The sequence below is a fragment of the Larus michahellis genome, chromosome 3 (genome assembly GCF_964199755.1).
Source record: "Larus michahellis chromosome 3, bLarMic1.1, whole genome shotgun sequence".
Lineage (NCBI taxonomy): Eukaryota > Metazoa > Chordata > Aves > Charadriiformes > Laridae > Larus > Larus michahellis.
Window position 1 is genome coordinate 10792850 of NC_133898.1, and position 144179 is coordinate 10937028.

At 38.7% G+C, this 144179-nt stretch overlaps 2 protein-coding genes across 5 annotated transcripts; one reads left to right on the forward strand and one right to left on the reverse strand.

Moving 5' to 3' along the window:
• The first annotated feature begins 33412 nt into the window (after positions 1-33412).
• Positions 33413-63754, forward strand: FANCL (FA complementation group L). 4 transcript variants are annotated; one of them, XM_074578547.1, is made up of 14 exons: positions 33413-33574; positions 36508-36566; positions 37540-37600; positions 39105-39161; positions 40695-40792; positions 47407-47503; positions 52330-52398; positions 58680-58830; positions 60406-60489; positions 61104-61149; positions 61239-61320; positions 62125-62241; positions 62527-62598; positions 63080-63754. In XM_074578547.1, the coding sequence occupies exons 1-14, from the start codon at positions 33482-33484 to the stop codon at positions 63113-63115; spliced, it is 1122 nt and encodes a 373-aa protein (XP_074434648.1). In that variant the 5' UTR covers positions 33413-33481; the 3' UTR covers positions 63116-63754. The 4 variants fall into 4 exon arrangements, with proteins under 4 accessions (XP_074434648.1, XP_074434650.1, XP_074434651.1 ...); XM_074578549.1 differs by lacking the exon at positions 33413-33574 and adding an exon at positions 33678-33810; XM_074578550.1 differs by lacking the exon at positions 33413-33574 and adding an exon at positions 35499-35811 and having other exon boundaries at positions 36513-36566.
• Positions 62837-108387, reverse strand: VRK2 (VRK serine/threonine kinase 2). The gene is made up of 14 exons (XM_074578546.1): positions 108202-108387; positions 107798-107938; positions 96909-96964; positions 96326-96395; positions 95416-95503; positions 95194-95302; positions 93676-93768; positions 84910-85042; positions 74805-74925; positions 72174-72232; positions 70187-70368; positions 66053-66226; positions 65521-65703; positions 62837-63418 (listed from the first exon to the last, which is right to left on the reverse strand). The coding sequence occupies exons 2-14, from the start codon at positions 107931-107933 to the stop codon at positions 63176-63178; spliced, it is 1647 nt and encodes a 548-aa protein (XP_074434647.1). The 5' UTR covers positions 107934-107938; positions 108202-108387; the 3' UTR covers positions 62837-63175.
• Positions 108388-144179: the final 35792 nt, after the last annotated feature.

Below are 144179 nucleotides of genomic sequence, written 5' to 3' on the forward strand. Positions count from 1 at the left end.
TTTTGCTACAAACACACATACAAAAAACCCCCCACGAAAACAAACAGAGGAGGTACTGAGTATTGTCACAGTACTGTGACCCCCAATAGCTGGCATTGCTCAGACAGTAGAGGGCTAGATACTGTAATTCAGTGTTGCTCTGAACTAACAGAGCCCCTCTGCTCCACCATTCCTAGCAGCCTCACTTTCCCCAAGTGGAAGGGAATAGAAAATGCTTGCAACTTAGCTTCATTCTTTTTTTTGTCCCTGGACCATGATGTCTGCCCAAGCTGCTTTGTGAACCTGGACTCCTTCGACATTGCCTACTGAACTCTGGAAGTTCCTCCTTCTTTCCTAGCCCTCTCTGCCCTTTGAAAAGGGAGATCCAACGGTTGCTGAAACTGGATCTCCTCTACTTCGCTTTCCTAATGCCAGATACTTGCCCCCTTGTTCCAATGCAGACTGCTACAGTAAGACCGGAGGGCTGACGAGAGCTCTCATTGCATGTAATTGAGAACTGCAATCACTGGCATAACTTGGGGCAACTTAAGACCAAAAAGGGGCTGTCCTTGCAGCTGGAAGCTACAAAGAATTAGGAGCGCTTCTGTAATGTTGCTTTTCCCCTGCCATTTCTCCTACTGAAGTAATACCAGGATACCCTCATCCAAAGACCCACTTACTGTTGCTTGAGGACATGTTTGTGCTATTAGAGAAAAGGAAAATTACCTTAATGAAGGCCAGGTTCCAGCCCTGCATGTCTAACTTCTTTTATTCACATTAGAACAATTGCCTATCTTTCCTACCAACTACCTTTTGTTTTCATTTCACCCTGTTACAGTTTCCCCTGTATTACAGGAGAGCTAGTAGTTACTTCAGTGTTTGGATCCGTTACTTGCAGTTCCTTGGTGAATTTACAGCATACTTGTACCAAAATCACTTTGTTTTACCATATAGCCCAAACTAAATCACTTTCAGTGAAATTTCCCAGTACAGACACCAGTCTACTCTACTTTTTAACTCTGTCCAAAGGAGGATACTACTTCACCAGTTGCCACCAAACAGAATGCTTTGCATATATCTCAGAAAACAAACTTATCCTAGGGGTCAGGTGATCAGTTTTGCTGGAAAAAGCAATTTAGCCTTCAACTAAGGCTTTCTTTTCTAAGAAGAGCTCTACTGTGAACTGTGTTTTCTTTCTGTTAACTTTTCAAACTGTTTTATATGACATTTCTATGTTTTCTTCCTAACATAATAATTCTGTCTTTGTTGCAGGGAAAAAGGCTGTAATATATTCTCATGTTTGTCACAGAGCAAGCACAGATTCATCTAAGATATGACAACCAGCATGCTTTCTTATCTACAAAGAGGGTCATCTGTTGTGCTTAAGAATATGGTGCAAATGATTGTACCAGTATATTGCTAATGCTTAAATCTACATTTCTATGTAAAATTAATTTTCTCTTTTGTCTGTAGTTGCAACTTGGAACGCTTTCCTTATATGCACTATAAAATGTTAATAGCAAAATTTAGTGTGACTTTATGGCTGTGGTGTCATTTTTCTCAGCTTGATCAGCTCTTTCAAATGGCATCATTATGATCAAAGTTGTTTACAGTAATAAAGCAAGAATAGTTCCAATAAAATAGTAGGTGCCTTTACAGTTAAAGAGTAGCTGGCATTTAAGAACGCAGCAGCTACTCATTCTGTGGGTGCAGAATCATAGAAGTCCACAATATAATAGAGTTAATGCATGTAATTACAAGATTGCCCCCCTCAGGATTTGAGGGCATTGAAAGAGACAACAGGAAATACATTATGAATCTGAAAGGGGGAAACGTAGCAAAATTGCATATATTGATGATATAAGGAGAAACAACTATGCATTGAAGCTTTGAAGTCTCCAGAATTGTGGATTATTCTAACGCAACATCATTCTTCACCAGTAATTTGTCACCGGTTATTGACTTAGGAGAATCAAATGGTGACATTTTAAATTTAGGTACATTTATAAATATTTCACTAATGTTACAAGATTAATAGGAATTACCTTAAATTATTGTAGGTATGCCTTAACATGTGGAAACACATATGGATGATGTTTCAAAAGATGTTTAATAAATGATGCTTTAACTACCAGTTATAAACATTAGTACTCTGGGACATATGAAATCATTTATAAACCATGGGTATCTGTAAAATCTTTAAAGAAACTTTGTAGCAATAAGAAAATAATCAGTGACGGTGATTTACACCTACTTTACTCCACATAAAGCACAAAGCTGAAGCCTGGGAAAGCAGGACTCAAGGAATGTAACGTGAATGAGATCTCTTAGATCAGCCACTAACCAGGAATATCATGGTTACGGTAATAAATTAGGTGAAATTCCAGGTCAGTAGTTGCAGGGAATAAGATAATAAAGAAAATAACAAAAATGAGTTCAGTGGAGGGAAGAAAAAAGATCGATGATTCTTTAGTGAAGCGCTGCCTGGTACTTCAGAAGACATGGGATTAGCGCTCACCTCTGCTACATATGAATTCCATGACCTCAGGTGAATTACCTATACCATGATTGCAGAAAACATGTGATACCATCCCTATTCACAGCCGTTTTAAGCACTGACTTCAAACAGATTTAAGCATGGGCTTACAAGATGAGCCAGAGCGACTTCTCTAAATCAAGACATTCGATTTGAGGATTCAGTGTCCAGTCTGTAAAATGAGATTAATACTACTTTCTCTTCTGCCTCTTTTGTTTACCTGTACAGTATGCCAAGGCCCTGCACGTACCAACAGACTCTACAGCTTCTTTCACCCATGTCCAGAGTCAGCTCTGACATGGTGCAGCTGTGTAACCTTGCATCTGGCTGCCCGGAAAACAGCTAAATTGTGAGAAAAAGCTGCAAGAAACCTCACAGGGGCCTCTGCCCCTTGGCTTGTAAGCTGCATTTAAGCTTTGACCATCTCACTTGGCCCTCCTCCAATTTGCGAGCTGCATGAGGACAATAATAATATGTGGTATTTGCCTGGTTAACAGCGATAACTGGCAAAGTTTGGATCAAGGTTAAACAAGTGAAAACTGACTCCGAATGTTCATACCCTTGGTAATAATTTATTAGCAAAGGTTTTACCTGGGACAGTAACAAGTAAATCCCAGACTGATCATTGCTGTCTTACAATGAAACCTAGTAACAGTACTGATTCCATTTGAAAGCTGTACTCTAAGATTGCAGGTCCCTGACAGAGAACTGAGGATGTGATTGATTTACATGACAGTGTTTTAACTGAGAACACCGTAAAATAATTCAAAACCAGTTTGACATCTTGGAAGACAACCTTATATTAAGAAACGTCAAGATTGTAGAGCACAGAAAGAGAAGCCCATGATATATTTTTTCAATGAATACCAGAACTGGTAGGGATGCATACCTATAAAACTCCCGAACAATGTGTTGCAGCACTTTGTATCCTTGGAAAGGCCAATCAAGTAGCACATTATATGGTACTTGTGAAATGTTGCAAGTCTTGGAACGAGGAACAGAAATTTGAAACAGGCATATAAATCTGAGTCACGCTGTTAGGGTTGAAGAATTTTCTTTTATCTGGATTACCCTGCTGCTCTTATTTGATGTTGAAAGGTGTTTATAACTGTTAAACTGGGAATGAAAAATATAAGCCAAGATAGTGTGGTGCCACATTCACCCAGAAAGACAGCTCACTGAGGAAATCAAAGTTATCTTTGACTCATGGGAAAAGAGGAGACCTGTGCCTGGATAGGGGCAGGTTCTTGTGTTTTCACGGGAAGAACGGCCTTTCAAAGCTGATTGCCTCGTGTTTTCTGTTGGTAAACTATATCCTTATTGCATAATTGTTTTTTAAAAATGTACAGGGCCACATTCTCCTCTTTTAATCTTAGAGAAGTTTAATGACTTTCCCTGCCTTTTAAAGACATTTTAATCACTAAAGACTCATGTCTACAGTGTACATAACACTGCCGTTACAGAACATAATGCCTAGACAAACAGCATTATTTCTGCTTCATCCTTCCTATGCAAAGAGAGAATGAATTCGGTTCTGATCCTTTAGATGCTCGTTATCAGACAGATTTATACAAATGACACATGTACACATGGTTGCAGCCCCACTCAAATCAAGAGAGTTGCAATGCAGGAAGTTAAATTTATGCATAAAGGTTTGCAAGATCCAGCTCATAATAACAAACGGGCTCAGTCTCTATGCATATGCAGTGTTTTCTCATTTGCCCTCATCTCAAAGTGACAGTGCATTTATATAAAGAGCTGCTTTTTAGAAACTCCTGTATCATTTATTATACTTTAAATTGTAAAGACTACAAATTATTTTAATTAGTATTATTTCTTGTCTCTCCTGCATTATTTTTTCCAGTTCGACCTGTCCAAAGCACGAACATTGGATAACATCCACTTTACAATCCAGGTAGTAAGAGAAATTTTTTTGGCCCTAGGATACCCCAGGGTCTCTGAAATGGCAGTAGGTGAGTATATTTAGATACCTAGTCCCAAGGTTGCGGGCAGTTAAGGTCCCAACTATGCATCTTCTGATGGAGGAGATGTCTTATTCCTATCCAAAGCCTTACTGAAGTCAGGGAAACTCACATTTGACTATTTACTTTTTTAAAAATGAGAAGAATTTTCTCCCACAGAAGAAAACATCCATTTCATCCAGTCTTTGCCTGAGAACATGTTTACATCTCTCTCCTCTCATTCAACATTATTTGGAATTGTATTAGGGCTACAGTAGAGCTGCAGATGCATTAAATCCCTTTGCCTTTCCCCCTAAAAAATAGCAGGTCAATGTTCTCCTTCTACACATCGTCCTGATGCCCTTCTGCAGCAGTCTGAAATGTCAGCTCTCTGTCTCATTGCTAGCATCTGGCAGCCAAACACTTTCTCCCTTGTCACAGAACATGCAGGGTGAGTTGAAACATTATCCACCAACACACACAGTAAGTGCACAGAAGAGAACGTGTTGCTTAGAGCGACTCTTTGCCTATTGTTGTCATGCTCCATGGCTATATTCTTTTTACCTTTGGCCTGGTGGAATTCCCAGTTGGGACCTGATGTAGTTACACAAAGCAGTGAGAAAGGTACAGACCCAAGTTTTCCGTTCTCTCTGCCCTGCTGTGTTCTCTTTCCTTTTTTTTTCTCTTCTGGCTTGCACAAGGGTGGAGCAAAGGGGCATATCTGATTAATCCTTTTCAGACTGGAAGGCTTTGCAATTTTATTACAGGACAAAATTATTATGAACAGCTCAAGCTAGAAATACTCTTTGATACAGAGAAACGTATTTAAAAGTTTGCCTGCAATGCCTGGTAAGACCAGAGCTAGAATATTTGAATAAGCCCTTTGAAGCTTGCAGTTGCCTGAGTTCATTGTCGTCCAAAGCTATCGTCCAAGATGACTGGAGCTGCTCCAGGCTTTGCGAACTTATTACAAGCATAGGTGAGTTGCTGTCATCAAATTGGAGTGTCCATTAAAACTTCAAAGGATAAGCTTGATCTAAATTTTCCTTGTCATAATGTGTAATACTTATTACAGAGAGATTTATTAAGCTTCTCTCATTTTATAGGTAGAATCTAGTGTAGGGTCATGGAACATATTAAGGTTTTGACCAACAGTAAAGAGCTGAAATTTTCATATTTTGCTATTCATGACCTTGGGACTACCTGAAATGGCAGCCACCTTTAATTCAATGCAATTGTGCCTAAGCATATCTGTACTTTCACTCTATTGATGTTTCAAGAGACAAAAAAAACATGAGAAGATGAATGTTGAGTGGGTTTAGGAGGCATTTTAAAAGCCAGGCACTATGCTAAGCCATAAATGAGGGACCCTGCCATGTAAAATAGTCTTACACTCAGGTGGTAATGCTATAAATTGAGAAAAAAAGATATATAATTTAGTAAATTAAGTTTGAGTGCTCTGTCCTATCCTGAACTAAGTCTGTGTCACTGCCACACATTAAAGACCCATACTGTGTGCCTGAAAAATCACTTTTAAAACAGTGAGGTTTCACACATACTTTAATATTGCATTCCTATCTACTGTGAATGTAATTACCAACTGGCACTGCACAGCTAATAATCTTATTTTTTCCGGACGGCTCTAAGCAGAGCCACAATGCCTATGAGAGAAGTGTTTACATTGCTTATGCTGGTGTACATCTATACTAGCTTCTGGAGATTGAGAAAGTTTGAAAGAGCTGCATTTTCCAGCTGTTTGTTTATTTCTTTGGACACCGGTTTTGCAGACTTGAGGATGGGCTTCATCTGGCTAAGAACACCCTGACATCACCTGGACTCTCTTGGTATAGTTAGTCCAGATTTAGTCAAAGGAGCCAAGGGCTCAGGTTGTTTCACCTTGAAGCAGACTCTAAACCAGTTCAGTGACTACTTTTCTCTGTTGAAGTAAAAGGGAGCTTTGTGTACAGTGGGTACCTCATTGTACATGTCTAATGCTTGCGAGACAAATAACTTCACTGTGTTTAGTTTTCAGAATTTCCAGTCACTTGCATCATTGTTGCTCAGGCATCTCAGACAAATGTGAAGATTTAACAAAATCTTACATTTCTGGAAGCCCTGTAATACTGGATCCCCAGTATATCTCTTACTGGATGGTGTTGTTTTCCATGTATTGTATTAACACAACTAAAAGCAACATTTATCTATCTTTCAAAGTTAACTGGAAAAAAACGCAAAAAACAACTGGATTTCTCTCCTTCTCAGGAAGGAAATCCAATAGCAAAGTTGTTTCTGCTTAAAAAAACCCAAAACATTTGCAAGGGTTGCAAACCCCGCCAGGTTTATGGGACAACCACTTTATTTGTCTTGAGTCACTACACTCAGGTTCTTAATTATGATAATACAAGTTCCTACTTTCACTTCACACAAAGTAGGATAATTCTTTCATAAACTAAGCTAAATTATCTGTAAGGGTATCACTGGAGTTATTATGGATTTACAATAATGTAACGATGAGCAGAGTGTGTGCATTAATTAGTGTCTTATTCCATTTTTATAGGCAGTTTTCACAATTTTGGGGTTTTTTTGTCATTTGACACACTGGGAGGGGGCCAATGGTATGAATGTGACAGGCAACAGGGAAGTATTCATTCCTCCTGATATTTGACAGTAAACTGAGACCATTGTTCTAGTGAGGACGTTAGTCTCCAAAAGCTTCCTGTATAATCCATGCAGAAAGAAAGGCTCCTACAGAGAGTGCCTGCGAACACCTGAATTAGGCTTCTGCTCCGAACTGCTCTGTGGAGGATCCTTCACTCTCTTCATATATAGGGAGATTGCCTTCCCCCCAGTATAAATTGGGTGCCTAAAAGCGAAGACCTTCCCTGAACAATCTATGTTCTGCATGGATTTTTGTGCATAGACTACATGACTAGCGGGAGAATGCTTTTTATTTTGGAGGGGTTAATTTGGACTGCTGGACATCTCTATTTAAATCTTTTTGCAAAGAACAACCTTTTGCCTACTGTCCTAAAGAATTTATTTGTTTTCATGAGTTTGTCTCAACCTTCAAGTTATTGTAACAGTTTTGTGTATTTAATATACAGCGTGTGTTAATATCACAGACAGTTTTATAACAGCATTATAACATACACCATTTCCTACAGCTTTTTATGGACATCTACGCTTCTGCATTAAACTACTGTAGCTTCTGGAATTTACAGTAGAAATCAAGAAAGAAGCCTGATGAAAAGCCTTTTAAATTGTGTTGTGTACATCCACTGCATCCATCTTGCAAAAGGACTAAAATGAAGAGAACCCTTATGGGATAATTTCTAGCATCGTATCTTAGCAAGAGTACAGGATTACCATTCTGCTAGACAAACCATAAAGGAAAAAAGATTGTAGTACAGTAGGAAGGCTAACTTAATCTTTTTATTTGCAGTCAAGTTTAATTATTTATGTTTTCTGAGGAAAATAAAAACAAAGTGGTAACTATGCATTCGTAGTTTAATAGAGGTCTCGTTTTAGATTCTGCAGCATTAAAATACAACTAATATATCCTATCTAGAAAAATAAAAGCAGAAGAGACCTGGGGGGGAGAGACAGAGAGAGAGGGAAACAGACAGAAAGATACGTCTCTGCCTACCTCTGCAAAAATTGGAGTTAAATAATGAGGAATTTTGTAATTACAAAGCAGTCTAATTATTTATTGTACTTTGAAGATATATTAATTCTTAATTTGAGAATTTCTATGTAATTTTTAATGTAAGCTTTACGGAAGTGAAGGAAGTTCTTATTATATTACCAACCAAAAAGAAAAGACACAAAAAAGCTAGACTGTTCTTTTTACCTTAGAAATGCTCTGAATTTCTACTGAAAAATAAAATAGATGACACAAGTTATACTTCACATTATCAGTAAATACTACCATAACCTCACCATGAGGCAACACAGGTTGTCATATCTAGTTACTATTTTCTTAGGAAATAAATGACTTCTGGTTATCGTGGGCCGATGTGACATGACAGTGTAAAATCATATTCCAGTCTGTGGTGAGCAAGATGATAACATATGTCACCACTCTACTAAACCTGTGAAAATCCCTTGGAATTTCTATTTATTAAACCTCACGTTCACCACACTGTACAGTATACGGCTTCTTCACTGGTTACAGTAAAGCACTGCTTACTGTTAATTGCTTCTGTGGATGCCATTTCAATAGCAATCAACCTTAAACAAACTAGTGAAAACTCTCCTTAAACAAAAACTATGAGCATTTTTCAAAAGTACTAGTATGCCACCAAATTAACTCAAGGACAGCTCTTTAGCAATCTGCGTCGCCTGTTTGTAGTCTACTAATTCAACTAAATTTAGCTCCCAATTAAAGCACAGCTGACCCATACTAAAAGTACATTACCTGCATTTAGGTTCTATTTTCACAGCAGTTCTTATCCCCTTTATCACTCTATCTCTCAGTTCTCCTCGTTTATCTTACTACAGATGTTCTTAATGGGGAATTATCATCCTGAATAAATACTCTGAGGAAAATTATGATTGAGCAGTCTATATATAACAGATAGAAGCAATTCCTGCAGAACCATCTTTGCAAAGCAAAGAAAAAAGTAACCTGAAAAATTTAACTCCAGAGTTTAAGACCTCTATGTTCATATAAATGTCCAATCCCCACTTTGATTTTTGCCAAACTAACATCCCATAGCAACAAGCTCCACATTGTGTGAGAAGTATGTCTTCTGCTTTAAATTTCACTGAATGTTCTTAGCATACATGACAAGATCCTAACCATCCTTATCAAGACATTATTTCGTAGCTTTTTATCATATCTATCATGTAGCCCTTCTGTGAAGCTGCTGATGCCAATTGTTTCAGTCTTTTCTCCTTATCCTCTGTCATTCTTGCCAGAGAGAACTGAGCTGCTTCTAATTTTGCAAAACTTCTGTTTGCAGTTGGTGACCAGGATTGTACATGGTGTTTGAAATGTGGAGGACAACTGATTTAATGACATTAAAGAGTTTTTCATATTATTCTTCCTTCCTGTACCAAAAGTTTCTACTATAGCTGCATGCCAAGTGGAGAACTCTATTGCACTCTTGACAATGCTATCAAGGTCCTTTTCCTTTGATACAATTAATGTAGAACTCACTAAAGTGTAAAAATAGATTAAAAAAAAATCTGTGTAAATACGTTAATTTGCATACATCAACACTGAATTTAATCTGCCATCAGGTTGATCGTTTACCTAACTTGTTTATTTTCTTCTGAAGTTTCTTATTACCCTCTCTGGACTTGATTAACCTGAGTAATTTTGTGTCACCTGCAAATTTTATCACCTCAATGCTCATCACTTTTTCCAGTTCATTAAAAAATATATTAAACTATGCCACTCCTGCTTCAGAGTAGCACGCACTTGGATGTCAGATTCTACTATGGTGAAAACTGAGAATTCATGTATTCCTCCTTTTGGATCTCCTAGTTGGATTGATCCATGGCAAAAACTAAGTGAAATCTTTTTTGACTGAAAGCTACGGGAACTTTGTTGGGCATGGAATTTCTGTTTTTGTCTCCAGTTTTGTGACTACTTGATTTCTTTAAATTTTGTGAGGATTTGAAAGGCTAGACTTAAATGATTAAGCAGTTTACCTTTATCCACATTTTTATGACACATTCAATGATTTCTAATAGATAAATTGGTATGTGAATGTCCTGTTGTATACAGAGAACCAGAAAAGCAATTTTTGTTTACCAGATCAGGTTCATTTAAAAGTAGTACTTATATTATACTAATTTTAGGGAGTATTATTCTGAGAACTTTGGCCATTTCATTATTTAGAATATTTGTCTGAAGGGGTTAATTGAATTCCTTCAGAATGTGTGGCTCCCCGTATTTGTCATTTATGTTTGAGAGGACACTCAGCACACTTGGAACCTCTTTTAGCCCTGCAAGGTTTCATTTTCAGAAGCAAACAAGCAACCTGTTTCCCCACCTGACATGTAATTGCTCCCTAGGATAGTCTAGCAAGCAAAATCATTACCAGTAGTGAGAGGCTAAGTTTCTTGTTCCTGCAAAGAAGGATTTGCAGTTGTTAGTTCAAACATAAAAATTCTCTGTATTTCTAACTAGCAGATTTTCTTGGTTCTCTGTCCCTTGAGAGCAAGTTATCAGTTTAATGAAGGCCAAAGAATGGGCTATGCTACTACTATGAAAGTAACCAGACTGTAGGCAGGTACGTCAGGGTTACCTGTCTTCCCCCTGAAAGATGAGACCCTGCTCTGCTGGTGTCCTCTGCCTGATGATGAAAGTGAAATTAATAGCAACATTGGAGCGTTCCAGTGTCTGAAACAAGGACTTTTCTGAAGCGCAATGATATTTTGGAAGATGGAAAAGGGAATGAGTAACAGAGTATAGAGGGAATTATTTAATCCACTTGCTGACCTCCCTAAGATATCCTGGGAAAGTTCATTGAGTTTACAAAGAATTTAGTAGAGGGAGGCGACTGGAAGCTATAGAAGTTTCACTAATGCTTCCCTAAAATTGGGAAGTAATCCTCTAAGTTATATTAATATTTAACTCCACATCTTGATGCTCTGTAACTCCTTTAAAAGGAATCTATACTATTATTTTCCCAGGAACATGGGTTGCAATATATTATACACAGGATTAACACGGGCCTGGTAATTATGTAATCTGCATGTAACTCATGTTACAGAGGTTTTTTTCCCATGCCTTAGTGATTTTCAGAGCTCTCTGAACACCTGAGAGCTCAATATGCAGAATAGAAATATCTTTACACAAAGGAGTCCTTTTACAAGAAGGAGTCCCTACCTCTCTACTGGATTGTCTATTGTATACAAGATCACTGTTAGAAAAATTCTAGTGAAAGGGTGGCACGCGTCAATTTTTTTTAGTTCTAAATTACTTGGAAATTTATATTGCATTGTGGAAACAGTTTCAAGATAGGTAAACTCAATTATTTTGGTGATGTAATGACTTAAGACCCTCTCTTCATGTGAGGAGAGGCTGAGAGAACTGGGACTGCAGCCTGGAGAAGGTTGATGGGGGATCTTGTCAACATGCATAAAAACCTGAGGGGAGGGAATGAAGAATAGTCAGACAGACTCTTCTCTTCTAGTGCCCACCGGCAGGACAAAAGATGATGGATACAAATTAAAAAGCGTAAAATTCAGTCTGAACACAGAAAACTTTTTTACTGTGAGGATGGTCAAACACTGGAACAGGCTGCCTAGACAGGCTGTGGAGTCGATCTGTGGAGATACGCAAAACTTGACTGGACACAGTCCTGGGCAACCAGCTCCAGCCGACTCTGCTTGAGCCAGGGGGTTGGACTAGATGATCCAAGAGGTCCCTTCCAACCTAAACAATTTTGTGTAAATGTATACAGAATATTTAATGATTATTATTTAAAATGATTTAATGTTATCTATAACTACTAATAGTCTAAACACTGGAACTAGTTAACAAGTCAAACAGAATCCCAAACCAGTCAAACCAAACAACAGATGAGAGAATAGTTCAGTCTTTGGTGAAGCTTGGAATTTCCTAACTGCTTAACTAACTCTTTATGAAGTCAGTCCTTCAAAACTCCTGAGATGCTTCGATACATTTACATAATTTATACTTAGTGCCTCTTCTTTTTGCATAAATTTAATCCAATTATACAGGTCCAGTAATGAATATAAACTGACAGAATTTCAAAACATCATCAAATCTATGCACCTCTCATGAAGAAGTGAGAGAAGTGAAAAATCCACTCTTTCCTGATTCAGCCTGTAACAATTCCATTGCTTGTCTCAGTGTAATTAAATTCCCAAGACATGATTTTATGGGTGAGAATGTGAGACACGCTTTTATAAAAACTAATGCCTCATTATTTTTTTCCAGTAGATTCATAGAATAGCCTACTAATTAAATTATTAAACTCTTATGCTCTTTTGTAAAGACTACCTTTTTTCATAATGCAAATGACGAAAATGTTTCAACAATATTTTTGAAGGAATCTTTATCCCATTATTGCACATTAGACATGTTTTATGATATATTAGTGTTTAGAGCATGAAGAAGAGACTTCTCACTTCTTCCAAAGCAACATACGGGACATCTTGAAAACAGAACACAACAGAGATAGGAAATGTTTATGAGTTAGAGGAGCATGTACTACCAGAGCCAACTTAAATGAGGTATCAGATGTTTCTGATGATGAAAATCTTTGTGTAAGGTGAAATGGGCTACGTTCTCTTTCTTTTATTCCAAAGATGAGATGGATTTGAAAAACCTACATGGCTCCTTGATGCAAGGACTCGCCACATGAGATAATCTCCAGCACATTACTATTGGCAAGCAGATCTTTCACCCTTTTTTCTCCATGCATTACAGAAAATATTAAATCAGTTTTGTGTCCATAAAAACTTTTGATCCTAGGAATAGCCTAGGGTACTATCATTATCTTCAGGAGAACCATTTGTAGATCTTCAGTAGGTAGCACTAATTTAATTTCTTTGCTAGAGAAAAAGTGGCTGATTTTCTAGATCAATATTTGATTGAATATGTTTGAAATGTCAGCAGATAAAGGCCCCTTTTTCTGGCCCAAAGAGTTTTTGAACCACAGAGGTATACTGTTCTAGCTCCCCCGGGATCTGACTGCAAGGAGGTCTCAAAGATCTGTTAGAAACCTTCCTGCTGTTCCTTGTGTTCTTCCAGCAAGACTTTCTAAAGGTTGAGATGAGAAGAAAGAAGATCAAGAACCAAAATGTCTTTATATCCATTTTTTAATCTTTCCTGGTGCCTCTCTTAACTAAAAATAATCGTTTATAACACAAGTTTACAAAAAAACTCCTCTAATAGGATCATGTGAAAGGAAGAAAAAAAATAGTGAGGGCCAGTCCTTCAGATTTGCTTTAAGAAGATGCTCCAACAACTTTTGCAAGTCATTGACATTTGAAGGGCTTTTTCTCTTTCATGACACTAATTAAAGCAGAATATCAATGTATCATCTTCTTGAAAGTGATCTATTAAAGAGATATGCTCAAGGCTGAAAAACCAGGGCAATGGACATATGTTTTAGAACTTCAGAAGAAAAGTTGCCCAGTTATGTTAGATAACTACAGAAAAGCATAAAAGTGAAAAGATTCTTAAACAATGATAAGAGATGCTGTTGAAAAAATGGCATGATGTGAGACCCTGCATCAATATATTCCATATAAATTCATGCCAAATACATGCACACACAGACAACCCCCTCCCTCAGCCCCATAGAGAACAGCGCTCGTGTTCGTGCTGTTCAAATGGAGAGGTTTCTTTAAATCTTCAGGACCTAGACCTACATTTCTCAGAATGAGACAATGAAATATTGTGGATGGAAACTTCTTGTAAAATTGAGATAAGAAATGCATCTAAAGAGCAAACCATATTGTCTATCTTGACTACATGTACAGCTTGATGTTACATGATTAACCGTACATACACTTCTACATAATAAGGTCCATTCATCTTAACATAAAAACTAATTTAAATAAGAGAAAATTGATGGTGATTTGCTTCATAATAGTTTACTTAGAGCTTTGATTTTATTTTTAAAAGTCTGTTTAACTTGCTAATAATGTATGTGCAAGCTTTTTCAATATAAAAATTAGAAAGAAAACTGTATTCAAGATAGCGAAACCATGTGGTACCATATCAGTTCTGATGATAACAGTTCTTACTCATCTGCTGCGGTTTCTAATATCAGTTTTTCTGCCATCTTTATAAATACTATGTTGTTTGCAGAGATCCAAAGTCCCCTGCTTTAAAAATGCCTTGTCAATTAACCAGTATTTGAGCAGCGTAATATCTTAGTTTAATTTATTTCACTGTGAAGTAAAACATATGCTTATAAGCCAAAAATGTGTAAGGTAGACCAGTAGTTGTTTTGTGTGTCATTTCAGCCATCCTGGGAAAGGCTTTCAGTCTTTTCATTTCTTTTAGAGGCAGCAAAAATGCACTAACATTCCTGTTAATCTCTTGGGAAATACAGAAAAAAAATCACTACCACTCTTGTATCTATCACATAATTTAGAAAGACGCTCTAGTAACTCCAATGCCTTGTATCTAAATAGAACATTGGTTGCTCGTTACTTCATTGAAAAAAAATTAGCAGCTTTGCCACCCGCTATTTCTGCATCATACCTAAATGACTAGATTATATCAAAAACACCTCATCCAGTTGCTGTACCAGGTTTTGCTAACCGAAAGCATAAGCCTCCAGTAGTGAAGTCAGATACCGGATAGTCTCTGCATGGATCAAAGTAAGCCAAACAAAATCTATGTTTTGTACCTGCTTCCAATACGTTTGGGAAGCACTGTTAATGAAAAATGAGGTTGATGTACCTATTGCACACTTTTGGATTATTGTTCACTACCATCAATCTGAAACCTAATGAAACAGAGACCACCTACAGTGGAGGGATATTGTGTCCATCTGACAAACCGCATCCAATTTACTAACTGATGGGGTGGCATAAGCTGCCACTGGTCGTATGATTTTCAGCTTCTGATTGGTCATACATTAAGCATTAGTAATGGGGCAATGCCATTTCCACTATCCTTCTCTGGCAAGAGTAAAAGTATTACATAGTACACTATAATTCTGTGATAATGATAGCACACAATGTGGTGTTTTCTCCCCACTGTGGACATGAAAATTGTAGCAGACTTGGCTTCTCCAGACTGTCTTTATGGAATTAACAAAGAAATATGCTTGCCGTGACACATATTGAACCTTTTCAGTGCATTTCTGGGTAACTTTATGGGTACGTGTGTTATGTATGTCACAACCAAACTCTGCAGGAAGAGATAAAATACTGCACACATCACACAATGGGTATAAACAATGGGCAACCTGGGCTCCAACCTGCATAGTACAAAGACTTTTTTTCAAAGAAAAATGCTGACTCTCTAAATGGAAGATGCTTTTGTTTCTGCACCTGTTTTGCTCGGTATCTTGTTACGCAGCTTCTACTACTAAATGTCATACTAATAGGGAGAAGCAAAACAGGGAGAAATTATGATGGATATTAGTTGATCCTCTTGTTACTGCTAGATGTGATTATTGCTTTTTCCTGCTTGGGCTCCCTCAGTGTACTCCTAACAGAGTGCAGCTTATTAAAAAGCTCCGCTGTTTAAGTTTTACTAGCATAATAACCAGTTCTGTCTTTATGGTTGTTCTGAAGTCAATTCACTGGCCACCTGTCAGTTTGTGAAATAAATGTTTGCTTCTCCTAATGACTATTAAGGTTTTTCATGGATTTTCTCCCATTGTATCTCTCTGAACTTGTCCAGTGCTGTGTTTATGCTTGTGATTTATGCTTAGCAGGTGTTTGTTTGCTATGGGTTTCTAAATGTTGGCTTCCTACTGTAAGAAAGGCATGGGAAGGTGGGAATGGGTTTATTGTATTCTGTATATCGTTCCGCAACTACAAAATGGATTTCCAGCTGACACTCTATGTGCTGCTACACATTAAGCCACAAAACCCTATCTATATCGGCAATATACCAACTAATGCAAGGGAATTCACAGTTAAGACTGAAGCTCCATTATTAACTCACTAGGTTGTGCCTAGGTATTGCTGTACGTATTGTTTTGAAATGTACCAAGAACACTGCCGTAGGTAAACAAAAGCAGGTGAGCTCACAATACAACTTCAGTCTTCACTATGAGATTCTGTGCCCTGACTGTTTTAACTAGACCTTTTATATTCCCTGAATTTTATCTTTTGCTAAAGTTTTTCAACTTTAAAATGTTTGTTGAGGCTATGTGATCCAGTAAAATATATCCTTAGAGATCTCTTGTGTAAATGCGTTAAATGTTTAGCTAACTTCTTTTAAAAGACATTATTCACATAATAGTTAAGATCTACAATACTAAAAAACACTGCAATTAGCTAGATTAGAGCAACCTAATTTTAAAATGCATATTACTTCCCTCATGAACTGTAAACTCAAGAGTCTTTACAGTGTTCGTTATAAATACTTTTTGTCCGTAGTTCTCAGAGACATTACTCACTTTAGAGAGGATAACTACTGCTGTGAAGTTGTGGATTGTTAAGTGTTGCTAACAGCATTGAGATTGTTTTCAATACTGTACCTATACAAATGGTGGAATACGGTAGACATCATACCTTTCCTTAGTCTGCAAAAGCTTCTGAGGTTGCTTCTGTCACCTGCAGGATCATTATCCAAAGCCTCCCGAGTTGGCAGAAAAAAAAATCGATTGCCTTCAGTGGGCTTTGGATTAGTCTACATTTTAATATACCTTTCAAAGATGGGGTTTATACATGCACGGCTCCTCTTTTTCCCCATAGACAGATCCTACTTAGCCTATGAGTCATAATTTACTCATGTCCTCAAGGGGCTCCATTGCATTTTGATAACCTTTTTTCCCCAAATTAGGTCTTCTTTTTTCAAGTGTTGCTGACTGAGCATGATTTGGGGCTTCCTTTTATTATTACATTCTCCTCTTGTCACTCATGTTACCCAAGTAGTCACTGGCATGATCTGTAGTTGACTCTTACAGTTTTATACAGTTCTGACTTTTTTCCTGGTGATACATAATAGCACTGGTATTCCATAATGGGGAAAGAAGATACAGCTCAGCTTTCTGGAAAAAATATGAACCAACCCAATACAAGATACTGCAAAAACCTGCAACTGGTTATCATGCTTAGTACTGCGGGCTGGCTTTAATTCACCTTAATATGATTATAGAGGTTTAAATCAGCATTTCACTTGAAATTAGAGCATACTGTAAAGAATGAAATCTCAACAACAAATTATGGTGTTTGTAGGACTCTACCTCAAATTTGCATCTAAACTAAAATAACCTTGTATATACCCTTTGCAGGAATTTAGTTACTGGTCTTTATTCTTCAGCCATTCAGTGTGTTTGGGAAGTTGCAATGCATAGAATTTTATTTATCGTATAACTTTCCTTCATATCATTGAGATATACACTAGAGCTAAGATTGGCTGTCATTTGCCAACAAAAGGTTGTTATTTTTGTTGTTAAGTATCTGCGTGCTGTTTTGACAATAACTCTTCTGTTTCCGTGCCTCCTCTGCTTAAACTTCATAGCACATGCTAGATAATTTAGAAGATCTTCAGAAGACTGCTACTTATCAATATCTGTTAGCTCCATTTTGTAACTCTCATTTGAGGAAGGTGTCATTTGATTTATTTCTTTATTTGGATTTTTACTACTCTATAATAAGAGTATCCAGTCAATGCTCTGGGCTCTACTGACAACCTTTTAAAAATATGCACATAAATAAATAGAATTTCCAATTGTCACAAGATCCATCAGAGAGTCCAGGAACAAAATAGATATAACAAAAATAATTTGCCCTACAAAGTGACTGATAGTTCCAATGACCTCACTGGAACAGAAGCTGTATATCATTACCATAGTACCATAATGATATCACCAATCCTTTCCACTCGTATTCTTACAGCATAGGGAGAAAGAATGGGCTGAAGATGAGAAAACATATGATTTTATAAACTGAGGGAGAGCACCTTGTAACAGTTCTAAGAGGGATGCTTCTAATATCTGTAAGACAACTTAAGAGAAAGGAATCTGGATGTAAGAGATCCTGATTATATCACTGTAATTATTAGTCTTAATCTGGCCCATCAATTTCTGTGGATTTTTCCGTAATTTTATCGGTTTAAAAAGAACACAGCCAACCTTATAATAGGCCTAGTTAGCATTATAAGAATATTAACATAAACTACCTGCCAAACAGAATCATATATACATGTATGTTTTTGTAAAATCTGAATTCTGGTATTGTAGCACAGTGGAATGCTATTTTTCTCATAAAGTCTGCAACAATGCAGTATAGCTCTTGAGAGAGGAACTTTTTTCTATAGTGTTTGAATCACCTTCCTTTTAAAATGCTGCTAAGTGTGAAATTACTGTTGTCCCTCAAAGTGCATGAGAATAATTGTCAGTAATTGAACACAGTTTGGGAGCTAATTATATAAAAATTGATATTAAAAGAATACTACAGGATTGATTGAGTTTTGCAGTTCATATTTAGTTTTCAAATTACTAGAGTTGAAAGGCTGTGGTAAGAAACAATAAAAATCTATTCAAAGCTGCTAAAGCAAATTAAGGTTTACTAGTCCTTTGAAAGACAAATGATCCAAGTGAGGTAATGTAGGGAGGACAGTGAAAACGTTCTTGACATTTACCATAGATTTAAATTATCAGGTGTTTTAGGATGCCGTATGTTGAACATGTTTGATTTTTCCACTGAATTTCTCTTAAAATGGTTGGGATATCTGTTTTTGTTTGTCTTTAAAAAGGGAAAAACTCATAATGTCATGGAAGAAATGCCTTTTTAGGTGTATCAACCCCAGAATTTTTAGAGGCAGTATATGCTGGGATGTGGAAGGAGCATAGCCTGTCATGACCTTCATCTATGCTTTTGAATGGGAGCAGGAAATTAGTTGTGGCGAGAATTTTTTAACCACCACTTGTTCTAATTATATACTGTCAGAAATTAATGGGATCTTGACAAAAGTAGAGCAAATGAACTTACAACTGTTCCTCATGCTGGAAGGAATTTTGCAACCCCAGAAGCAGTTGAAGCACTCCTGAATTTTCCTGGAAGAATTGTTCAAAAAATATGACAGAAAAGAGACAAACCATGTGCACTGTTGCATGTCATAGGCGCAGAGGGTTTCAAGACCTATTGTATATTTCTTTGCAATCAGAAATAGCTGGAAATTGCTGAACAGTTACAACAAACAAAAAAAAGTCACATAAATATTGATCTACCCCAAAAAGTTATTGGTACATAAGCATTTCCTTTTTCAACTAGTAGCATGGAAGGACCACTAAGCAGTATTTTGAACATGCACATGACAATGAAGAATGTTTTAGTTGTGAATAGCCTACTCATGGAATATTCAAAAGACTGGACCAAAATGATGTAGTTCGGGGTTTATTTTAATTGAAGCTTATAAGTATTGTAAGGAAGATTATATCCTTTTCAGATTTGCTTATTTCCCTATAAAAACATCATTCCCTCTTCATCAAAAAGTCTAGAGAAGGTTTGTAAGAATGATCACTTATATTTTTCTCTTAATGAAAAATGTTAACTCTAGAAAAAAAGTATTACAATAACATTTTAAATAAATACAGGCTAGCTAAGTATAAAATAAATATTCTTGTAAAATATTTTTAAGAATCTGATAAATTTCAGTTTCCGTGTAATTGTTTGGAGGCTGAATATTTTGCTATAAATAGTTATAGTTTTACAGTATTATTGTATCAAGTAATTTGGATGTTACAAAACCAGTGAATATTTACATTGATAACAAAAATATTTCTAAATGAAATAGCACGTTTTTGAAAAATAACTGAAATGTATCTGAGAAAAAAATACATTTCTCTCAATAAAGACAAAGTTCAAGGCTAAACAATTAAAAAAACCAAAAACAACAACAAGAAAAGTAATAACACCAGGATGAACAGATATGAGGAAAGACTGCATAATACTTGCAACCTCTAAATGATCATAAATAAGGAATCAGCCTCCGATGAATCGTAAGATTATCATTAAAGTCATTGCTTTAAGGAAAAAACTTTTTCCTCTATTTTACTGTTAGTACAGAGAACACAGAATTTGTGCTTCTAAGGCTCTGCTGACAGCCACAATGTTATCAACTTAAGCTGCTCTCAGCAGCTAGGCTTTTTAAAAAATAGCCATGGTATCTAGAGTCACATCTCTAAAATTCACAACTTTGGCTGGATACCATGACAGCATCCATTCAGCAAAATCGTTTTATGTCCAGCAAAAATTTAATATTCGCAAACCAAATTGCATGCCTGAGCATGTACTCCGAAAGCAAAGTTTAGATGGTAACAAAGAAACTGAGTTAATTATTCTCTTCCTATACAAACATTCAAACCCAGACCCTTTCGATGATAGTTTGGGATGCTAGAAATAAAGGCAACATGTGGTAGTTTTGCAAGTAATGTGAAATGTAATAGTGGTAAACATGTGCCAAAAAACTAACAGACATCCATGCTCAAATACTAAAATACTAAATATGATTCATTACTGAGAAATTAAAATGTTCAGGAGATGAGGCCAAACTGTTCTTTCTACAGAGGATGCCACTGGCTAAAGTTATAAGCAGTGGAAGAGCAAACATGCTTAGATATAACGGCCAACTGCAAATGCATGTGATCAAACATGTTTGTCTACTCAAATGGATGTACAAACTACAGTTAATGAATCTGACGAAGTTTTTAATGGATTGGGATGCATTAAATCTATAATATATCACACTGCTATAGGCCCCAATGTGCTCTCTGAAGTAGATGTGCCACATAAAACCCAATTAACTCTGAGACAGAATACAAACTGAACTTCACCAGACAGCTCAATCATTTGGAGTTAATTCAGACACTACTGACTGGGTTAATAGTATGGTCACTGTACTAAAACAACAAAAAAAGTTATGAGAACTTTAGAGATAAGAAAGACATGAATAAAGCAATCAACCTAAAGCAGTTCCCCAGAAGTGGAGGTGAAGAGGTCATATCTAGACTAGATGTGACTAGACATCAAAAATGCAAGAGAGCTTTTAGTTTGGGATGTCAGCCAAGGAGCCTGGCAAGTCTAACTCTATAAAGAATTTGTTCCTTCAACTCTTTTCAGAAGAGGTCTGCAAGAATTAGTATGTTTCACAATACCATCAGCACCTGATTTTTAGGTGTATCTTGTCTCAGATTTTGAAGGGTATGGACAGCATGGAATCAAGTAATTACTACTGACCTGCTGGGAAGTGAAGAAGATCAGCTCCCACATCAGAATGTTTAATTTCCATAAAGGAGAAAAAACATTAGACTGAACAGAAAGACGCTTCCTGGTTGGCCGGGAAGAACGTGGTTATGTAGAAGAAAATAGCGACACAGAGCAAGGCTTGACCCTGTAAAAATGGATTTAAGTGTATGAATGGAATATCCCAGAGCAAGGGGGTCTGGCATACATTCATGGACTTAATTCTCATACTTGAACATATTAATCCATAACTTCTTATGGTTAAGTGCTTCCTTCAAACAATGCATAACGACAGTAGGTTGAACGGCAGAAGAAAAGCCTCTGGAATGCAGAAGACATTATTCTACAAGCACTGGAATATTTTGAGATTAAGCAAGGTCCACAATCTCAACTGTGTTGCGGATTATTTTAATATTTATTGACATGCACTTCTAACCCAATAAAACGTAATAGAATGTTAACACTTCATTTAGTTCAGAAATAGTCTCTCGTTTAATGACTAAGAAATCAGGATTATTTAAAAGTAAAAAAAATCCCATATACAAATGATTGTTTTCATAAATCCTGCTGTCCTTGCTGAAGCTTTGTTTTATACTAACACCTCTGTTTTGAAAGACAGGTGAATTATTTTACTTTTTCTATCCATCACTATCACTGCCATTTTAAGATATGCCTAACTGAGATTTGAATGTTACATAGCTGTCAGGAATCTTCACTGCTGTGAGTGTTGCCTCCTGTTTAGCTGCCTTAGAAAAATGAGCCCAAGGTGAATCTAAAAATGGATTTCCTTAAACACTATCCTTCCTTACAAGCAGCTCACCCGTATTACCAAGCAGTACAACATAACCATAACAGTTTCACCAGAAAAACCTTTCAAGCTTTCAGTGGCTTCAAGGCCATGTAGTCTGAAGAGGGAAAATTCAGAGATCAGCCTCAAATCCTGCTACTTCTATATGACTGCACTCTTAGCAAAGCCCCTCCCTATTTTCTTTGTGATCTTTCATGATTTAATTAGAAACATCTTTAAAAGGCACTTTTTTCTTTTTTACTATAGTAGTATAACATCTGCATTTTCAGCAGTATGCTATTTAATCGCATTGGGTTATAAAGTGAAATTCTTAGTGTAATATCTTGTAGAACCCATGCATTTGGTCTTTTAGTATTCCTGACTCATCATCTTATATTCTTTCATCAACATTTTAATAGCCACTCTTAAAAATGTAATTTGATGGATAATTCTCTAAACCTGTTTCAGTTCTGTTATTTCTTTAAAAAGTTGTGTCTCTGCACATGATTTCTTTCTGTGATCACTGCACCTGAAACTAATTCCGAGCATGCAAACATACTTAAACTGAAGTTGACAGAGCTGTGCTAGATTGTGTTATGCAAGAGTCTGACTCTCAGGTCAGTGTCAAGAATTTCACTTCTAGCTTTAATTGAAATGTATTTATTTATTATATATTTAATGCATGGTATGCAGCACAGTTTGAGTTTAGATGCCTGAATTCTGTTTTAACCCTGTGTTTGTTCCCCACGTGCTTTATTGGATCTAGTACTCACTGCCTACAGTTAGTCCTCTGTTCCAATGTAATTGATAGTGACTCTGAAAATCAACTATCTGTGGGTATTTTGCAGCAAACTAACTAGGCAGAGCATTATTCACTTAACTTCTTTCTAGTTAATTTGACAAAAATAAAATTCTATACAGTAAAGTGAGATATCTATGAATTTCAGGGAATTTTGGATCAAAGCTTCCCTGAAGGTAGCACCTACTTAAAATGATACCTGATCTGGACAGCTCTGAAAGAGACATTTATGTTAAATGTTTACTTAAATATTTTTCTGAATAACTCTTTTTCCTTGAATATCAGGGGTGAATAGTCATATTTAGTTCAACTGGACTATCTAACATAAGCAAGTTACTTATGAGAGGGTATGTTCCTTTCCTCTCTAGCAATTCACAAACAGTTATCGCAGAAACCAGGGGACTAGGCTGACTGTGAAAGCCCAAAAGAGAGTTCCACTGCCATGTATTTCCTTTGATAGATTTCTGATAGTCTTTAAAGTACTGGGAAACAAGGAAATGCAAACTACTCCCTGGACTCTCTGAAACACGCCAATAAGGAGAGGAAAAAAAGAGGACAGACAAAATAGAACTGGCATTGAATTATTGCAATCATCTAATGTAACTGAACTGCATAAAGTCAAAAAAAACCCAACCAAACAAAAAGCTTTAAGGTGTCTGCTGTTGTTAAGGAAATCCCAGAAAGATAAAGAACTTGAAAAAACAGAGGAAAGAAGGTGTAAATGCTAAATATCTGATGGGGAGTCTTCACCTAAAACTTGAAAACATACTTTAAGTTCTGGTTTGAAAAGTGACTATGCAGTGCTGGTGCTCGCTTATTCAATACCTGTGTCCACTACGGCAGTCATGTGTGCCTACCTGGGTTTTTAAACCACATTGTGCATAAATGAGACAGTATTTTCTTTCTATGTGTTTAAAAAAAACCCAACAACCTGTATACAAATTTCTACTACATATTTAATGACACACACAGAAAACTACTATGTTTCTATATACTGAAAAAAAAAAAAATCTGAATTTTGTCTACAAAGATTTGCCTCACTAAACTGCATCAGTTGTTGTAGATAGACAAGCTCCTCTGGGGAGTGATACAGAGCAAAAGCCTAGTTTTAAGTGCTTTTAATTGTTTTTGGAAGGGTTGGGCTACACAGAAATTGCTTGACAGAGCTAAAGTCAGCATATGTGCATACCCCCTAAAGAATAGGATGGAAGCACTGAAACTCTAGGCCAATATCTCCATTCTCAATCTGGATATTGAAAATAACCAGTCTGCAGAAATGTAGCCTTTGCAGATTCTGCATAGTGTACCTCCCATTTAGAGAATTCCACCAAACCTTGCAAGCTGAAACCCATAAAAATTCCTAATACTTCTACAGCACTTGCACAGAAAGGAAGTTAACTTTATCGGTTACTTTGGATAAACAAACTCTTTTTTGTATTTATGTATATTATACCAGGTGACCAGTCCTTATTTCCAGGCAGTGTTGTTAAGTCTTCATGCCTCAATATACACATCTTTTGCTTTCTTAAGCAAAATCCTTAAAGTACTTCAGTCCTTGAAGCACCATTGGACTGAATATATGGTTTTGACCCACAAGTGATAATTATGAAGCCCTGTTTCAAAGGTGGAAGGACTCTGTATTGCAACTTACGTTACTAGTTAATTTTTTAAAAAGTAATAATCGGAGCCATGGTCTGAACTAGATTTCATTACACATGAGCAAATCTGGAATAAAGCTACTGCAGTCAGGTTAAAGTCAATGAACTATATCAGATTTATATTGGCTCAACTGAGATCATAAGTTGGTCCTGTAATTGGACTTTTAGTTTTAAATATAACATTTGCAATTGGCTGTTCTGCCCAGGGAACAGACAACTGTATCTTGACAGAGTTCTGATTGTATTAGAATTAGTTGGGAGAGGGTGACTACATGACGAATATCTAATTCTATAAAAGAGAAAGTAAAACTAGAAATAGGGAGGTGCTGAATTTGAAGTAGATTATCCTTAAACTTGCATCTGCAGTGTTTATAGACCAGGAGAAGTGTTAACTTAAAGCAAAATAGGTGGTGATGAGGATGTGATGTCCCTGTCACACTTTTTTTTTTTTAAACTTAAAAAAAGCTGTAGTAGGGCCCAATTGACTGAGTGTCTATTTGCAGCTGGAGTGCATTAGATGCATTACAGCACTTTCCACTTGAGTTTAATCCAAAAGAAATTCAGTTCATGTGCTTCAATACCACATGATGATGTGAATCAAAGCATGGAACATCGGGACAATCAGACATTCACTTCAAAAGCGCAATGCTGATCTGAACTAAAATGACACTGAGAACTCCTAGGTACAGAAAAGTATTTGTAGACTTTGCTGAAGATTGTTTATACGCTCAGTGCAAACTGTCTTATAAAAAGGCCCTGAGTCAATCCTATCTGCATTCTTTTCTGAAGTGGGAAGACAAGGCAAGAAGGCCTGTGAGTGAATTGCTTCTTAAACAATGCAATCAAATGATCTTGTCAAGATCAAACTACGCTTGCTGTTTTTTAGCCAGCAAAAACTAATCATGTAATATAAGAATGGTATACAACACATCTCTTAGGGCTGAAGTGTTCATAAAGAAACTATTTGGAGAGGAACAAGGACTTACTGAGATAACATTAACTCCTCTGCTGACCTTTAAGAGAAAACATCAATTGCAGTGTAGCTACTTTTAGCCCAAACCAGCTAACCTGGCTAGGTTAAGGGCTGAAATACAGGCTTGCTCCCTTTAATATAACATATTCCATTTTCAGTGCAGATAAAAGCCCTAATGTGTTGATAGTTCCTTTATGCCCTTTCCACAGCTCACCCTCATGGGCCAACAAGGTGTCTAACAAGCCAACTTGCAGAAGAATCCCATGTTACTTGACAACAGGTCATGTTAAGGGGAAGGCAGAAACTGTGAGCAATCCTTCATACAGATCAGGCTTGATAGTGAGGATGCTCACACAGTGACTAGACTGTCTTGCTTATGTACCTGCAGCAGCAATCTCAGCTCTGGATTTCTGCTTCTAGAGCTTTTCTGGAAAAGGCAACAAAATCCGCTTCAATGGCCTTCCTCAAATTTTTAAATCAAAATGGATGGCTTTGCTAGGAGCAGGAGGATCTACTGCGTTCCCTCACTCAGACTGATCAGCTGAAGAAACACTTTTTGGCACAGAAGGGACAGTCAGGTCAACAGTGTGTTCAGCATCTTCAACCAGTACAGCTATTCATGAAAGGAGTATCTATCCATGGCCTGACACTGGGGTACAAACCAGCAAGTTAACCGTATGCTGCCGATGCAGCCTAAATGTAATTAGTTCTTTTGTTTAAGAATAAACTGACTCTAACCACTTCTTGGGCATGTGGTTCTTTCAAGACAAAAAGGCAAATAACTCAGTTACATTTAGAAAAATGGCTTTAATGAACAGGAAAATGGCATTTAATCTTTTGGTGCATCCTGCATTTTATGAGTAAATTCCGTGGGAAACTGTGTAAATGGAACGTAATTATTTTTAAAATAGAATCCTTTGTTATTAGCTACATAACTGTCATGTGTACATAAAGCACCCTGCTGTACAGACAAAAGACTGGAAAAGTTTCCTGGAGAGTTTCTGCTATTGAAAGAATAAAAATTGAAGCAGTGGGGTGAACTTTTGGTTCACAGACTCAAATACTGAATGTTAAACCTGGCTGAGAGAAAATCACTTTATTCTGATAACCGGATTACTTAGAACAAAAATAGAGGAAAATTAAGAACTGAAGAGCAGAAAATTAAGGTGGAATGCAATTTAAAGAGTAAGTAGATGATGTAGGCTTTCATTTTCATCCCCCCCAGTGTCCAGCTAATTAAAATTACAATCAAAATGAAAGTCTAAACTTGTAAATATCTTTAGCTAATGATTTTGTCTTTTTAATCATCTTCACATTCAAAGACTTTATTTTATTCATTTAGAGCTTTACAATAAAATGAAATTGTTTTTCTCTAGTAAAATCCTTTTAATTTTTGTTATCTGTTTCTTTTTACATCATACATTATGTATTTTTCTTTTTTCTTTCTAATTTCTACACAGTATTCTCTACTTTTATAGTCTGTGCTCCTCTTGCACATTTACTTCAAACTATTATAAAGTTAAATGTAATAAAGTGCTATAATGTAAACTTTTTGCTTAGCATAAAATCACTAGAGTTGCATCAACTGGCTTGAAAACTAATCTAGACCAACACTAGCTTTCTTCATAAGGTGCATATGCAGATACTATGAATTTTTAAGCCACTGATCACATACAACTTTAAATTTAGACATAACAGTATGTATTCATCTTCTTTGTTTCTAAGACGAAGAATGGATTTGCCCCAATTTATCGACTGTTATCCATGAATAATGGCTGTTTTTTTTCTGTGAGTTTTGAGGCAACTCTTAAATGGCTCAAGAGTTAAAAGAAGTTAAAAACATTCTTAACATACTGGGCAGCAATGACTCACCTTTCTGACCTCGGTGTTCTAAAAATTAGCGTTTGCTACTATTATATTAGTCAGTATACTTTGCACTTCCCAACAATCTGGGAATATGGAGTAATGTCAAAATTTAAAAATGCATACAAACTTAGATCCTTTTTGTTTTACATGCTTATGTCACCACAAAATTTATAAAAGTACATATTAATTTTTGCTTCAAAATTTGTTTTTATTATGTAATTTTTCTAAACTGAGGGTGAGCAAAACCTTGAAAATATAGGAAAAATTATGTTCGGTGATATGACTCTGTCATAGTGACTTCCCCCATTTTGGATAATACAGGAATTTTATTTTATTTTGCTAGACAATACTGATTTGCAATGCACACTAACGCTGGAACTTGGCCAGTCATAGCAATATACTTTAACACCATACAAATACAACATTTATTTAGTAACCTGGTTCATTTCGACCTTGCTGTTACTTGCATGATCCAGCTACACTGTGAAAACTGAGGCTTCTGAACTGGATCCTGGGAGTCAGACTGTGGATTCTGAGCTATGCTTGAGAGATGGTTTTGTATTTGTATTTGGAAAATCCCACAAAAATGCAGTGCTAACACCCAAGTGAAACACCATAGGTTTAAAATATTCCGATTCAATGTCTGGCGGATTCAATGTGAACACATCTGAAGGAGCTAAGCCTTTAACTTTACAGAAAGACAATTCTCAAGTTTCACATTTGTAACAGCTGTCATGGATGCTACAAGTCATGTGTGTACAGGCGATCCCATTCTCATGCAAACACAGAACATGGGTGCATTTGCAACTTTTAACATTTTTCAACCTACCTGGGAAGATTTACGCTGTCAATCATTACTCTAGTTATCTGAATTATTTCCAGCTAAAACCTATTAGCAACACAAAAGATCCATCATGAAGCGTCTGACAAATGTTTTGGGGCTTATAAGACTTCTAGCTGGAACATGACAATATTTTTCTTTGTTTGTTATCTTCAGTTTGGTTTTTTTAGGAATTATCAGGAAAGAGGATGTTCACGTTATACTCTACCTTGCAAGATAATGATCAGTTTTATATTTATATTGGCATACATATACACATCTCCACTGAAATATTCTCATTTTACACTGGTAAAAGCAAGGACAGATTTTGGCCCAGCATCTTTTGGAATCTCTAACAACATACATTCCCTGGTTCTAAAAGGCAACTTTCATCTGGCTCCTTGGAAGATCTCCAAGAGTTTGTGCTCTGCAAGGTTTGAAAGGGATTAGCTGCATACTCTTGTGCCTTTAGAATCAATACAACATATGGATTGGCCTCGTCTTCTTGAGTTGCCACTGACTGCAACGGGAGTATTTGTACAATTCAGGAAGGCTTAAAGCCTCCATGATTTTCATGTGCAGAAGTTAATTTATCTGAATGCGTTAATGTTCATCCATCAGTCATTTCACCAGGTCATCTGCCAGAAAGAGTGCCAAAATTTTGCATATATGTACAAAGATGAACATGAGGTTTGAGAGCCCTCTGGACCTAAGACATTTTAAAACATCCAATGCTTACTTCATCATTTTATACTGTTAATAGATCAATCAGTATTCTTGCGTTTGGTACTGGCATGTTTTCTAATATTAAAGTTCTTAAATACAGAAGAACAATTGCATTCAAAATCATCAGAACAGACACATTTGCTGCTTCAGACACTTTTGTTAACAGCTGCAATGCTTTGTACTGAGGTATCATAATAGAGATGTCCAGAGTCTCCATCTGAGTTTGTGAGCTGATAATGATCCAAAATGATTTTAAAATAGGCAGAAATAAAAATATAGTGCAAGACAACTCTATGCAAATCACTAGAAATATTTCGTAGCAAAAATTTCTTAGGTAAAGTAAAGGAAGGGGAATATATGAAAACTGTGCCAGTAACAGACTGCAGACTGGGAGGACTGTGGTAGAAGGGGAAACCTGGTGGTTCTCACCTGTGTGCTCTTCCAGCGTCACATCTAACATCTCACTTTTTTCAAAAGTGTGGCTTGGCTTGTGGATAAGCCCCCCAGATGCTTTCTTCATGTCAGCTCTAGTGCTTGTGTCACGGCTTCAGCAAACCAGGCCAGCCTAAAAGCAATTTATCAAAAAAGCAATTAGTGTTTGGTCAGTGAACAAACTGTCCCAGTGTACAAGGGGATCAATGGGGAGCCAGAGTTGGCATACGTGAGGAGAAGGGGCTGCAAGGCCAGGAACAGGGGGAAGGGAAGAGCAGACTGTCCTTCACAACAACAGTAAGCCAATCAGTGGGAGCAGCAGTACAATCAAACCTCTTTCAGACAACAACCATGGCCTGCTGGTTTAGTCACAGAAAATTCCGTCTAGTCCCAATGGCTGTTAGCATGCCTGAGCTGTGCTTTCTAGAAGTGGAAAACTGAAGCTCAAGAGATGGAAACTCCTTAATTAGCTGAGGGCAAGGTTTAAGTGTTATTTTTTGTCTAAGACCTCAGATAAGCTTCCCTGGTTTTCAGTGTGTATGCCTTTGGTGTAGCTTTTAGGCATAAGCAAGGTAATTTAACTTTAGTTTAAAAAAAAGTACAACTGCATACTACTCAAAGTATTATTTTGCTGTGTTTGAGTCCTTTCATATGCTTTTACCTTTAAGAATTTGTTAGGGCTGGAATTCTTAAACTGTGGTCTGTGGTACATTTTATAGAGGCCTGTGAAGTTGTGTGCCTTTAGGTCTGCTTAAAAGGCAGCTAAAATATACTAAATATTTTTCAAGTGTGGCTTTTCCTTACACACAACTACTGCTTTTAACACCACACCTTGTGATCACCAGATAGATGCGAAATCACCTCATCAGAGAGGTGCTCTCTGAAATAGAGATGTTCTGTATTAAAAAATAATCTAAACTATGAAAGTTTAAAAACACTTGGTCGATGGCTTTGCATTTAGTAACATTGACCTTCAGTGGCTTGAAATACTATTGTAATTTTTCAATTTGCTATTATAAAATCCAGATTTCATAAACATATTATTATCTTTCCATTATGATTACTTATTCCCTCTAAGGTCTACAATGCTTTTCTATAACATCTAAATGGAAATGGGATTAGGATGAGATTCTGTCACTCAGGGGATTTGTGCAAAAAGGTGGGGATATGCACAGAAAAGGTCATTTCTTAGGGGCGAGATGAATAAAATGACACTGAGTTATGATGAAGGACAGCAATAACAGTATTAGCAATTTTGCATGTTTTTAAATTGATTGTTTTATATTGGAGATACTAATGTTGGAGAACAATGCACTGTTATTTTCTTGCCTTTCATAATATCTTTAAATAAATAAAAAAATCAAGCTCCTAAGGAATCTACATTATTTCAATAAATTATTTTTTTAGGTTACTAAGTGGTTTCACGTGAATGCTGTATTCTGTGAATGTACTTGCTGTTTGACTGTTTGTGGGATAATTGTACTAACAAAATCTAGCCTATTAGATATTCAGAAATTGTCACTTTCACGTGTTTGGTCTGCATACTGTTTGTTTTGTCACTCAAGTCATGATTTTTTTGATTACTTAACTGGCTGAATGTGATATTTGAATGGACAAATAATTAATAACAAACTCCATTATGATTCTTACGGCAAACAATGATTGTAATTAAATTAGAAAAGGTGACCAGTGGCTGAAAGATCAGATCAGGACTCCTTTGCCTTAAGTAGTATACCTGTCAAATCTCTTTCTTGCTTTTATTCTGTTATTTTCCCATTTTGAAACTGCTGAATTCTGTGTGCCAGATCAAAGTAACATGATGTTTCAAGTAATTGCATCTTTATATGAAGTTTAAAAGCGTGCAATATATACAGTATAAGTAATGATTAATGTTCTCTGGGCCCCAGTACTAAAATATTTTATGGTTCTGATATTACAGTATTTTTACTTAGATACATTACTCCGTAAATGCACTTGGCTAAAGTGACTTGACATTTCCTTAATGTCAGAGACTAAGATAAACATGGCCAAAAGGAGAAGAAAACCTGTCTTCAGTTTTGCATTTGATGTAATTAAGAAGTAATCTCTGTACCTGGTAAAATACAGAGATAGTTCATAATTAAATAAGGTAATTTCTAGTGTAATGCATATTGAGAGAAAACAGCTCAAGAGAAGAAATGTTTTGATCAAAATGAAATTAATAGATAACACAAAGGATGGAATTTACTATGAAGCATTGGATTAACTGCTCAAGGTGAGCCACACTGGGTAACAAAATGCACATGAACAGCTTTAGGGGAGCAAACTATGGGCATACTGCTTGAACACAGTGGTATTTAAAACCTGTTTGTGCATATATTTGGAAAATGTTTCTTGGATCGGTAACTGAGTCTTGCATTGCCTGAAGTTCTCTAGAGTAAAAAAGGGTGACTAAAAGGGGTGATTAGGACAACATTCTTGCACAGAACTGAACTTCTAGGACATGTCTTTCTGAGGTACACTGATAATTTGCTGGAAGCCTGGAAATCATCAGTAACATTTGTAAAGTGTAAAAAAAAAAAATAAAAAAAATTAATCAACATTGAGTATATATTAGCACGTATTCTTGAAAATCTTACTATGATGAATTTTAATGGCAAATCTTGGGACTCTTTAATGTCTCTATTGACTCTTCTTAGTGCATTGTACGCCTGATAGTTGGGCAAAGAAAAAAGAGACTAACATCCAGCTCAAATGAGCAAACAAGCTTCACATTCATTCCCTCATGTAGTAGCTGTATTTTTAATAGCCACTACAACAACATAAAACTGCAAAGGGTTTGACTTCTTTTGATGCCTCTATTTCCATGCAATCCCCACATATAGGTATCCCAAGCTAGGGGAACAAGATCTAACTGCAGGTATAGACATTTTCATTGTTTTCTTTGCTTCTCTTTCTATTCTCCTCTTGTCCCACAGGTGCTGAGCTGCTGCCAGCTATCAGAGACAGTGGTTTTCTGACTGCCATAAAAACTTGCAGAGAATACTTGAAGCCATTTCCCAGTTCCCTGGCCTGGAACGACTGAGCTCCTGCTACCTAATATTGTCTTTTCTACATTTTTCTGAGCCGTCTGTACTCATTTCCACAGTGAGAAGCACTGGTTTAGAGACATAAGAGACTCAACATGTGCTGGGAGAAGTAACCTCCTCTATTACAAGACATAAGTAACTGGAAAAGTTGACAAGATTTATCCACTTTAGTCATTCATATCATATCCAACAGTGGAGGCCTTATTGGCTGGCCTACAAATATATGACCTACAAACTTCAGTAATATGTTGCATGCTAATCAAATTGCATTTGCATTTATTCTCAAGGGAAGCAGCCTCGGGGATTCTCAAGACTCAGTTGCTAGTTCTGCAACACACCTCTCAGGTGACTCTGGTAAGTCACCTATCCCTTTATAAAACTGTGTTTTCTTTCTCAAACATGTCTATTTAGGCAGAAACTGCCTCCTGCTGTGTTTTGCATGATGCCCAGCCTCAGTGATATACAAGGTCTTATGGCCTCCGAACCATACATAATAACGCCCACAGTTTTGTTTTAAGTCTCTTTCCTGAGGCGTTCCCAAACACAGTGACTGTCAGGCCCACCCAGAAAGGCGAGGAAGGTTTTTATCCCAACACCTGCGTGAGAGGGCAGAAGAGCTTTTATCACTCTAACTGTGTTGTGCCAGGAAACGCTGTATGATCCCTAGAAGAGAAACGCATTAATCGAGCCAGAAGTAACCCCTTGCCTTGCCTTGGACAACACTGCAATCTGCCTGGCACGGCTGGCCATGCGTTAAGGGCCTTGCTCGACGGTTCTCCACAGTCCAGGCCGCTTATCCCCTCAGGACACGCTAAAGCGCGAGCAAACCGCGGGGGACGCCCTGTTCCTCAGGCTTCTGGAAGCCGCCGGGGTCTGCACAAGATTTCCCGCCTCAGCTAACGGCCGGCTCACGCGCCTGAGGGGAAGGGTGGGGCGCGCGCTGGCGGGGGCGGGGCCTCCGCCGGCGGCGCGTCGGGTTCGAACGGCCGTGCGGGAAGGAGCGGCGCGGCATGGCGGCCCCGGCGGCTCTGCTCCGCCACTGCCCGCTGCTGCTGCCTCAGGACCGGGAGGGAACGGCCTACGAGGGCTTCGTCACCGCGCAGGTACCGGGAGCGGCGGGCGGTACTGGGCGTCAGCCTCTTCCCCTCATTCCCCACTCCACCCCGGCCGGGTTTGGCGGGCGGGGCCGGGAGGAGCGGAGCCGCCGGGTTTGTGAAGCAGAAAATGGCGGCGGGGGGGCCGTAGCGGGGCCTCTCCGCTTGCGGTGGCTGCCTGCACCCGGTCCCCTGCGGTGTCGGGGGGAAATAGGGGTTTTTTTTGCGGCGCCGCCTCGCTGAGGGTGAGTGGGCTGGATTTGCGCTGGGGAACGTTTTCATTCGGTGTGCCTGTGGCCTAGGGTTAAAGGTTGAAGCGAATGACCAAGGGTGGGTATTTTCCTGTCACTGTGTTTCCGAGGTTTCACCTCCATCCTCTCCCTGGGGATGTGGTAAACTGCAGCGCAGGGAGAAGAGCAGCACCCGCGGTGGCTTGGGAGCGAACGCCCTGAAGCCGCCTTTGCCCTCAGAGGTGCCATGCGCTGGTGCCACAGCTCGTGAAAACGTCACACACGTGCCTGCACGCAGACCATAGAGACAGCTCCTAACAGGTGTATTTTAATTTAGAAACGGCTTGCGATTGTCTTCCTATAAAAATAAGTAAAAGTCAAAAGACGCAGGCTGCGTCACACTTGCATTTTCAAAAATCGTAGTTTTGCAGTCAAAACTCAGGAAAGTTTTTGGTGACTCTGTTGTTCGACTTTCAGAAGACATTTGCAAGTGTGTGTTTATATTTGCATTCCTCTAACAGCTGCAGCTTTTGAAATGCTCTCTGTGTTAGAATGCATCCTGGAGTTAACGGGAAGGATAAGATGCGAGTATGGGTGTCTGGTCTCAGATGTGATTTTTGGGTTAGGGCTAAGGCCATAATGTAGTAAAGTCTGAGGTTATGTGCTTAATTTAAGCGTACAGTAGATGTCAGCTTTGGAGGAGTTTGGAAGCAACTGATGTGCTAATGGGCTATATCCAGCTCTGAAACGGGTATCTTGTTTTTGCTTGTGAACATCACAGAAACAGGGAGGTTGGAAGGGACCTCTGGAGGCCCTCTAGCAGGGTCAGCTGGAGCAGGCTGCTCAGGACCATGTCCAGTTTTGAATATCTCTGAGTACGAAGACTGTGCAACCTCTCAGGCAGCCTGTTGCAATGTTTGATTACCCTCGCTCTTTGAGATTTTTTTTTTTCATTGCATGTAGGTGAAACTTCCTGTATTTCAACTTGTACCAGATGCCTCTCATCCTGTCAGTGTGTGTCACTCAGAGCCTGACTAGACTTTCTTTAGTCCTCCTCCATCAGGTATTTGTACACGCTGGCAAGATCGCCCCTGAGCCTTCTTTTCTTTGGGCTAACCAGTCCCAGCTCCCTCAGTCTCTCGTGAGAGAGATTTCAAGCTCTTAATCACCTTCATAGCTCTTCACTGGACAAGCTCCAGTATGTCCATGCCTTTCTTGTACTGGTGACCCAGCACTCCAGGTGTGCATCACCAGTGCTGACCAGAGGGGAAGGATCACCCCCCTTGACCTGTTGGAAATGTTCTGCCTAATCCAGCACACAATGTGTTTAGCCACCTTTGCTGCAAGGGTGTGGTGCTGGCTCAGGGTCAACTTCATGTGCACGAGGACCACCTGGTCCTTTTCTGCAAAGTTGCTGTCTAGCTGGTCAGCCACCAGCATGTGCTGGTGCATGGGGTGAATCCTGTCCCGGTACAAGACTTTGCACTTTCCTTTCTTAAGTTCATGAGCTCCTTTCCTCAGCCCGTTGAGGTTCCCGTGAACAGTAGCACAATCACATGGTCTATCAACCACTCTTCCCGGATTTGTATCCTCTGCCAACTTGCTGAGCAAGGGCACATCCTGTCCCATCATCCAGGTCACTAATGAAGGTGAAATAGTGTTGGCCCCAGGACTGACCCCTGGTGTGCACCATTATTCAGGGGCTTCCTGCTGGACTGCTTCCTGCTGGACTTCGTCCTGCTGACCACAACCCCTTGAGCGCAGCAGTTCTGCAAATTTTCAGTCCACCTTGCTGTCATCTTGTCTAGTTCATCTTCTTCAGTTTGTCTATGAGGATCTTATGGGAAACATCAAAAGCCATTCTGAAACTGAGATAAAGCATCCACTGTATCGGTCATCTAATCAGAGGACGAAATCTGGTTTTGTTCTTAAATTCCTGATGAAGAACTCTCAGAATTTGCAGACAGAATTCAAGGTATGCCGAGCTGGAACAGCGTCTGGAATAAAAGTTTTGAGGTGAGTTAACTGCCCTCTTTGCTTCAGGGAGGAGTTAAACTTACTCGCAAACCTTCTTTATTTCAGTTTTATTTTGGTCATCCCATAAGACAGTATAAGGAGGATCACGAATAGGAACAATTACTGAAAATACAAGTAGGTGGCATTTAGGAACTGCCCCATATGCATTGCACTAACAGGTTTACATTCATGTACTTGGGACTGGTTTTGTTTACAGTTTCTAAAACCTTGCTGAAATGTGTTGTGGATCAGTGCCCAAGTTCCTTCTTAGTGTGGTACCTTTACGATAAGAGTCTTTTTTGACTTCTGCTTGACTTGGAGACAGGCTTTCATGTACTTCAGCATGGCTTGGATTAAATTATATTTCTTGGTTTTGTCCAGATTTGGATAATGTTTATTTTCTTCTAAAAGGTGTTATCTTTGCTTTGTGAAATATGATGCACTGACCAATTTTTACTGAATACTGTGAGTTAGAGGTCAAGAGTATTTCAACTTCAAAATTAAAATCAGCGTTATTTCTAGGTGTCGTTCATGCTGCTTTTTTTTCCTAAATAAAGAAAATCTGAATAATATTCCTGAAAGTCAGATAATACAAACTTTCTTTCTTAGTAGCTGATCTTATGGGCAATGCTTCCCAAAAGTGTCTGACTATTTTTCTTTGCTGACCTTCCTATTAACTAAATGTTTATTTTTAAGGGTAGAGACTTCCATATCAGGATACGGTTACCAATGGATTTTCAACTGAAAAATGCAAGGTAAGATAGCAAATGAAAGCAATTTACAAGTGTACATAACAGAAGCTTATTTTGATAAAAGCAATGATGGATATGCATATGAATTATTTTTTCCAATATCAGTGTTGGTAATTAATTCTTACTGGTTTCAACTTAACCTTGCAACAAAATTGTACGGCATCAGTGTTTTATAAACACTGGCAATAAACATTGCCTATATCAAAATATTTTGTTCTTAATTAACTTTGAAACTTGTTGTAATTAATAATTGGTTGTACTTATATATAAATCAATGTACTTGGAAAAAAATGTTCGTTTAATTCAGATTATTTATATGTCACCGTTTGGGAAAAAGAAAATTCAGTGCAAGTTTGTAATTTTTAAGTAATGATATACATGAAGTTAAAGTTATGCTAACCATGATTTTCTCTTTCCTGTTAATATGTATTAATTTGTGTTACCCAACTTTTCTTTAAAAGCTCTGTTCTTATTGCTGTGAGTATTTATACAAATTAGTCTTCAACATTGTGTTCCATACTTCTGCCTTGGCCAGCCTGCTCTGAACTGCGAACAGATGTGGTATTAGACAGCTTTATTACATTTTGGGTCAGAGACTTAAAACCACATTTTAGGTAACTTTGACATTTTCAAGATATCATTTTTAAATATTGGTGTATTTTATGAAGTCATATTAGCTTGCAAGAATTATGTTGTTGTTTACAGCGAAGAACAGAGGCTTTTGTAGGTAAATGCTTAATTTTTAATGGTCTTCGGGATAGTGACATTTGAAAGTTTTAAATAACTTTGAATATGAAAACGCAAAGAAATCTTGAAGTATTGTTTACTTCCTTTGTTTTTTTGAAGAAAAAACTTTTATGTTGTTGTGTAGCAGACTTTCTGATCTCTTCTAAAAACTGAATTTATAGTTTATACAAATTATTATTAAATTATAATACTGTGAATTTATAATTTGTACAAAATACTGTTTATCTAGGATAGAGTGTAGCTGGCACCTAAAGAAGATACTGCATGGATATCGGCATATTTTAAAGCAGGTATACAACTTTTAAAACCATTTCTGTTAAATGTATGCTTATAGCTCTGTGGCCCTCAGCACAGGAACGACATGGACCTGTTGGAGTGAGTCCAGAAGAGGCCATGAAGAGCCTCTCTGCTGTGAGGACAGGCTGAGAGAGTTGGGATTTTCGGCCTGGAGAAGGCTCCGGGGAGACCTTATAGCAGCTTTCCAGTACTTAAAGGGGAATTACAGGACTCTTTTACAGAGGAATTACATTACTCTTTATCAGGGAGCGTAGCGATAGGGCAAGGGGCAACTGTTTTAAACTAAAAGAGGGTAGAATTAGACTAGAGAAAAGGAAGAAGTTTTTTACGATGAGGGTGGTGAAAGAATCACTGGCCCAGGTTGCCCAGAGAGGTGGTAGATGCCCCATCCCCAGGCTGGATGGGGCTCTGAGCAACCTGATCTAGTTGAGGTGTCCCTGCTCATTGCAGGGAGGTTGGACTAGATGACCTTTAAGGGTCCCTTCCAACCCAAACTACTCTGTGATTCTGTGATGGTAATTCAGAAAGGCTTACACTCACACGCCTATTCTAAAAGTGTTAAAGAACACTCATTGTGTAGCCAAGATTTATTTTGAAATGCTTGAGGATTTGCGTGTCAACCTAAAGAGAAATAGACAGAATTTGGTAAATATTTATTTTTATTTAAGCTTGATATTGAACAATTTTAATAAATGTCTGCTGACATTTTACTGGAATTTTTCTTTAATGTCTCTTTAATCTCTCAGTTAAAAACAGATTTTGTTTTTCCCTTTTTATATATTTATTTTTTTACAAACTGTTCATAGTACAATGAAGAGAATTAATATTAACTATTGATAGATGTAGGTCATTCTGTATTGTAGACAGTCAAGGAATCTAAGTTAAACCTCCCTATCCAGAAGAAACTTTGGAGCAAGGATACAACAGCCCTGGAGTCATGAAGAATGTTTTGTTTCAAAGAACACATCTTTGCCACCTGTGCTTTTTGAGACACTGTATCTGGATGTGCAGGGCAAGGGTTGTGACTAGGGAGTGACCAAAGATACAGAGCCAAGGAAACTGAAGTGTAAACATGTACCACACCTGAAGATAGACAGGGATCCTTAATCATGGTCAGCATCTAAAAGCAGACAGGTCTGCAGAGTTCTTAAAATGTAACCAACTATAAAACATTTTTGAGTCATTCTAAAGCTTCTGTTCTCATCGTCGAAGATGAAAGTCTTCATCAATGTCTTCACAAATACATAAAGTGTAAAGTCTTCATAAACTATATAAACATGTAATGTGACATGATGTGACAAAGTTGGTGGTTAGTTTTCAGTAAAGTTCCCCTCGCTCTGTGAGGTTTGTTCTTGAATTGAAGTATTTAAACATGTGGTATACGGTTGTGGTTTTTATGTTAATTGCTTTGACAATACTAGAAAAAACTAGACTGAAATTGTTTACCACGGAAAGTTATGAGTTGAAGAAAACAAACTAATACTGTGTTCCCTCCAGAGGTTGCACAGCTGTCCAGATCTTGTCAGTTTTATGGTGGAGCTGAAAACTGTTTTGGTAAGTGACAACTTGTATGTGTGGTAGAGGGATGTACTTAGAGCTTTGGTTTTCACTTTCGATTTGTTACAGTTTACTGTTTGGTAGATGGATTTATTTGTTTGTTTTAAGAAGAGGTGACTTTGTATGTATGCTGTTCATGTAATATTTGTATAAATATCCTTTAGGGTTTTAAGTGACTGTACTCTTTGGAAATTGGAATGTTATCGAAAAATTAAAATCCCAGCAAGGGATTTCAGTATAGAGCCATCCTCTTTCCAATGATTTTCTTGGAATTCCTGGTATTATCCAGATGGTGAAGAAGGCCTATAATCATACAAAGGATTCTACAGTCAATGGATTGCTAAAGGTGCTTTTATCTGTGTGACAACTTGACCAGTAAATGCTTGCTTGTTTGTTTTAGTTCAGATACTGCTGTTTGTTTGGAGGTTTTTAAAGTGTTTTGTAATCTGGGATTGAAAAGTAGCAAAGTCTCCAGTTAACAACGCAAAACTGACAATTTCTTGTCTGTTGATAAAACATTATTCTATAAGCCTCCTTGGCAAAGAATACTTGTGTACAATTTATTTGACTTAGAAATAAACCAGAGTAAGTATTCTTCAAAACAACAGAAATACCCTCCTGGTATTACACAACTGCTCTGTGTTGGGAATGCCTTGCCTCAGTGTTGGTTCAGTCCCTGACAAACTAGATTACGCTAAACCAGGCAAAAGCGCTTGGAATGGGACTGAATAAGAATGTCTTCGCGTGGCTATTTTGGAATATTTCACAATAGTAATTCCAGTCTATTTGCCTGGATGCACAAGCACTCAGGACATGAGAATGCAATGAAAGTATAATTCATTCAAAATAGTAAAATAGTGATCCTCAGTGAAGACAGTAAAAACAACAGAAGACACTGTGGGACAACTGGGCAGAAATGATTGTTATACTGATTTAATTATTAAATCTATTTATTATTTATTTAATTTAATTTTAATTTTTAAAATTATTAATAATTTTATTATAAATTTAATTTTAATTTTTTTGTCAGTACTCTCTGGACTCCTATGATGTTAAAACTGAGAAATGGATTTTTTTTTTTTGATTGCCATATAAAGTTGTATATAGCTACTTAAAAATAATATGGGGGATTTTATAGATGTGTCTTCTTTAGTGGCTGTGGAGCCCAGGAGACAGCTGTGTGCTTAATAGAACCTTCTTTTGAAAGATGCTTTTAGTCAAGATGCTTGACTTCAAATTTATTAGCTGAAAAAGAGGCACTTTTGATATTTGCATCTGAAGACTATCTTGTCAACATCTGTGGGTTTTTTTTTTTTAAATTGCAGATGTTTTCATTACCAGTATCTGAAGTAATTTACCAAACAGCTTCTTTATCTGCTTTAGCTGGAGGCTATAACAAAACAAATGCAGTGTACAGTTAATTTTACATAAGCTTAATATTTTTGAATGAATTGCAAAAATCACATGACTAAATAGATGCAAAAATATTGAAATCTCTCTTAATGATGTTTCTAATGTTCTTTTAAATAGGAAATTGCTTTAAAAAATACACAAGACCTGCATGTACCACGGCCGCCAGAATACTACTCCTGTCTTGTCAGAGATCTAGAAATACTGGGATGGAATAAGTATGTTTATTTTATTTCTTAATAGACATTACTTTTAGAATATATGTTCTTTTGTATTTGTGAGTTGAACATATCAAATGTTCTGTTAATTTATCCTGTTCAGAAACTGGTTTTGCTTTAAAAACTCCGCTGCTTTGTTTTTAATTTAAAAAAAACCACACAAAAAACCCAACAAACCTATATCAGCTGAAGGTATATTTTCAGTCTCAAATAACTGAGCTGAAAGGTGACATGCTACTACTAAGAAATCAATTCTTCTTTGACCTATAAACTATTGGCACAGTAAACATATTAAATACAATTTTTATAGGTCTCTTTTTTTTCTTCCTTCTTTTCCCTACTTTGTACAGCTTTTTTTGACTATTCCCATATGCCATGGTTGATCATCTTGTACCTTTATGCTTTCATAAATACAGTTCATACATTTTTTAGAACTAGAATAATTATTTTTGAAGAACAGTTCTATCTTGTTCTCCAGAGCACAAAGATCTCCTTAGACAAAGGAATAACATAGCTAATCCACAGAAAGGTGAATCTACAAAAAAAGTCTGTGAGCGGAGGGGAGAATTTGCAAGGCTGTAAATCCAGAACTTCAAAACAGCCAGCTCTTTGTGACACCTGCAGAGAGAAACTTACATATATTTTTTGCTACCTAGATGGGCTCAAACAGAGATGAGGGCTATTGAAAAGCATTCCTTAGTCTCCAAAAACTCTGCATGTTTGGGGGAGCAAGGGGGCATTTCCAAGTGAGAGAAACGTTGGTTACTGCACAAGGAGAGTATAAACTGTGTTACCCGGATGGAGGCTCGGTGCACCCAAAAAACATGGTTTCATGTATATGCTGTACTATAAATTGAGTATCTGTGGAACAAGAAGCGACAGCTCAGGTCGTCTTCTGAGGGAAGAATACTAGAAGTCAATCTTTTCACCCCAACTTAAATGGCTGGTTGAATACCATGGGAAAGTGTGTCACACTATGAAAGGATATTTGATTTTGTTGAGGAACGAAATGTACACATAGCTGCCTCTGGATGCCTTCTCATTAGTGTCGTAAATGAGTGCAAACAGATTATATTATTCACAGTCCCATATACTCTCAGATGACCTCATGGAACAAATTTAATTTCATCATCCTACAGAGGAAGACAAGGTTATTCTCCTCATACCTCGTGTAGAAACCTGAAGGAAGACACAGTTGGGATCAAGTGCTTAAGGTCCATGTGGAAATTTTTCAGGAGTCTGCAAAGCTTCCTGTTTTGCGGACTGTTACTTGAAAGGCTTTAACTGCTATCAGCTGGCAGGTTCTCTGATACTGAGTCTTTTATTCCTCCAGCAGAGAGCCTGGAATGGACTAATTTCTGTCCTTTCCCCTGGAACCTCCAGGAGACCTCTATGGGGTTGAAGAAGGTAGTTCTAGGGAGGCATTAAGGAAATATATTTGAAAGTGTCTTTCACGATGTGCAATTAATCTCACAGTGCCTTCTTTAAGGTGTTAAAATGAATGATTGTGTAGGATGTTGAAGAGTTTTGAATGAGAATGTACTTTTAGTTTCAGTAAAATGAAAGCTAAAAAGTCTACACTTGTGGTTTTCAACAAGACCAATCTACTTTTACCTTAGTCTTGGATGGATTGTAAGTTAACTTTAACTAGTGTTTATTTCGCTAAATGAGATACAGAGGCCTTGGGTTTAAGAATAGCTTTGAGTTTTCTCACCTGATTTGTATATAAATAAATAACATGTGACTAACATTAAGTAGGAATCTGCTTTGAAGGCCCACTTTTATTTAAAGATTTAAAACATCCTTGTTAAATCAGCTGTAGTTTTTTCAGTGATTTCCATTACTAAGTATGTAGTTGTGCCAGCTGATGACATACTCTATTCAAATTTCTCGCTCAGGTCAGAGAATATTAGTTAAAATTTCCTAAACACATGCAAAATAAATTTGAATCATGCCTACTCTCCCAAAATGAAAAAAATCCACAACCCCAGACCCTTAAAAGCCCGCACCAGCAAAACGGACACTGTCATAAAATAAATATACTTTAAAGATATAAATTTGTAAAATATAATATATTTATAATTGGATATATAAATACAGTATATAGCTAAGTATACTAAAAATACACTTCAAAATACAATTCAGTAGCTTATCTCAAAAATGGTATTTCTTCTTACTTGCTGTACATAGGAAACATCCAGTGGTTTATTATTAAAAAGCACATCAGTGTTTTATCAGAGAGCATGCTTCTAGGGCAGAATTTGACCCGGTTTCTAGACAAAGGTGGTCTTCATGTAGACACACAACTTATGCTGTGCTTTTGTCCCGTGTAGCCGTGTAATTCAGTAAACATATGCTTCTTGACTTACGTTACGGATAAAGTCTCTGTGTGATTGGGTTTTTTTGGTTGGGGAAGTCAATCACTAATCAAAGGGCTAGGCTGTACATAGATGATCATGTCTGGTTTACTGTGAGTTGGGAGGAAGATAACCTAGAGAGGCGATTTGAAGTACATTAGTAAGTTGCACCACTAATTTTAGTGTGCTTTTAACAATACAATGAACTACAAGGCCTCTTAACCTAGACTGATTTAGAGTTGCAAGTGATTCGTATTCACATGTTAGTTAAAAACATCCTGCTGTGGTCTTTCAGCACAGAATTAAGTCTGCATATAGTACTGGCAGTAAGGATCAATCACTGCTTGCGCCTTGAGAAGCTTTCAGCTTTATTTATCAGGATTTCTCTTAGAAAAGAACTGGCTTGTTGTGGGCCCCAGATTTACTTTTTCCTAGTGAGTTTTGGGTCATGCTGGAAGCCGACTGCGTCCAAATCCAACGGACAAACTGAGGGATGTTTTGGTTGAAAGAGCATCAAAGCAATAGGCTGTGGTTCCTTTACCTCTGAAATGAGTTAAGAAGATCATGGGTATGGCATAAATTTAGTGTGTTCTAGTGGCTTTTATCTAAGGAATATGTGAAGTTTCTCAGAAACAAATTGAAGACATTTTCTGCAATGATCTTTCCTCCTAAACCACTGAAAGTACAAGCAATAATGAAGACTGCAAATGGGCAGGCTGCTGTGATTAGGTATAATCACTTTCTCTGTGAAACAGAAAACTTGATTCTCTGACCTAATTTAGGTGTGGGGGAGGGAGAATATGCTTTCATATTCAAATGCTTGTACACAAAAGTCACAGTTCAACAGGTTATAAAATTGTACCAAATTTCCAACACTTAAGTGCTGTCCTAACAGCTGAGGAGTTCAAAGGATACTGCCGTCATTCAAAAACACCAGCGCAAGCCTAATCAGCTGAGGTGGGAGAGAGTACGCATGTAGTAGTATTAAGCTACAGGAAAGGCTCTTCTAATACTGTTTTATAATCTCGCCAGTTGATTCAGTGACAGTGTCTTGGGAAGGTAAATTATCAACTATAAAACATTTGTAGGACTCATCACCCTCGCGTGCATTCATAAAGGTTGCCAGTATGTCTTAACTCTGTGGTGTGAGTTATGATTCCACTTGTCTCAAGTCTCAGTGCATTTCTGTTTGGTACTTGCCAAGTTTTTTCATAGAAAGTATCTTCTCCTCTTGCCTTCTCCATTTCCAAGGGAATCCTGCCGTGTCGTGTGCTCTCAATGAAATAGGATTTGCATGTTATGCTGGATTACAGTACTTCAGAGATTGAACTCAGGCTTTCCATCTTTATGGTCATTCCATTTTTTTCTATGTGGTAAAATGATGGAGCCTACAGACAAATAAAAGTTTATATAACTAAAATATCACCTATGTAAACAATTTCTTATTGTTTATTATTGTATATTGTACAATCACATGAGGAATTTCATACCACTTTTACAGCATTGAGCAACTTTTCCCAGTCTTACGGAACTGATCCTTTCATCTCTTCTTATCCAAAGATGTCACGAAGCTACTGGGTTCCTTTATTGTATCCTAAATGGAAAACTGAATCCTCCTTTGTTCCCTGGAGGCAGTTTATTGGTTTTGCATTCTGTTGAGAAGAAGGAAGGCTAGCTATGAATTTTCATTCTGGGCATTCTTCAACCCTGTATGCCCCTGTCTGAGGAGTTTTTTATTCCTTGGTGTTACCGTTTGTGAAAAAGTTTGAAAAGGAAGAGAATCCTTTACTAGAAAACCTCTTAAGTACGTGATTGGTGATGAATAATACTTAAAAGGCGTTGTGTTGCTTAGCCTGAATAGTCGTCTTCTACAAGGGACTAGTTGTTGAAGTCAAAATTGAATAAAAGTCATAAGAATTTCCAGATTGGTCTGTGTGTTGTAGTGGCGCTTCATACAGCGGTGACGATCTACATGTTTTTACAGTTTTTTTTTTTTTCCTGTTACCTCCAAGCTCAGTGAAAATCACATTTTTAACTGGTATCATATAAATTCTAAAACTAAAAATATATTAAAAATTGAATAATGGACAGAACTTGAAAGTCATTTTATGACATATTCCTCTGTGCATAACTAAACTGGTGGTGATTATTTGTGCTCTTAGCACTTTTTCTGAATGCTTACATATTTTTTCTGAAGTGTCTAATTTACACTGTCAATAAAACTGTAGTGAAGGTTCTTTACAAATATGATTGAGCATAATCATATAGTCACTATATTTTTAATATAATGGTGTGCATATATTTATTTTTAAATACATAAATAGACACACACATGTATATATGTTTATTTTAGAGGCCGTCAGGTTGTTAAACTAATTGTAAAAGTACTGAACCCCTAAGCATTTCAGAAATAAGATTTAAGATATGTATGTCCATTGCTATCTAAGAAATTAAAATAATTTTTAAATCTTTTCCCCTCCCGCCCAATATAGAGTGAGGAACTGCAAAAATGTTTGATTTTAAACTAAAATAATCCATACCTTTCTGGCATCTCAGGAGTGAAGTGGTCCAAACAAGATAACTGTCAGAACAGATAATTTTAAATCCTAAACGCTTTGGCAGCATACCTTTAATTTTTCCGTTCTTTTTTGCCATGTAACCTCACAGTGCATTGATGCAGGCAGCAGTTGGGCTTTGTTTTGGACACTGCTATATATTTTATTGCAGTAACCATTCTGGGCCTTAGCTGCTGGTTTAGGATTTCCCCACCCCAGGCAAGAGCAGCTGGCATATAGCCAGGTGGCATATAGGTGGTTTCTTATCTTTGTAAAACTCTGTGGTATATTTTTGAGGTAAATTTGGAACAAAGCGGGAGTAATGAAGTTTTTCCAGTTAGAGGAAGAATGCTCTAATTCTCTTTAAATAAATCAAGTTTTGTGGACTCCAGTTGAATTACACTTTTATCAAGACTTGTATTTCTTTCTACTGTTGTAGAGAAAAGGAGAGCCAAAATACGCGCAGGAATCTGTAGGGTTATTTAATTTTATTGCATTAAAGCTAGTCAGCTTTAAACATGACATGGTGTATCTCTCTCCCTACTTACTACCTCTACTGCTTTTTCCATCTGTATTTTTCAGTTCCCTCATGTTGAGGCTGTGTCATTTATGCAGATCGTTTTTTCTTCTTTTCACTTCCTTCCTAGGAAGGTGCACACCCTTTGGTGTATATCTACTTTTTCTTGTACAGGCTTCTACAACTCCGTGGCTCATTTTCCTTGGAAGAGAACCATTTTTGCCAGCATGCTGGCTCAAATGACTGGGCTACTTTGTAATGGTTTAAAAAAAAAAAGCGTTGCTTAAGTCAGCAAGTAGGTGCTTTCTTTGAACTCTGATAGGCCTTCCCATCAGTCTGGGTGGTAAGTTGTACGATGATCTTGGACTGCTTTTTATCTTTATGCAAGAATGACATAGTAAAAATGCCAAAATATTCACATTCCCAGTTCACTGGTAAATATCTGGAGAAGTTTGAACCTTTTTGGCAGTTGTTGAAGCTACTCAGCAGAATGCGTTTCTAGAGAGCTCTATATTTTACAATTGTATTCATCTTCGTTGTTGGGGGAAGCACGAATCTATGACATCTTAAGCAAAGAGTCAGTGATTATGTCAGAAGTTTTAAAACTTATTTACATTTAATATGTACTTGCTACTTGCTTGGGTGCATGCATACTGTGTAAAACTGTCAGGAAACGAAGGCAAATCATCATAAATAACTCATTTTGTACCTGTTTGGGTACTGTTTTCTGCAGAAAATCAATTTCAGAATAGGAACCAATATCCATTGAATTTTCCACAATAGCAGTATTGATAACAGAAGAGAACTTCATTGAAGAGAAAAGCAAATCAAGAGCATAAAAGTCTCATACAGTAAGAAACTGCAGAAATGGATCAAAGATTTGACAGGAAGTTTAATGTGTACATAAGTAGAGGCTGACAGGAACATGCTGTGTGTGTCAAAGGTTCCGGTGATGGAAAACTGAAACACAGTGCTCACTGACCACAGCGTGAGCCCTGACACACATTGTAAATAACCCAAAGATATATGACTGCATTAAGCAGTAGACCGGTGTATTAACAGCAGTACAATGGCTGACATGTAGAACTTCCTCTGATTAATATTTGTAACAGACTAATAAGAGTATTGCAGACACTTCAAACTGGACTTCTTACAATGCTGTTAGAGTTTTCTGTTCTCTTTCAGAGTCGCGTATGTGGATACTGGTCTTGCCACAATCAAGCTAAAAGCTGAAGACTCTTGCGGTCGACAGCATCTCATCACTCTGAAGTTAAATGCAAAGGTGAATTTATGTGGGAGAAGATGTTTTAAGGCTTCCGTGAAATACGTGGATTTTTGTTAGTTCGTGAGGATTTTAGAGAGTTGGTTTGTTTTTTAGTATGTCTGTTCTGCAAGATAATGGGTGGGGGTTTTTTTTAAGAAATTACTTTATATAAAGTAGAGTTTTCAGTCTTTAACTTAATTTGAAATTAGTAGTGCATTATGGTTATCAAAGAATCTTTCCATATGAAATTGTGTATCACATGACAAATGTTTTATGATATTGTAATAATTTTACTGGATTACAGACAAAGCCATTTGGGAGACTTTCTTTCATCATCACTCTATCCAGAGACTATGCATATAACAAGAAGTAGAGGATGTTGGGTTGCTTCTGTAGCAAGCCTTACTGTTAAAGCTATAGATACAAAGATTTATGAAAAACTGACTACAGAAGCACGTTCCTAATTTTTTTAAAAGTATTTCTTTTTATTTTAAATAATTGTCTGAGTTGGACAGTGCTTGCAATGCAAATCCATGGTATGTGCAGAAGCAGAAAAATTTTATTTTATTTTTTATTCTTCTTGGTACTTAGAACTGAATTCAGATTGCAGTGCTTCTTCACAGAATTTCTCATTTCAAGGCATAAATCTCTTATCAGAAACTGTGAATATCCAGGCTGTATGGTAACAGTTATATGGTAATAGCTGTTGTCTTCAGAAAATCAGTCTAGAGGAAAAAGTGGATCCAAAAGTGTCTAAATGTTGTTGTTTGGGACTATCCTTGGTCCATCATCTGGAGTAATAATCTTGGAGAGATGAGGAGTGAGCATGGTATTGTAAGATTAAATTTCACCTTCACAGGCATCCTATGTTCCTTTAAATACCAGCAGTTTTTGAGTTTTACATAAGACAAGCTAATTTTACCTTAGAGGGGAAAAAGGAGCCTGTGGAAAAAGTACCGTTTGGGAATTGAGATTGCTAAAGTGGATTTTGGAAAAAGACTAAAACTATCCTACACACACAGAGTAAAGAATGCATAATTAATTTGTTAGTCAGTCCATTACTAAATACATTGATGGGAAAATATATCAGGAAATACAATTATGGTCTATTTAACGCGTGAGGAGAATAACCAGACTGTGTTGTCCTTGTTCATAAGGGAGCTGCTATCCCGTGCTTAGGCTGCACTTAATTTCTAGTGTCATACTGTTGCCCTTGAGTTTGTTCTTGATTTTATGGTGACTGAAGTATTTTAACTATATGGAAGTATAGAAGTGCAGAAAAAAAATACAGTGCAATGCCCGTTTTTACCAAGCAGCTGCCACGGTCAAACATTATTAGACTTATGCATCGGCTGGTTCTGTTCAGCCTTAACTTACCACTGTACTGTAAGGGGAATCGAGATTACCGTTTTCTGTTCTTAGGAAAACTTGTGTGTTTTCTTTATAGTAATAAAAGATCTGAAGGTGAGGCTCCTAGTAGCAGAAGAAAGCACTGTCTAACAACTAATGATCTAGTGTAATGAAGAGACTAGATTATCCAACTTGTCTGTTGTAACAATTAATCATCAATTTTATTTATTTTTTTTTCCAAGTGATGGTTATGATGAAGGAGCGATTGCTTGTCCTTTTTAAACCATGTCTGGCATTTAAATTTGCCAGAAGAGAAAAACTATATGTGAAGTGTGGTTTGGTGACATGGGGATTTGATTTTACTTCATATGCATATCTAATACCTTTGGAAAGACTTTGATAAAGTATTTTTTGAAGGGATTTCTTTTGATAACCGGCTTTAATAAATGTATGCTGATTTTTTATTATGCTGTTTCTTTGATTAAAGTTAGTACGTGAGCTAAACCTCTCTTCCCCAGTATATATTGCTGGCTCTTGTCTGTGTTCTGGCAGATTGGTTTTTTCAGCCTTGTCCTCATGGATGCCATACAGTGAAATGAGTTTATGAGCCTGCCAACGATGTTTTCAGGAAGAAAGTCTTTGAAAAGTGATTTAGTAAATTCTTTTTCATGAAGTTATCATGTGTGTTCAGATAATCCCCTATATCTTCCTTTGCCATCACTCTTAATGGCTTGGATGTGTTTCGAGGACTTTTCCTTAAAGCGTTGTCAAATACTTCCACCAGTTACCCCTGTCTGAATGTGCTTTGCGGTAGGAACTGTCCTTTCAAAACGCTTGCTCTCCATGAACTGCATTTGTAAAGTGTCTAGGAAACTTGGGGTGATCAGTTTAAACCTGGAAGAATTGAGAATGGTCCTGTCGTAGTTAGGTTTCTTAGCCGATTTATGTCCTACGCAACTTTGACGTTTTATTAGACTTAAACCTCATAAAAGGATATACTGTTTAATGCTCTGATTGCATTTTGTGAAATAGTTTTCCGATGTATTTGGTTGACAATGCCTGGTCGAGAAATCTTCATCCATTCACAATTTAAATAAATGCGTAGAGAAGTTTTCTGAAAACAAAGCATGCATCTTTGCAAGTATGAAAACAAATACATTGGGCTTTATTTATCAGATTTCATTTTGTATTGCATGAGAAGCGGGTTGGGTGCTTGCCATTTCAGATCCCAAGAATTCAATTGGGCCACTGCAAGAATTTGCATGCCGTGTAGTAATCAAGATGCTTTGGTAATTATCTGAATGATTTGGCAAGGGTTATGAAAATATTTTTTCTAGATAAAGTTAGATGCATGCTCAAAAATGTAATATAAATATTTTCTTTAATCGTTGCTTAAATTTTTCTACAGAATAGGATGATTTCAGACATACAAATTCAAATGTAACTGTAATAACATATGATGTCATTGATATACTCTGGTATAGTATTTCAAAATACTATCTCCTGGGAAATCACTTGCTTTATTTTACATAGCATTTTACTCTGCAAGGGCTAAAAGCATTATGTACATATGTATGGAATTGTTGCATAATTCTTGGCAATTATCTGGTGCACAGTACAATATTGTGCTCTTACAGAAAATTTGACAAAAAATGCAGGGGGAAAGTGCTGTAGGTTTTTCGGTTTGTTTTTTTTTTTTCAAGTAATATAAAGTTAGTAGAATCTGTTTGCAAGCACTTTTTCAAAGGCAGCCTACAAAAGACTGTATAAAATGAATTTACTTACCAAGAAAGTAAACACGTAATTGTCTAATGCTGCTGGGATTTAAACGAGGTAGTCCTAAAACAAATCCTGCGGAAAAATTGTTATTGTTCTTAGTTTGTTCTAGGCATACTTTCATACATCGAAAACAGGTATATTTCTATGCAAGCATAGTATTTAATGAAAAATATACCTACAATACAAACCCACCAAGACTACAACGCCTCCAGTAACAGTACAGGCAAAGGAACTGCAACAGCTACTGTGGAGATACAGCTCCAGCTTGTAACCGCCTCCGCTCCAAATCAGCTGTTCCGCTTCTCGCTCCGTCACTGTTATTTAACTTGGCTGACTCCAACTTGGTAAAATGGTAAACCACAAGATACTCAAGTTGTAGGCGTTCTCTTCAGAATGTGGATACCTTAACAGAAACCACAAATTAAGGCAAATTAAAAAGCAGGTTTAAACAAATTTTTGTGAAATCCATAAATCCACTAGATTATTATTAAAATCAAAGCAATGAAGAATGGATGCTGTAGGGAAGCTATGTCTCTTTTTTGCTCTTTGCCATAGAGAACAATTTGAAAGTAACTACTGTAGCATTACATTTTACTTAAAATAAAAACACATTTAAAAAAATCTGATAAATTAATTGCCAGCTGTCTGGTAAATAAGGACAATATCTATGTCCAGAGGTTTACTTTGGATGGAAGGTGGTTACGGGAAGCAGCACAGCTAAACTTCACCTCTTTGTCTTAACTCTCTTTAATTCTGTGAAGAAGCTGGGACTTTTTTTCAGAAAATAAGATTCTCTCTAAGGTTTTCCTGTGTTGGCAGTTTATGCAATGCTAGTACAATTTCTATAAAACTGCTGCGTGCATCATTGGTAGAATTTGAAAGGTTGCATAGGACTAAAGGAGGCAACTTCTTAGGTGAATAAAATTTTGGATAGGTGCTCTGAGAAAGGACACCATTTATTTGTAATTAGATGTTTCTTTCCTTTGCTACATTTATTTTTCAGTAAAAACCATTTTTTTCCACAGAATTCATCTTGGATGCTGAACAGCAATAGGTTTACTAGGGTAATGGATAGTGGTTATTTCTGGGCTTATCAAACCTTTTATAGCTTCAGTTTTCATAATGCAGCATTTTTTTCTTTTCCTCACTGGTACCTGTTAATTTAGGGCAGGGAGTTGTTTTAATTCTGGGTGTGGTCATTTGGGTATTTTCATTCATCTCTTTCTAAATAGTTATATACATACTCTTGATTATTTCAGTTTCAAAACAAAAAATGTCGCCAATCGGAGCAAATATTCTAGTTTAAATGAAAATTAGTTCTTGACTCACGTGAGGGTTGGTTTTATTTGCTTGGTTTTTTACATTCTCCTATCCAGTAGAGGTAATCGAGATTATTTTTTTTTTTAAATATTTGATCTTTTTTGTCTTCAGTTCTTTTTTAATGTGTCTTTGTGAACACTGAACACATAAAACTGATTCTCTTGCCCTTACTAAAAGCTGATTTATAAAAACTGTTTACATGTAGATTTCTTCTTTAAATGATAATTAACATTCATAACTATTTCTGAAAATGATTTACATACTGTTTCCTCTAAGAGCCAAGTTCTCAAGATGCTTGAAGTGTTCATATTTTGCTATCAAATTTGGCAGCTGAGTATCAGTCTGATTTTTAAATCACTTTAAAAGAAAAACTGTGTTTTCTTTCCCTCCTTCAGTATCCAACAGAACCACCGGACTGCCTTGTGGATTTTCCTGTTCAGTTTGCTGTTTCTTGGATGCCACAGGTAAACTGCCGTACTCCACAGCTTTTTTTACGGACTGAGATACATATGCAATATGTAGGTAGCGATGAGGGGCTGGATTTCTTTAACTCCAGCTTTTTTCCCTGTGTGCATTTAACTTTTACACATGCTTATGTCAATGTAATAATGCTGAACTCCATATTCCTTATGGTAGTGTTTTAAGTATTTTCCTTGCCATATAAATATACCTTGCATGTTGCGTGCTTTGCACTCACGCTAGCTGGTTTTTTCTTAAGCTGTTCATACATCTGAAGTCTCTTTAGGGGAGACATTAGGAAAAAGCATGCATGAGAAACCGTGTCTTACAGAAAAGAAGCACCCTCTGAATTGACAGACATTGAAAAAATGCGGTCTCCCCGTTTGATATCCCATATAGTTTCCATAACATAACAAAACTTTCTCAGCTACGATCAAAAGAACAACAGGAAAATGCTTAAGAGAAATCTGATTTCATAATTTAACTGATACTGGTAACATAAAGAACCAAGAGCCGTTGTCTTTTTCTAGTCTCTCTTGCATTATGTCATGTATCTTTTTTCCTTAATAGAGCGTGTGTACTTGATTAAATGGATTTAAATGTGACCACTTAGATGTAAGTTAATTTGAGTTATCTCTAGAAAATAGTTGATGTTTAATTTCATTTAATTCAGGGAAAATAGATTCTACACAAATTATGGCATTTCATAATTTTAACTCTCGCGAGGATTTCTACCCATCAATAAAGCCTGTCTTATGGTACTAAATTTACATAGGGACCATGGCTGAAAGGTCGCCCCAGAATGATTTTGAGACGGGCATATAATTTTGCCTGCAAAGCTGTCGGTTTCGTGTGTCACCTCAGATCCTCCAATGTGAGTGCTTGAGGGAATACCTGCAAGAATGGGCCATTGCAAGTGAAAGAGACATTTAGTGTCGTCTGTATTTTTAGGTTTTGATTCACCGGTATGGTTTGGAACAATTTAAACAGATGATACTATTTTTCCATTAAATTATACTGGATTCCATATACTACAGGCAGGATTTCAAGTACTGTTTCTAACCTCGAACTTTATACAGACTTTTAATAGTATTTTATTAATTTTACAGCCTGGCAATGTACAGTGCCTCAAATTAACAACATTTCAAATATCCTTGGCAGTCATTGCTTCTCTGTGTTTACTGGTAGTCGTTTTAAAGCTACTAGCTGGACTTCTGTTTTAATAAAATGTTCTTGAAAAACATGATATGAAGTGGCCACCTTTGACGAGTTAAAGGTGGGAGTGAATGTATTAATGTTGACACCACAAGCAAGCAAAAATCTAATGTTAAAAATATGACATTCTAATGCTTGAGATCTTAAAATAATTGTCCAGTTCGAATGACCTATGGACTATTTGAAAACAAGAACAATAGGTGTTTGTACATAACTGAAGACTCTGTTTTGAAATCGTGAGCTACTGATTCCAGCTGCAGACGGCCTGCTGTAATACTGGACCAAGTACCAGCGACCCGGGCCTTGTGCTGCTGGAAATGCTTTATTGTACAGCCGGTTTTGAAAATTGACCTTATCTGCGCGGCTGGCATGAACCTAACGCTTCTGGAAAAAACTGCGTGTAGTAATTGTGTAAATGGTATTTATTTTCAAAATGCATGGAAATCGTTGCTGTGAGCAGTCTGCGCCGTGGTAAAATAAGGGTTAAGCTTAGCGGATGCTGAAACAGCATTGGTAGCAGAATTCGGCAGGTCCTCAAGCGGTTTAAAATTTTGGTTCCTAAAAGGGACAAAGAACACACTACGCCTATTTTCTAGCAAAATAACGTGAAGTTTTGATACTGATAGGTCTTAATTTTAATATTTGTTGGTCATCTTTAATGTAAAAACTGACAAAGCTTCACTAAAATTATGTAATTGCGCTATTAGAATATAAAATCCTAAGAAAGAAAATATAAATAGCTTTCAGGTAATTTATTTTTTTCCACCCCCGTGTGTGTGATGTTGCCTGTTTCAGGTTCTTTTCAGCGCTCGTGGACTTTAAACTTGAGGGGTTGTTGGGTGGCTGGGTTTTTTTCCTCTTTCTTTTTTTTCCTTTTTTTTTTTTTTTAATCTCCGTATAATAATAGACATGGCTTTATGGCATCCATATTAAAAATGGGTAATTTTCCTTATGGTCCCTGTCTTCCTGCTGGGTTGATAATGTTTTGATGTATTTTTCTTTTGCTCTGATGAGAGGTCTGCTGCTGCTGCTCTGACATATTCATTTGGATGAATAATTATAACTTGCACAATGTCAAGCTGAAGATGGTAGGGTTTTGTGCGTCATGACAAGCCTAGTAGCCAGTGCAGGTGTCTCACAGCATGAGCAGCAACAGCCAGTGTATTCTGGCGCAGAGGAGACATTTTAGAGTAGTAAGAAATCAGCACCAAGGGCAATGCTGCTGCTGCCACTGTTACAAGTGCCAAATAAATGCAGAGTGCTTCTCAATGACAAGTGCAAGAACATCGACTTACTCCCGTTATATTCTTTGTCTAAATAACCCGATAAACGCGCTGTCGCCACATCTCAGCAGACGCCGTAAGCAGGCTTCTGCGGTTTCGGTGCATCTATATTCTGCTGCCCTCACGTCAGGGTGTCGTTCCTAGACTGCCCACTGCCCACCTGGTTGGCGACATGAAGGTCGGGAGAGTGGAAATTAATGACTAATGAGGTCATGCAGCCAGCCAGCGATGAAACGGTAATACGAGATTCAGAAGGTACAGCTATGAATGAAATGATTCTTCAGTTATTTTGATGAAAACACAGTAAAAGGCATCATACTTGTGCTTTTTCGTAGCAAAGGAGCTTCACAGACACCAGCTTTATATGCGTCTATAAATACAAGCCCCAGAGATGGCTGACAAGACACTTCAGAAAGATTTCAGTGTTGGGTCTCAGTTTGCTTTCTGCCAAGGAGGGGGGAAATTGTTAAACTATCGTTTGTGAGAAATAAACTGTTTCCAAACAAATCTAAAGAATCAAAAATTATTTCGGTGATGGCAGCTGATCCCTTTTCCATCCAACAACTGTTGACTTTATTAAATTGTATCCTGTCTGTGAATTCCTACAGGGCCAGCGAGTAACAGCATCTATAGTTTAGGCTATTTACCTTTTCCATTAGGAGACTTCGCAGTTGTTTTAATTCTGGATAAGAAAATTCTGTGCTAGGAAGAATTTTAGCAAAAAAATCTCAGAAAAAAGATCATATTTTAATCTTTTTTAAAAAATAAATTTTAATAAAATGTGCTGTATTTACCTGAATTAGAACATTCTTACTATCATTTAATTAATGTTTAGTTTATCCAGGATTTGCAGTGGCTGTTTGAAATATATACCTATAGCATTTCTGGAAACTTGCTGAAAGGCTTCGTGGATTTTTCTGGTAGGCACAGACTCGAGACTTTCCGTGGCTCTAGAAATAAGACCCAAGAGCAGAGTGACTCTCTTTTCAGTCCTCCTCATTCCTTTGATTGAAGGAAACGGCGTATGGGCAATAGGGGTAAGCTGGGGAAAGTGTTTGAATTGGAGTAAAATAAAAAAAGAAGGAAGGAATTGGCAGGGGGAGCTACCGGTGATGAGATGGAGATGAGAGCGCAGAAATGGAAACAAAAGTGTTGCAAAACTCCAGGGACTTGTTCTTGGTAGAAGAGACGGTATGTTCCTCTCGGCAACGGGTGCGTCCAGATGTTGGATGGAGTAACCAGTTTGGCTTTGCGAGTGATGCTACCCTGAATTATGAGTGTCTTATTTTCCAAAGAATATTTGCCATAGTTCATGCAAATTGTAAAATTGTAATGCGTTTGTACAAAGGTTCCCAAGAAACAAAGAGTTTGCGCTGTTTGACGTTATTAACAACTATCTCGGTGTAGTGTAGACAAACAAGCGCACGATCGCACTCTAAAAGCGTATCGGGCAATGACCAAAAATTAGTTGGTTAATCAAATAAAAAGGAATACTATAGTTTTCACGGCTTGCGTGACAAGCGTGTGATGTAGTTAAACAGCTATAGATGCGTTTATGTATAGAGCAGGAGACAGCTGGCAACATCAATGAAGCATGCAAATAAGATCAAACGAACAGCGCGTTAAAAAAAAGATTTAACTACCTTTTTAAGGAACATCATTGAAAAATTACAATTAGTATTAAAATTAATTGGATTTTAAAACTTATCTGTGGGTTATAATCCCTTGATGTTTCTTTTTTCTAGTGAAACCCTTTGAATTCCCGGAAGATAAAGATAAAAATGATTATTAGAGGATTTATCTGTGTGTGATATAGAAAAATGTAAAAAATCAAAATGGAAAGCAACTGTTGCAAGTACCAGAAAATTATGCTATTAATTTAAGTGTCATCAGAGCACAAAAGATCACATTTCAGGACTGTGTGAAAATTATTAAAATACTGGAAATAATAGTACTTAAGATGAAGATATTATACTCTAAGATGTGGTTAAGTGACTGACACTATTATATCACTTCAGGTATTATAAAAGTAACAAAATGCTTTTAAAGATAATAAGCGTTACATTTGGAGATTGGCAGTATTCACACTTTTCTGCTTAAGTGCTTTCCTACTTTAATATAATTTAATAACAGCAGGAAAAAATGTAGCATTTTATTTCTAAGCGACGCTGTTTCTTTCTAAAATATGTGTGCGTAAAATAGATAAACTTGTTACATATAAATCTGAGAATGTTCATATAATTTGCTTCTTTTTGACCAGGTGAGCAAGGAAGAACATAATTACTAAAGATTAAAGGAAACCGTTCCATGTTTTATAGTTAAATTAAAAAAAAAAAAAAGAAAGAATAGAGGTGTTTATAGAAAAATACCTCTCTACGAACCAAACATTTAGTTTGCTTTTTCTTTTTGACCCCAAGAACTTGTACCAAGGGCCAGATTTCAGATGGGTTTTGGCCCGGGGACATCTTTTTGGTTTTTTAAAACGTCCTTTACGCCAGCTGCAGAAGTCTCGGCGGTCTCTCCTGTCCTTCCTGCTTGTCCTCGCACCTTGAATGGTTCGGTTGTGTTCTTGTTCTCTGTAAGCGATTTCAAAATACCCTTCGGTGCTCCCAAGCCATTTCTTCTTTTCTACTCTCGAGTTTCCCGCTGCCAGACAATTTGAGGCAAGGCGTTCTCTGGGAAGAGTCTGTCTCCACACACCACCCCCCCTCGCTCGCCCTGCGGGGCCGCCTCTGGCGAGTTTCTGGCCACCCTCCCTTTTGTGCTGTGGCAGCTTCGTCTCCCACCAAGCCACCTTCTCGCGGCTCTCCCACTCGCCTCCTCATCGCGCTTCCCGCTCCCCCCACGGATTCCGTCTGAGCTCAGGCGCGGACCCCGCGTGGGCACTGCTCCAAACGGACCTCGCCCCTTTCCCCTCTTGCGTTCTTCACCTCCTTTCCCTTCCCTAAATGCATCTTGGCGTTTGGTGCCCTCTGGAAAGCTGTTAACTTGCCTGCTGAGCGCTCGCTCTACTCAAAGAAGTCTTTCCCCGGAGAAACAGCTACTTCTTTTGTGCTCCCCGACGAGTTTAAAAAAACATCTTTCGCATTGCTGCTCTCTGTATTGTCCTGTATAATGAAAGATTTTTCTGATTCCGTCTAATCCACCCTCAAATATTGAAATCCCTTGAGTGTAATCCTCTGATTATTAGACGGTTTCTCCTTCTCTTACCGTATTTACATGGCTTGAAATCTAATGTTAAGTACCTGTTTTTATACTGCTTAATTTTGAGATAATTATGACATCGCTAGGCTACATTTCTTAGAGCCTTTAAAAAATAAATACGCTACTTTAGTTATGTGGGTATTTTGGTGTATTTCTATTTGGTACCACGGCCGTGTTGCTCAGCTGAAGTAGAGACGAAATCTCAGAATGTTAGAAGTTTAATAGTAGATAATGATGATTTTTACTTTAATTTTACGGTGGTTTGTTACAAGTTAGAATGCAAATTAATAGTTGTCACCGGCTTTCAGAGAAGTTTTGTGAAAAAGAGTAATAAACCAGTATCGAATCCAGGCATGATGTGTGTATATCACACCACGTTGCAACTACCAGGACCAGAGAATGTACGTCGCGCTCGGGATACAGCTAGTCTTCCTTTGGCTTGCTTCAGCAAAGAAATGTGAAGTTTAACGTTTTACGCTACTAGATTTTAACATTTCTTAAATTAATTCAGTTTGTTTTTAAATATTCTATGTGGCTGTAGGTGGAAACTATACAAAACTTGTTTAAATTTCTTCTTTTCTTAGAACTCCTTAATAGACATTTATAATCAGTTCCTGGCGGCGTTAGAATCGCTGAAAGAATTCTGGGATGCCATGGATGAAATCGATGGGCAGACGTGGGTGCTTGAGCCAGAAAACCCCGCACGGGCGGCTACAACAAGAAGAATTGCGATAGGTAGGGAAGACTTGAAGGAATACAGTGGGTTTGAGAAGTAAAACTCGGGTGCTCTTTCCCTTTGCTTATCTAATTAGAGGGCGCTTGTTTGAGGTGGGACAATGAAAAGTGGCGCCTATAACCAGCAAGACGCAACTCTCTTACTCTGCGTATTAAAAAAAATAACCTTCCGGAGTATACCGAACCTGTGTAGGAAGCTAATTACACTTTATGGTGTTACATAAAATGAAAGTTTCTGCAGGAAAATAGTGTGTATTTGTAAATTATGAACATGTAACTGTCAAAACTGAGGACTTGCACGATAACTCTAGAAAAATCCGTATTTGTGAAGAATCAGCTTAGGTGAAGCCCTGATCTCATTCACAAATTCCATTTTTTTTTAACAGACTATTACTTTAGATTGATCCTGTCCGGGAAGAATGAAAGGAATATTAGAGTGCAGCCAAAAGGGAAAAAAGGGGGTTAAAACAGGAAGGTGGAAAGGACAAAGAAGAGAAGAGAGGAAGTGAGAGGCGTACAGTGTTCACCCTCTGAAAAAGTACCGTAATCCATATGCTGATGTCTGGCATTTTAAGGTCTTAATATATATAGGAGAAGGAGTCTTGTAATTGCAAAGAGAAACTTGCCACGGGCAGATACAGGGGGAAACGTTACCTTTGAAAGAAGAGTTCCGATTTTTAGCTGAAACCCCCTGTCAGTTGCACACTGTAGAAATCTGGAGAGCGTACAATGGACCAAAGCGGACCTCAGCTGTCCCCGAAACCTGCAGCGGGAAGGAGATAGCGGGGTGCACGGGAGGGACAGAAAAAGTCCAGCAACCCGCGAAAATGGCCTGAGTCGGACAACAACGTGTGTGTGGATTTCATTCCTCCCAGTTTCTTCAAGGAGGGCAAGGCTAACATACCCCTTATTTACAAAAAACACTGGATTTCACCTGTTTTTATTTATTTTATTTATTTACTTTAATTTGCGGTGAGGTTTTTAAGCTGGATGCAGGAGATTTTTGAGCTGCTTACCCCTTATGAGTAGTAACCTTATGAGGATGACGGGGTATCTTCTAAAAGAACTGCTGTTTCCGAAAGATGCCTGTGCCCCTGTTCGGTCAGTCCAGGGGCATGCTGTGGAGAGGACTGACTTTTACTGCGTAATATTGTCGTGATGCTTCTATTTTTGACTGTAGAAGATGACGAGGAATTAATAACCATTACTCTACTCCCTTTAAAATTTCACTCAGATTTCAAATGGATTATGTCATCTAGCTTCAGTTTGATTATTCAGAAATAAGTTTAAGTCTTAAGGTTAAGAGGGGTTTATAAGAAATGCAAGATTGGCAGGATGTTTTAATCAGTTGTCATTTTTAATTACAGTCCATTGAAATTTAAGTATTTAATATGTGCTGATATTTTGTAGAATTAATTTGGATACCCACCAACTTGTTTAGTATTTGTTGTAACGAAAACCACCCTGAATTAACCAATTTAAAACTGCTTTTAAAAGCCAGTTAATGTTTCCTTTTCCAAATACTTGACTGCAAAGGGAAACTTCCCCTATGAGTTATTTGCTTTTTCGTTGTAGGGACCAACGTCTCGGTGAACATAGAGGTAGACCCTCGGCATCCAAACATGCTCCCCGAGTGTTATTTCCTCGGAGCAGATCACGGTAAGGCAGCGCACAAACACTGTTTGTTTCTCTTCTAGAATCGGATCTCGGGGAGCAGATACGATACCAGCATCAGCTCCCGGGGGAAACTGTACCTAAGCAGGGCCGGGAATTCGGCTGCCCGTGCGCGTAGGGCTGTTGCGCACAGGAGATGCCGGGGTTTTTACCAGCCTAAAGCCACAGCGTGCTGGTTTGCTCCGAGCGCCACGCTTTTTTCTAGTGCCTTCCTAGCACAGTTTAGAGGGAACCCTGTGTCCTACAGATGATCAGCCAATCGTGCTTGTATTTTAATATACTTCCTTTAAAAAAAAGAATTACATATGTCCTAATAGTGTTTGGAAATCCTTTAGATCTACTCTGCGTCCCAGAGCTTTTTACCAACTAGTTAAGGTAAACAGGATCGTATCTTCAACAGTCTGATATTTCAAGTACTAGTGTAAAGAATTTCCAAAACAAAAACCTAAGAGCAGTCATTGACTTGGGTTCCTGAAATAATTTAAAAAAAAACAACCCATGCCTTCCCCCTTCAGTGCTGAAATCCGAGGTCAACCTGGGGGGGGAGGAGTGAAGAGGATCCTCAAGATGACATAATGGTTTATGTACGTGTTTTGCAGCGGTTAACCCTTTGAGAATGAAGCTGAACAACAACATGCACTTATGGTAAGCATCTTTCATAACGTCGGTTTGAAAGTGAAACAGTGTTTGCCATTCCTAGTGTTGACTTTTCTCTCCTTATCTCCCACCTGCAGGGATCCAGAAATCAGTTTATTACAAAACTTGAAAGACCTCTTGGAAATAGATTTTCCTTCTCGTGCTGTGATAGAGAAAAGTGTAAGTTGCTTTTTATTAATGATCAGTTGTTATTTCTCAATAAGTAAAATTTAAATGGTCACTTCATAACTGCCAGCAAAAATAAGAGACTTCAGAGAGAGGTAATTGGATTAATATATTGCCGTAAGGACGTCTGAACTTCAAGCAACAATTGTCAGAGCTTGTTAACCTTTGATTAGAGGTGCGCACCTTCCTGTGGCCTTCATAGCAGTAAGGCGATTAATAACGGGCTGCACTATTAAAAAGGAGAGAGGAAGTTCCAGAGTAGCTAATGAGATGTGGAAAATCCAAACAGTCTGTTATGGATGTTGGTGACTTAAGTTCTAATTAGGTGGAGCTGCTTAGAGGGGACAAGAGGCCATCCAAATACCGGTGCATTTCAAAGTTGGAATTAATTTTTGACAATGCCGTACCGCGGGATTACTAGCTTCACTTTCACTTGTAAAATTTTTAAGTTAATGTCTGACTGTGAGGCGTTGTATCTGACGTCCAAATGTAACGCCAAATCATCGTGTTTAATAAAAAAGAAACAGTGGGGCCCAAAAGTATGAAAATGCTCGTCAAACTAGATGTAATTTGGTGAGAGGATAAAATAAAACCTAGCAAAGTCTTGTACATCTGGCAACTACTCTCGCTCTTCATACCCTAATGGTGTAGACACAGATAGTGAAGGCAAAAATATTTAGTGACTGTAAGTAACAAAAGCTGCAAAAGCAAAGACAAACAGCTGAAGGCGTTGCCTGTGTTACCAGCCCTGTTTCGCCCTTGCCCTTGGCCGCCAAGTGAAAGGTGTTGTGTTCTCAGGATTTTGCTAAGGACTGTGGGATCTGCTACGCCTATCGCCTCAACGGCACTACTCCGGATCACGTGTGCGACGATCCCCGCTGCGGACAGCCCTTTCACCAGACTTGCCTGTACGAGGTAAAGTAATTAACGGGACAGACTTCTGCATCGACTTGCAGATTCTAGAAAATAAGCGTTGCACACTGAACTTTCAGTGCTTCCTCTTGTCTTCCCACCCACGATTCCTCCAGAAGGCCCTGGGGAAGGGAACCTGCCTCACTGGGTGATACAGACTCTGACTCGACACGCACCGTGTCAGGTCTCGATCAAATGAACTCTGTTTGGAAAAACCCTGCTAAGGAGATCGTTCTTAAATTTGATAAGAAACAAATGTGAATTTTAATCCACTTCCTTGTGTTGCAGTGGCTACAAGGTCTTCCTTCTAGCAGACAGAGTTTTAATGTCATCTTTGGTGAATGTCCGTACTGTAATAAGGTAAGGGAATCTAACGAAAGCGAGTGGTTGAACTAAATAGCGTGTGGTAGATTAAATAACGGCAAAAACTGTAACAGGCTACTATCTTCCCTTTACACATTGGAATGAAGAGAGGAAGACTTCAGCTTCCCCTGTGTTTAGTCCATCGGTATTTTAGTAAAGGTTTTTTGAAACAGCGCAAAGACACAGCAGTTATCGCCATCTGAGCGTCAGAGTAATTAAATACCACGCCCCCCTGTACTTCATAATACCTTTTTAATGTTGCTGTTGCAAAGATCCAGTTTCCAAAAAAAACCCCCAAAAAACCAAAACAAAACCACAACAACAAACCCCCAAGAATCCTAACACTGGTAAGACAAAGCAGCCTTGTACAAATAGTCTAGTGCATATGTAACGATGAAGTGCAGATGTGGAAAGTTTAAGAGAACTTGCCTTTAAGAGATAGCTATTGACAGTGTTATTTTAAAAAATCTTTTTCAAGCCCCTGACACTGAAATCTTCAGTGAAGAAACTCTGAGAAAAAACTGGGCGATGGGGACAGCGCTGCGCTTACGCTGAAGACATCGGAAGAGGAACATCAAAGAAACAACAAGGAAAGTACGATTAGTAGCAGAAGTACGAGTATGGCTACGCTGTAGTGGTACGTCTCGTCAGCAAATGCAAGCCGAAATACAAGAGATGGAGAAGGAGCAGTGATGGCAGAACCGCTTCCTTCCAACCATGCGGGATGATCGGGAGTTAAGAGTTGATCGTGTTTCTTTTTGGGTTGTGAGAATATTGCTTGGGGGTCAAATGCTGGTAATTCTCTTGCAGTGTCTTTCTGCAGGAAAAAAAAAAGTAATAATAATATTGAATAAATGAGTGTGAATTGGAAAAACAAAGATGCCATCTAGGTCTCTAAGTTATCCTAGAGAAAGCAATACAATTGTTACAAAGTCTTAACTCTGGAATTTGCAGGAAATTGCAGGTTGTATCTCGGCTATGTAGTGTGCTGCACTAGGTGTGATTAAACACCGTCTAAAGAGACACACGCTGTATTTATCAATTACTGAAGTCAACAGCTGAAGTTCTTCTGTATCTTAAACTTGTGTCCAAAAAATGTTACTGTATTGTCTTTACAGCATTCCTGCTAATAAAGTTTCAGCTTGGAAACCCTAGACGTTACTCTGAAGTTTGATTTGCCGTTTTAATTTGTGTAATAAATGTTTTTACATTTCTTAGTGAAACAAAAGCTCTGCTGCTGTATCCCAGCTCGCACAAATATGCCCGTAGTGTGCTTTCTCTTCCAGTTGGACAGGGTGGTGGCTGGGGGTTTTTAGGTCTCCGGAACAATGTCTTAGCTGACCTTTTTGATCTCCACCTCTGAAAAGAATCCCCAAACACTACGATTCTGTGTCTCGTGTATCCGAGATGACCCTATTTTCCACCGTCCCTTAGAAAAGTTTCCACCTTTGGTTTCCTTTCCATGATCTCCTTCACAATGTGTTATTTGTTAGCAATACATCCCACTGAATTTCAACCTTAGCAGTATCGTTTTGGTAAAAATTGCTAACCTAAATTGTACTTCTCTAATAAAGTTTCCCGTCTTCCTGTTTTATTCCTCTTTCACGTGAGAACTATTATACATAGATGCAGCACTATCAATCATAGTGGAGTATCAGCTTTTCCTTTCTAAAGACTAACTCAAAACACAAATATAATCTAAGTACTAGACCAGTGACTGGGCCCTTTTCTGTAGAAATGTACTCTTCCTTCTTCCTGCAAAAAGGAGGGAAACACAAATGCCCCAGTTACTCTCCAGTGTAAAGATCTAGAATGGGAACGTGCTCACTGTTCAAGTAAACACGGGAAGTTACACCGGCTCTTTTTTCCCCCAATGTCATATTGTGGCGCTCTTTCCATTTTCTACTTCTTTTTTAGGATTACAGTAGCTTTTACACACCATATGCAGGAGGGAGGAGCTTTGCTACCTTCTCGCTGCTATCTTTTCAATTTGGCAGGTGAGGGCTAGGCAGTCGCACCCGAGTACCCCCACGTTACAAAGCGGCGTTTGTTACTCCGAGCCACTGCTGCGTCAGGACTCCAGAGTGTGGGGCTCAGCCCTTGGCTGCCTGACGCCCTGGGGCACAGCTCTGCTCTTTGCGTGCGCAGCAGGCTGCCTGACGCACGGCGTTTTGGATTAATAACAAAGCTACCTTTAAAGTTGCATTTTTGTGCTTATGAGAAATTGTCCTCATTTAACAAGTTGGTTTTCTACATGAAAGAAAACCTGGCTACAATCTCTCTTAAAATATGCTTAAATTCCATGGTAAAGGAGCACAGTGTGATTACTAAGATATACTTAGTTCTGCATTATTTTTACTAAAACCTTGATTATTTTTTTTTATCAGTTTTTTCATATACAGTTGAAGAGTAAGACTGAATACATTCATTCAACCCTTTTATGCACTAAATTACCAATATTATTTGGGGCGAGTTAGTTTACAACTGAAATCCTCAGATTAAAAAGTCAGAATTTAAGGATTTAATTAAAGAGTGTTAGGAAGTTTTCCGCTATGCAGAAAAGGAAACTACTGAAGTTTCTACCAAGAAAACGAGAGGGTCCACGAAGGGAGACTTGTTTCCCAACACTTTGACCTGCACGCTGGTGCAGCACTCCGAAGTGCGGTGCTTTACTACCAAACTATAGGACAAAACGGAGCATTAGTTTGCCGGTATTTTGACCAAGCAACTCTACACAAAGTTTCAGTGTTTGTGGCAAGCATCTCATTGGCATACATTTAGTTTAGGCTTTGTCTCTGGTGGTGTGGGTTTCGTTTTGTTTGTTGTGTTGTGTTTTTTTTTTAATTTCTATTTTCAGAAAGGCTGCTCTCTCTTTCTCAGGGTGCTATGACTGTCCTGAGGTAACACCCAAAAGCTCACCTGCGGGGGGTGGTCCTGGCCAGGCTCCCGAATGGTAGTGTAGAATTTATTCGGCTGCTCTTCAGCCTGGAGCTGCCGGCGCGTTACGCGAGCTTGGGCCCTGCTTAGGCAGTTAGAGTCTTCCTCTTTCACCTTGTTTTGCTCCTGTTGCGCTGGTTTTGGTGCAGGCTTCGCTGAGGGAACCTGTTGATGTACAGACAGTAATTCTGTACGCTGAAAAGCATTCAGTAACCTTCACAATTACCACCTCCCATTCCAATACTTGGACCTGTCAGGTTTGAGACGGGTAAGGGTAGTGCCCCGTTTGCGCTTATTCCCTGGGCCTACAAGAAACTCCGACTTTTACATTTGGAAGATACGAGCCAGTAAATCATACGCCAACTTCTGGAGTTTGTGACATCGCACTTGGATTTTTTTCAAGCACTTTTCTTCCTTGCCTCCCCCCTCTCCCCGCCAAAGGTGGACACTGAGCTACCAGTGCAGACACGCTCCCAGGAGATGCCGTGTGTTACTGCAGTGCCCGAATCCTCACCTGCTGAGGCTCCGTTTGGTGAAGTATCCTCTTTAATTGTCTTGCCTTCTCTTCATCCTGGAGCTGTTTGCCTCTTACCCCAGTACAGGCTTTGTTTTGACAGATGGAGTCTTCACCTTCCAGCTTTTTTTGCTTCTGCTGAACTGGTTTCGGCACAGGCTTTGGTAAGCTAACCTGGGGATGTACAGTGAACAATTTTGTACCGTGAAAAAAAAAGTATTTCTAAAAGAACAATGTTCCATCTTCAGTACCAAGAACATAGAATGAGAATAAGCTTTTATCTTTCTCAAAAGAATTGTTTTCAGCATTGTAATTGTCAATAAATGTCTTCTGCAAACAGTACAAAGTTAGAGCTATGCCGTATTTGGGAAGTATGCTATAAAATAAACTTCAGTTATACATTTCCAAACATTCACTAATAACCTTTATTGGGAACGATGCCATTAAGTCACTGTTAGTTTCATTAACGAGTAGAGCGGAATGCATTTCTTATCACTGGATTGAGTCAAATGCAAAACTCTAAAATAAGATAATTACGAAGTCTGCTGACTCGGGTAATCTAATGTACGAGTTAAGGCTTATAGTCTTTCACAGTCTTCTACAATGTAAACGGGGAATACACGGTGAAGAGTTGCAGGAGTCAGTGCAAGTTTTTGCCAGTGCCGCTCTAAGCACCAAGTCTGAAAGGATGTCTGCTTTTGGCTTTTGTCACCGGCAAGGCAAACGTAGCCAAAACACAGGCTGTATGCCACACGCCTTTGGTACTTCTGGCACACTAATAACTCTCTAACTGTAATGTTTGCATATGCTCCTCTAGGCAGCAGCTGTATCTGAACAGAGCAGCGAAGAAAGAAATAATGGGCTGCTTTTTTATACTGTAAATTACATACATACAGGAGACAGAAGCTGCACAGCCTAAATACCATTGGAAGTGCCAGTAGGCACTTTATATATTGTTTAATCCAAAACACCTTTTAAGACTATAATCCGTAGTTGTGCTCTGTGAAAATTATTAATGTTTAGAAATGAAAAGGTGTATCTGTTCTGAACAACAGCTCAAGCTGGTTTCAAACCTCCTGCCCCAGGACAAAACGCTGCAGCTAGCCCCGAGCAATGGAGCTGCAGAGGTGGGGCTAACCCTGGTGGCGGCTAACTCTGCTGGCTTCACCTTAAATGACCACACCACTTTCAAAACAGGACTTCCAGCACCTGTAAAAATATTTATTTTATGCCTAAAAATTACCATATTCCATACTAATAAAAATGACAGGTTGGTATTGAAGTAATTTTTTTTTCACATGAAATCTACAAAATCCAGCAAGTAGTCAGCTGGCCTTACCCCGCTCCATTTGGCCCTAACACTAGCACTTGCACTGTGGCTGAAAAAGCGGAAAATACTTACCCAGTGCCAAAAACTGTGGCAAACAAATTTGAGAATTAACGCAATTAATATTTTATCATCAGCTATGTTTGGTGTGCAACTGAAACAAAGAACCAGGATGTAGCCTGTTACGCGTCTTACGTCATTTCAAGATTAGATTTGTGTACTAATGAGGGAGCTACATCTTACAATTCACGTTCCGTAGCAATTCCTCCTCACGTTATCTTCAAGGAGCTTGTGCTACAGGATCCCCTTATTGGTACTGACGGGTGTTTACTGGTCTTCAGAAGGGAACTGACCCAAAATCACCTCTTTCCTGTGTACCAAGCTGGTACAGGTGGGATCAGACAGGTCATCTGGAGTCAGGTGCTGCTCACAAGCAAGAAGTGAGAAGACTGGATTGTTTGTAGTGGCTCCCACTATTCTTAGGTTGCCTCTTTAATGGGAGAAGCGTTTGGTGAATAAAAGGAGAGGTGGAAAGGGAATGCAGAGGGCTGAGATGAAAAGAGAGAGACCTAGGCTAACGATGGGCAGTGCCGTGAAGAGATGCAGTGGGAAGTGCCTGCCTGTCATCCAACGCTTTGTCAGGACTGTAGCACCAAAGTGCACCAGGCCTTGAATCTCCTCCACAGCCAAGAACCACAGACTGAAACATCGGATTTTCTGAAAATAGCAATAAATTTAGAGAAAGTTCAGTTACCTGCTCTCTCTACTAGTACTTAAGTACTCCTTAAGTCCTTTGAATAACCCTAGAAATTTCCTTTCTGCAGCTGTTTTGCAGTGAATGTTACAGGGAACTCGCCCATGTAAGTGGCAGAACTGGCTGAAGAAATGACTCAAGTCAAAACCAGGTGACTGTTGGAGCAGTGCTAGCATTCTCACGATTCCAAGCAGCACACCACTCAACGTTAAAAGCTGCTCTGAAAAAGCGATGCCAGTTGCCAAGATTTAGTGATATGCAGGCAAACTCTCTGATCTTGTTCTTGGCCATCAAAACCAGTCCTGCTCCGTCCTACAGCACAAGAGCGGCGATACCTGGCACTCCTCAGCCATGGCGTTTTCAGTGGGGTTGTGCACTTGCAAACAGCAAGTACTGCAGCTGCTTTGACAGCCTGCAAGGTCAGGATCATCTTTTCTGCCAGCTTACTGTCAAGTCTTAGGCCAGGCTATAAGAAGAAAATAGATTTACTATTCAGTAGCTGACTCGAAGAGATCAAAGACTCTTGCGAACCAGGCATCCAACAGGATCAGCTGGAGATCAGTTAACAGCCACCTGATAGTTCAGTTCAGTTCAGTTCAGAAAACAGTACAAACTTTAAAAAAAGCTTCTCAAATTAGTGAGGACAAAGTGGTCACCATCATAGCAAGAGCAATACTGTCACTGAAACAGCCTTTGATTAAAAGAAAAAAAAAAAAGATAAAACCAGAAAAGTCAATAAAATTGCTAAAATAAGTATCTGTAATTACCAAGATCAAAACCCAGTGCCTTTTTATTAAACATGAACTTTTGTTCTGCCTTCCGTAATACGTAAATAGTGCTGACAATTGGTTTGCGAGGCACTTGCTACAATAAAATGTAATTGTATCATGAGAGAAAGGTGACAATCAGGAGATCATGAAAAAATTACATATTCTCACTGGTGGTTAATTAGCCATGCAAAACCCCCTCAAACAGATATTCTCTTCTATTAGGAATGATTACTATGCAGGCCTACAGATGTCAATACCACAGTCATTCAAATACTTCTTTCCCTACTAATTGAAGGTTGTAAAGCTCTGGTGCCAAGGTTTTGCTTCCAAAGAGCTAATTTATGACTAGAAGGATATTTTATGTCTTCAGTTGCAGCAGCTACAAAACTCAGCAAATCAGAACCATCTGTGCACTGATACTTGAATCACCATTCATCTAGCAGCCTATCAGTCACATTAGTTTGCATCCTGCATTCTTGGCTCACGTACACTTGCGATGGTCCAAAGTTCACCAGAAATATTAAAAATGAATGGTACCCTGACCCTGCCTTATTGCACAGGCATCAGAGACGGAAACAGGGCTTTTGCATACGGGGAGTTTCGAGGCAGAGGGATGACGGGACTGACATTTCACAGCAAGTCCAGTAAGACTGCTAATTACCTCAATCTCCACTTATTCAAACACGGCTCTATTAACGGTACAGTTTCAGACTTAAAAGTACAAAAGGAAAACATAACACGATAGCTGTCAGTTTTAAAATTCCGCATTAGTGCATCACCTAGCACGGCACACCTATAACGAAGTTAAATCCCAAAATAATACTTCCTCCACATTAGCGGCTGCAGGAGGATAAAGGCAAATGACAAAGAACAGTTTGAAAATGAGAAAATGAATTAAATGCTTTCACTAATAAGGGCAACTTTGCTTTTAATCTGGAACGAAGGAAAAACCTGGCATTCAGGCTTGTCTTCAAGATGTTAGTGAACACAGTCCTTGACTCCCCCATTATCCTGGAAGTAAATCATTCTCCACAGACCTACCGCTTTGAAGTGAGAGGCTGTAGGTCAAAAGGACTCATGACAGTTCTTCCTCCTTAAGGGTTGACATCCCACTTTTTAGCAAAGCCAGGGGAAACAGGAATTAACAAACATGGTGTATTTAAGGCAAAAGAACTGCTGTGTCAGTCTCATTTTGAGATCTTAAACTATTTCCTCTTCTACAAAAGAAAAGGCAACGATCAAGCAGGAGACGTCAGAAATAATCCCAGAGCCACCTTACTTACTTTTGACAGTTCAGCAGCAGAGCGATTTCGTGTCCGTGCTGCCACATAAAATTCCAGAGGGCCATCACATTCAGTCCCACTTGACTTGAGTCCATCCAGCAGGATTTTCTTGAGCACTTGATACTTTGGCTTCTCATCATAAGCTAAGCCATAAACACATGCCAAAAACTCGGATATTTCACCTGTAGAGCAGATTTTAATGTAAATGTCACTTGATGCAGACCTGGAACTTCAGAAAGAATTGAATTCCAAAATGGATGCCAATCCCACATTGCCAAACAAGATGACACAATTTCAGCTGAAGACACGCTCAAAAAACAGAACTGACAATATCTTGTCTTTTTGAGATGAGAAAAGGAAAAGGTAGATTTGGATACACAAGCTAAGCCTGAAGTGCCATGTCTTGTTATGCACATGCACTAACTCCTATAGTACTGAAAGCCAAGTATAAAAATTAATCAGAATGCTTTATTGACAAATATTGATAGTTCTGTGTAAAATAGAAGTATTTTATATTTGGTAGTTCATAATACCCCTTTAAATATTAACTACTCTCAACAACACCATTTTAATCTGCATAGATATTATACTTCGGATGCTTTGAAAAAAGCAATTTTTTATTTTTTTTTACTTCTAATACTTGGACAGATATTGGGTTTGAGATTACATTCCTAAAACAGTCTACCAGCAGCATTACTTTGCTATTATTATTGAGGGGTTCTAGAAACAGGGAAACCACTGAATGGGCAGAAATAACGCTATTAGGAAAAACATATGGGGGGGATCAAACTTTTCTTTCAGTTGAAGACTCAGGAATATCCTAGAACTGGAGTACTACACCAGATACTAGCATCTGGTAAAATCCCAGAAGATCTACTAAATGTGTGTACACATCATGAATATATTTTATGTAATATACGATGCAGTCAAATAATTCAAATACAGAAATGTTATGAAAATAAGTGAATAAATCAAAGATAGTTACTGACCTCTGAAGAAAGTTTGGTCTTTTCCCTGGGTTACTTTTGTATTTCAGCGAAGGAAGAAACATATGAGAAGACAAACTCTCCATTCATTTACTTTTTCAAACTCTGAATCCTAAGCAATAAGCCTTTTGCAGACAGTTGCTTACTATTTCCATACTAACAGCTACTTCTGTTTCTAAGATAGTCGCTGCTTCTTAAAAACCTTGGAGTACATATGGCTAAGATCCCTTATGTCACTCTACGGCATACATCACAGAGGAGACTGATTAAGACTTTCACACTACCATACACCGGCGTTGAAAATTCAGCCCTCAACGTCTGTATCATCTACTTAGTCCTTGTTTATGGGATAATGCAGGAAAGCAGCAGAAAAAAAGAGTTCCTGCAACAAATGCATGAAGTATTCTGTACCAGTAAGCATCGAGCATCATTTATTGCAGTGACCAGCATTCCACAGCATCCAGAAATTTACTTTCTCCCCTTGCAGTAAACAAGCTTTCCAGCTGAAAATGCTTAAAATATAATAAGCCTGTACATGAAGGGCCTGATCCAGTTCCACTGAAGTCAGAAATATGTGTTCAGTTAAACTGCACCCTGAATTACTGCGTGTGACACATAACCTAACAGTGAGTATCACACAACTATGGTGTTATCAGCTAAACACAGATACCGCAGGCTGAACTCTTCTCTCGGACAGCTGTGGATCAGCGTGGTTCACACAGTCTTGATTTGAAGGGGTCAATTCAAGGATAACTTCTGCTTGCGCACTAGAGTTTGCCCTAAGACCAGAGCCCGGGAATACTGCATGGACTCAGGCCCGGTGAACCCTCTACCTTCGGTTGCAAAACTTAGCAATGGCAGTTAAGATTTTAATTGAAGACTTCGTTAAATGTGTGTCACCTTTACTTTTGTACTGCCTCCTCCAAATAGACTGAGACGTTGAAGCATTTTTTTGCAAGTGCCTAAAGAGCTATAATGGTACATAGGACAAGCGCACTTACTACAGCTGCTTCCAGAAGAACCCCATTCCATCACTGAATCTGGGAGCTCATCCATAAGTCTGAAACAACATGAGAGTGCAACAATTTAATGTGGTTTTGGAGCAGGTGATTCTTCATTTGGGATTTAGGAAGACAGCAAGTCTCAATTCCAAAGGGAGTGGACCTCCGGGATAGCTAATGATTCACAGCACTGCTTTTAAAACAAAATCTCCTCTTACCAGCTATATTTTTAACTCTTTGTAGACTGCCGATGTCGGCAAGAACAGGCTTACAGCTAAGACTGCACTTTAACGTTAAATTTTTCTTTGCAAATGTTTTAAGCTTTCTAGAAAGAAAAAAAAAAACACTTTGAGCTGAAATGGCCTGTTCTGATTTCAGCTTTATGATTAATATTTGTATTTTGGAATTTAAAAAGCACTTCTGGTCTGCCTACTAGTCATTTAGCATCAGGTTCTTTCTGCCATGTAGCTCACAGGCAGCTGGGCGATGGCTGTCAAAATTCCAAGCAGGCATGGCAGGGACAAAAGGGGAGACGGAGGTCAAACGACCTTAAGCCCCATGCACTTCATAAATGGAAGGGCAGGGCCACAGATGTACTTTCTATCTATCCAGAAACAGAAATAGCGAAGGACGCTGGAGCTCAGAATCAACCATATCCTAAAAACATACGAGGTAAGACCAGCTCTCATCTTCGTGCAGGCATGAACCAGGGTGATCTCCTGGCACCTGTAGGAACCTGCAGCTGCACCAGCCCCCTTGCCCAGAGGAAGGGAAATCTGTTAGTTCGGTCTGTTAAAACTGCTAAGGGATCCCTTTTATTTTTTTATTCATTTGTTTAAAGGAGCCATAAAGGTTCACAAATCAGTAACAGGATGTGTTCTCAAATGCATAAAGTTGGGGTACGTAAATTAATAACCTTCAATTCAGTAATCTGTTGTTTAGTATCAGAAATAGGGGTCTCAATTTTGGGGAAACGTTTAAACAAATATTTTCCTGTAATCTAGCTTACATTCTAATTCAAATGGAGCCTCTCCTCTAATTATGGCATGGTATGAACACTTCTAAACTCAAATATACCAGCAGTCCTTAAATATCCCCTCACCAATGCCCAAAGCTTTGGCACAGTTGCCTCGTCGCCCCAGCATCCCTGGGAGGAAAGATGAAGAACTTGTGGTGAAGGGATGAGAGGATGAGACAACTAGTGAAGAACAAAGTTTGAGCTCCTGCTCTGGCTCCTGCCTTTCAACCGCACCCCACCTTCCAGGCCCAGCCCCTTCTTCCTCACCATCACACAGGCCCCACAGCAAAGGGCTTGGCATGCTCAGAAGCGATGCAACTGTGCTGCTAATGTACTAATTAACATATAAGCGACTGGATACGCACATACATCTGCATGTCTATTTCTGGCCTTCAAAAACAGTATAGGCACTGAAAATTAAGATAAATAAGAGGGGACAACCTGGGCAAGTTACCTAATACCAAGAATGCAATTCATTAGATTAATAGGATATTTCTGATAAATGGAATCTGTATCATTTTCCATGCGTTTCCTCTAAGCATCTGTTTGCTTGGCATCCTGAAAATGCTAGCAATCTAAGGGTTAACTGCAAGGGAAGAATTAGTGAAGCAGCTTGATTGATTAAATTGATTTAACATTGAATTGTGTAAGTGTTACCTTGCAGGGGGTTGTGCAATGATCAGAACTTCTACAGGAGAAATATTAAACATAACATACGATGTCAACATTTACAGATGCAATCTGTATTATCCACAGTCTGCAGGCTAACCTTTTTCTCTGTTGAGAGCTGATGCCACACTGAATTTGCAGATTGATTTCTGTGGATCAGCTATCCCTATTGTGTACCTCTGTTGTGACTTGCCCTAGTTAAAAGTTTGCTGCCTTTTCCAATGGTGATGTTACCGTTATGGGGAACCACTCCTCCGTATAGCCTTCTACAGGCTACTACGCTCTACCACATGCAATTAACTCTCTCAAGTCCCAACTGTGAAAGCAGGGAAAGGAAACACTAATATGCTGTTGCTTTAGTATGCTCTAAATGAGTCATGTTGGAATACAGGAAAGACTTCAGTCAAAGTTCTTTAGTATTTTGGTATTTGTTTGTAGCAGCAGTAGGCTTATATAACATTAAAAACCTACGTAAAAGCATCTGAAAAATACTATCCTATAGAAACTTAGCTAAATAAATTGAATGCATATGTGGAAAAACTTCCAAGAGATGTTTGCACTATAGTCTCTACAAAGCACCCATGAAGTTTAATGGAAACATGAAACAACTTTCTGTATGTGCAGTAATGTCTGCACTAATTTATAAATGTTTTCTTTAAAAAAAGAGCACTAAAAAAATACGCAGCAGAGTAAATGACTGTGTTCTGTGCATTTGAATGTATCATATCTCTATAGCAGTACATACGTAGACATGTATGTATTTTTAACTGCTTCTAACATCTCTCAATTAAGGAAAATGGTTTTAGCCTTCTTGTAAGGTGCTATTCTAAGGGATGTAAAGCTGCCTGTCTCGGAGCTGTTTTGTTAACTGATGAGGACATTGCAGGGTTCTAGGGTAGTATGTGTGTGCACATGTGTACATGTGTGTGTTGTTTTATTTTTACTTTGTTTTTGCAGACTGGACAGCCACAGGGTCCTTCAGGTTCTGTTCCCAGGGCAGCTTCCCACATAACCATTGCAGCATGCAGTAGCCAAGGATTTCAAGGTCACCTCGTCTGGATGGGGCTAAAATACAGGAGGGGAGGGGTGGGAGAGAGAGAGAGAGAGAGAAGAAAAAAAAAAAAAAAGGATGAAGAATAAGAACCTCTTCTTAGGAAATAGAAAAGACTTTGATTGAACTAGTGTTGATGAAATATGAAAAAGCCAAATGGGCAAAGTGTTTTGTTTATTCAGCTGTATTAGACCTAAACCGCCCCGGCATTTGGCCCCAGTCCACAGACAGGCAGTGACTTGTTACTGTTGAAGTAAGGGTCAGTTTCCTCACCTCCTCCACCTTCATCCTTCCTCAGTCTGGCCTGTCACATGGACTTGATCCCCATGGCCTCTGACATGATCCAGACAGCCCATAACTGAGTACCAACACTTTCTCAAAGAGCCAAGCAGTAAAACAAAGAAATAAATGTCTGCTGCTAAATTGCTAACACATGTTCCAGGAAGTCCATGGGGTCCACATTGGTCATGCAGGGACCCTGTGAGTGCAGACTAAACACTGATGGCCTTTCCTGTTCTCCTACAGAGCTATTTGAACTTGGAAGATATGACAAAACTGCCATCTAGTGTACATTTACACACCAAAGTTGTCTGCTTAAGAGTACCACAAACTGCTTGTTTAGAGAGTCGTAGCACAAGCTAAAACACACTTGCTGTTTAGCAAGTCCTGCGCAAAATTACTACTGCCGCTTCCACAAAGGAAGTTATTTCAGGAACCACTTACTCTCACTCTGCACACCCTAAAACAGACACACTAACTACAGGATACAAATACAGTAGATACGATTCAATCAAAAATTAACCCTGTCCCCAAACATCATCTATGCAGAAAAATAGGTACCTGAAGTTAATCTATAGATGAATTTTTCCAAGGGAAAGAGGAAAGAAAAGTGCAATACTAATAGAATTGCTATTGCTTGCCACTATTCAGAGGAAACCAAACTCGAAAAAACTGAACAAGCAGGATGGCTGCAATACTTCTTTGTACACATTTGACTTGCAGCCTATACTTTTCAAGTCGACACCACATGGAATCTGCAAAAACAGTAACTGTTAATCGTGATTAAAGACAGACAGATGTAGAAGTTAAATTTATGCTTTTCCAAAATGACTTTGCACTTTCCATGAAGGAAAGAAGATTTCAGATTTGTTTGGTACTTTTAGTCTAGCATAAAGACTAGTAGTTGAGCACAATGCTCTTAATCCAGCTGTAAACAGATATCATATTTTATGGGCCTTCATTAAATAAATTCCAGAAAGTCACTCGGCAAACTTATCTTTTAATTTAAAAAGTCATCTGCTAAAAGCTACGGTGCCAACACATCATAACTGTTTCTTGTTACTGTACACACATTATGGTAAAAGCAGAAGATTAGTTCTTATACAGTCTCTATCTTAACCGCTATTAGACTATGGGATTATTAAAGGCCCTTCAATCTAACAGAATGCTACACTATCCCTTGGGTGCCGTTTATTTTCTGCACTAGATTCAGCAACGTCCTAATGCAAGACTTGGCTCTCATATTAGAATAAAAACACAATCTCTACCACTTGCTGTTCTGTAGTGATTTCTTCAGCCATAAATCTCCCATTAACTGTGGAATCATTCCATTCATACACATGTGTTCACAACTCCTTTTTCCATTATGGTAATTCCAGATTATAACCATATAAACCAGAATTTTTGATTGCAGATCCTCTAATTTTCACACAATGCTTTTCTGGCACCTCTTTGCGTACGATGGGCTACAGAAAGCGGCCTTTTGAGAAAAACTGACAAAATTACAATGGACCACTTTTTTCCACTGAGGGACTAACTGATATGAATCTGTAAATAACGTTAAAACAATTAGATTTCAGAAGGTAACCTAAGATAACGCATTTTCTGACAAAACAGTCCCCAGAGAGTAAAGTTTACTTCACAGTTAACAGTTTGGGCATGACTAATTACCTTCTTGCTCACATGCAGATCTTCCAGCCATTCCCTGACTAACACTAGGGCAAAGCCATCACAAACAAGGAGATGTGTGCAAGTAAGACTTAACTAATACCTTCCGAAAGTCAGCTGGGGGGAAAAAATAACAATAAAAAGGTACATGTAACTGAGGCATACATCACTGAAAATAAGAGGGGAAATGATTTACAGAGAGATGGTAAACTCCTGTATCACTTTATCTACCAGGTCACTGCAAGTGTTACTGCATAAAGACATTTACATGTGTTTTTCATAGAACCACATGAAAATGTCAGCGTTTGATTATTTGACTGTACTAGCTTGTTCTTTCTCTCTGCTTCTTTGTCACCTCGGTATTGGAGATGCTAACTTCCTCAACTTTTTAAATCATTGAGATCCTTATAGAAAATGTATTCAACTAACTGATCTTTAGTGAATTAATATTATCTATGAACAATGCAATAAGTAAATTTTCACCCCAAATAAAGCACCACTACATAAATTTCAACTATATGTTTACTTGCAAAAATAAATCTGCTAATAAAATTGGAGGTTACAAGAATTCTTGACAAACATCAACTGAGAGAAGTCAATCTGGCTTCATTTTAAATGTGATAGCCATGCAAAAATAAAACAATTCTGTTTGATAGCTTGTCACTGTTTCAAGAGTATACATTCAAAATAGTACTTATTTAAATCGAATTCTCTTACTTCTCTGTAGACTAAAAACTTGTTGGTTGTTTTCTTTCTTTTTTAACGTATATTTGATTTCTGCTTCTCTGTTAACCAAGAATTTTATTATTATTTTAGTCTCATATGACATACTATTTAATGGGAACAAGTTGGCAGTATTTTATTTCATGATATTTTTATAGTTTAATTTTTTAATTTGAAGATTTAAGGCCTGATTTTGTCCTCACTGCTGCCAAGATAAGTCAGGAAAAACTCCATTGAAGTTAATGAATTAAAAACCACGTCAATTAAATCAGATTCAGGCCATAACAAGTTTTATATACACCACAAACATATATTCAATATGCAGGCACAGGGTTCAACGATAACTCAGAATAACATAACTGAAGTAATTCACGCTGAGATGAAAATATATTATGTACCTCTGTATACTGGATTTGGCACCTATCTGACCCCTAATTTATATTCAGATTACTATTTCAAAATAGATCATCAATGATATCACACTGGCCACAATATGCTTTAAAAACTACACTGCTCCCAAGAACCCTTCTGAGATCCACGTAAAAATGGGAGTTTTCCTCTATGGCCTTTATTAAGCTAACTCTCTCAAGCCTTTTGTAAAGATGTAGAAGGCTAACGAGCGACAGATGAAATGTTCTTCTATTGTTTTTAATTAGCACTGTTACATTATAATTTCACCATTAGTGTTTCTTTCGATTGGAAGCTTTTCATAAAAACGATCATTTTAGTTGCTCATATTGCATCTACATGCAGTGGAACCTCCAATTCTCACTGGCATTACAGCATACAAATTCATGTTAATTCACAAACAAATATAACTCATACCATATCCATTAATCCAAAAGCCCATAAAGGAAAGGAGTGTTAACATGACCATGGAGAAATATAATTATGTTAAAAATGTATCATCTCAATGTTTCAATAAATGAACTAAAAGTGATATAACTTAGTAACTCAAGGTTGAGATGATAAAAAAAGCAGACAAATACAGGCTTGTCAAAAGCCAGTGAATATATTAGGGGCAGGAGAAAGGAAAAGACCAAAAAAAAAAAAAGCTAAAAATGAAGTAGTGCTTGCCTGAGGTACTGGTCAGCCTGAGGAGTTCACTCCAGCAGGATAGTGACTAACTGAATAGAGTGGGTGGCTACAGCAAAAAGGTTTAACGTAGTTAAATTTATTACAAATTTTAATGCTTGGAGGCCATTCTGTACAGTTACCCAGTCTCAAGCAGGGTGACTGCCAGCAGGGCCCGGGAACAATCTCTCATCTCCTCCTGTACAGCTCCGCACCGTTAGCTTGGCACAGTGCTGAAGTACTCACTGACAATAACCACCACCACTGAACACTTGACAGAAAAATCCAGGGCAAACATGGTGTCACCACAACTGGACTACAACTTTTCCAGAGAACTCACTCTGGGACATGGGAATGAGTGACTTTTCCCGTGCCAACTACGGTCTCCCTCCTAAACTGGGGTGCCTCAGCTACACGCTCAACTGGTCATACGGTGATCAGCAGGAATCCTCCTGCAGAGCTGGCAGGAGTTCCTCAGTTCTTCACAGGGAGGATACAGCCGTGACTCCCTAGCACTGCCCTCCCCTTGGGCAGCCACAGAGGTGCCGTGCTGACAATATCGGCCTCACGTCCTCTCAAAGGCAGCACCAAAGCTGGTGACCAGCCCGTACACCAGCACTGTCCTGTCAGTCACAGGATGCAGTCCCAGCGCCGTAGTCAGATAACTCGCTTCAAGACCCACAAAAGCAGCAACACTACTGCTGCTGTCCTGCCATGGCCAAACTCATGAGCACACTGTGAGCCAGCAGGTCCTGCAGGCCAGACGTTCCAAACTGTGATCCTCAAACCTCTTCAAAATAGCAGAGCTGTCCCGAACAATCACAGCAGCCTAATGTGCCAAACAAGCAGTTACAGGTATCCGCTGACCAGCAGGACCTAACTGCAGAGCCTCCACGTTTTTGCACTTGCTCTGCTGCATCCATGTTAGAGAGTGCAGCCAGCAGCAGGATTCTCCTCTAAACACGGCCAGAGAGTGAATAACCATCAGGACTGGTGGAATGGAGTGTGCTGAAAGGAAGAGGGCTGAGGTACTGATTTGGTGGGGAGAAGTTTATGTACCAGGAAGGTTGGAAGATGCAAGGGAACTTCACCACGAGATGTGGGTGGGAGATAAAATGGTGGTGGGCAAGAGGTGCAGGTACCTGGTCGGAAGTGAAAGGTTCCAAGCTTGCAGTAAGGAGAACGTGTGGCTGGAAGAGTGGGAACAGGAAGTTTTACTCTTCTTTCACATCTGTGTGGCAGAAAAAAAATCACAAAGGTAAGGGGCTGACAAGTAGGGGCTGATAAGCAGCTGTGAGATTCACTAACTTTTTGAATTCCTGGTGTAGAGAAGGAGAGCCAAAATTAAAAAACCAATTCCCAGCCACACTCATCAGTTGTGCCAGAAAGTTGTGAGGCTCATCAGCTTATTTTTGCTGCTTCTGGACATTCTTGGCAGGACAGAATAAGCTTACAGAGGTGGTTATAGGAACCTATTCAATCTTCTCCTTGCTACAGCCCGACTCTTCTTTCACTTACGACGACCTCCTGCTCCCTCTTCCGCTGGGCACACATTTCTAACCCAACACTCAGAAATGAAAACATCTTTTTATTTATTTCACACTGCAAAGTTCCACCCATTTTTCGCCAGACTGGTTATATTTTCCTTTTGTTTTAGGATTTACAGTTTTTCCTGCACACAGTCTTTGGGAAACACATACCAAACTGCAGCAAATCAATAATTCATTTGACCGAGAAAAAAATCCAGCAGGCTCCCTCTGAATCCTAACTATACATGGACAGATGCCAAAAAACCCTCTTGATCCAGAGCCATTTAGAGCTCTGTTCTCTGGAAGCTATGCGGGCTCAGAAAGAATATGTTTCCAGGCATAGGTGTTTATATTCTTGCACATCCTTCCTCACAGAATGAACCCTGCATATATTCTAGTCAACCCCTGCATGTAAAAGAAAAGGAAAAATGGACAAGCACTGAGCTATGTTTTTAATATCAAACAGCAAAAGTACTGTCAGACCAGTGGGGAAAATAAGAACGCGAACAGCAGAGCTCTCCCTACCATGAGCCCAATGCCTGCACTGCCCTGTACAAACACTGTGTACAAGCATTCGCACGGACCTCCAGGAGCACATGCTGCAATAACCCAATGTTAGCACAAAGAACTGGCTAAAATATTGCATCAACCACAGCTCCAACTGCCTTCCCTAAGACAGCACATGAAAATAAAAACATTTTTGCTCTATGAAACCAGCTCACAGAAAACTTACTCACCAGCTACAAAAAAAGTGACAACCAGTGGGTCTGATTGAGGCAAACGTCATCAGACCCTCTACATATCCATAAGCTTGTAAAAAGTCACCGCTACTGTCTTAAGCAGCTTTTATGATTCTAGATGTAGATACAAGTTCTGCAAGGATTTCAGCTGGCGCTCTACCCAATGCGAGAGACGGCAAAGCTGCTATTAGATACTGTGAAACGTTGTTAAAAGGAAGAAAAGAGTTACCTTGAAATCTATGGCAAACACAAATATATGCTGGAGAGAATTCAGCATAGACAGTTCATACTCTTATGTTCATCAATGATAGCAAATTAAAACTGGTCTTACGCACTCAATGCACAGGACTGGAGTATTTAAAAAAAACTCAATATGTTAAGCGCAGTACATCTCCAGAGAAATTAGGTATTGACTGCATGCCTCAGTGAGTAGAAAATCTACACAAATCCATCGGAGGCATTGATCCAAATATTACTTTTTAACACTAACTATGTAACAATTTTTTAAATGTACACTGGGTGCAGATATAATTCTCTTTAATTATCAATCAACAAACAAAAAGGTAATACTGTTTATACAGTATGGTCTTTAAAAATGAATACAATGAATACACTCAAATACTACGCTAAAACTAACAATGCAGTTGTGCCATATAAAACTTGTATCAAAATAAAAAGGTTTTAAATTTAAAAAGCCCACACGCTGGTTGCAATGAGATCCAGCCAGCAAATATAGCTGATGGTGTGGGTCAGATTCTGTGGCAAAGCCCAACTTGGGCCCTCACTTGGCCCAAAGTGCACTCTAGATGTGGATAGGGGATCTAACTGAGGTTGTGATGAACACTTGCAAGCACCCGACAAGCCTGGAAGCCCCCAGGAGCGCCAGGTGGGGGGGCCAAGCCCACTGGGCAGAACACAAGTGAGCCCTGCAAAGCTAAAGACAAAACCAGCGTGAAGAGCCAAGACACCAGGCAGAGGAGCTGCTCCCAGCCTTTCCCAACTCAGGAAGAATTCCTCTTCAGTTTCAGCACAAAGTCAAAGCCACCAGCACCATCCGCATACACTGACACACACTAAACTAACTTGTGTGAACGCAGCAATTCGCCATCAGCTGCCACAGTGCAGCTGATGCAGTTGCCGCTGGCAGGAAACTTTCTGAATCTCAGTGGACCGCAAAACCTCTACTTCTGATGAACTCCATGGAGAGCTTGGGGAACAGACAGGCATGCAGCTGGGTTAAACTCTCAGTTCAACTAGGGAAACACCAATGTTGATTTAAATTAGTGGGAAGTGGTTGCATTCGATTGGCTTTATGCAAGGAGGTTATCTGCTTCAAGCATTGCCAAGAGGCACTTTTGAAAGCAACAAATTCATAATTTTGTTTTAAGTTTCTGCCTGTACCTCAAATCACTGTATATATTCAGGTAGCTACTTTATCAGCAAGTCAAAATGTTCTCATTTGTCTAATTCAATACAGCAACTTGTACTATTCAAGGGTTTTGAGGTTTTTGAGATATTTATGTTGCTACATACATTCAAGGAAACGCTCTCTGGAAAAGATTTCATTTATATAAAATAACATTTAAAGGTTAGAACTATATGCCAAGAGCATTGAAATTTAAAAAAATACTCCATTTTGAAAAACAGGGTAACACCAGAATGAAGGCTGTCCACGCAGCTTTAATTTGCTGACAGTGAAGCAGTCTTTAAACATCCTTCAGAAGAGCACCCTACCTCGCCTGGTACATGAGACTGCGCTGAGGCTCAATCACGAGTCAGGAGTACAGGAGATTGTTGAGCAAAGCAGCCCTTTGCCCCAGCTGTTGGAAGGCTTCTAGTATCCTGAAACATCTCCGCAGCTCTCAACCTCACAACAAGAGATGAGATGAGGGAAACCAGTTGCTATATTCTGCCATCTGGACCTGTGCAGTCTCCAACAGAAGTCGCTGCAGATGCATATTTTCCCTGGGATGTTGAGACCTGCTGCAAATGGGAAACTCTGGTAATTTGACCTTAATGAATTCAGGCTGTTACAAGGTCAGAGCAGAGGCATTCAATGTGAACCGTTTGGATTCTCTGCGACATACCAGACACCACATCACATTCTGCAGGCTTTTCCGGCAGGAGCCTCAGAAAAATCTGTGGATTTTCTGTTTGCAGCTATTAACAAGCAAAACATTTTCAAGTGTAAGATGGGGGTAAGCTCCCTCAAGCTATCTTTATGAATATTTTGTTTTCTGGAGTCCTCTGCTTTTCACCAATTCCATCATAGCTTTAGCTACTTGAGGGGGTAATCTAACCCACAGATTGCAAAAGACGACGACTTAACTCACACTTGCATGTGCACAACTTCTGCCATCCACATCTGTAAAATTTTCCTACTCTTTCAAATAAAAGGAATTATCTGTCCTGTAACCACATCCCCTTCAACAGACACCTTTCCACTAGACAAACTGGCTGCTGTAACTATTCAACTGCCAACTCCCAAATACTCCATCTTCCACCTATTCTTCAAACAGCATCCACATCAAATACTAGTACCCAGCCCCATCGCTCACACTACCAGGAAAACCAGCCAGAGTCAGGTCTCCAGAAAATGCACTGTATGCTTGGAAGAGCTGGAAGAGTCTGAAACAGATGCCCTCTTCACCACAAAATATTTTTTAGCAGGTGAAACCGTGCAATTGTCTTACCAGCAAATACTTGACAGACTTATTTCATTTTTCCTAATGACCAGAGTTAAACGATTGCAGGTTTTAACAGCACTAGCAAATTATCAAGACCCTCTACATTACATGGTCAATGGTCCTTTTAATAGAAAAAGCAATAATATACAGTTGTTTATGCCAACTAAAACTCGTTAGAAAGTATTAGTTTAAGGTAACAGTTCAACAGCTATTAACAAGCACAAATTTCTACAGTTATCACTTGTGACACTATGATCTTAGCAAAGCTGGCAGCAGAAAACCATTCCTTTTGTTTTAGAAGATCTTAGGGGTGAAGGGGGGGAACGGGAAAGAAAAGTTAACAAAAACACTGTTTTGTAGCAAGAGTCAAAGTTTTTCAATAATCACCATTTTTTTCACTAGCATAACATTAGAATTGACTTTTTGTCTTGCTGACATAGCAACTAAGAAAGTTGTGTTGCATTGACCATATTGATTGTGAACAATGCAGCCATCAGTGGTACTTTGCACCATATATTTTCGATATTGACCTCCCATTCCCTTTTCCATGGCTCTATGGGTCCGCTATTGGATTTGGACTGCAGTGTAATAAACAGCTAAGGTTTAATTAATGGTAAATGAATACAAGACATAGGTTATGACTTTAACTAATTAGGGAATTGTTGAATTAAGTCTGCCTTGGAATGCAAGGCAGTACAATCAATATCCAATAAAAGGACTATGTATGTAATTTACCTGCAAATGTGTTTCCAATACCATCAAAGTGAGTTTAAATAAGTAAGATATATGAAAGGCTACTGGAAAAAGATTTCAAAAAGTTAACACTTTATGGCTTCAAAAAAGGTTTTTCTCCTTGCAGAAGGAATGTCATCTTGAAATATCCTCTCATAACACAGATGGTGACACGCAGACACAGCTCTCCCTAAAGGACAGTGCACACTCAAAACATTTTTTCTTGACAATACAACATTAGCAAATACTGCCTCTGCCTCTACAGAGTATAGCAAACACAATCCAGTACTCCCAACATGAACTAATTAAGTTTAATGGCAAGCTCTTAGGGCATCTTGGTCAGCCTCCCAGTACCATACGTAGAGCAGCCTTTTCGTTTTAATCGTGCGGCTCCCCGTCCCACACTGGCCCTGGAGAAGCATTCCCAGGTACAAGAAGAGGTCACCACACGAGGGTCTGATCAACCCTGAGCAATCCCCAAGACTACTTCTATTGTATATACCAGCTCACACAGCCTGATTACTCATTCTGTAATCACTCCTCTGAAATAAAAAGAAGAAACCTACCTACTCCCTTGTGGGCATCTATGCTGGTAAACTCTATTGTCCCATTATGGCCCTTCCTAGGATTTTCCTGATACTGTTTGTGGTTCCCATTGGGACAATATCTGTAGGAAAGTCCATAATCTGCAAGATAAACCTGGAAGACATGAACAGACAAATGAATAATGCTTTTGTCCTTTGAAAGTATAACCTTTATAATTAAGTCTTAAGAAACTGATAGGTTAAGGACAGCCTTAGATCTAAATTTTATTAAACCAAATGGTGCCTCAGGATAAAATATGTACAACTGGGGGCTATAACAGCTGCCCTCCCCATTTAAATCCTTCCACTACTATACTCTTATCTTATTTCAGAGTCGAGCAGAATTTCAGCCTTTTTATTTTGTTCCTAAGCTCTCTCCTCTCCAGGTGGGCATCTAGACATCATAAACCGCAATACGCCTTTTATGTACCAGCACATTGCTTATGGGACCCCTTCCCCTCCTTACTTAAACAGGCACATACACACCCCTGTTTAAATTTTCCATCAGCTGAGACTGTACAATTTCATAACAGCATTGCAACTTAAAAGCCAGAGGAAGCGAGAGGCAGGAGCTTCCCCCAGCCGGGCCGGACATGGGGCTCCAGTGCTAAGAGGGACTGTGACCACAGGGCTGCTGGGCATCAGCCCAGCTGTAGTCTCGTCTTTTCGAATGTCACTGTCAGTAAGTTCATACTGACAACAACTATTTAAACATAAAGTGTAAGATAAAACAAAGCAAAACAAACTACCCCCCCAACCCAGAAAGCAATCTTAGTAAATCACTCCTGAATTTATAATAAATTTTAAAAAGGCACAGAGCCAGACTTTACTCTGAGTTACTCTGAAACAAATCCATGGAGCTAAATCAACGTAAGAGAAAAAAATTTGGGCCCCTAGGGTGTGTATTGCAGGAAGCTCATGCATTCTGCCACACTAACCTTTCCATCCTGGCACAGGTGATTTTTTTTTTTCAAAATGTTTCACCACAGCCACCTAAATAACCAGAAGGAGGAAGCCACACAGTTCTGAACGATGTATCTGGGAGATGCACTTGCGTATTCTTGTGACTCAACTGTGAAAGTATTAACTGACTTTAAACTTAGTCTCACTAACGTTTACGGTATCTGAAGCTGAAAACAGAACAGCTCAGGACAGCTGAATTTTACTTTCCGTTATTCTGTTGCCTGTCAAGACAAACATGCCATCTGGCTCCTACGCCTCTATTTCTCTATAGGCATAGCACATGCAGTACTGCATCCATGTCAATTCTGCCGCTCACAGAATTCAGATCAAGGGCACAAGTCCACTCTATGAAGTTCAGATTAACATGTTCTACCTTCCAACAGGGGTGGACTTAATACATGCACGTGGTCAATTACTGCAGCGCAGCTGACAAGCAGTAACTTGTTGAAAGCATCTGGAATTTAATCACAGTCTGTCCACCCCACAATATCCCATAAGTTATTTTCTTGCTCTGTCATTTTCACACTCCCACCTGGCCTTTGCCCCTTACATTGACCAGTTCTCACACTACTGAATTGCTTTTTTATAAATATCCAAGTATGGTACTTTTCACTTAAAAAAAGAAATAATGCTACAGACTGCTATTATATTGTCAACAGAACTGATCTCTGGGGCAAAAGCTACATCATCTGAAGGCATATAGAGATCATTTTTACTAAATCATATTATATTATAAAGAAAAACTTATTCAAACCTTAGTTTTGTTTCCTCTTTAGTTAAAAAATAGTTTACCCTATAAAAGTCTAAAAAAACCTCTTCTGGCACTCACTTGTAATTTAATTATGTCCCTCCTGGTAAAGGAAAAACAAACAAACAAAAAACCCTCAAGAAAACTTAACGTGTTATTTTGTAGCACATTCTGTTGAACTACTGATTCCTGTTTGTGCTCCAGGCAGCTTCAAATCCTGGGATGGCTGGTCTCTTGGTTTTACTGTTTCTGCTGCAGGATCTGTGCTTATTTGGAGCGTGTAAGCTGGGACACAGCGCTCACTTCCTGCAGGGTGATGGCTTTTAAGACTGCCGATGATGTTTTTCACCTGACGGACTCTACAAACTGTGATACAAGATTAAAGTCTGTAGGCACGTTCAGAAAATCTGGGACGAGGCATAAACTTTGTTGGGTTGACCGATTTGATTTTCTCCTGTGTCCGTTCTCCAGCGTATTCCTGATGCTCTGGTACCTGTCCTAATTGAACCCGCAGTCAGTGCAAGAGAACTAATTTGAACTACCCTAATATCAAGTTTTATGAGTCTTCTGCATCCTCTGTGGGCTGGGAAGGAGAGTAGGCTAGAAGGTGTATTCTTCCCAGGCTAAGTGGTAAATTTTGGATTTTGCTCCACTACAGATTTCTAACACGTACAGTTGACCAGATACAATAAAACAAAATACAGAGTAGATTTCAAGCTTTAGGAATTCAGGCTATGCCTTATATTAAAATGAGATTTTAATTGTTAGAAAAAACAATACAAGAAAAAAATCTCTGCCAGCTTTCTGGTTCTTGCTGGCCTCAGAACACTAGCTTAAGTGACAGACACTTCTAGATGGCAGCCCGGCCTTGATGGTCTTTCAAACTATCTTAACAATAGGGCATCTAGAAAGTAGCCACAAATGTTTGCTAGTCAAACTTGAACTATGTAAAACAAGTTAACAGTTACCCTACAGATAAATCATGGTAACTATGTACTCTTAGTCCATTTTTAAGCAACAGATTTGCTTAAAATACCTTCAGCATTAGTATCAGCAGAGCAGTTTTAAATTTATACCGGAAAACCCCTGCAAAAGCCAGAATTAGCTTAAGGTTATTATACCTTGACTGATGGTGGCAAGACCTGGAAACCAAGAAGCAATCACTTCTTAAAGCCACTCACATGCAATTGCAACAACATCTATGATCGCACCACAGTTTGCTCCAGAAGTTGGTCCTGGGTGTCATTGTTCAGCTTACTTCTAGCTGAGCCATTTTCCACAACTTTCACATCTGATTTTTTCCACAAACATGCAACTGATGGTAGCCTCTCAAGGCAGAGCCTCTTGGCCACCAACGAAAATCAATCCCCTTCAGCGCGGTTACAGCCTTGCCACAACTATTATCAGAATGACTACATTATTTTAAATTACCATTAATTTCATTTCATCAATTCTCATTATAACCCTTTCCTCATTAAAAAGATATATAGTTCTTTATAACTAGTTGTCACTTTTTGACAATGTAACACAGTGTGCCCTTCCAAATTTGCTCAGAACATGGTGGGTAGAGGACTTAATGACTTTGTAGGTTGTTGTGTTTTTTTAAGATGAGTATTAAAGAATATAAAGAAAAACTAAGTCAGTGTTAGTATGTGTTTCAATACCATAAATTCCATTCAATACCATGCTTTATAGGAACAACAAAAGAAATAAGAACAAAAAGAGACCAAAAGGTATGCAGAGTAAGGGTAACACCTATGACGAAGGTGCAACAGTGACATAGGCTGGGTTTAGCTGTGTTACATTGTACACTCTTTCCCACACACTTACTTATCTAAACGCTTGGTTTGGTTCAAATTCCTGTCTTACACATCCCAGTCTGCACTAGACTCAGCACCGCTTAGCACGGTCTGTTATTAATAGATTTTGTTATAGATTAGGAGCCAGATTTCTAAAGTCTTTGCACTTAATTTCATGCAAACATGAATGTGCCCAACTTATTCAAGTGAATAGCCACACAGGCACAAATAATTATTTATGTGCACACGTAACAAGCTGTAGATTCAGCAGTCCTCTTGTCCTTTCTGGGCACGACTCCCAAACACTGCTTTATATCTGAAGTGCTAAATATCTGCTAAACATCTAAAATTCTTACAACTTTTATACATCATGATATATAACTGCACTGATCTGGTAAGTCTAAAGCCTGGTGCTTTGGATTCTCATGGTATTCTCTTTATCTTGAAGTACACAGAGAAGGAGATTTATGGCTGAAAGGGTAACAATACGGTGATTTTCTTTGTACGTTTTCTTTCCAGTGTTTCCATTACTAAGCTTACGTAATGCGCTGTAAATAATTAAGTAGATACCTACTGATAAGAGGCAGATTGGTTGCTAATGGCCACAGTGCTGTCAACTTCAGCTGGACACTACACTACAAAGTAGACTGAAGGTAGATCGAAGTCCATCTTGGGACAGCAAGTCTGAAGTGCAGTATTTGGGACAGAAACAGCATCTTTCACAAAACAGAAGCCAAGGAAGGAGGAAAGCACGTTAAGCAAAGGAGAGAGGGGCAGAAATCTTCTGTGACTTGTCAGCAGCGAGTCCTGATGCTGGAATCAACTGAACTCCAAGATATTTGGGCCATTACTACAAAAAGAAATTAAACCAGTGTAAAAAGTTCTACCCAAATGCAGCAGTAGGACTGATGAAAAAAAATTAAGACCACCTGATTGTGAAGTTACATGTCAGATCAGGGGTGTAGCCAGCATCCACGAGTTAAAACTCAGCTGTTTCTGTACAGTATCTCTGCATACTGTATCTCTCCTGAACACACGTGAAGGAGAACAGAGGTTTCCCTTTTTCTCAATTCGTCTGCTCTTTAGCAAATCTGTCATACTGGACTAAAGAGCAGGAACCACAACAATTCATCTCACAATGAAAAACAACTTGAAGTTGTAATTGTTTTCATGCATGTTTTTCCTATATGATCAATGTGTGAGCCCTGGATCTTCTACAATGGTCCACTGAAAGCTGGTCTGAGAAGTTAAGATTTTGAGACATTTTCGTATTCTTTTTTCCTTTTCAGTTACAGCTATCTATGATAATCAACTCAAGAGTTTTATTCTGTAACTATCTTGTCTAAGAAACATTTAAAATCAAAATCAGAACTGAGGTGCAAATGCAATTAAAATTTACCACTTAAAAGTCCAAATAGGCAACTTCTGGTGCAGACTTGAGTCTGCAACACTGCAGTATGTCTGCCCATATATTCCATGAAGGCGGGGGGGGAAATACTACAAGGTAATTGTTTTGAAGAGGTATTCTTCCAAACCTTATTTCATTTATCGAAAACTCTGATTTTAAGCTCTTGTCTGGTGACCGCTCGTCTCTTTTAACAGTATCATAATTTACACGAGTTTAATGGATTTGAATTTCTCTTTTAGAGTCTATATCAATAATGCTTATTATTCTGCTTTATCATACAGTTACTGCTGCTATGCACCAAATTATCTTTAACTTGCCACAATACTGAGATAGTGCTTCACTTGTTCTGTAATTTATAGGTAGGATCACTTCAAGTTTTCTTTCAGGCCTCTCTGAGATTCATGGGTTGTGTACTTCCCTCGGTCTGTCACTCCTGTTCTGTCTGGGTCCATGTTCAGAAACATATTGACTAGAGAATTGATCTTTTGACCTGTAACTCGCTGAATGGCCTTGCTTCCTTCTATTGAATACATCTGCAGCAAGCTGCTCTTTGAGGTCAGTTGATTCTGATCTTCTAACCATTTCTAAACATCATTTGGAGGTCACAGAGTGGCAGGACCTTTACTTTATTTGTTTCTCTGCCTTGCCACAGAAGGTAGGGGATAGCAGTATGGATTTCACACGTTCTTTCAAAAAGGGGACTATGATATTTATTTTCTGTGGTGTAAATTTACCAAGTTAATTTAGAGAACAGAGAGAGAGTAGCAGCAGAAGGTCTAACATAGAAAAATGATCTTTTTTTGAACTGCAGGAAGTCAGTGACAAATTCCTGCATAAGAGTACACATGAGCAGCCACTAAATGACAAAAAAAAAATGCAATGTTGAGTACAAAGGTGCACCTGCTTCTTTGAACAGAGATTTATGTCTCTTTACCAGAACAGAATACGAAATATATTTTGAATATATATATATATTATTTTTATGAGATTAGTTATGTCTTCCTTTTGAAAACAAATTTCTAGAATTAAAGAACACTTAAAATTTATTTTCTTATAAAACGCTAAACCCTAAAGAGCAAGAACCCACTAGCAAAAAATTCTTAACAAAAACTCACCACAGAAATTGTTTGGTCAGACAGCTTAATTATGCCAACTCCCACTGGAGCTACGCATCTCTCACCTTGTGTTCCCGAGTTTGAGTTTGCCACTGGCTAGATGCTCTCACTCCCTATTTATGAGATTAGATTGATCACTTTACCTCCCAGTTCCATTGTTTTTAAAAAACAAGACCAAAGCAATCTAGCTATCTACCATTTTAGCAGAGAGAGAAGGTTGGACAAAACACTTCACAGGCATTTGGTAGCAATATCAGTGCCTGAGGTTTTATCTGAAGTGTCTAAGGTTAGTACAAGATTGCCAAATTAAAATACAGCATCTCTGACAACAGTTTAGAGGATATAGGATAGAATATTCCATATTGTTGTCATATTTAGTCAGTGGTAATGCTCCACAGAGCTTCCCAAAATACTGCTCTGGTAAATACATAATACATTTAGCTAGCTCACCAGCATGTTACAAAGACAGCTTGATTCGTAGAAAAGGCTGTCACAACATCATGAAGCCTTACATAGGAACTGGACATGTTTGGAATAGGAAGAAGCAACTTTCATGGCAAAATTACATGCAAATTAATGGCACATGCAAATAGCCAGGACATGACAAATGCAGAATCATCTGCGTGAATACACATGTACAGTTCTGAATACCTGAAGCCTGTGCGAGAATATTGACTGGTACTGCTCCTAACGCAGGTAAGATGTTATTGAAGTATGGGGGCAGAGAGCACACCACAGTCAACAATTTCAGGGCAAGGATATTCAATTAGTGGCATATGTAGATCTGCCAATTTGAAAGTTTTAGCTGTGATGTCAGTGAGATTTTTCCTCCTTTTCATGCCCCACAAGCCACAGAGCATACATGTTTCAAGACACCGTGCAAGCTGGGTCTGGAAAATAATTTTTTATTTGACAAGAAACAGTCCCATTAAGCCATCTGCCCTGTAGTACACATTACCTTAAAATACATTTAGAAATAATCATCACTGTCATGGCTGTAGACTGGTGTGGTATAGTTATCGCGGCTTCAGTGAAATCAGCAGACCCGTGGCCACTTGCAGAATTTCTGGGGCACATGACTGGGAAGTTTATCTGAATAATATCTGAACAGCTCTAAGTTTTCTTAAGCATACAGAAATGAAAGTTTCATTCATACCTTAGAAGTCCAAGCTAATATTAGAAATTCTCTCCTGTTAACTCTTTTGAATTAGAATGTGAACTTTTAAAAATGTTTTATAGAATAATTTCAGTGGAAAAAAAAATTACTGAAACAAAATTCTACGCTAAACCTCTCAGCAGTAACATACACTTTGTACATGTTGAGCTATGTGCTACTTACACTGGAATATCTATTGATTCATTTTATTTAATAAATAAAACTTCAGTTATACTTCCACCTAAAACCTCTGTCCAGTAACTCATAAGCACCTTATTTTTAATTTGTCAATGAATTTACTACTCATGAAAAAAATAAAATAATACTATTACAGCATGATCTTCATGCAGACAACATGAGAAACAAATCAGAAAATCACCCCACAATCTCACTAATGCAAAAGCAGCTGATCAAAGTCAGCTACATGTCTTAAAATTTTATTATTACTGTAAATGGACACTTCCAAAATTATTTCAATGTGAAAAACAGCAGCAGCAGCATATCTTGCTGTCATAAAAATACACAATAGCCAAGACAAAAAAAAAGTCATTTGAGTTATGTTAATGGGTTTGGGTTGCAGATCGTTTTGCCTCTAAATAGCCTCCTTCTTTGGATTCAGCAGGCTGGTAAACACCATAAACTGAGATTACGTACTGGCTGCTACCACTGTCTAAAAACATGGCTATTAAAACAGCCATGTTAGTTTTCAAACTGTGTGTTTTAGAAAGCTGGAAAGTTAAATTTGACTCAAACATTTAATTTGAAACTTGTAAAAAAGCAGATATAGTTCAATGGTTCAAGCTCCAACGGCAGTGAGCTGTTTTGGAAGATCTGGTTCTTCATCACTGCAGCAGAAAAACAAAAATTAAAAGAAAAGAAGTACCGCTTACAACTAATTATATTTAACTGAAGTTAGAGATGTCCTTTTTTCCTAAATGATTTTTTTTACCCAAGAAAAAAAGCATACTTAAATTTTATTAACTGAAGAAAAAAAGACATCATAAGAGCATGTGGAGTATGACAGCATCAAAAGATTTGTTTCAAAAATGTTTCACCAAAACACTTCAATTTCAAGGCTAGCTTTAGGCTTTACAGTGTTAGAGAGCAGCAGTCTTAATCCTGCTTACCTGTTACATCTATTACAATGAACAGGACAAGAGAGTTAGCAGCATGGAAACACAATTCATGACAGTATTAGAAAGCTAGAACTTCCACAAGTGAAAATACAAAGGGCAACATCCTTAAACTCTACTAATATACTTTAACTGGCATAACCTAGAACAGCAATTTGGTCCTCTAACTTACCCTCTTGATTAGTTGGCCCATCCATACCAGTACCCCAGTCAGCAGAGCACAAAGGGAACAAAGTAGAGCTTTGTCCTGCTTCTTTCTCAGACCTTAAGCTCCATAGAGACACTCACAGATTTGTCATGAGAAAATGTGAATGTTCACACATAAACTTCTTTTAATACGTGAATTGTTAATGCAGAATATACATAAAACTACTAAACAGTTATTAACACATTAGAGTAACAGTGTAGATAAGTAAACATGCTTACCTCATGTGGATTGGTATAGCCCAAAAGTAGATTTGCTGCTTTAATGTCACCATGAACATACTCATTTTCATGTATATATTCCAAAGTATCCAACTAGGAAAGGATTTAGAACAGAAAAGAAGACATCACCTTCTCCACTCTGCCCCTAACCCTACCACCAAATATTTCTCACTTATATAGTGAAATCAAGGGCTATGCAGACTGAGCTGACAAATTTGTTTTGAGATAGAGCAGAAGGGCTACCCACTCTGTCCACAGGGTCTTTTCCCACCAGGCACGTAGCTGATGACAAATCATAAACAAGCCACAGTTTGCCACGAGGTATCCCTGTGTAACTACCTACAAGTATCAGCTTCTAAGGTCACAAAGCAAAAATGAAACTAGTTCATTCATAGAGGAAACACTGAGAACACCAAGCTCTTAAAAACAACATATTCAATCAGCCCTGAAGGTTTATATTTGATCCTGCCAGCTATTATATGAGCTGCATTTTACGTCACCATCCCCCTGCATCATCACCCTTTTTCAGCTCCTTACTGAGGTACAATAGCTCTAATTGTTCTTAAAAAACATGTTTGCACTTGGCAACTCATACAAAGGACAATGTAATCCTGGCTTTTGGACGGTACAAAGAGTGTTACAAGTTTGTCAATTATGTCATTACAAAAGCCCTTCATTTTTTTTTAAATTATTATTATTATTATTTAGGTTAAAAGGAAACTTTGGAGGCGTCCAGTCTAAACCCCCTGCTTCAAACAGGACTAATATAAGTTAGATCAGGTTGTACAAGAGGCTGAACAGTCAAGTTTTAAAAGTCCCAAAGGATGGGTGTTTCACAGCCTCTGGGAAGCACGTTCCAGTGCTAAGACACTCTTTCTGCAAAAACTTTTCCTTTATACTCAGAGTTCCTCTTCCTTACAGCCATTGCCTCTAGTCCATTTGCTGTGCACCTCAGTTCAGTAATAGCAGCTTTTCACAACACCAATGATATTACTAAAGAGTATGTATACAATCTTCCGTTAGTACGTACCAGCCTACACACATTTGAAAACAAAACTGATATTTGCAGACTAGCCTAACCCTGGCCTGTTCAGCAAACACACTGAAAATTTTGCATTCAGGCATACAATTGTGAACTTTGACAAATATGGATGTCTAATACAATACGCTTCAGACATTGGGGAAAAAAAAAATCAATACATATTAAAGCATATGAGAATAGGCTTACACATCTCAGTCTAGACACACATTTTGAAGTGTATGGTCTATGTTTTAACCTATTAGAAAAAACTTCTGGTTTAAGTCCACCAACTTCCAGTCTGCAGGAAGCCTTGATTTTCTACTTAATACTCATTTTATTTTTAAAAAAAAAAAGATCAGAAATAAGAAAATATATATCATTTACACAAGTTTAATTCTAAACTCAAGAGCTACCTAAAGGAACTATATTAGAAAATAATTTTCTAGTTGAACTCAGTAAGTTTGAGACATAGCAATTGCCTCTGTCTCCGTGCATACCATTCGTGCTCCAAGTTGCAGAACAGTGTCCTTCTTAAATCTGCTTCCACAATCTTCAAAGATTCTTTGAAGGTCTTCCCCCAGTCTCTCCATGACCATGAATCTATAGCTACCAGAAAATACATAAAAGGGAGGAATTCTCTAAGACAAGACTACAAATTTGTGTCAGGTCGAAAATGGATTTTCACTCAATTTGAGCTTAATTACAATTCATCTTATTACCTTTTTCCCTTGTACTCAGCCAAGCCTGATCCCCAGAACACTGGAATTCCTAAACATCTTATTTTTTTGAGATTCATCCATTTTCTTACTGTAATAATCATAAAAAGATAACATTGAGTTAAAGGTAGCTAGATAATTTCATGTTTGGTGTGGGATTTTTTGTTAGTTTTGTTTTAGCTATCAAGCCAAGACTTTAAATGAAACACTGAAACAAAGAAGACTTAGTCAGCAGTTTGTGTAGCAAACAATTCAGACCGTAACATTACTCTGAAGGTCTCTACATTCTGCAAAACAAGAAGCAGTTTTTTGCTCTAGCAATGTGGTACTTTGTTACCGTAGAAGGCAGATAAGCAATTACCAATAGCTGAAGAAATAATTCCTTTAGAAGCTCTACTTTATTCAACACAGAATGCTTCAAGCTATCAAAAGTGCTTATGTCTACCAGCAATCTAAGTCATCTAAAGTCTTTAGGACAGTTCCCATGAATAAATCACATCCATGCTTAAGTGTCTGCAGAATCAAGTGCCTTGATTACTACTAAATCCTATGATGATTACACACACTCTTAGCTCTGCACATGGAAATAGTTACTAGCAGAAATACAGTCACCAATTAGTCCATGGAATACCTCTGTACTAACGCTGGCTTCTCTCTGAAGCCCATTCATTGTTGTGCACTCTAAAGTGTCCATAAAATAAATTTGGCACACTTCTATTTGCCCTTCTGGGATGATGACATCCAAGTAAAGAAACCCGACGCAATATAAAATTATTATCACACCAACTAGGATTAGTTCAGTGTATATGAAAAGAGTTGGCTAACAAGCTCTAAAGCAACATTTCTTATTAGAATAAGTTAAGTCCAAATTTGTCCTTAGGTCTACCTGAATCAGAACTGATACATTACTTACTATGCTCTTGTTTTGCAGCCCTCTGGTAAAATTTCAGTTCAGAAAATAAGGGACCATTTTCAAGATATTCCTATTGAGAAATAAGTAAACTTAATATCATAAAATGCATGAGAAAGACAACAGTTTCTAAAGAAAAGTGTATGAGAAATTCAAAGACAATGAAACCCCTTTTTTCCCCACCTTCCATATAACATGCCATCTGAAATGTAATTTTAGTAAGTAGCTAAAAAGAAAAGTTTGGCAACACATTTTCATAAACAACACAGACTCTTTCAGGAATTAAGATACTATTTTCAGAAATATTATAGATGAGTTGTGTTTAAGTTCATAGTCTGATTTTCCTTACTGAACTGTTGAGGGCAGTAATCAAGGAAAGGAAAGAATCAAGTCAAGAAAACACTGTATGTCATGAAAATGCCAAATACATCCCCAAGCAGGGAAAGCATATCAAGATATAAAAAATAGGGTAAAAAAACCAAAGCCACAAGCATGCAATATAGGCCCAATGCTGAAAATAAGGATAGATAATTAAGAGAAAGAACTGCATACAAGTTACAATTTAGAAACGAGAGCCACACATTACCACTTTAATTACATGCACTGCATCATCTTCTACAGGAACATGAGTTTGAGGGGAAGCTGCAAAATGAGAAAAAGATGAGGATCAAGATGAATGCAACAGAATATAGTTGCAAACAAAGACCAAGCTAACGTTGCATAAGGTGACCAAAAAATACATGACAAAAAATACACATTTTGACTGAACTCCTGTTTTTAAAGGTCAGAGTTTTGCCAAGTTCAAGGAAAAACAAAACAAAAACACCACACACAGGGAAGTTTTAATCAACAAGCACAGAAGCAATTTTAACCCACATTTTCAGAACTCTCTCCTTTGATGCTAATTAAGGAGTAAGCAGGATGTCCCCATTGCACGTTTGCACCACAATGAGGTATTCCATTATAACAGACTATGTTTAAGTCATTCCAGTCAATTGGATAACCTCTGTATTTGGTTGCTGTCAATCCACTGTCGTGACAAAGACACCACTTAAAAGTTATGACCTACATTATGCCTCTAGACAGGATTGTCTGCTTTCCTCTATTACAAATTAATTTGGCCCTAGAACCTTGATTTCTATTCTGACATTATTTAGACACTGGCCTAAGTTAGGGATAGCACAGACACCACCTGCCTAAAGGGGAGATGAGGGATTGTGCCTCTTAGTGCAAGTAGAGATTTCAAAACAATAATTGACCACATGTGCCAATTACAGCTCAGGAGACAGAACCTCTCTGCACAGACAATGCAATCCTATTTTCTTCTGACCCTGAGAGAACTATCAGTTCTCTCTGATACTACTGAAGCTACATGGAGCTACACTGGGATTAAAATTTAATGAGACTAAATCATCTTTTAGAATCATCACTGAAAAAAAACTAAAAAGAATACAGTTCCTAGGAAATAAGTGTCCTTTTCAAACTTCTTATAATGATCAAATACCAACAACAGTCCAGGTGTGAAACACTTCAACTATCAGCACACACAAAATAGACTACTTTTATCAGCATAATAAAAATCAAGTAAACTTGGATCTAATCAAACCATCCAAGCTTACATTTTTTGATGGTCGGAGCATACTTTTTTTTTTTTTTTTTTTTTTTTTTTTTTTTTTTACAATGAACAGACTCCTTCAGCTACCATCTTCCTTCCAATTCTATTCAGCATCTGGGTTGAATCTGGCAGCATACACACCCCAAACACCCACAGGGTCCCCGCTGCCTTCTGCTTGACAATTCCCCAAGGGAATGCTTCTGTGCTAATAACACATTAAGGTAAAATTAACATTCCTAAAACAAGAGCTCTGGAAGGTGTGAACTATCCACAGACTCAAACAACTAGTAGTCACATTCAGAATACAATTTAAAACTATCATACAACCAGGAAGTAAGTTTTGGTAAACTTTGCTCTTACCACATTATTGTACTGAACTGGGAATTAAGGCACAGGTGCTTAAGTCTTTATCTTTCTCTGCCACATGTAGACTACGTGTTAATAGCCGAAGACATTAATTTAAAGGAACACATCCCATGTGTTTTCATTGTATTCAACAACATCACATTACCCAAACAGAATTAGATGTGCTCCCTCACTGACACAGATCAGAAAAAAATCCCCTGCATAAGAAAATGTATTTTAATACCAAGTTACTTAACAGAGGTTTGATAGGTATAGAGAAGTATCGAATTTAAATGTATTTGAAAGAGTCTGATCTAACTTCCCTGTAGACATCTTGACATTTTATAAAGAGAGGCCTCATTCATGGTAATCTGGAACAGACAGAACAGCTGTCAGGGTAATGAAGAAGAGCAATTAACGGGAGGCAGCCGAGCAAAAGGGCCTAACCCTCATGGTTCTTACACTATGGCAGTGTGGATGCTTTTTGGAGTCACACTGAAAGAACATCTTAAAGAAAAATAAAACCAAAACTAATTGCAAATCGTTACAATGTGAAAAGGGAGGAAAGTCAGACAAAGCTCAAAAAGATACAGGAACAGATGCTCCACAAAATGACTAACATGACATTCAAGTCCACAAAAGGAGAAATGGTATTATTGTCTTTACTGCACATACATGAAACAAGGCATAACATTCGCAGTGAATAACACTTTCAACTTCTTACACAGATAATGCTTAGACATACATACAGATAAGGAGAAGTTGCATATGTACCTTTTATTACATCTTTTTAATTAACCATTCATGTATCAGCAGTAATATTTTAACCACAGCTTAGAAATAAGACAGACTATTTTTTCTCCATAAATATACATAAATGGTTTTTTAAAAATTGTCTCATTACTATGTATAGTTACTTAACAGACTGGAAAGGCTCCCAAGGTTTAACAAACAGTCTGATTACATACCTCATAGACCACCACCACATACTCTCCTGCGAGTTTAGCTCATAGTTAATTACTGTATACTCGTAATTAGCCATGTGCTAGCCTCGTTCTGTGTGGTAGCACATGGCTATTTATAATATTACAATCAGTTAAATGCTAGACTGCAGGACAGTAAGCAGAGACCCTGCAGGAGAGCAATGCTGACAGGCAGGAGGTCTCCAATGGCATCTAAGTACACACATAGAGTATCAGGAGCACTATATGGTGAGATTATGTTTGCAAAGGATATCTTGAAATAGCATAACAAGAGTGAGTGTTCCCAGTTTACGGTTTATGTTGGTTTTATCAACTAGAGACACGCAATCTCCTTACATCTGGGGGGAGGGGTGTTGATGTATGCGCACAATCAAAACCATTGTCTGCATAATTGTTAACTGGGAACACTGGCGCAAGATGAAGCTGTGCAGGGGGCTGTGGCTGTTTCCATCTCATGCCAAGATGACTCTCACAAAACATTTGCAAAGGGCACAGCTCTATTTTCTCTTCCTCCTCTTCATCCCACAATCACAACTACCGTGCCAGTGAAAAGCATAGAAATTCAAAATGCACTCAGAAATAAAGCAGTGTGGTAAGATTCACATTCTTTGCCACAATTTCCAACTGTTGAGCCTACACAACACAGCAAATAACTTGCCTCAGATCAACTTATGTCCAGAATTCCCTAGTGTCACCCAGCCACAGCAGCTATGGTCTTATCATCCACTCCGATCATGAATTTCATCCGTTTTGTTGCTGAGTGCCATAACCTTAATTAATGTAGCTTTCTAAATGTTAATATGACATGGTAACAAAAGAGTGTTTCTGGATGAACTGCAATTTCCTACAACCACACAGCACAATTGTATGCAGTCTGACAAAGAAACGTGCCAATTCTGTTTGCCAGTTCAAACGTGCTTGTTGTAGTTTTAGCAGTTAATTTGTGGCAGTCACATTTGGAATATGGTGAAATATTTTCAATGGCTCTCACAGAACCAGTTTTGTTGACAAAGTTTACACAGTGGAAAAGAAAACAACATTGATTTGGCAGTTTGAAAAAACATCCCTGCTCCTGTCCACAGCTGGTGTCTTTGCCACTGCTGGATATTTTGAGGATATATTTGTTAGGGGAACATGAATAAAATTATTTTCAGAAGTTCTTGGGTTGCAAGTATTTAATTTTTGCTTTGTTCCATTGGTTAACTAATCCTGAAGAGTGAAATTGTCAACCTAGGTTTTTTTGCAGAAATAAAAACTAACCTCAAAAATATCACACTTTGAAGTTACAGGCTACCTACAAAAAAGGCTGGAAAAATTCTGACCCCATTTAAGTCAAGCCAAGAGATGTTAAATTCAATGGCTAACAATCGGGGGGGAGTGTTGCTCAGAGCATCTAACAATAAAAAGCAAACCAAGTTGCAGGAATATAGTTACTAAAACCAAAATGTACACAAATAAATAAAAAGTAGCATCTGCTACTTAACACACAACTTCAAATATTTCCTACATATGGAGGGTACTAAGACAAATATTTAAGGCAAACAAAAGTATATTGCTTTCCTGCTCTGCCTTAGCAATATCCAATATTTCCCAAGAACTGAAACATTCAGTGTCTGAAGGGTGTTTACAGTCCATTTTTCACATAGACCAAGGAAGACCTGCTCTCCTGCTTATATTGTTATTTTAAAGATGCATTATCAGATCCTGGACAGACTCTTTTCTGAGCAGTGTTTATGAATAACGTTTTTTCTAGATTCTTCTTCTAGGTAGCTTTATAAATGTAGAGTTTTATTACACAAATTGCATATATATAGCCCTCTGTATCAGGGTTGTGAAACCATTTTCCACAAGACCTAGCTAAGTTGGTTTTGGTAGAAAATAGTGCTCAACTGCTAAACTGTTTTGCAGAGAACTACAAATGCCTCCAAGTTAAGAACATTCAGTACTGGTAGGAAATTTCACTACAATTCTTACTCATCTTTCTATGAAACCTTAATCTTGATTCACTAGAGCCAAAGTTTTGTGTTCCACAGCAACGGAAGCCACTGTTTGACTTTCAAAGTTAATTACTCTAAGCTGGAATAGGCATGACACATCCTTTAACCCCAGGCAGAAAAGCTATGCATGGTCTGCTCTTACAGCACTCTCAGATGGGAGTCCAGGCCTCTTAATATTTAAAACTTGATGCACAAACTGTTTGCTGGCAAGATTCTGCTCCAGCCCATCTGCTAGTCTGACACAGTGCCCACTCAGAATATACTATGCCAGCTTCAGTGGGGTACAGGTGCCAAAGATGGCTGAAGGGAGTGCCCTCCGTAAGGCAACAGGTGCCTTATCTTTCATCCAAAGCCCTTCCTGCTACCATATAATACTGCTCAGAAATACATCACCCACTGAAAAAAAATAAATCAATCACACTCTCTTGACTTTCTACTTCTACTTAGCAGGCCAGGGTCTAGTTCCCTGACCAGAACTCTCACAAGGTGGACTAATGACCATGACTAAGGTCCATACATATGGAAAAAAAACCCCAACACATTATGTGTCAGAACACTAAAGCGTAATAGTAGTGATCTCTGCAAACTTTGTAACAGGCTTTAGACTACTGTGTAAAAATGAGTTATGCTTTCAAAGCTAAAACAACTAGCCCACAGGGGTTCAAAAAAAGAAGAAAGACGGAAGATTCAACAGTAGTCACCAGCAAGAACTCATCGAAGCAGGGAGTATTTCCTCTTTAACGGATGGAACAGGCTGATGCTGTACCATGTGCACAGCCCTAAGTAACCAAGTAGCAAAATCAGGCTAAATTTCTGATTCAGTTTGCCCGCAGACAGGGTGAAAAACTAGATAATCTACTTGCTATACCTGTATTTGTACAGTTTAATATTAGTGCCAAGATAAAAAGACCCTTTCCTGAAGTGGTCTTTGTCTGCCAATGAATTTATTTTCATGCTAAGGTTCATACCTGCAGGTACAATGAGATCTTTGCTGAAATGCATTTTAACATCTGAAGGTTAAGAAAAATCCATCCTTAACCAGACAGTTACCTACCAGTGCTATTAATTACAAGGTTTTGCTACTAATATTCTTCTTTCTATTTTGTTTTTAAAAATCATGCTAACACTTATCTTTTGGTATAATTTTTATTTTTTTTTTTAATTTGTTTGCTGCACTACAGTAAATATTTTCAGTGAAGTTAATTTAAGCAACTGTTGAAATACTTCATTTCTCCAGAACCAGTTGCTAAAGCCAGCTTCCTATCACAAACCAAGGAACGACGACAGAATGTGCTTCCATCAACTCTTCTCTTCCCTGACACATGTACACCCCTGCTCGCAGCTACAGAAATTATCCACAGCAAGTACTGTTTCTGAAATAGAAACAACCTTTCTTTCACACCTCAGCCTGACTGCCAGAATACCAGGCCTCAGAATACCAACAGCAGAGCTACTATGGTCCAAACTTAAAAGCAGAAAAGGCCACAACCACACCTCTTCCCTACCTCCACCAGCAGCAGGGCTCCTTGTGCTGCTAGTATTAAAAGACAATATTCACTCATTTAATCACTGTTTACTGCTCAAGCAGATGTTATTTCCCTCTTCTAGAAAATGAGGGGGAAAAAAAAGAAAAAAGAAAAGGATAGTGTGCTGGCTATAGTGGTGACAGATCTCCAAGCAGGCCAGAATTCGATTATGAATTTATCAATACAGACTTTGCTGTTTGTCCGATATTATGACAGCACATGCAAAAACAGCAGTCAAACACCAATATATAAACACCTGCTGCAAAGCCAGCTACAAAAGATGGTTTCAAAACTTTTAGTTTTTACCTATCACTTACAAAGTTCCATTACAATGTACACACATAATACAATTAAAACACATTTACAATGTAATAAGTGCTATTGTAAAAGACACCATCTAACAAACATGCATGTGTATACAAATATATACAGAAAAACATAAATATTTTGCAGAACCATTAGTTTCCATGAGAAAGAAGATTGCAAGTAGATAAGGCTGTGTACAGCAGATTTCACCATGACAGTGGAATCTTAACAAAATGTTGTGTGACCTTTCTGCATTTAAATTTTCAGTCCAAATTGTGCATTAATAGAGTGCTTGCAGCAGGACTAGAGAATGATTTATATAAAGACTGGTGTTAATTACTGACTGTGATCAGGAAGATAAATGAGAGAATATAAGGCTCTCAGTAGCACTCTCCTCAACTCTTGCTTCCTTTTCTAGTGTACTATGTACAGTGTACTGTTCTCCACAGAGCTACAAAATAGACATGAGGCCACCAATATATCCCGTTCTTCCTTGGTTGCTCTCCATTCTGCTCCCCCTTATCAAAGGGATAACAGTTCTGTCTGAGGTGCCTGACAGCAAATCAGCACCAGTTACAAAAATAAAATAAAATAAAACTTCTAACATACAACGGCATAACTAATTCCGGTTTATGATCCATATTGCTCTTACAACAACAAAAGTAATGCTTGAGAGAACATCTCTAGATGGCTTCTATTGTTTCTGGCAGCAGAGGAAGCTCTCCTCTTCAGAAGCATTGGGAAGAATCAGTATTTGTAAGCCTTCTGCTGATGGATTTGCCCTGGTCAAGATAAAAATGCAAAGGATAATCCAAGGGAAGGAACATGTCAACAAAGAAACAAACAAAACAGCACAGATGGGAAAGAGAATAATCAGAAAACTGGGAAAATGTTTGTGAGGCAGGACAGAACTTGTAGATAGCGGTAACTTTCATGTACATAATTAGAAGTTTAGAAGCCCTGCACCTGAAGAGACTATTTGCATCCCAGGGTTCAGGGTCAGTAAATGGCTTTCAGCAGCTCTGATTTAGCGAACAGAACCTTCCATTGAATGCACTTCTTGTAAACATATTTTGCAGAGATACCGTAAAATTTCTCAAGAACATTGTTATAGATTAATGGAGTATCCTTAATGGGAAATTAAGCTATAACAACGCACATCAAAATCTTTACACCACTACTGTAAAAATACTTATTAAAAGACATAGCCAGCAAAGTTAACCTTTACTTTTATAAAAGGGCTGTTCTGTTCATATCTGGCAGGCAGTCAAACCTGTCTCCACTTTCCTGTCTTGCCTACCTCTCTACAGCTCTTTCTGGGTCAGCTTCTCACTGAAAGCTTAGTGGTCCTCTCACATCCTGCTGTATATGCACTAAAAACTAGACTGAACAGCACAGACAAAGAAGCCTCCTCTCAGCACCAAGCATCTGTATCTTACTCTCAAAGCTTCATCATCTACTTCACTTCCCTTGACTCTCAAAGACAGCTACACTCTTTTGCAGGGTCAAGCCCAAAAAAGCTACCAAATGGTATATTTTACACAATATAAACACATTTCAGAGATAAAGAGGTGGACTAAACAAGAAAACTTCAGTCAGTATCAATACTGGGGGATAAATCTTGCCCATTTCTTTTTTTAATTGTAGGATGAGCTATAAAGGGAACTAAGCCTTCAGTTCAGTGCTACATGTAACATTCACTTCCCCTTCTGAAAGAAGAGATTAAACTAACACAAATACTATTATGAAAGTGGCACCTGTATTTCTTCACCCATGCTGTCACTTATGAAAAAACACAAAATAGTAATACCAAGGGTCCCAGATTGTATTCTCATTCTCAACTAATCCACTGATTGCTTTCCATCTTGGTTCAGTGGGAGCCAAACTGCAACAAACACAATATATGAAATCACCTCAGTGGTCTGTGTGATCAGGCAGAAAACAAACCCAATTGACATGAACCTGCCTGAAACCAAGGTGCTATACCACCCACAAGGTCCAGTACGATTTGACTGCAACAGAAAATGATGGAGCTATATTCTGAGTGATTCAGAAACACAACATTTTGTCTCACACATGGAGAGCTATACCCATTACAACCTCGCCTTCTGCACTCCAACCCCAGTTCCCTCAGTCCCTTCTCTCCGTGGGAGCCTTCTGCAAGTTCCTGTCTTCATTTCTTTTATCTTTGAATGGCAATACCCAGACACACCTTAACTTCACTTCTTAGCTCATGCTAAGGTCTATTTTCTTATGGTAACTTCTCATATATGCTTTATGCACAGCATCTCTCAAACATAACCAACTGATGTTTCAAAGAAGGTCATAATAAGCTATCAGATATATCAAAAGGAAAGACAATGTAAATATTCTAAAAGGGCACTAGCCTTTGACTCCTCTGTAAGTGCAGTTAGTTGAAACCCCTGTCATCCCCACTGGTTCAGCCTGCAGAGCAGTTAAGTATGTGTGAACTATATGAATTCCAGAAGAAACCAAACCAAAAACTTCACTACAGGAACCCACTAGATGCACTCCACTACTAGCAGCAACATAAGGATTTGAACCAGTTCCTTCAGACTACCTCAAACCACGCATTTGGTGACTAAATTCAGTGCAGCAGACCATACGAAATCTAGCCCAAAGTAAAACAAACCCTCAACTTAAATAAAGTGTAGACATAGAGCCATACCCACCAACTGCTGCAATTTGCTCATTCACTTACGTTACACCAAACTCCTTGCAAACACACACAGAGCCTTAGTTTTCTCCAGGTGTTTCAGTGACTGTGTTTACTCAGCAGAAAAGCAGAAGCAGTGGCATTTAGGTTGTTACTGAAATCCTTTTGCTTCGTTTACATGGGCATTCAGTGGAATAAAGTGCCAGTTTACGCCTTTTTTCCCTCCCTAGAAAGTTTCTCCACTCAAACCTGAAGTCTAGGTGCAACTTAAATCCAGATGCACGAGTAATATTGTCTACTCTCCCAAAATTTACAGCCACACTTTAATAGCTGGAAGAACAGTACAACTGGGCAACCACTTTAGAGAAGCAACATCTGACCGCATATGGGACTAGCACACCATGAAATAAAATATGTGTCTTCAGTTGCCATCCAGTTCTTTGTGATTAACCATAATGGACATGAGGAGGAAAAAAACAGGGACAGGAAGAACAATTCAGTGCCATATAACATGTTCTGGAACAGCTGAAAGCAGAAAAGCACCATGAGATAGCCAGACAGATGCAACAACGATCACCGTAAATCTGTCGCCAAGAGACCAGTGGCACACAAGCACTACCTCTGTATCTGCAAATAAGAACAGACCAAACATGGTAACCCTTCTATAGAAAAGGCACACCTCTCCTCTCTACAGTAGGTGTCTGACGCTACAATTTGACACTGATGGACAACTCCTTCACCTCCATGAAACCACACTGAATCTAGCACAGCTCTGCGTATTTCAAAGGAGTTACTAAAGACAATAGAATTGAGAAGGCACGTGACATATGATAGCTGTTCTAATGAAAACTTGTTGTGTTATAAAAATCTGGAAATCACGCTAAGTGTAAAGCTCATGCTGTATAACTGTATTCAAAGATTATTTTCTGACAAATCACTCAATACGAAGGACACATCATTAAGAGATCAACTGAAAAAAAACAAGAATAGGAAACAATCAAAAGCGTATTTTCCATGACAGAAACAAGGAAAAATAGAAGGTATAGCTGATTTAGCATAAAAGGAAGTTGATTTATATAGATGAGTGACTTGCTTATCAAGTTTTAAACACTAATTCTCCAAATAGAGAGTTAACGTACCTCTAACTTTAGAACATCACGGTTGGCTCCAGGGACAATGTACTAAACTGCTTCTAGATAATTCTCTACTGCTGTCTTAACAGAAGCTCAATTTAGTCCCTAACAGTCACTGCAGACTAGTTTGCCTGTATATGTTTGCCACGCAAAAAAACCCCACCAAACTCATAATACTGCCTTGAAAACAAGATTTGCTCTTTCACAGAGACCAGCAATAGTAACATACATTATATCCTCCCCAGTGACCCAGAGTGCTTTACAAACTGCCTTTCAAAACCATTCATTCCTTATAAAACACAGACTGAGTGAAATGCAGCAGCTTCTTCTGAAGAAAATACAGAAACGTATCTGGGCTACAGCAAATAAAGAACAGCATTTCTACCTCTGGTGAAAGACTTAATTCAGAGGCAACACCCAGATAACTATTATTACTGTTACTTTTCTTGGATGAAAACTGATTTAGTCTTGGCCAGAAAATAACATTTCCAATAACTGGAAATGCAGAGCACTGCAGAGCACAAGACTAGCATAAGTCCAAAGCAGCAGCAGCTCAAGAAAGCATCGTTATTACTTTGAAGAGCATCGCCTGGCAGTGCTCTTCAGTAGTCTGACAGCAGCAGCACCTTGCCTACCCCACGCAAGCTCCATAGCACTAGGAGCCCGCAAACTGGGCTGTACAGCCCATGGAAAACACGCTGCACCATCAGCAACACTTCTGAACAAGGACACCCAACAGGGCACTGCAAACATCAGAAAACCACGCTTCAACACAGATGACCACCAGCACGTAAACGCCAGTAACTTTTTAAACCCATGCTGTCTTATTATTCATGTCAGAATGTCACAAAAAAAGTTACAAGTCACCCTTGTAATTACCAGCAGTATTTTACCTAAATAGATTAAGCCAAATCCTCCCTGGCCGATCTGAGTGCCCAGCCTCCACACTTTTCCTTCGGTGTCTTTCAGGATCATGTCTTTTGGGAGAGGAACTGGCAACTTGCGTCTGCCGCGATCCTTAGGCGGCATCGCACCTTGAGAGGGGGGAAAAAAATTAAAGAAGTTGACTTTTGCCGGAAGAAACAATACCCCTCGATGTCCTTCGTCCAACACGCACCGAGCAGGGGCCCAGCTCTCCGCGGCCTCCCCCTTAGGGCGGCGCCCGGGGGCCTCTCCCCCGCCCCAGGCCCTTTCAGCGGGGCGGCTTACTCCGAGCGGCCTCCCCACCACCGGCCGAGTGGACGGGGGGTAGTCAGCGGTTCCGCTCGGCCGCCCTGCCCGCTCCCCTCACACCCACCTCCGCAGAGCCCCCGCGGCCTCCCCCCGGCGCCGGCTACAAACTTCCCAGCCGGGAACTTCCCCCAGGCCGGGCCCAGGCGGAGGAGGAGGCGGGCTGCCGTCTTCCCGCGGGAAACCCCGGGACAGGGGAAGGGCCGGCCCGGGCCCGGCCGGGACTTTGCGACTGGGCCCGCCCTGTGTCGCCGCCGGCGGGCGGGACTCCCGCCGCCACCCCTCTCCCCTCAGCGAGGCGGGGCGCGGAGGGAGGCTGTCGCGCGCCGTTTCCCGCCTGGCCAGCGGCCGCGCGCGCAGCGCTCCCCCCTCAGGCGCCGGCGCTTCTCTTCAGGGGAAAGCGAGACGGCAGCCAGCGCACCTGAGCCCCGCCCGCTTCGGCTCTCCCTCTTTTTAAGCTGCACTTCGCAGGTGAGGATTAAAAGGGATATTTGTTTGTTTGTTTGTTCGTTTTTTCGCTTAAAGTGGTTTGGAGCATATAAAAGTTGATCAGACCGTTCCCTGCCTGAGGTTAAAAGGGGAACATGCAGCAAGGGCTTCAGGAGCTGTAATGAAGTCAGAGAGCTGCCAGGGGGCCACCCCTCAGTCAGGCCACTTTTATCTCAGGATCTTTCTGGTGTAGATCCACTGCTGGCTACCTCTTGTGTTCCCGGATCATTTCTACACAGAGAAACATAGGTACTTACCCCAAACCAGCATGCAACACCTCCTGTGCTCACTCTGGTTGAGGCAGAGCAGAGGCTTGCACTGCCTGCAACCATCAGCAGCCCCGCAGCACAGTGTGAAGAGGCAATGGCCAGCCCACAGGCTGGTCAGCCATTGCTCCAGGCAGGTACAGAGGACAGATGCAGCAGACCCAGGGCTGGATCAGCCCCATCACCACCATCAGCTTGTGAGTTGGCAATAAAAAACCACAATGAGTCTTTTTTTACTCCCCAAGCTCACACGACATACCTCTGATCACGAGCCACCATCTTGTGTGAGCTTTGCTCTATCACTAGGGTCCACCCACCCAGCTAACACACTACATCTAGGTAGAGCTCACTGGGGACCACCACATCTTCCAAGTGATGACTACAAGTCCTTTTCCAAAAAAAAAAAAAAACCAACAAAAAAAAAACCAAAAAAACCCAACCTAAGTTCAAGAATAATCAATGTCCAGAACATCTTCAGCAACTCCATAATTTGCAAGTGAATTTAAAAGTAGTAACAGAGATCATGACTGCAAAGTATATGTTGCCATGAGTAGAGTAGGCCTTAATGTAACAGCCCTTTCTGCTTCATCACTCTTGCAGGCTTTAAGGTTTTACCATTCCTGAAAGGACCATCTAAAGAATTGCCAGTAGAAAGCTCAGCCATAAAGCAAACAAATTCAAAATTGCCATAAAACATTTTGTAAGGTTTCTCCCCTTTGCAACAGCTGTCAAAACAGACTGTAAGAGGAGTGTTGGGGTTGTTTTGTGTGTTTTCCCCCCAAAAAAAACTAAAACCAACCACAGATGCGCAGTGCTGCATCAAAGAAACCATTACCACTCACTGGAGATGTAGCACCTTTATTTACAGAGACCATTTGGGCAATGCTCTAGGGATATCTGTCGCTTAGGATGAGCGCCACCATTCTGCTATGGGTGAAAGGTTTTCTCAGAAGAAAATGGTCTTCAAATAGTTGCCTGGGGATCAGAGAATGAGCCTCTGTTTAAGGAGAAAGCTTTTTTGCTTAACTGTTGCAAAGAGGTATTCACGTGATTAAACTGAAATGAACGCATGTATTAGACAGCTTACTGCTTCTGAGCTATCTTTTCCTGCCTACAAAAATACAATGCCAGGGTAAGGAAGTGAAACAAATCAGGTGAGGCTTGCGTCTGTCTTCTGGACATTTAGCACATACCAGTTATAGCATTAGATTGCGAGCAGACAGCAGACACCTATGTTGGCATATAGTTTAAGGCTTTTTTTTTTTTTTAGAACCAGGAGAAAACACCACAAATTAAAAGACTCAACATTTGTAGAAATTATGTGGAGGAAAAAAACAGATTGATTATGAATGAATAGAAAGATACATGGTTCTAAAGAAACAAAACTGATTAAATATTCATATTTTTATTTTATTTTTAAGAACACAAGAACTGGCGTTGATTTCCCTTTTGTTCCCATGAAACCATTGAGAATACTCTAACATCAGGAGGTTAGTGGGATGCATTGATTTAATGAAAGGTTGGGGTTCAGTGCAAAACTTTACAGTTCAGAAATATAAGTTGTTTTGTGCTTATTTAGTGCTTTTTATTCATGAGCAAGGATAAGATCACAAAAAGAAAACAAGTTCATGCAGTTCTGAGGAATAATGAAGTCATCAGAAAAGGCTATTTTAAAAATAGTCATTATAAGTTAATAGCAAAACTAGAAGTAGAAATAGATACATAAGGGTCTATTTAATTGCTACTGAATACAGTAGTGTAATACAATCTGTTACTGTTTTTGAAAACTTAAGTCAGGCTACATAACATCCCTTTGACTCGTACAAGACAGATACATACATAGGTAGCTGAGGTTTCAGGTCTTCAGTTTTTAAACAAAAGTTTCATAGTACTCTAAAATAAAAGAAATTGCAAATTTACAGCTTCATTGCCATCCAAATGGAAGAGTACCTGAAGTCTTAATCATCTTTAATATCATGCAGCTTTTTCACAACTTGTACAGTTTAATATTATCACTAAGTATAAGAATATTTGAGATATATATCCTACAAGTCACAGAAAATAGTTGTGGATTGGGTTGTTTTTGTTTTTTGCCTTTTTTTTTTTTTAGAAAGGGAATAGACATAAGGTTCAAGATTTTGAAGTTTTTATCATTTTTTACAAGAGTTAAAAAACCCTGAAAGACAAATGCACAGGAATGTAATAGAGTCTAATAATATGATTGAATCAAAAAAAAAGTTCACTAAAAAGAAAAGTTTCCTGCATATACCATGCTACTCCTGAAGAATGAGTTTGTTTGTCACTTAAATCCCAATGTTTATTGGTAAACAACCACAACTAGTAGACCTACAAAAAACGTATGCAAATGCCACTAGCAAATTTTCCATACAGTTCTGTTCTATACAAGAAAAAATAAAAAATTAACACATATATCTTTTTAAAAATCAACAAAGATCAAAGACTTTACCTGAGAAAAGCTCTAATCAGATTAAAACTTGATACTAGGGCCTTTTGCCCTATAAATAGCACATCAGTGTGTTTTGTGGGTGGGACTGAAAAAACCTTTTTTTCTGTTGGGCTGAACTAGAGACAGGGGGTTTTGTTTGTTTTTTTTGTCTGGTTATAATCAGCCAATTAGCAACCCTCCCAAGAAACAAGAGCTTCATTTAGTCAGGTTAAACCTCCATTGCCTCTTCACAGTTGCTTCAAATTAGCAGTTTGGGGATGTGATGTAAAGGGGATGAATGGCCAAAATAATTGTAGATACAAGGGTGGGGTTTTTTGTTTATTGATTGGTTTTCTTTTTCAGGAAAGCCTAATTACGATGGAAGCAATTTCCCTTCAAGGTGATATAGCCAGCGTTACTGCCAAATTCAAGAATCCATGTAGGAGAAAGGTGTGTATGCTAATAAGACTAAAAAATACACAAATCCTGTAAGCATACAACTGAAAATGCTACCAAGTTACTGTTATTTTACTTCCTAATGGCACAATCCTGCAAACAGCTGAGAGCCACAGGCCCTTCTCATGAAGAATCTATCCCTCATGCAGCTCAGATGAGCTGAGTCTCATTACTCAGAATTATATATTAGCAGTGGTGGTGGAGTGTCTGTTTGCATGTGTGTTTTAGTGCTCCTGATATCTTTAGGGTTTTATTCCTTTGTTTTGCTTGGTATACGCTTACTGATGCATAAGGCATGAGGAAATCTGAGCTTCTCTCTAGAGTTGATACAGGTATGGTCATTATTATATTACTGAAAAGGAAAATGGTGGTGCTGGACTTCTTAGGTTATTCTGTGATCGTTGCTAGTGCCCTGGGATGGCTCTTCTGCAAGGTAAATATGGTGTTGTAGTTTTAGGGTGAAGATACGAGTGCCGATTATTTTGCTAGTGGTTTAAAGTTACGTATCCAAGTAACTTGAATGTATGGTTCTGCTATGTGTTCAGATGTCTGGTGCTAGTTCATATCTGGCCTTTTGGATTTGTAGGTGCCCAAGAGGCACTTTGAAAGTTAGAAGTAAGCCTGTAAGGTATACACTTCAGAAGCTTTATCCTGATCTCTGTCTCAGAAGTAGCACCCTGCTCCTAATGTTCTTCTAGAATAAATTGTAGAGGGTAGCAAAAAGTTATGCTGTGTTATCATGGGTTGCATTTTATAAGCGTGATGAGATTTTCAGGGAGCGAGTGCTTTCTTTTAAGTGTTTTGTAATACCACAAACTATTTTAATTTCTGTCCTGAGGCTATATTTGTTTCTGTCTTTGTTTTCAAGCAGTGTACATTAAATGTTTGGTCCATTTTCCACTTATTTCAATCACTTTTTCTTCTCCTTGCTCAAACCTAAGCTTGAGTAGAAAAGATCTAGTAAATTATATGAAGTCCTGCAGTGTCACATACATGAAGTCCCTTAAATTTTCTACAGTAGGTGAGCAACTCGTAGCTTCTCTCACTGTTGCATTGTGACGCTTTTGTGGTATTTAGCAATGACATTTTAGCACTTCCACATTTAATTCTCACTCCAGAGCTCCCTGTTGCTTAAAATATCACGGCTAAATTTACACTAGAGATGGAACATCTCTGTATTAAGACCATTGACAACAAGGCATTGAGTTCCAGACTGATTCCTAGTTTCTGCTGAGAAATCTATTTGTGTTCATGTGTCTGTGCGGAGTCCCATGCTCTTGTGGTGCTCATTCACTTGTCACTGTACTTGCTGCTAGTTTCTTAGAACTTTTAAAGTAATTACTTTTTGCAGTATCAAGGGATCTCCAACATCCAGGGGGCATGTTGCTCAACTTAGTCATTGTCTAGGTGCATTAACACCCATTTTAAAGACTCTTGACTCTATTTTGTGTGACTGGCCCCGTGATTGAGATCACATAATTACAATAATTAGGAAGCTCACCTCAGGATATTATCAGAGCAACCCACCCAAACCTAAGTCCATATGGTTTGAAATAGCTAATGAGTCAGTTAATGTGGTATGTCCAGGAGTAATGGACATTCAATATGGATGGCATGAAGACATAATTTACCAACTTCCTCACTGATTAAGGTTTTCCACGTAGACAGTTCTTGTATTTTGCATCTCACAATAAGTTCAAAATATTAAAGGCTTTTACATGTTAAATAGAGCAGAAGAAAACAGCTGAGTCTTTTAAAGGCAGGGAAGAAATTAGTCCTCTCTTTAAAGAAAATACCAAAAATTGAAGATCTTGGAGCTTTCATCTTAAATATCGTACTGTAAACAAATTATTCAAAAAGCTCTATTAAAGTACAGGAGATGACAATGGCATTAGGTGACATTTGCTTTAACGCCAAGTAGCCTGAATGAATGAATGACTCCCACGCTTCTGGAGGGGTTGCTTTAGCTTCTGTGACTTGTCTACCCATTCTTCCTTTGATACTCACCTTGCTACCAGTCCCATGGAAATGCAGAACAAGTTCTATCTCCTGAACTAACCAGAATACAGGATTAATACAGTGAGGTCAAACCTTCTGGCACCAAAAGCCCTGAAACAGGGAAGAAGTGAAATATGGGTTTTGAGTGAGCTATGGAATGTGTTTGTCCAGTCAGGGTCAGGATTCCTCTCACTCAGTCTGTTCCTGCTGTTGCATTGTTTTACTGTCTGTTGGGATGAACTGTTACTCCCAGTTCCTATCACTGTAACTGAAAAGACAGTCACACACTGGGTGTGTTCCTTATCTCTTGTATGTCACAGGTTTTGTTGCGCATACCTTGAACCATTCTGTGGTTTATGAGCACTGCAGAAAAGGTGTTTTTTCATCTGTGTTTATTTACTTTCAGAAATGTGCAAAGTTTGTTGTTGTTGTGTGAATGGGTTGTATTTGCAGGGAGAGCAGAATGTCTAGTGGTTAGAGCAGAGAAGGGGATCAGGAATGATTTTCCTTATGAGAGTAATTGCAGGAATCCTAATCCTGTCTCTACTACTGACTGACCTTATATGAATAATTTAATACCTGTTTCATTTTGTCCATCTGAAGCAGTCCAGGCAGCTTGTTTTAAGGCACTGAGATTCTGTTTTAAGGCACTGAGAGTTACTGTGTATGTATTATTCCCATGGCTATTATCTGATGGTGAACATTAGCACTACTTTATCATGAGACGTGGTACATTAGAACTGGTTTCCCATATAGGCAGCTTGAATGTATATTCTTCTTTCTGTCATTGTTTCAAGATTTTTTTATTCAAGCTTCTCCTCTCCAAACCCAAACACATATGGAACACCAAGTTTCCATGAAGTAAAAGTTGTCACAGCCTTGCAAGGAAAATAAGTAGTTTGCCTCCACTGGTATTCTTGTCCATTTTATCCTAGGCATAAAAGTAAAGATACGCTGGTCCAGAAACCAGGAGGAAGGTTGCTGAGATTCCATAGTGCTTATTGCTTAGGCACCAGGTCTTTTCAAAGACCTTCTAGGAATTGAAATGAAGAAACTACAGGAATATTAGCAGTAGCACACCAGTGTTCTTGGTCTACAGGAAGCAGTGAACATTCTTTTCCTATACAGCAACGTATGTGGAAAGGTTTGGGGAAACAAAGAGTAATTTGACAAAGCACTCAAGGAGAAGGTGCTTTCCACTTACGAAACTATTCACGTGAAGTTGTTTGAGAAGGGAAACTCATCTGTCATAGCATTCATTATTTGCATATCAATGCTATGTTTTATATATAAACTTAATTATGATGATAGAATATATTAAATATGACTAATTTTACTGCAAGATTTATTTTCCCCCCCCGCCCCGACCTCAGAATAAATATCGATCTTCATGGTCTTTAAATGTAGTGCAAAGGTCCTTATATTAATGGCATATTAATAGAAAGTAGTCCTGACCATGCAATATTAATTTATTTGCAGTGTTATTTCTCAGATCCCATCCAGAAGGAAAGAGGCAGGGTGCCCATGCCTTCTTTCCCAGGAGAAATCAGGAAGCTGTTGATTTGAAGGACTGTTCAGACTGCTTTCAATTGGTTGTTGTGCTTTTGTTTTTCGGTTTTGGGGTTTGTTGGTGGGGTCTCTTTGGTTTTTGTTGTTTTGTGTTTTGTTTGTTTGTTTTTTTTTTAAATTAAAACCTGTGGTGAATTGGCAAATAGATTGTATAATACATTTAATAAGATTGATATGTGTTGCTTTTCCAGCATGCCCAGGAAACCAAGGCACTGTCCTTACCTGATAGTGCTTCACTACCCATTGCCATGCAGTCAATTCTATGAGCAGAACCAGATTTGTTAAAGGAGACTGATGGGATAATTTGATGTGTTGGGATTCAGTATCTGAGTCTCTGATTTCTCCAATAATCATGCTAGTAGTTTCCTTAACAGATGATTTTTAAAAGCAGTTAGCTTATTGAAGTGAGGCTTTGCCCTGTTTGTGTGACTTTTCTTTTTCCCCTCTTATTTTTTGCATTTGTAGTGACTCTTGAAAATCCAAGCTTAGAGCTGTTGTTCTAATGGTTGTCTGCACCAAGGCCAACCTGTTGTTTTTAAATATTCGTTGTAGAGTAGTTGTTTATGACTTTTCTATAAAGTCTGCTCTATAAAGAGCAGGGATAAGAGATCATGTTTTGAAATAACCTTTAAATAATACTGTATAGTTTCTAGAGGTCCTGAGAAAACAATGACCACTTAGAGGAGGGATGCTTGTGTGCCTTTTATAAATGCTGTTTTATGAGCGGTCTTTCTGTCTAATACGTGTTTTGAGTGTATTGTGTCAGGTGACATAAGTCAAAAGGTAAGATGACAACTTCCATTACATAGTTTACAGACAGGAAAGAAAATAACTGTGTTTAGCATGACATATTGCCATACAGAAAATACTTACAATTAAGAAAGGAAAATTATTTGAGCAACTAAAAATCTGGTAGACTGACTTAAGAAGTTTGCAGCTTTAGAACTCATTTTGAAAGGAAGAATAATAACAGTCCATGATGATAAATGGAAAATGGAATAAAATGCAGTATTGCTTTGCTTCCTGCCAAACTAACTTGGTGTCTATCATTGCTTAGATAACCGGTTTGCTAGACAAGAGAAGTGTGATAGAACCAATTCATTTTGACTCCAGCAAGGTATTTAATATAGAATCACATTGGAAATTATTAATTAGCTGAAGAATGTGTGAGTAAGTGCAAAAAGTGTAAAACAGTGGAGAAATGGGCAAGGAGTAATAAACTGAAAGGGGAAATTGTGAGTGGCAAAGAGGTTATTAGTTTCCTAAGGATCTACCTCAGGACCTGTTTAATGCAGTGTTACTAATTTAATAAGCAACAAAAACAAAACAGAAATGTCCTTATACAATTTGCTGATGTGAGGCACTGGAGTATTGGTGTAAAAGAAACAGAAGAGAATTTTATAATATAAAATTTGAGACTATGCTTTTTGGGACTGCTGGTTTGGAGGAAAAAGAGGAGAATCACAGAATCACCGCAGGGGAGGAAAAAGTGAATCACAGAATGACCACAGGCTATTAATGTGACTTAAGAAATCTGAAGGAAAGTCAGGCCTAATTCTAGGTTGTACCAGATCAAGTAATTTTATTATGAAATTCAGAATACGTATTTGGTAGTCTTTCTTTGAGAACTCATGGTTACTGTCCTTTATACTCCTTAAGTATTAAATCATGAATGTTATCTCTAAAACTATGCAGGCAGAGGGCAATGATCATATTAATTTCTGCTGTGGAAAGCAGAGCTAGATCATGACTGAATTGAGTTGGAAGAGGACCTCTTTTGCTGGAAACCAGTTCTTGTAAGAAACAGATTTGAAAAGAAGTTGTGAAAAAATTTCTTTCCAGAGGTACAGTAAGAAAAAATATATATTTTTTGGATGTTAGGTGTGTTGAGGGGTAGGAACACACAGAAACTCCTTTGGAATAAACAGTAAGTTTATTGCAAGGTGATAGTGAGGCCAAAGGTAATATAATGTGAATTATTTTGGGACATGCAGGGCTGAATTTTGTAATCAACGTACCGTTCTATTTCTCTGCTTCTTCATGATGTGAAGACCTGTCACTTGGATGTACTTTCTGCTTTGCACAGGAAAAAAGGCAAGAGCTGCTGAGTTCTGAGATAGTCTGGGATTCTCTAAAAAAGGAGATTTCAGCCCATTTAAGTGTCATTATTAGTTTGGCACTTCCAAAGTATAGCGATATAATAATGGTTATGCACTATTTGAGTAAATTAAGACAACGGCATTTAAGCAGTGTTTCAATAGCTTCCTGGGCTCAGTTTGTCCCAGAAGCTTTCAAGGGAAAATCGGACCTATTTACTTGCTGACTTAATATTTTGATGAAAATGTAACTCTTTGAATTTTTCTGATTTTAAAAATTAGTAACTACATTTATATACTAGGGATATCAACATAAACAGTTCATGTATATTACTGCATATGGTACTTTTAATTTGCTTGGTTGTATGTCTGTCTGCTCTTTGCGTATCTGCTTCTGTGTGTGATATTTTATTGGAGCATATATGATTTGAAGAAGATGATTGCCTGCTGTGGTATTTATCCTATATAAATTCTACATTAAATGACAAATTTTAGACCCATCAGAGACAAAAGACTAAGTCCATCCATTGAATTCCTATTTGTATTATTACTTTCTAATGAATTCTGTACTACAGCAGGTGTCAAATCATATCTGTTGTTTTGCAATCGAGTATGAATAGAAGATGTATTGCTATTGCAAATGAATCTAATATGAATCTAATGAGCAGTAATGAGCAACTGTTTTGTCATTATTGAGGCAACCACTGTGATGCTAATAAACTCTCATTTCTGCTCTTTAGAAAAAGCACTGACCAGGATTTATAACATGGCCTTAATGTCCCAAAAGCCTGAGGCAAAAGAGAAAAGTGGAACCCCTAAACTGAGCATAATTTAGTAATTTTCTGTGTGGCAGGCTTCTTATTTTCTCTTATTAAACTAAACCTGGTTTAAGTCTTTCAAGCTTTCTTACATTCAAAAGGAAAAAGATGAAGAAGGAGTGTCTATTAAAGGAATATAAAGTTAAGATGATGGGCATTCTGCCTTAATTTTCTTTAATGTAAGTACACTAATTCCATACTTCTACATTTGACAGTGCTTTTGTAATAATAAAGGCAACTATGTGCAACTGTTTTAAAAGCAGTCACTTTAAAAGTAACAGGTCACTAAATCACTATAGAACTATAATATATTTTGGGGGAAATATCACAACTGTTTCTTAATTGAAACTTCATTTTTTATTTTTTTCACTTATTTTCATTGTCTGTGGATCATAAGACTGCTGAATAAACAGAAATACTTTTGACACAATAGCATCAATAGCTTACTACATAACGGATATGTAAACGAGTTCTGACTCCTGTGTGGCTCTGCCTTTCCAAGTATAAATAAAAGATAGAATGATACATAAAGCTGTGTAAAAGGGACAGCTGGGTACATGGTACTTTCAAGTGGAGCACAGGAAAACCAGTCAGCACTGCTTTTCTAAAAGCCTAAGTACTATACTTCCATCAAAAAATAATGCTTCTGTGTATATAGTCTTCATGGGCTCATCTCTCTGTGCAATAAAGCTAGATGCACTGTAGAGATTCATTTCAGTATTTCATTTGGAGGTTTGAACTATTCTGTGTAGGGTACAGCTGGTTGTTTTACTACAGTACACTCCATACTTGCTTTAACTGCTGAATGGAGACTATATTGCCAATATTTAAGGTATTATATAGACACAGCAGTGAAACTGTGAATTCATGAGCAATCTAGGGGATGGGCATTAGGACAAATTACAGCAGTCGTCTCTCAAAGTTGCAAATAGGGCGTCAAAGGTTGTATGAAAGCCATAAACTGTTCCTTCCATGCTGGGGCTTTAAAAGGACTTTTGGCCCGCTGAGCAGTAGCTTGCAATAGTTCTCATTTACTGACGTTTCAGTTCTAACTCCATGCCTAAGAAGGGAGTGGAGCAGGAAGTCAGGACACTGTCAGCTTTCTATCAGTTGCTCTGTCAATGCTTTGTTGTTAACTGGGTAGGCCGTTACATTCAGCTTCTCTTCCCGTAATTGGTAATATATGGATCGTATTTCTTTAGGTATATTATAGGGTTAGTTTTTAGTAATGCTTGATATGCAGAGTTGAAAAAGGCATCTCAGCTTAACAGCATCCAAGAACTCAGCAGGAAGTACCTTTCTAGATAAATTCACATTTACTCCAAAATTTGCATAGCTTCATTCACTCCAAAAGGAGTTAGTTCCCATACTCCACAACTGTTCTGTAAAACAAACCAAGGCATGACAAGGGGAGACAATCAGGAGCATGGCTTCAAAACTATAACCCTGATCTGAACTAAAACACTGGTGGATATGCATCCATAGTTTAAAAGAAAGTGTGAAGCAAGAACAGGTCCAGGTCTCAAGCATTGCTATTAAACCACTGTCTTTAGACAGGAGAGTCTGCAAGTTGCAAGTAATTATAAAAAGACTTTGGTTATAGAAATTTTTCATACGAAATATGTGATTTCTCTTTGTGCATTATGGTGTAATGCACAGTATTAATTTCTTTATTGGGGATTAGATTCCTTAGATGATGCGTAAGTTCTTGTGATGCATCACATCTAATGAAGGCTTTTAGATCACTCATGGAATTAATTGTACCATATGTACAAGTACAGTTTGAAGGCGTAAATTAATATTGCATAAAAGTTCAAGACCATTTATATTTCACTTTGCTAACTAGTTTCACAAAATTATAGAATTTAGGCCAAAAAAGACCTGTTGAGGTAATCTGGTCCAATGCCAGTACGCAAAGCGGGACCAATTCGGAATTTATATCAATCTTCGAAGTTAAATTAGATTGCTCATGGCCAGACCTTCCCTGTCATTTGAAAGCTGCAATAGTTTGTTGTTGAATGTCTGGCAATTTTATTACAACTTACATATTTTTTTTCTGATTGCTTTCATCTGTGGTAGTAACAGACATGTATTACAGTGGCATCCACAGGTCTTTGTTAGGACTGGATCTTTCCCATAGTAAACATGGTAGAAATAGAGAGGTGGAATTGGCTGCTCTCTGAAATATAGGTTATGATCACAAGGTAAAAATGTTTTGTGGTAGTAGAAACCATCCTTCTGTTGCTTTGCTTGTACAGCACCTTATAGTCAATGTCTGGATTCGTGGCTCAGGCTGATCTGTGTGTGCTATGTGAACAGTAAGAACACATGGAGTAAATTTTCCTGTTCCCAAACAAATTGATCAGTGCAACACATTCAGCACTTCATCCAACCAAACCAACAGGTTTTTACTGGCTATCTTTAAGAAAAATATGTGTTAAGTACTCATTCAAGTCTATATATGGTAACCTAACAGTGCATATATTATTATCCATCTTGTATATATCAGTTTGAAGTATTTTATGATTTAATTAATGTGAATATCATTTACATTTCAGTAGTGGTCCATAGCTCTATATTGGGATGCCTATAGCCTCTAAAAATACCATTTAACCTACTTCTATAAGGTCTGCATTTCAGCATCATTGAGGAAAATGGGCTCAAGATATTAAAAGTTATAAATTTGTGGGAGAAACAGTGACCTGGAGGGAGCTAATGAATGGATTACAGAATTTTATGCCAGAGGCAGTAAGTGTTGAGGGCCTGTTCATCTGACAGTCTTTTTTTTTTTTTGTGGTTATGAATTTTGCTCATATAGAAAGGCAAAGTAGTTGTTAACTCTGAAATCATCTTGACATGGAATTGCTGAGTACTATAAAGCTGAGATCAATGTTTCCTTAGACACTGTCACATGTTTGCAAGGTCAGTTTCATTTTGCAGTAAGGAGTCATGCAGTGGCCACTCTTGTGCTCTCTGGCCGCAATTCTTGGAAGCTCTGGACAATTCTTTAAGGTCTCCCATACCTTCTGCAGTGCTGAAACAGAGCAGAGTTGTTGCATGTGTAAGGCTACAGAAGTCCAAGGGGACTTGAGCAATTAAGTATTGGGAGAGGATTCTGCTCAGTTAGAGTGCAAGTGGCAGAAACATTCCCGAAGATTAGATGAGAATGGAGAAAAAAATTGGCAGAAAGGGAGCAAAGGAGAGCTCATTGCCAGCTTTACAGCATTATGCGTAAATCACAAGAGACTCACATGGCATCATCACTAGTATGTAGATTACAAGAATCTCCCACTGTTGGGGGCATGAGATAAGAGAGAAGATTTTCGAGGCTTTGTAGCCTTGCAGCCAATGTTCTGGAGTGGCCTGTGGTTGGAGTGGCTTGGGTAGGAAGGAGATTGCTACTGAAATTTGTGGCAGGGAGAGTTGGGAAGCAGTTGTTGTTTAGGCCATCTTTGAATTCTTTAGTGACACAGGGAACTTTCCAGCAGCACTACCCATGGAGCACAGGCTTTGTCATGCTGAGTGTACTGTTTGCAAACCGTGTCAAGCCCCACTCAGAAAATTGCACCAAGAGGATAAAAGCAATTCCAAAATAAAGCACTGTATCTGAAATAACTAGAAATTCAGCTGAGATGGCTACAATTTTTCTGCTTGTATAAGATAAAACTGCCTTATATAAGTGTCTGTCCCTGACACTGTCGTTATATCACTACAGTGACCTACTGTAGTTGAGTGGTTCATCAGATCGAGGCTTTATGGAAAGTAGATTGTCATGGGAAGGCATTTGATGAAATCCCTTAAGGATATAAATACCACTTGCAGGAATGCAGAGGCATGTCTTTAGAAAAAGATAAAAGATTTCCTTCCAAGAATTCTAGTCTTCACATGCTACTACTTTTTACATAAATAATGAAACAGCTATTTAGCATAATCATTGAAGGCATGTGCTAACTTTGTTTACATATACACCAAACCTTAGACAATCTCCAGAGACATCCTTCCCTTTGCTTACGGCTTTCTTCTCTGTTCTGCTGACTCCTTTGACCAAATGTCAGGAACAAATTAATCAAGGGGTCACTAAGCTCTAATAATCTATCCCAGTCCATCCCCTTGCTCATGTAGAATAGAATGATTTAGTTGGAAAAGACCCTTAAGATCATAGAGTACAACCATAAACCGAACACTGCCAAGTCTACCACTAATCCATGTCCCTAAGTGTCATGTCTACATACCCCCAGGTATGGAGACTCAACCACTTCCCTGAACAGCCTGTTTGAATGCTTGATAACCCTTTCAGTAAAGAAATTTTTCCTAATATCCAATCTAAACCTCTCCTGGAACAACTTGAGGCCATTACCTCTCATCCTATCACTTCTTACCTGGGAAAAGAGGCCCCCACACACATGGCTCTCTTACTGTCTCTGTGGGGCTGGAGCAGGGAAAAAAACACACCTTCCATTTTCCCCTGTTACACCACTGCTTGTATACATACCCAGTAAATCTTCTCTGTTGTATCCTTTCTGTCAATGTGGCCCAGTTCAGCACCTGATGGAGTTAATGCTTGGGAAAAGAGTGCTAGAAACTAGCTGACATCCTAGGAGTTTTGGTGAAAGGCATGGGGCTGAATTTCTGGAAGAGGTGGGCACGAAACATTGTAAGGAGAAAGTAGTAGCTTTACCTATACAACAATTGTATGCAACATTGCTTTGTAAAGTTATATTGAATTGTATTTGCATTCTTATGAAACCATTATAAACACTATACGAGCCACATGTAAACCAGCAGCAGTATCACCATATAGATAGTATCCCGTTCAGATTGAGAAATACAATCTTGCACTTTTTTCTCTGTTAAAGAGCTGACCCTACTCTTAAGGAGTGAAGGGCACCTGAATCCAAATGAGAAAGACAATATGCATAAAGAAAATGGAGTTACGTTCCCTATTCTAATAGGTGGCAGAAAATCTATAAAGAAGCTCTTTGTAAATTTGCTCACAAGGCATGTAAAAAAGCAATAATACAGACAAGCTAAATCTTACCCATACAGAAGATGAGCCTACTGTGTACTGACTTCATAGAAGGGCTAAATGTACTGCGCAGTACACTAAGGACACGTGTAGAAGGAGCACCACAACCAAAAGGTGATGGCCTCCAGAGAATCCTTGCTATCAGCTTTAATCCAACACTATTCTGGGTCTCAAAACCTCTGCAGTTCTGCTCAGCCTCCTTACCAAACTCTGGAACCACAAATTTTAAAAGATACTGTGCAGGGAATTGCTTCCCATTGCATCAACCATATAATGCATACCTGTCCACAGGCCCTCCTTCCTATTCCAGGAGGGAAAGATGGCCAGTTACCAAGTATAGATGTTCTTAGATGTATGGCTACACACAATGCATATTGACGAATGGATTATTTTTCTCCATGTAAAATAGCCAGATTATTTTAAAGAGCCTTGATGATACAAAGCCAAAAGCTTCCAGTCAACAGTTATGAAATGAAGTTAATGGTCAAATCCCAGGATTGGAAGAGAGGAAGCAAATCCATACCTTAGCTTCCCAAATCTGGAATTACTTTAAAATGTCTAGAAACCACTTTAGTTTCCTTTGTGTACTGGCTGCAAAATATGAAGTATGGAAGAGAGGAAAGGTTTGCAGATGTCTTGAGATGAATTTCTTGCTTACAGGGTATAAAAGTAATCTTTCTTTCAGGGTAAATATCTATCAGCTCTTCCATCCTGCCAAGTCATGACAGACCACAGATTTGGCCCCATTAACCAGGTGGGTATGGAAATTGCAGGGTGAAGCTTTATAGCTTGTCGTTATTTGAACAGATGATCACAGTGGTTGTCACAGCCTTCATATCTCTGAAATTTCTACTGTATGAACTGTCAGGCAAAGGTGTACCCACTGGATATTTGTATCCCTGGTTGTCACTCCTGTTTCATTAAAAGGAAACTTTGTTCCCTATCTCTGTATAGTTGCTTCTGCTCCTAACTTGAAAAAAGATGCCATCATCCTGTGACCTAAATGCTTTAGCTGTAGTGTGTTGTTAATCAGATATATGCATTGTTTCTGGTTTCATAGCAATCGTACTCAGTATTCTAACATAATTTTGTAATCCAAGTAAAGATCAGCTGACTTTTACTTCCCTGCAGAAGGTGCTTGTTCCCTACAATTAGATGAATTAGAACTGCTTAATTTTCACAGTACTTTCTTTCTGTTCCTAAGTTCTCAAAGCTTCCCTCAAGCTATCAGCGATCTTTTTATTCTCTGTCTCTCACATGCTTTGTTCTGACTCTGCAGTGGAGTTTCAATGTAACTTTTAAATCTCTTTCTTTTTTTAATATCTTAAATGTACAGGGAGTGGAGTTCACTTCTAGTTCTTGGGACACTTTTCTTGTCTCCCAGTTCTTTTGTACTATTACAGGCTTATTTTTTGGTGAAAGGAAGAGTAAGACAATTCCAAACACACTCTCTGGGCACTATGTATTTCTTGACTCCTTGATACTGTGATGCTTTTGTACTTTTTCTAATGCAAGGCTTTAATTTCATCAGTGTTGTTATGCAGGCTTCCTGATTAAATAAGAGTGCATGCTTGGTAACCGCCCAGATCACCTTTGGTCTGTTTTGAGAATGGCATCTCTAGAGGGTCTTAGTAACACTGAGCAAAAACTTGGTGTCAGTCCATGGTTAAGAAAAGATACCTTGCCCTGTGGAAACCTTCCTGCTCCTTTGTTTTCACTCATCTCCTTTAGTGAGCAGTTGCTGTCATGAGCAACCTACTGCTTAGTGCAGAGAGCCTTAATGCAGCTGTGCTCGTGATTCCTGATGAGCTGCACCAGGGACTACACTGCAGCCCTCGGAGGAATTAGCTTCTTTAGTTGAGCTCTATCTTCAGAGCCACACTGCCCTGGATGACACCACGTTGCTGATGCTGAATGTTGCTATAATACAACCGTGTGAGGCAGAATGATGAAAAAGTCGTTATAATTTTCAGTTAGAAAAGGCAAAACTTAAGCAAGTGTCTAAGTGTTAAAAGATTTATGTTCTTTTCATCAACTAGTCTGAGATGTTTTGTACAAGGCCATTTGGTAAAGTTCAAGGGTAACTTGATTTTGAAATTTTTGTTGTTACACCAAGGAGAGATTTTTTTTTTTCCTGATGGAAGAAGTAGTAGTGCTGGCATAATATAACTTTTTTTAAAAAACAAGAAAAAGTATTTAAGGGAAGAAGAACGTTTGTGGATTAGACAGAGGTCATTTCTAAACAGAGAAAGTATAAAAACCATCTCCTTGTTGAAGTCTGAGGACAAAACAGTTTTATGACACTATTGCAAACAATAATCACTCTGATAAAGACACAGGCTCAGCCTTTGCAGAATGGTTCTAGTAATACAGTTTCTTATTTGTACAGTGAAATCTGGAGAACACAAGGCAAAGGACATCCAAGTGTAGTAAGTGGAAAAAGGGTAATAGATATTTTACATTCCAGGTTTAAAGAGATTGTAAAAAGAGAAGTACAAGAGAATAAAAAGAGAAGTACAAGTACAAAGCCTTTTATTCTTTTGGGGAAGAATATTGGAGACTTCTGTAACTTCAAGGAACTTTGTTTCAACATCTGGAATGATTTTTCATTGATTTTCCTGAGGGTTCCCCAAATGTGTTTTTATGGTGCAGTGGATAAACAAAATATTATTTGCAGCTTCTCTTTCCAGTTTTACTCTGAAAACATTGCAATAAATGCAGCACGTATGCAAAACATCTGTCAGAACCTGACATTATTTCCTCTTTATAGCTCAGAGTGGATTTTCATTAATTGGTTGTAAAATGAAAATATCAAAAAGCTTGTTCAAAATGGACAGTAAAAACTAAAAATACTTACAGGGCTATATTTGTAAGTGTGATTGTTCATGCTGACATTTGAATGAGCCATGAAACACAAGGAGATGAAACAGAAATGTAGACAAAGTGTTGAAAAGTCCAAGAGTTCGGTCCATTATTCTTCTTTTTTAGTAGTTACTGTCAAGGCATGCGACGTGTTTTCAAGTTTCTTGAGGAAAAAAACCCTCTCATAATGTGCTATGAGGTAGTATGTGATGGACTGTCCCAGGTGACATGGATGCTCACATGTGAGGTCATTTGCAGTTTTGCAAAGAAAGCAAAAGCTTTGTAGTTTGTGCATTGAACTACTAATTTACAAGCACAAGTCTTTTGTCTGCACCAAGCTTTCCCCCCCACCTTAAAGAGGGGGGAAAAAAACTGTTAAAGAACTCTCACTGCTTTGAAAACGGAAGCAGTTGAAAGTAGCTTACAGTGGTTTTAGTGGTTGAAAAGTTGAAAGTAACATGTGTTTTTAGTGGTGTGATCACAGCATTGAGGTTGCTCCTAGGGTTTAAATGGAATCCAAATACATCTTGGGTCTGCTTCAGTGAGATGCAACAGACTGTTAGTCTGATGACATAGTTAATGGATATTTGACAGAAGTGTGAGGTACCAAAGGGAACCAAACTAACTCACCTTTGTCAGTATTTAGATTTTCATGAGACTTGCATCCGGTTTGCAAGTGTGCTGATGCCTGTCCAAGGTATATAACAAGTATTCATAAGAATTTGGATTTTTTCATAAAACATCTGTATCTGTGTGGGTTTGGTTTTATTTATTGTGGTGTTTATTTTCTATTAAGCCATTAACTTCCAAGGAAAGCAGCAAACTAGCAAGCCTGTATTAAAGTGCATTTGCTTACTGTTTTTGAAGTAGACTACAGTGCTGTTGGTAGCCCAGGAAGGTAGTGACATACTAGATGATTTCCAGAATACAAAGAATGTGTTTAAAACATATTTGTATATTACACTTTTATGAATTAAAACATAAAAATATATCTTGTGTGACAGATATGTCATATCCCAACCCACTGCAGAAATAGCTTTTCACAGTTAGATACAGTTTAATTTAAATGACTTATTTTTTTTCTACTCAAGTGAAAATTCTTTCAAGTATTTTGCTTTCTCCTCTGTTTTTTTTACCCCTTGTTAAAATTGTCATTTAAGGCATATTATTATTATTCATTTGTCATTTTTCTATAATTCCGAATAAATCCACTGAGTGAATTGTAACATATAGAACAGAATATCTAGAATAATTTTAAGTTAGTCAAGGTTTGTATAACATCAAAGTGTCCTATTTGGTCTAGTGGTATGAAAACTTAGTTTATTGACTTAAAGGGAAGGTAACTGTCTTCTGCACAACTTCTACTTGCAGAAGGTTTTCAAAGATCTGAAAAGTCTTATATCTACGGGATAAATCGGCTCAGTTCCTTTTAATCTTTTTATATTATGTAACCACAAGTTATATTACAAGCCTAAGTGCTGTTATATTTTGTTTTCATTTTGCTTCTCCCCACTTACTTGGAGTAAAGTCCCAGCTCCATGAAGTCAATGGAAAACTCCTCATTGTGTTGCATGGAAACAAGGTTTAGAGCAGAATAGTTGGTTGTTCCTTCTTTCAATTCAGCTTTCTCACTTTTTTTCCCTGTTTGCATCATGTGATTGTCTTGTTGGGTGAGAACGGGAATCAGATTCAAAGGTGGCATTTTTAAATAGGTCAGCTGGACTTCAATATATTATTGCTTGAAGGTCAACACAGGAAGAAAAGATTAAATTAGTTATGTGCTGATTCATCATGACAGTGAATAGGATACCTTTCCCAAAAATACCTTTTCTATCATGCTGATATTTGGACCAAGTTCTTTGTGAACCTTTGTGAGTCCAGGGGATAAGAACCCAATCCAGTGTGTTACATGTCTTCTTTTTGCATATGTTTAGAATTCTTCAGATATAAAGCTGAACGATTGAAAAGCTTTTGTAAGTTTTTATGCAAAATCCGTAATATTCAGAACTTCAAAATTCTTCCTAGAAGCCACGTTGTTTAAAGTCTGTTTGGCAGTCTTTAGCATTATAGCACATTGTGGGGAACATTCGTGCCTTGTGCTCTGGCATGTTTTTCTAATAGATTGCACTGCCAGACTCAACGGACTGCTCTGTACTTACCAGTCTCTGCTCTGTTCTCTAGTCATCCCCTATAAATATGGCACCCAAAATGACTTTTTGCTTATTTCATGTTTATCCCAGTCTTTCAGGACATTCTTCCAAGCAATTCTGTCAATAAGACCTTTGCCATTATACATAATTGTCATAAAATATGGTCTATATCTCTTCTCCTTACAGTATTTGGTTCTTCAGATGAATACAGAAGGAACCTAGGAGTCTAGGACACAATTTTTTCAACAGGATTATCTTCCCTGGGATAGGTATATTTTCAGTCTTTATTCAGTTTTTCTTTGAGGCTCTGCAATATTGCATTCTTGGAAATTGCTGTGGTGATGGTAGATCTATTGTGATTAATGGCAGCTAAAGATTGCATCCAAATTTCTGTTTTGTTTCAGCTGGCTTCAGCAGGTGACTGCAGGCCAGTTTTCTGCTATCCATCCCTCCATAGTGTTGTAAACCCTGAACCTGCAGAGTTGTGCATCTGCAGGGTGATCCACTGAGTTGACTGAAAGTACTTGGCAGCATCTTTTACTTAGTGATAAAAGAGCCTTCTTTTAACCACTTAACTTTTTGACCTAAAAAGTTAACAAGATATTTGTGATCTAATAACAATGTTGTCCAGCCCAAACCACAACAAATGTAAAAATCTTCCTATTCAGAAATCTGTAGAATTTCCAAATTCCTGCAAGTACTTGGAGCATCCTCTTTACTTTTGTTTTAAAGGTTACGTTAGTGGGGATTTTTGTTTGGGTTTTGGTGTTGTTTTGGTTATTGTTTGGGGGTTGGGTTTTTTCTTTTTTTTTAAAAGAAAAGTTAATTTCTGAAAGCAATTTACCCTTTAGTAATTTTTAGTATTTTGCATGACAGGCAGTCACTCACAACTGCAGGTCTGAAAATTATAACCTTCAAATTCTAATCCTAATTCTGACAGAAGTGTAGGCTGAAGGTATCTGCAGCTTCTGGTTATATTCAAGTATCGTACAGAAGATTTTCTTTAGACTAGAAAATAAGGGCCACTTCATAAGACTTATTACCTATATTATGAACTTATGGTAAAGTGGTGAAATTTCCATTTAAACTAGGTAGAGTTAAAAATTATCCATGCTTTCTGACAGTTGTGGACACATGTCCCACATACATGTATTTGCTTTTGTTGCTAAGTAGCTGTAAGTCTCTCATCTTGTCATGTAAATTCTATGTAACTTGAAAATTCAGTTTTTACATATGCAGAATTGTCAGTCTCCAGCATTCAAAAATTATATATACATTTCTGCAAAGTTTTAGCATTGACTTGAAATAAATAAGTAAAAGATTGTCATGTGTTTTTTGTTTATCTCCTGGGTTTCTATGATTTCACATTTCCCAGCTTTTCTTTTTAATCGCAAGGTTTACAATCTTTTAGAATAAGAGCTGAAATTTTTATTAACTCTCAATACCCCAAGAGAGCTAGGCCTTTGTGAGATACTTCAAGCATCAGAGGACAAGAGTGAAAGAATGAAAAAGATCCTTGATGCAATAAAATATAAAAATCACATACAACTTAAATTATTCATTTTTAAGACAGAGGCTAATACAGTGCACACGCAGCTACAGATGGTCTAGGAATTTTCCTACCATCTAGGCTTCAGAAGGGGCAAAACTTTTTTTAGTTTTAATCCAAATTTGGCAGACCATATCAGTCAAAAGTAAACAGAAGTGAGGATAAATAGCACTAAGATGTATTTCCAGGGACTGATACATCTATCACATAAACCAGCAGAATTAACTGAATGCACGTATCTGCATTTCTGAATATAGGAGAGAAAAGACAAGGCCAAGTCTTTGGGTCACAGAAAAATCCCAGAGAGGAAGGCTAGAGACTTGGGCATCTAGGAAGGGGTCTTGGAATTTGTGCGAAAAAAGTACTTCTTTTTGAGTCCTGTTGTCTTCAGGGAAATGGAGCTTCGTATGCTCTTTACAGATGAACAGAACTGCTTGGAGGGGATACACAGCGCTGTTGCCAGTTCTGCCTTCTAACTAGAATAAACTCTAAGACTCTTGAGTTTTTGGCTAACTGCTCAGAGGAGAAAAGGTAGGATTTTGTGTATTTTTCCTCAGCCTGGCTTGCCACAATAAACTACTTCAGCTTTTGCATCGATTACTTTCACTACCCCCATTTCACATGAAAACATTAGTAGTTCTGGTGTGGATATAGCCTATAGCAGCAGCGTTTCCCTCCAAGTAGCTGAAACTGCTGCCACTCTTGTGAGGTTGAAGTGTCTCTATCTTCACTTTACATACGCACATAAAAAAGTCATGCCTCTTCTAGGGTCCCACAGGAAATCAGTACCAAAGACCAAAATAGATGTGTAAGTATATACATAAATGGACAGCTGCAAGATCTCTCCTTCCTTATCTGTCTTTCTGCTAGCATTTTCACCCTGTTCTTTGTATTGATCCCTTTGTTTTTCCCCTTGCTCTTTCCCTTCTCATTGTACTCCCCTTTTCTTGGAAAAGCCCCACCTTACTCCTCAGGTCTTCCTCTCTAGACCACTCCACACTCCTTTCTGTTTCACGTCTTCACAGGAAAACTTTTCAGATCCTTCTCGTGCTGAGCATTAGTTCTTCTGTACAGTTGTAATGCGGTTTTATTGTGATGTGAGATCCAACTGGGGTGGGAAGCATAAGGGACAGCTGTGCTGCTTCTCCTCTGCTCAGAAATGCAAAGTGTAGTCTCCTGTTGTAAGCAGAGCTGCAGGGGAAACAGGGATCACTGCATGCAGCTCAGGCTTAGGAGCCTTGCATCAGCAGCAGAAACAGAGTGACAGCAGTGGCAAGTGTCAGCTCTCATCAGGTATGACACTGCAGCATGAAGGTTTCAAATGTTGTAAAGACAGCAATGAGTACACCTAAGTTTGGGGCTTCTCTGAAATTTAAAAGCAAAACACAAATAAAAACTCAGCTGAAAAAAAGCTGAGCATGTGAGAATTGTGTTAGTTACAGGTTCTGTAAAAAGAAGCTGCTTTGGAATAAATCTGACCTGACCATGACCTTCAGAATAGGCTGATCTTCCCAAGGAGCTTCCTAATTTGTACCTGTAATGAACACATCATCTATATAACCAATTCCTGCATTTGAACTATGCCATGTTTGTTCCATTATATGATGAAATACAGATGTATTTCCAGACACACCAGGAAGCTATTTCTAAATCATCTTTTGCCCCACTGCTGACTAAATAAAGTGATTCCAGGCTTTCAGGATTTAAAACAGGTTCCTATCTAAACAGTTGTTGAGGGTTGCTTTATAGTTCCTGTAACTGCAGAGAGAGTCCTGCTATTTCACAGGATACTTGCCCAGCATGTGTAGAAAATTATAGAGTTAATAGCTAATGCTAACCACTTTCTCCCACAGTTTTCAGAAGCTTTATTCTGTACTGCAGTGTGCACAGTCTTCATGCTTACAAAGAAACTGAAGTCTGTCCCTTTCTAACTGTATGGTCTTTATGTTCTTTCTAGCAAGGCAAAAACTCCCTCTTATGTATGTTTGTTTCCCAGGAATGCTTTCAGAGGAGTGGTCCTTAATCTCAGAGAATGGGGCCGCAGCACCTCTAAAGAGAAAACTGTGACTAACTTTACCTGTAGGTAGTTGCCTAGAGCAGCAGATTTCCACCAGTTAGCAAAGGCTTCTGGTTTTGTGAGGTGGTGTGTCTGTACAGTAATGAGTTGCTCTTTGACTTCTCTGACATTGTGTTAGGGCTTGACCATCAATTATCCCATTATCACTATTCTTTCTTCCTTTGCCTTTCTGACAGACTGTCCTGAGACACCCAGTTGCACTGAAGTGGTGCCTCATGAGAACTTCTTTATGTTAAAATAAGAGATACAGTCGTTTTCAGTATTTTTAATGTTCAAGTAATATTTATGTATCACATCAATGCTGATAGAAATGCTTGGATTATCACCTGTGTGGCTACACAGTAGCATGCCTCTTCTGTATTCCCACCATTTAGATCTTGCTTTATGAGCAGTGTTGCTGTGATAATTGCAAGATCTTCTGTTTCACCATACTGACCCTGTGCATTCCTAACGTCCCTGAATCGATCCCTCTTCTATTACATTATTCCTTATGTGAAAATCTCTTTGCTATCTGTGAAATTACTAAGGATTACTCCTCTCAGGAATGTGGCTGGATTTTGGTATATCTTGGCTAGATTTGAAAGTAGCAAGGTTTTCTTCTTTAGCTTTCTGGCAGTAATAGGAGCAGTAGGATGATTTTTCCTACCCTGATCCTGATTATGTCCTAATTCTGTACCAATCTTCTGTGTCTCCCCATTCTGGGGTGTGAGCTCATCTTTGAAGCAATGACCATTACTTTCCATGGCTCTGGTAACCTTTTCTGACAACATCTAATGTTCTGACTTTTGCCCCAGTTGTTGGGCCACCTTGTTCAACCTGATTCTATCATGATCTGTTTGGGCTTGGAGAAAATACAGCTACTGGTTCACATAGTAAATTCAACTCTATTAAGTGTATGTAATTGTAAGAAGCTAAGACTTTCTTCATGATGGGCAGCACGCTGCACGCGCAGGAGTGTCAGGTATGCTTCTGTCTCTGTCACTTCCATGGGTTTGTAGTGACTGCCTTTATGCCACCTGCTTCCACTTCTCACTCCTGTTGCACCAACCTGGAGCAGCAGTTTTGACCTCCATCATGGTCTTGGCAATATGCTCTGGACATCTGCAGTTTCAGCCGTTAGCTGTTACAGGGGTGTGATTTGTGCTCATCTTTGCAAGACAGGCTTCTGCAGTGCTGTTTCCCTGGTTTCTATAAGCATTCTTCTTATAGTGTACAATGAACTGTATGCACCTGCAGGCTCAAATGGCTGAATGCTGTAGCAGGCATATGTGTGTTAGACTACAATGAGGACTTTTTTTTTTTTATAAAAAACCAGCAACCACCTTCCTTGTAATATGATCAGAAGGGGCAATACACATTTCAGAGTACACTGAGCACATTCTGAAGGGAGGTAAGAGCTTGGAGTTTTTTTAAGGTGACTTTTGATATGCTGTATCTGCTTTTCCTCTTTTGCTTCTCAAGGCTTGGATCTTGGCTGAAAAGGTTCCATGTCCTGGCTGAACACACCCAGGAAACCCTAATCCAGAACCTTTGTGAATTTGATGCTGTTAGATATGGTGCCAGGTGGTGTATGTGTTTCAGCAACAGATGGGCAAGCAGCTCTGCTTGTAGTATTCTTACAGAAGATTTAACAAGAAGTTTCTTGTATTGCAGCCTTACAAGAGGCTCTTCATACCTCTTGTTGATGCAGTTTCATCATTCCTTCATGAACCGTGTTTATAAGATTTACCTGATGCCTTTTGGCTTTCCAAAATCATTTGGCCTTATGTGGATGATAGTGATGAAAGGTTAGAAGAGTTAAGTCACTGATAAAAAAGACAAAACTTAAAAGGAATGAATTTATGGCTCATTAAGCTTGTATTTTGCATGATTTTTATGTGATACAATGGGGAAATGTATGAATGAAACATTAAAAATCTGATTAGATCAAATCCAAAAGGTTATATGCTGATTTTCAAAATATGTCTGGTCTCTAAAACAATGACAGAAAAAGTCATACTTGCAATAAGTGATACCACTGTCAAGTGTTTCTTAGACTAAATTTTGTACAAGCAGAACCTCAAATGACCCATTTTTGGCACTAGCCAAATTTCCTCTTGGAAATTTCCTATTGGGGTATTTTCTCTTCAAGTACTCTTTTCACCTGGAACTTCTAATTTAATTTAGTTTGACTATAATAACGCCTTGGGGATGTTTGAAACCACATTTATTATTGAAAGAATTACTATCCAGAACGTTTTGCTGATTAATACACAAAAGTAGCACATACATAGATGTCTCATTCCACATATATGAGACTGTACAAACTCTGCATTTGTTTTTGTGTGGTAGCATTATTGCCTGAAAATTTATAGCCATGTTAAAGCTTAAAAGGAGGGGACAGTGGTACTGGACTGTATGATTCTTTCAAGTTGTCAATATCAAAGCTCTCAGTAAAAAATAAATCGATCGGATTACATTGAGTTCAAATGAAGTGTGCGTCTTTATATACATAGGGACATGCATGAGTTTAAGCATAAGGTTTTGAGCTTAAACTCTAGCTTAAAGCTCAACTTTACTTTCTCCTGATAAGGTTGACACCACGTGCCCTGAGCTGAGACAGCCCCCTCAACAAATTGTCGCAGGGAAATAACTAAGCGTATGGTCATCAGCTCATGCCATATTTTCCTCACAACACCATCAGTAAGCAGATGCTTTATGTAATCAGAAATTCCTGCTTACTAACAGAGAAATCACAAATATGACACATTGCCCAACATTTGGGCTTTTTTTTAATTATGGGATGGCTACAGGAATATTAAATGTGTAGATTAAAGCTAGTGAGTCTGTCTGTCTTATCTAAATTTTCTAAAAACAAGTCTCCCTTGTCACCATTTCAAGTCCCTTTCTCTTGTTTCATTAAGCCAATAGCTCTTTAGTGATAAGGTCATAAGATTCCTTTTTTTGTATCCTGATGACTTCTTATTAGCCCACCACTGTGGCCTACTTCCCTGTGCCTTTGTCCAAGTCAGCAGTGAGGGCTGCACCCCTGCAGAGAGGTGGCAGGTATCCTTATTTTTAATGTCTGGGTTTCTACAGAGTTAAAATTTTATCCTTCCAGGTGGACAGGACATGCTTTTGGACACCCATTGTTTCTTCCCAGAGGAACAGGGTTTCCCCACGACCAGACACAAATGTGGAGGAGCCTCTGAAACTCCTGAAACACACATAAAGAGGGGAGAAAAAGAGCATAAGAGTTGCTTATGGCCTTCCTGTCTTGGTCTTCTCAGGTTCTTTGCCGAGTCTTGTGACCTTCCTGTCTGGTTACACACTGCCCTTAAAATGCTCTTCCTTCCTTGGTCTCCTTGCTGTTCATTAGTTCTGTCCTCCAAAGCAAGAATTCATAAGTGTAACTTGCTTTCTTTTCCAAGAATATTTATCCCAAATAATAAAATACATCTTTGTCAAAGATTTTTGCATTATTAATATCTACTCACTGGTTTTCAGAATTCCTTTTGAGGATCAAATCCAAACTGGCACTAGGTATAAAGTAGAATAAGTTTAATATTCTACATCCTTTTGTACCACCCAGTTCATTTTAACGTTGGTCAGTAAGGTGGAAGCCGTTTTTGCTGTCAGAATCATAATATGTTCTATAGTTTCTTAGGATTGGGAATTTAGACACTTACCTATTCAGGGTGACAAATGTTGAATGTTAAGAACGTTTGGAGCATTGTGGAAAGCTGTGGCTTGATCCACTAAGGATATGCAAGAATAGAAAAAACAGTTTATCAGAATTTTATCGCTTAGGAAAAGCTGTTTTTTCAGACCATATCTTGAAAAGCACAAGCAAATGTGACCCTAAGCTTATGACTCTAACCTTACCTTGGATCCCCATGAGGCACACCAAATTTCAAGGCAATTTGAGCAAGTATGTGGATTTTAGAGCACTTAAAGTGTCGACCTTTAAACAGAAATAGGTACTCAGCCTTGGAGAGCCTGCACTCCCTGGTAATTAACAGGAGGATTTAGTTTTTAAACTGTATTGTGGGAATGTGAAAGCTCTCTGTTGATATTATTAAAATGGAATTTTTGAGCTATAACTGCTTGCAACATTTTTTTTTCCCTAAAGTCAATTGCAAGCAGTGGCAGATGAAAGCAAGCAGTCTATCCAGCATAGACACTGGCATGCCTTTCAACAGCTCTGGAACATGACATGTTGCAATACTTAATTTATTAAGCACAAGAGCGTATTGTGTCATTAACTATAAATTTTGTGATTGTTCTCACACATACACCAGCTGGCCAGATGTTGTGTGTTATGGTAACACCAAGTGGTTCCAGTAGAGGTCAGGGCCTTACAGTGGCAAATATTGTAATAAAAAAAAACCCAAACAAACAAAAAAACCCAAACAACCAAAACCCCTCACTGAACCAAAACCTCAAAAACACTAAAAACAAAACTAAAGGTGTGGATAAAGATAAAAAGATATAGTGACAGGAAAACAGAATCAAGAAGGTGATTGGTAGGAAAATAATTTAGCTCTTTTTCTTTTCATACCTGTGCACCTCATGATCTTTCCATGGATATGCATCCATACTCTGGAGCCAAAAATGTTCACTTATTTAATTGACATTCTAGCAATAAAAATAAATCTTTCCCTTAGTACTATCTAATATCTTGCACGTTCTTCAGTCCAGCTTAAAGCTTCTTTAAGAACTGGGACAACATATTTAGCAATGTTTTTGTGTGGTGTTTTTTTTTTTTATCCTTGATCTCACAAATCTTAGACAACCAGCTGGATTCTGTGGTCTTTCCAAGCATGTTCTGGTTGTAGTCCAAACTGTAAGTAAAGACTTTAAAACCGTAGGATGTTTTCTCAGATTCTGGAGACAGACTTACAGTTGCTGTAAGCAGACATAAAATTTCTTTTCTGTCGCCTACTTATATCTTTTTTTGTTGTCAATTCATCTGCAAAACCATCTCCTCATGGAGACTGCAGTGTACTTGTATTTAAGATGGTTTTGTTCGTGTGAAACTAGCCTTTACATGAGTAAGTCCAACAGTCCAGCCCTTTCTTATTTCTGCATTTGTCATTCAAGTGCTGCTTTGTTTTTTCTTGCCTGTCATTAATACAAATGTCAAATGAGCGTGGGCCTACCTCAGAACCTTCTGGCTCCCCAGTAGGTAGCAATATACCGGGTTGAAATGTGTCAAGTATCTGTCATTACCCTTTTCTTACAGACCTTGCAGCAGCATCTTTCACTACTTCTGGCAGACTGTCTCCTACAAGCTATCCTGAAAAATTAATATCTAGTTGCTTGGATAGAGGGACTGTAACATAGATGTATTAAATAATTCTATCAAGTGCTTTTTTGTACACTGTTTTTGTGAGTGTGTTAATACGAGATTTGCAAATATAGTCTGGCCTGGTTTTGCTTTTTTAGAGTCCTGGCTGTTTATTGTTCAGCATTTTTCTATTTTTTCATTAATTCCTATGCCTTTAATGGTTACTGAAGATGAAAATGTGGATTCAAAGTTGCATAGTTAACACCACAAGTCTTCATGTATATGTGTGAGTGTATATGATGATATGCGTGCATACATGTAAAAAAATCTTTCTAATTTGATTTTTCTCTACTTCATCCTGCTCATTCAGATAGTCTTTTACCATAAGAAACAGTAACAAACTGGTGGAGAGAAAGGGTGATCTACCTTGCTTGCTTCAGTTGAGAGTTCAATGTTCTGGAACAAAACTGGCACATTTTCATTCGCTAAAGGAAGTAAATATAAACTGAACAAGATACATTTACATGATTTGCTCACAAGCTAGGGGGGTTCATTGACAGAGCTTTAAACTAGGCTTAAGGGGATAGGGACAGAATATCAGGCTTGCCTGTGACAAGCTGTGGCACTACAGGCAATGGTTAGAGGGACAGGGTGCTAGTGAGGCCCTGCAGCCTGGTGCTTTGAGGTGCTGGCTACACTGCAGCACACTTGAAGGCCTACAGAGATGAGCCGGAGGTTCCTGAGATAATAGGAGCCGAGAGGGATACACAAGTGAAATACCCTAAAGGAATTAAGGGATGTTCCGCTAAGAAGGTGACAAGGCCAACAGCCCAGCTGAAATGCCTCTACACCAATGAACACAGCATGGGCAACAAACAGGAGGAGCTGGAAGCCACTGTGCTGCTAGAAAACTAAGACCTGGTTGCCACTACTGAAACCTGGTGGGATGAATCCCATGATTGGTGTGCTGCTATCAATGGCTACAGGCTGTTCAGAAGGGACAGGTGAGGAAGGAGGGGCAGAGGCATTGCCCTCTGCATCAAGAAATGGGTAGAGTGTGAAGAGCTGTCTCTGAAGAATAGCTATGAGGAGATTAAAAGCCTGTGGGTAAGAATTAGAGACCGAGGCAACAAAGGGAACCTTGTGGTTGGTGTCTACTACAGACTGCCTGATCAAGGGGAGCCTGTTGACAAAGCCTTCTTACTCCAGCTACAGGAGACATCCTCTCTAAATTGGAGAGGTAAAGATTTGATAGGTGGACTGTTTGGTGGATGAGGAGTTGGTTGGATGGATGGTAGCAGTCAATGGCTCAATGTCCAGAGGGAGATTGGTGAGAAGTGCTGTCCCTCAGGGGTCTGTATTGGACCAGTACTGTTTAATATCTTCATCAATGACATAATGGGATTGAGTGCACCCTCAGCAAGCTTGCAGACCACACCAAGCTGAATGGTGCGGTTGACATGCCCGAGGGACAGGATGCCATCCAGAGGGACCTGGACAAGCTGGAGAAGTGGGCCTGTGTGAACCTCATGAGGTTCAACAAGGCCAAGTGCAGGGTCCTGCACCTGGGTCAGGGCAACTACTAGTGTTAATACAGGCTGGAGGATGAAGGGATGGAGAGCAGTCCTGCTGAGAAGGACTTGGGGGCGCTGGGGAGGGGCAAAGCTGGACATGAGCCGACAATGTGTGCTTGTAGCCCAGAAGGCCAACTGTATCCTGGGCTGCATCCAAAGCAGTGTGGCCAGCAGAGTGAGGGAGGGTATTCCGCCCCTCTGCTCTGCTCTGGTGAGACCCTCACCTGGGGCACTGTGTCCAGCTCTGGAGCCCTCAGCACAGGAAAGACATGGGCCTGTTGGAGCAGGTCCAGAGGAGGCCACAAAAATGATCAGAGGGCTGGAGCCCCTCTGCTGTGAGGACAGGCTGAGAGAGTTGGGGGTGTTCAGCCTAGAGAAGAGAAGGCTCCAGGGAGACCTTACTGCAGCATTTCAGTACTTAAAGGGGGCCTACAGGAAAGATGGGGACAAATTTTAGCAGGGCCTGTTCCGATAGGACGCGGGGTAATGGTTTTAAACTAAAAGAGGGAAGACTTAGATGAGACAGAAGGAAGCAATTTTTTACAGGGAGGATGGTGAAACACTGGCCCAGGGTGCCCAGAGAGGTGGTAGATGCCCCACTCCTGGAAACATTCCAGGCCAGGTTGGACAGGGCTCTGAGAAACCTGGTCTAGTTGAAGGTGTCTCTGCTCATGGCAGGCGGAATTGGACTAGATGATCTTTAAAGATCCCTTCCAACCCAAGCTGTTCTGTGATTCAACGATTTAATTGAAATTATAAAAATTAAAAACAACTAATTGAAGTGTAAGTAGTTAATATCTTTAAATAATTTTTAAACTGAATTTTCAGGCAAATTTATATGTTAAAATTGCTAAGCCTCAGTAACTTGGAATTTTTTTTCTTTCCTAGTGGCTTTATGCACGTTGTCTTAGCAGGTTTCCTTAGCTTGAAAAGAGCTGTGGAAGGAAAAACCTTTCGGCCTGCTGGCCTGACATTGGAGACACAAATTTGAATATCACATCAGACAAGCTAACTTCTTACTGCTCTGTCACCCCTAGCAAGTTCTTTGTCTTCTAAAATGTAGGTGTTTTGGGATGTGGAAAATTACCTTGTCTGTACTTTTCATGGCCATGTGTTATTAAAAGACAGTAAAAATAGACAACTAACAAGGGAACATCTTTACAAGAGGGCAAAGAAGCATTTAGACCTGTGGGAGATGACTCTTTCCCCCTCTATCTTTTTCTCTCACACACACACGCGCACACTCAGATGCACACACACATACAATCCAAGACGTGAGTGATCAATGCACCTGCTGGGCCAGGCTCCTGCTGAAATCACAAGTGAGTTCTAACAAAACAGCTGCCTTCGTGGCCTCCTGTAGCATGCTCTTCAGGACAAGGCGAACACATCCACCTAAAATCATGTTTTGTTTGCATCCTAACTGAAACAGCATTAAAGGGGGAAATGGGAATTCAGAGCTGCCAGCTACAGTATCTCTGCTATCAGTTCACCAATAAGGCCTAGTACAGACCCGCAGAGCCTCTGGATAAATTGTATTTTCCAAGGGTTAATTAAGCTGTCTTGAGCTTCTGCATGAAGGGGAACAAACTGGCACTTGCAGCGTTTTCTGAAACCTGCTGTCGACATTACAGTCCCTGCTGCTTTTAGCTGTATCGATCCGATGCCTGACCTGTGAAATCCTTGATGGCTGCTAACACTGGAAGCTTACTGGAGCTTTCCAAGGGAGCTTCAGGACAGCTTGTGTAGTCAAGTACAATTACCTGTCCCTCCAGGAGAGCCAATTAGTTCACAAAGAGCTGGAGCAGAACAAATGTTTTGTGTGTGATTTAGAATCTTTTTTTTTTTTAAAAAAAAAAGCTTTGTTCTGTCTGATTCTTTTGTTTCTAATTTTATGATTATTGCTCTGTTCATGACAATGCACACTGTATTTCCTTACGAGTCTCATAAAGGTCTACTTGGGCGTGAGAAAACAGATTTACAGCTGTTATTTTTTAACAGAAAAAAAGTCTTGTGTGATGACAAAGCCAGCCTTCGTAATTTGAAATATCATGGACCTAAAAGTAGAATGCTCGCATATTGAATATTTTCAGAGACTTAGATAATTTCTTTGAAACTGACAGCATATGTAGATATTTGTGCTGTAATTTTTATAGCATATATATACATGTATGTGTATATATATACACAGATCTCACTTTAAGTTCTGGGCCTTGATTTTCTGAAAGTGAAAAGACAGCAACTGTTGTACAAAAAAAAAACCCCAAAACAAAAAAAACCAGCCCCAACCCATAAAAAGAGTAGAAGTTAAAGAGATCACCATGTATATTATAAGCTAGTCAATGCAGTATTTATAACTTTTCTAAGTAGAAATAAAAGCAACCCAAAACTTAATCTCCTTTATTCAAACAATCCTACTACTTACTTGGCTCAAGTTGTACAGGGGTAACAGAGCAGCACTGGCTCAGTAACAAACCTCTTCAATTAATCTGAACCAGTAATTCAAATAAATAAGGACCAAATAATTTAAGTGGTCAGTTACAGTGGACTGAGTCCAAAATATACAGTGTTCTGCATATAAATCAGACTGTAGCAAGGGTGGTTGCAATAGGAAAATGTTGAATGGCTATCAGCTGGTGGCGAGGGGTGTCCTGGGGTCAGCGATTATGGGTTTCATAGGTATTGCACAGCTCATAGCCTGTTGCTGAAAATGGAATCCTTGGGTTTTTTTGATATTTTTTGGGTGGCATTTTGTTTAGGTTTTTTAATCTTCGCTTGGAAAAGTGATAGAGAATAGATCTCACTGGCATCCAGTTTAGGGCTCAGGGTTCAATGACATATCCATTACATTTGGATTCCTTCCAATCCTAAAAACTCTTGGCATTGCCATTCTGCTTGAGAAATGGAAGGAAAGGGAGCGGGACACAGACCTTTTCATTTCAAGGTCACTGGTTTGATGAGGTCTGGGTTAGCAGTGACCAAAAGTTATTACTGCATGATGACTGTTTTGGTTTCCAGTGTGAAATGAGACGATAGTCTTTTAGTCCAATTCCCAGTTGAAGAATGTTCATAGTACCGAAACCACCATTACAACTGACACTAATTGGCACTCTGCTTAGCAGTGATAGCAGATAGACCAAGGATTGAATGGACATTAGAAAGGATTTATATTCTAATTCTTTGTGGCTGTCCTTCCGGAGGAGGCTCGAAACACTGCAGTACAGCAGTGGGGAGACATAACTTGCTGTTTCATTTACTGTGCAGGTATGTCTTATAGGGGATGAAGAATTCCATGCTATCAAGTTGGCAATTCTCACATGTGGGAGAAAAAAAAAAGTGGATCCACTGGGCAGATAACTGTAATTTATTTTTTTTACCAGAGTAAATGGTAACAAATTCTTACCATTTTTTAACCAGAATAAATTACCTATAATTTGTTAGAAAATTGGGAGCACTTAGAGTCACAGCTGAAAAAAAATCCTGAGCCAGTCGTTATGTGTAAGAAAGGCTTTTATGCTCATGTATTTGTAAGGACTTTGTGAAAGTTGGAGTTTCCAAGGCTCTCCCTAAAGCATGAGTATATGCAGGATGTGGCTTTTGTTTACTTACTTCCAGAGTTTGCTTTTATTGGAACTCTAAGCGTCACTAAGTCACGGGCATCAATTTAGGAGAAAATTTAAGTTTGGTTTAAGTGCTTTTGTCAGCTTCTTTTCATCAGGTTTGGGACCTCGTCTTCCCTCTTGGACTGAGTGTGTTATGATATAATAGGACATGAAAGAGACATTAGGAGAGAAATCCACCACAGGAGCTGCTACAGTAAAGTTTGCTGTTGTCAGGGAAGACAGCTATTTCACTGCTGATGTTTGTGGTCTCTGAAGCTTTCTTTAGTGTGTGCAGGTCAGAATGTGGTCATTCTTTTTCATTGCATCCAGTTGCATGCATCCCTACTTCATAGGTATGCAAGGAGGAGTGTTGGTGCATTTGACAGCCATCTTCCTGGTTGAGATGGCACATCTTGAAAAAGAGATCCAGGAGCGTCTCATGTTGAGGAATGTTATTCTTATGTTAAACTTAATCAGACTAAGGCTGTGTCAGGCATATTCACAGCAGCAGAACCATTCATAGTGGGAAGGATTATTGCTGTGTATCCTCCAGTTGTGCATCTGCCAGGTTCTCTGACTCCTTGATGCCTCAGGGGAGATGAAAAGCATGGACTGTGTTGGAAATTCATGGGTTGGATTGACCGAGTGATATTGCATAGAATCTGGAGGACTAAGATTTATAAATGTGCCCGATTAACCTTCGGGATGGTGAGACAAGGTGCTTACCAGTTGAAACACTCAGTGACTTTCAGAGACTTCCAAGAAATCTACTGGCAATGACAGAGCAAGATGGCCCTACAAAGGGTGAGGCAGTATCCTCTATAGATGGCTTTTGTTTGCCCTAGCAGTTCCCACAACTACGTTCAGCCTATGGTCTTATGAAATGGTGGGTGAAAGAAGGAACCATGTGAACAAATTTTGTCTGGCTTCCACTGGATTACCTACATGCTGCACTAAGTATCAACAAATGCCAGATCCTTTGTGCATTACGTGTTCTTGTGCTAACTGTGCTGAGCTATAAAATGATCAATTATTTATATGGGAAGCACAGTAAGTCTGAGTGGCATTTCTGTAACCTGGAGCTTCGCAATTAATAAATAAAACCATTTCTTCTACTGTCAGTGGCCTGTATCCTTGCTTGCTGAGCTGCATGCTGGGCAGCCAGAAGAGGAATTGTAGGGGCACATTGCCATACATTTGTTTTGCTGGTGTAATTACTTGGCAACATTGTCAATATTATCTGCCTCGCTTAGAAGAAAAAGGATATTACTGTGAAAATCTCTATAATAACATTAAACGAAGCCTTACTTAGTCATTTGGTAAGGACGCATTGTAAATTATATTGCAGCAGGCCTTCAGAACAATTCCTTTATTTGGATTTCTCCCTTTCTTCCCTGTTACTTCATACTGAATCCAGAAAAACTCCATGATGTGGTGGGCAGAAAACATGAGGTTAGCAGTAGGAATAAGTGTTAACCACCGCAAATGCTGCAGTATTCCTTGCAGCCTAGTGATTTTTGTCCTCTGGGTCAGGGTTAAGCACAGTACAGCAGCACTTTCAAACTACTTTGTGAGTATGAGAAGCTGCAAAGGAGGTCATCTTGTGAAGGGTCAGCAAAAGCAAAATAATAAGGTATATCTGTGTGTGGGAGGGAAATGTTTGATGTGTTCATGGTACATGTAAGAGACCAAGTGAAATCTTCTTAGGAATAACATTTGGCATCCAGTCCTGGAAGCTCATTTCTGCCTTTTTAAGTTTCTGATTCAGGTCTCTCAAAGAAGGGAACCTGCTAAGGAA

Bases quoted from the DNA above. Each gene is read 5' to 3' on its own strand.
- FANCL (XM_074578550.1), top strand. From the start codon at position 35,636: ATGGGAAACATCAAAAGCCATTCTGAAACTGAGATAAAGCATCCACTG. The intron at 39,162-40,694 runs GTAAGTGACAAC...TCTTTTAAATAG, and splicing joins TGGAGCTGAAAACTGTTTTG to GAAATTGCTTTAAAAAATAC. The intron at 58,831-60,405 runs GTAGGGAAGACT...TTTTCGTTGTAG, and splicing joins AACAAGAAGAATTGCGATAG to GGACCAACGTCTCGGTGAAC.
- VRK2 (XM_074578546.1), bottom strand. From the start codon at position 107,933: ATGCCGCCTAAGGATCGCGGCAGACGCAAGTTGCCAGTTCCTCTCCCA. The intron at 96,965-107,797 runs GTAAAATACTGC...CTCATTTTGCAG, and splicing joins ATTTGGCTTAATCTATTTAG to CTTCCCCTCAAACTCATGTT. The intron at 96,396-96,908 runs GTAATGTGTGGC...ATTTCTCAATAG, and splicing joins CAGTGCATGTAATTAAAGTG to GAATATCTTGAAAATGGTCC.